The 138,860-nt window shown below is 51.7% G+C and overlaps 5 protein-coding genes across 5 annotated transcripts; all 5 read right to left on the reverse strand.

Moving 5' to 3' along the window:
- Window positions 1-2,449: 2,449 nt before the first annotated feature.
- LOC129735179 (T-cell activation Rho GTPase-activating protein-like) lies at window positions 2,450-3,525 on the reverse strand (the record flags this gene model as incomplete). The annotated part of the gene is made up of 4 exons (XM_055700537.1): window positions 3,376-3,525; window positions 2,989-3,150; window positions 2,795-2,904; window positions 2,450-2,585 (listed from the first exon to the last, which is right to left on the reverse strand). Coding segments are annotated over exons 1-4 (558 nt in total), but the record flags the coding sequence as incomplete, so codon positions are not given.
- A 1,999-nt stretch (window positions 3,526-5,524) lies between these two features.
- On the reverse strand, window positions 5,525-25,555 carry LOC129735166 (T-cell activation Rho GTPase-activating protein-like). Its single transcript, XM_055700526.1, has 6 exons — window positions 25,406-25,555; window positions 25,019-25,180; window positions 24,825-24,934; window positions 24,480-24,615; window positions 7,218-7,276; window positions 5,525-5,648 (listed from the first exon to the last, which is right to left on the reverse strand). The coding sequence occupies exons 1-6, from the start codon at window positions 25,553-25,555 to the stop codon at window positions 5,525-5,527; spliced, it is 741 nt and encodes a 246-aa protein (XP_055556501.1).
- A 1,987-nt stretch (window positions 25,556-27,542) lies between these two features.
- Window positions 27,543-45,674, reverse strand: LOC129735167 (T-cell activation Rho GTPase-activating protein-like). Its single transcript, XM_055700527.1, has 6 exons — window positions 45,525-45,674; window positions 45,138-45,299; window positions 44,944-45,053; window positions 44,599-44,734; window positions 29,236-29,294; window positions 27,543-27,666 (listed from the first exon to the last, which is right to left on the reverse strand). Exons 1-6 carry the CDS (start codon window positions 45,672-45,674, stop codon window positions 27,543-27,545), a joined length of 741 nt encoding a protein of 246 aa, XP_055556502.1.
- A 1,999-nt stretch (window positions 45,675-47,673) lies between these two features.
- Window positions 47,674-67,528, reverse strand: LOC129735168 (T-cell activation Rho GTPase-activating protein-like). The gene is made up of 6 exons (XM_055700528.1): window positions 67,379-67,528; window positions 66,992-67,153; window positions 66,798-66,907; window positions 66,453-66,588; window positions 49,367-49,425; window positions 47,674-47,797 (listed from the first exon to the last, which is right to left on the reverse strand). Exons 1-6 carry the CDS (start codon window positions 67,526-67,528, stop codon window positions 47,674-47,676), a joined length of 741 nt encoding a protein of 246 aa, XP_055556503.1.
- Window positions 67,529-69,529: 2,001 nt separating this feature from the next.
- On the reverse strand, window positions 69,530-89,764 carry LOC129735169 (T-cell activation Rho GTPase-activating protein-like). Its single transcript, XM_055700529.1, has 6 exons — window positions 89,411-89,764; window positions 89,024-89,185; window positions 88,830-88,939; window positions 88,485-88,620; window positions 71,223-71,281; window positions 69,530-69,653 (listed from the first exon to the last, which is right to left on the reverse strand). The coding sequence occupies exons 1-6, from the start codon at window positions 89,558-89,560 to the stop codon at window positions 69,530-69,532; spliced, it is 741 nt and encodes a 246-aa protein (XP_055556504.1). The 5' UTR covers window positions 89,561-89,764.
- Window positions 89,765-138,860: the final 49,096 nt, after the last annotated feature.

Consider the following 138,860-nt stretch of genomic DNA (forward strand, 5'->3'; position numbering starts at 1 on the left):
AAAACACTTCCCCTCTGGCCCCCAGTCCCTGCTGGCCCTGAAGGCCGGCCACAGCACTTGGTTTCAAGCCTGAGCTGGTCATGTCATGGCTGTTCTGGAATGTGGTACAGTGAAAGAAGAGATTGAAATGGCAAATGTTCCCCCCCAGAGTGGTCCCATGCTGGCAAAGGTTGTCCGAGGAGGTTGTGGGCTCTCTGTCCTTGCAGATCTTCAAAGGCCAAGGGCACACAGTTCTCTGCAACCTGCTCTAGATGAGCGTGCTGGAGCAGAGGGCTTGGCCCAGAGGACCTCCACGGGTCCCTTCCAACCCCACCCTCCTGTGTGGCTCTGTGCTTTGCTTTTCCTCCTAAAGCTCCTCAACTCAGCCCCGATGCCCGCTGGAAAGGGTGCTGGGGCAAGGGATGATCCCAAACTCCTCCCCGAGGGTCCTTCCCAGCACAAGAGCTCCCCACTCCGGAAGACACGATGGCAGACACGGTCAGGAGAGGGAAAAGATTCTTTTATTGTCAACACCAGCTGCGAGGGCCCAGGAGTCACAGCGGTTCAGCCGGTGAAAGTCAGTCAGCACCTGCAACGACAGAGTCAGAAAGCTCTGCTAAGCCCCCAGAGGCAGGAAGAGGCAGGATTTGGTTCCCCCTTCTTTGGAGGACACTGTTTCTGAGGAATTCCTCATGGCCCAGAAGGGAGAGCTCTTGCTGGCCTCCACTAGGGGCCTTCTCCCCAGGGGTGACCTCCCTAGGGAGCTGTGCGTGCGCAGGGATGCTGACAGTGCCCCTGTGCCACGCAGCAGGGCTCGATGGGGAGCCCCTGGGGAGCTGCCGTGGGGCTCATCCCAAACCCTGCTCAGCACCAGCCCTCGCCGGCCCTTGCCAGCCAGCTGGGCTGACTTAGGGCCGTGTTCAGACTCGGGAAAGATGGGCAGCAGCGCCTGGTACGCACCTGGCCTTCCTGACGTGCTGCACCTTCCTGAATTTTCTCAGGTTTGGGCCCGCAAAGTCATTTCCTCTCTTCTCCGTTTTATTTTTGCTGTGCTGTCCCTCTCCTCTGCCCAGATTTCTTTTCTCTTTCTTTGTCTCGAGTTTTCCTTTTCCTGGTGGGATCCTGAAAAACTTTCCATCCCACAGCGTGATGAGAGGGGGAAAGCCCCAAGCCCCTGCAGTGAGCTCTCAGGTCAGGCAAGGGGAGCTCTTCCTACCTGGTTTCCTGGGGCAGGCTGGTCAGTTGTTGCAGGCATGCCGGGGACTCTGCCGTGCCCTCGGGGGTGGCTGGAGGCAAATCTGGAGGTGCCTAAACCAGAAACGTGGGAGGTAACGGGTGGCAAGTAAGGGCCTGGGGTAGTGAGGGCCTGACTGCCAAATTGCCATCTTAGCTCTACAGAGGAGATGCTGGTTTGCATCATGCACATTTTGCACAGTCCAGCCACTGCAGCCTAGACTTGATGAAGCTGCGATGGAATAGGATCTGAGCAAAAGCCCTCTCAAGGTGACAGCTACTCCCTTCTGTCCTTTTGTGGGTGTTTTGTAGGTATGTTTTGTTTGATGAAGCAGATCATACTTCATGAAATGCATTCCAGAAACAGCCTTTCCAGTTTTCCTTAACACGTACCACGCTGGGGGGAGAGGAGGAGCCCCAAAGGCACAAGAGAGCGGCTGCCAGGAGGAGGCCCAGCGGCTGCTTGGCCTCCTGGGAAATTACTGTCCCACTTGAGACATGTTGTCCCAGTGTCTGTGGAGCTGCCGTACCTCTGCCGCTTTGGGCCCTGCCCCTGTGTCTCCCCCAGCTCCTCTGTCGATGTCCAGCAGAGAGGCGTCTGCATCCAGAAAGGCTTCTGCCGGACGCTGGGTGTCTGCTGTGCCTGCAGGGCCACTTTGCTCTTCGCACTGCAGCTCTGGAAAGCAAAAGCACGTGCAGCAGCGTGACTTCTTGGAAGTCAAGTACATCTCAAGCAAAGCCCAGCCAAGCCCTACACCGCTTGTCTCCTCAACGTTGAGGTTTCTGGCATCCCGAGCCCCAGTGTCTGTGACAAGCCTCAGCCCCTCCTCCTACCTGTGCGCCTGTCCATGGGTGCTGGCACCTCCTCGGCTGATGGAGGGGAGAGGCCGGCCACCTCCCCCCCAAAGATGTCCCCGCAGTTTTCAATGAGGAACTCCACCAGCACGTTCACCTGCAGACATGAAAGCCTTGGTCTCAAGCCAGGTGCCTGCAGACATGTCAAGCAGCCTTTCCCACTGCTGACCCTTTGTCTGCGCAGGTGGCTGCGGCTGGGGGTTGCTCTTCCAGGCACCCAGCCCACCAGCCCTGGCTCAAGGGAGGAGGCAGCCAGGGACCTCTCAACAGCCAAGCTCCGATGGGCCGGGAAGGCAGCAGCCGGCTGCTGGGTAGGGCGTACCTTCTCGGTCACTGCCAGCATGGCCTGCAGCGGGAGCAGGTCCTCGTTGGGTGGGCTCAGCAGGTTGGGCCCGATGCAGATGGCCAGGTTGCTGCAGCTCATTCTGCTGGTGGCTGCGTTGTGGCCGATGTGCTGCAGCAGGGCCATCAGCCGCTTCAGGAGGAGGAGATTGGCCACAGGCAACTTGTCAGCCACCCTGAGGGAAGAGGAAGACAAGGCTGATGAAGCAGAGGGTGCCCACAGCCGTCCCTGCAGCTGGCCCCAGGCGGGTGGGAGCCAGCAGCCGTGTTGCACAGCTTTGCAGCTGCCCGAAAAGACAGCTTTCTGAGGAACCCATGCCTTTGCAGGCAGGTCCCAGAACTCTCCCGGTCCCTGCTCAACAGGCCGGCGGCTGCCCACACTTACGCTTTCAGCTCCTCCACCTTGGCCTGCTTGCTGGCCCTCTCCATGGCTGCCATCCAGTCCTCGTAGAGGTCGATGACGAGGAGCTTGGTGGGGATGCTTCGCAGGAATTCCTGCAATGCCAAGGGCTGCAGGTGAGCCTTTGAACGCTGCAGGCCAGCCAGGAGCTCCTCCAGCTGCAGCTCAGAAGCGCTCACCTTCAAGATGACGGCCAGCAGCAGTGCAGGCTGGCTTCCCACATCGACTTCCGTGCCGCGGTCCAGGGCCTCGCGTAGCTGCCGAAGTTCTGTGCCGCCGGCAGCTCTGCGGAATATCCCCTCCGTCGTCGGTCCTTCCTGGTGCAGGACAGCCAGCAGCTCCTGCAAGAGATGCAGGACAGTGGCTTGGCTGAGGAGCTGCCCTGCAGCAGCGGTGGCCATGGCCAGCGCTCTTCCCCAGGCTGGGCTCTGTCCTCCTGCAAAGGGGCTGGGAGCAGAGAAGCGTGAGCCATGGGCAGAGAGCCCAATTCCCCAGTACCTGGAGCCAGGGGACGCTGCCTGTGGACTGAGTGGGGGGCTGGGGACCCCGTGTCCAGGCTGGCTTACCTGGATGGGCCGGGGCAGCGTGTTGTCCTCCCCACAGAGGGCTGCCAGGGGCTGCCCAAAGAGCGCCCTGCTGCAGCCGGAGCCCGCCTGCCCTGGTGCCTGGGCAGCGGCCGGGGTGCGCCGTAGAGCAAAGGGCCAGGGCAGCCCCATCCTCCTCCTGCTGCTGCTGCTGCTCCCTCCTGCTGCAAAGGAAAACAGATTAAGACGCCATCAACGGAGAGCCCCAGGCCAGCGGTCCCAGAGCCTGCCCTGCCCTGCTCTGTCCTGCCCGCAGCGCGATGCTGTGTAGTGCGGCAGGACAGGCAGGGAGCCAGCAGCTGGAACCGTGGCTTTGGCCCAGCAGCTGTGGCTTGGAGGCTGCCGAGAGCTGGTGTGCCACCAGGACAGCCTGTCCCAGCCCTTGCCCTGCCCTCCTGCAAGCTGTGGGCAGCCGCAGAGGCTCTGTGTCCTGCAGAAGCTCATGCAGCGGCCGCTCTCCAGCAGGTGTCCTTGCTAGTCCAGGTGCTGTCCTCCCGTGCGGTGCCCAACCTGCATGGCGACACTCAGGGGACAAGTGAGCACAGTTCAATCCACTGCAGGAGGCTGCCTTTCTTTCCCAAACTCACCTGGCTCGTGGCAAAGTCCCCCTGCGTTTGCAGATGGGGCCGTCGCAGGCCCTTGCTTGGGATGAGCCTGCAAGAACCAAGAATCGGGCTGCGCTTGGAGAGCAGCCCCGCAGCAGAAAGGGCCAGCGGCGAGTTGCCCCCCGGCACCAGCAGCCTGAGCATGGCAGAGCTGGGACCCTCTGGCCTCCCAGGCTCTCTGCCCCGTGCGGCAGGTTTCGTCCCAGCTCCGCCAGCCAGCCAGTACGTACCAGCGTTCCTGGTGTCTCCCCAACCCCCTCTGCTGCGGAGTGGTACTGTGGGAACCCCCGCCCTCCTGCACATGGTCACCCCACTGGCTGCACATCCCAGCACAGCCAGAGATGGGTGCAAGGCAGCCATTCTCACCTCTGCCTGTGCCTCCATCAGCCTCTCCAGGCTCCTGGCGCGCACTGTCCTCCACTGGGCGGGAGAGAAGGAGGGGAAGAAGGTGAGCAGCCATGGGTCTGCTGCTCGGCTGCAGGAGCAGTGCTTGGGGACAGGGCCCAGAGCAGAGAGACACTCACGGCGTGGCGGCGGCTCAGCTCCTTCTCCAGGAGCTTGATGGATGTTAGGCGGGTGACGCGGGCTCCCGTGCGTCCTTCTGGTGTCCTGTGCACCGGGAAGGGAGAGGGAGAGAGCTGGGTGAGCCCCAAGCCGTCTCTTGTCTCTTGTCAGGCAGCTGTGCGTGAGAGCTGCCTGCAGCCCCAGGGGCACCTTCCCCAGCTGGGGGCTGTGTTCCCCCGTGGGCCCAGCTTCTCCTGGAGCACCCCCCCCCCCGTCTTACCCCAGCAGCGTGGCCACCCACAGCTCCTTCAGTGCCTGGGAGCTGCAGAAAGAGAGGAGAGACAGCGTCAGGCCCTGCTGCCCCCAGCCCTGGGCAAAGGTGGGGGCCTGCACAGCCCTGCCCCGTGGGGCAGGACAGAGGCGCTGTCAAAGCCCTGGGTTGCTCTGTCCTGCCTGAGCAGCTGTATTTGCCCTTCCCTTCTGGGGGCCAAAAGGTGACGAGGGGATGCAGGATGGGGAAGCATCCCCCATCCCTCCCTCCCTGCCACCGAGCTGCCTGCTCCCTGCCCAGGCTCTGCACGCAAGGCAGAGGCCAGTCTTCACGGGATGGCGTGGGCACGGCTGGGAAGCTCTCCTGCCCGACCACGACTCACCCAAAAGTGGCAATGCAGGAGCCGGTGGGCCAGGCGAGGATGACAGAGGTGCTGTCCTCATCGGTGCCTTGCTCCTCCTCCTCCTGTCCCTCCTGCCCCGCAGCCTCCTTCCCGCTGCTGAGCACCCACAGCTGGTCCAGGGCCAGGCAGAGCTGTGGGCGCAGGCTGGTGCCATGTCTGCAGAGAGCAGAAGCCGGCCCTGAGCTGGAGGGGGGCTCCTTGGGCTGGGTCCCCACGCGCAGAGCCCTGTCCCCCACCTGCCCTTGGGACGGACGTTGGTGCCTCCAGCACCGAGGGGCCGGGGCCTGGGGCTGGTGCCAGGGTGTCCCTGGGCCGGGGCTGGGGGGAAGGATCTGGGCTCTGAGGGTCTTACCGCAACTTGGCGACCACCAGTTCCTTGTGGAGGAGGAGCAGGCGCCTCTCGCTCCTCTTGCGGCCCCGGGTCAGCCGCACGTCTGCGCTCAGCACCGGCTCGGCGTCGCTGAGAGCCTCCCTGCAGAGCAGAGAGCGGCGGGCATGAGCAACGTCAGTGCTGCGTGGCCCAGCTGTGCCCGCGTGTCCCCGAGCCCTGGGGGAGCCCACCTGGAGCTGCAGCAGCAGCTGGCCTGGCCCATCCTGCCCGGGAGAGGAGGGCCCTGGCCGTGCAGCGAGGAGGGGGCCCAGCCGGCGACGGGGAGGCTGGGAAGCGGGGTGCTGGTGCTGTGGCAGCGCTGCTGGGCCAGAGGCTGCCTCCTGCCAGCGCCGCTGCGTGCCAGCACAGCTCTGCCCTGCTGCCTGTGGTGGCCGTGGGCTCCCCGTGACCAACGGTCTGAGCCCAACGGAAAGTGGGCGGGGCCTGCGGGGGCGGGGCTGGGGCCCTCTCCAGTATGGCCGGCCCTGCCTTGCCCGGGGGAGCCCCGAGCAGGACAGGGCAGGGGGCAAGGGCCACCTCCCTGCGCCTGCGGCCAGCGCTTTCACCTGGCTTTTTGACAGGGTCCCGCTCAATAAAAGAAGCTGTTTTTCCTAGAGATGACCATTGTGGCTAGAGGCAGACTCCTCTTGGTGGAGGCCGGCCTAGCCGTTGGAAGGCCTCTGGCACACAGGCCGTGCTAGGCCTCAGGCCCCAAGGCGCTGGAATTGGAGCAGGCCCACCGGGAGGAAAAACTTCCATTTTTACCAAAAGACGGGGGGACTAGCAGCAGTAAAGAGCCGCTCGGGTCCTGCCAGGCGCCACAGGGAAATGAAAGGTGTGGTGAGCTTCGGCAGGAATTGTGGTGCCCCTGGAGCACCACCCTTGCTTGGGAAGGCTTTATCCCACCTGGGTGTTAAGGCTTCACCCTTGGCGATCAGGGCTGGATGAGCACCACCCAGGAGCCCCTGCCCTGTTAGCCATGACCTTCACCCAGCCGGTGGCCAACACGGCCAGGGGCGAGTTTGTGGGGTAGGCCATGACCATGGCAAAGAAGGGACCCGTAGCCAGCTTTTGATTGCCCGTGGCTGGTTTCACTGTTGACCCTAAGCAATGCCTTGCTTCAAATAGAAGCGATGCAGAGAGTTACACACCCGCCCTTTTCAGGAAAAATGCAGGACATCAGAGACATGTAGCAAGTTCTCTGCTGGCTGTTGTACACTGCAGCAAGAAGCAGCGTGGGTCCAGTGGCTAATGCTGGAAGGGGAATTCAGCACTTCTGGGAAAGGGATATAAAGGCACTCTTGTGGGCCAGGCTGGGATTGGGGAGGCTGGGTGGGTGTCTGGGGTCCCAGCTTTCCTGCAGTGCTGACTGTGTGCCTGCTGCTTGCTCTTCCCTGCAACGCCGGTTGCATCCACCTGCTGGGGCTGTGCTTGGGAAGGGCACCGGGGGTGAGCAAGCCCATGGGAGAGGGCTGGGGGGAAGCTCTTCTCCAGAGATCTACCAGAAACTGTCCAGAGCATCCGAGAGGATGCTCTGTGTGACAAGGGAAGGTGCCCGTTGGTCCAATGTATGGAGCCTGCAGGGCTCCCATCAGGGTCCTTTGACCTACCCGTCCTCCAGCCAGCAATCCAGGTGCCCCTGGGGGGTCCCATGTTGGTCTCCTGAGGTACCCTTTAGCCCCGGTGAAGGTGTCATGCCTCAGTGTGTGCTTGCAGGGCATGTTTCCTTCCTGCTGACAAGGGCGGAATTGCAGTTAAATGCCCCTGGGCGATCCCGAGCCAAAAGCAGATTTTTTTCTATGGGCCACACTGCTTTGCAGTCCATGTGTGTGGTTCAGCTCCTGCATGGGAGCTGAGGACACGAGGTGACCTAGCTCTGAAGCTGGCCACTCTTGCTCCAGGCAACTCCAGTTGCTTGCGTTTTCCTTCAGCTTCCCCAGCCTGATGATCTCCACTGTCACCTCCTCCCTGTCCTACAAGAAGTATCCCTCTCCAGGCCATTAGGACAGTGGCACAGCACTCAGAATCCAGATCACTGGTAGAGAAGTAGGACAGAGGAAAAGAGAAGTTCTCCTTTGAAAGAAATCCTTGTTTGTCCTCCTTTAGCTACCAGTGGATGAAAAATACGGGGACAGAATTTCAGGCCAGCCACAGCACTGGCTTTCAAGCCTGAGCTTGTAATGTCATGGCTGTTCTGGAATGTGGTACAGTGAAATGAGAGATAGAAATGGCAAATTTTCCCCCCCAGAGCGGTCAAATGCTGGCAGAGGTTGTCCAAGGAGGGTGTGCAGCCTCTGTCCTTGGAGATCTTCAAAGGCCAAGGGCACACATTTCTCTGCGACCTGCTCTAGGTGAGCGTGATGGAGCAGAGGGCTTGGCCCAGAGGACCTCCACGGGTCCCTTCCAACCCCACCCTCCCGTGTGGCTCTGTGCTTTGCTTTTGCCCTGGCGGAGATCTTCAGGGACTTTGCGTTCCATTTTGTGTTGCCTTAGGGCTACAGTGTGCTGTGGTTTGGGGGCAACAAGGTTATGGTGTGCCAGAGGTCAGGCGAGTTAGTGTCAAAGTGTGTTATTGTTATGGACAGAACCTGTGTTTGTTGGCCCTGTGTTCCTGGGGTTATGGCATTTTTATCATGTGTTCTGTGTGGTGATATTTTTTTTTGTGTGGAGAGTGCCTTTTTTCAGCTATTTTGCCTTTGTAGGGTTTGCATGGGGGCCTCTGGTTTGTGTACCAAGTTTCTTCTGGTTGTTTTTCTGCTGTGCTGGTGGACGGTGGTGTTTTTTTCTGTCTTGAAACCATCGTTACAGGCCTAGTATATCTCCTGCAGGTCAGGCAGTGTCACTTCTGGTGTGGTCTGACTCATTTCTGGTGAGTTGGTAGGTAGGTATGGAGGACTTGTGGTCCCTCCATGGAGGATGACTGCTAGAGGACTAAGAGGCAGATCTGTGGAGGGGTGAGAGGACTGCTGGCCCATAAGTAGTGACTGTCAGAGGACTAAGTGTACTTGAATTTACGTGGGCTTCCAAATTCATGGTTGTTTCTCCTGCCTTGCGGAAGAGCCATGGGAAGTCACCAGCCACACGGAAGGATAAAGGGTTTCCCACGGCTACGTGGCTTTTTGGGTTTTGCTTTTGAATAAGAAAGTCCTGTCTCTACATGAGTAGAACTATAAACGGTCAATTTTGCCAACTTTAGAAAGCAGGGAGCAGCACTTTTCTGCTGTGCCTCACATGGCGGCCAGGGCACGGTGAGAAACAGCAAGTGAGTTTCTTCCTGGAACCTTCTCCAGGGGAGCAGTGCTGCACTTGTCAAGGTGAGGGGTTTTTTGGCTCTATACGATTGCAAATGTGAGGGGTTCATTTTCAGAACACAGCTATTAGGGAGCAGAACATTTGTGCTGTGCCTCACATGGCTGCAAGGACAGAGTGAGAAACAGCAAGAAAATTCCTTCCTGGCACCTGCTCCAGGGGAACAGTGCTGCCCTTTCCCAAGATGTATTTTTTTTTGGCTCTTAAGGTCTGCAGCTCTGAAGGGTCAATTTTGCTCACCACAGAAAGCAGGGAGCAGAACTTTTGTGCTGTGCTGTTCCTCACATGGGTGCCAGGGCAGGGTGAGAAACAGCAAGAGGATTCCTTCCTGGCCCCTTCTCCAGGGGAGCAGTGCTGCCCTTTCACAAAGTGAGCACTGGTTCTGCATGAGTGCAAAATGTTTGGGTCAAATTTCTCACCACAGGAAGTAGGGAGGTGAACTTTTGTGCTGTGCCTCACATGGCTGCCAGGGCAGGGTGAGAACAGCAAGAGAATTCCTTCCTGGAACCTTCTTTATGGGAGGAGTGCTGTACTTTGCCAAAGGGACTTTTTTTGGATCTTAACGACTGCACCGCTGAGGGATTAATTTTTGCTCACCACGGAAAGCAGGGAGCAGCACTTTTGTGCTGTGCCTGACATGGCTGCCAGGGCAGGGTGAGAAGCAGCAAGAGAATTCCTTCCTGCCACCTTCTCCAGGGGAGCAGTGCTGCAGTTTGCCAAGGTGAGGTTTTTGGGCTCTGCGCAATTTCAAAGGTGAGGGGTCCATTTTCTGACCACAGAAAGCAGGGAGCAGAACATTTGTGCTGTGCCTGACATGGCTGCCAGGGCAGGGTGAGAAGCAGCAAGAGAATTCCTTCCTGCCACCTTCTCCAGGGGAGCAGGGCTGCACTTTGTCAAGGTGAGTTTTTTGGGCTGTGCATTATTGCCAGTGTAAAGGTGTCCAGTTTCTCCCCACAGAGAGCAGGGTGCACAACTTCTCTGCTGTGCCTGACGTGGCTGCAAGGACATGGTGAGAAGTAGCAATAAAATTCCTTCTGGAACCCTCTCCAGGGGAGCAGCCCTGCACTTCCCCAGGCCATGTTTTTTGGTTCATGGTTTCCCAGGCCATGAGTTCAAAAGTGCTGTGTCAATTTTCTCACCAGAGAAAGCAGGGAGCAGAACTCTTGTGCTGTGCCTCACATGGCTACCATGCACGGTGGGAAGCAGCAAGAGAATTCCTTCCTGGTACCTTCTCCAGGGGAATTTCCCAGCTCCCGAGGGACTCCTGGCACTGGCTGCAAGGGGGCTCCCAGCCGAAGGGTGGGCCTGGGTGTTGTTGGGGTGTTAATTGGTGATGTCTCCTTTCCTTAGTCACGTTAACACTTTGGGATAACAAATGGATGCTTCGCTCCTGTTGCTCTTTTATCATATCGCTCACAGTAACTGCCACTGGTTCCTTTTATCATATTGCATGCTATTTTCTTTTATTGCAATATAAGAAACTGCATTTGATATATTCCATTATGTGATATACTTGATAGATTTGATTATATTTGATGTGGAGTTCAGCTTTGCTGTCTATCCAGTCAGCCAGCAAAACAGAATTTGATGTAGTCGGCAGCATACGAAGTAAAACTCTCTCTATTTAGGAAAAAAAAAAAAATGTTCCTCGACTTGCTGTTGTCAGGTGGGAACCATTGCCTTATGGTGTTTGGGCCAGAGTGGTCTGGTGGTGCTGGGCAGTTGGGCCATGCCAGGGACAGAGGTTGTGGTGTCTGGCGGGACGTTTGATGCCACTGTATAGATTCCACTGTGTATACGTTTATGTCCAGGGATTCTGTTAAGGGAAGGCTGCTGGCTCGGCAAAGGGACAAGATGTCTGAGCTCCCCGGTTACCACGCTCTGATTTGCTGTGTAGCTCTACGTTAAACACACCTGCGCACAAAGGTTAGGCCAAGCTGACTCTCTAAAGCTGTTAGAAGTGACGAATTAAGGGACCTCTCATGCAGGGAGTCAGCCTTGAGAAGGATGGGGAACAAAGAATGGATGGGGAAAAGATCGGCGTTCTCTTCAGTGATGCAGAAAGAGCCTCTGGGTGAGGACGTTGTGGTCGCAGGAGGAGACAAGCCGATAAGAGTGCTGCGATCCGCAGAATGTTGGTTGGAATTCGGACAAAGGTAATTGTTGTGGGGGGAGATTGTGACCTCTGACTCAGATAGCCCCCCGAGAGAGGGCAAGGCCCCGCTTGGGGAGCACGGGGAGCTAGTAAAAAACCTCAGCAGTGCTGTCTGAGTGTGTGTGCTCGTTTGCATTAAAGCAAGCAACTTGTAACCCATCCCGTGCCTGACTGAAAATGCATGTGTAATGCTCTATGAGTGTGCAAGTGCTCTGCTGTCCATAGTGCGTACCCTCGAGGAACTGGGTGAGCACGCTCAGAGGAAACATTCCCCCGTGCTCCCAGCACTGCCATAAAGAATGCCGGCCTTCTGAAACTTGCAAGCAAGTCTTAGAGGGTTTTTCTCCCTGACCGACTTTATGGTATCATTCCCACCATACTGGAGAAAGCAAATCTTTTTCTGTTTGGTGGTGAAAGCAGCTTGGGGAGCGTCACTGAAGTGCAGCACTTTTTTAACCTCAGGTCTAAAGTGCCACCGGTCCTACCGTGGAATACATCCTTCCTCAGGCTTTCAGCAAACGGAAAGGATGCAACAAACCCACCCCACTAAGACGTCCTGCGCTTTTTTTATCTTCCCTGGAAGGTGGGCACATGACCCTGTTGGGCCATCTGTGCCACCTGCCTGGGAGCCAAGATGGTGCCTTTGCATTTCAGGCTAAGCACTTACCTTCTTTTTTTTCCTTTTCAGCGACTTTAGAGCCACCCTTAGGGAGGCTGGTTAAGCTGGTTTATGTACAGCTGGTCACCAGTGGAGGGAAACGGTAAGCTCCGCTATTGCCTCTGGTGTTTACTTGTTACCTTGTCGCTCGTTTGAGTGATCTTACCGTGCCCGGGCAAGCAGAAGCTATCACGCCACTTTAGGCCTTGGTCTAATAGTCATGCAAAGCAATACTGAAAGTCATTCTGAGATCTGGAACAGGCCCCAATGTGCATTTTATAAAAGTGCATCTTGGCTGCTCTTTATTTTGCATGGGTTTTTTTCCCGTTTCTCCAGACTGTTGAAGCTCTGAAAGGCGCCAGTGAGCTGCTCTCCCTCAGTTTGCTCCTTTGCCTTTGGGGAGTGCGGTTCATGTTTTCTTCATGGCTTTGCAGAGGAGAAAATCCATGAATACACCACCTTGCTTTTTTCACCTAAGCTAATTTCAGAAACTGCCTCCTTTAACTTAGACATGAAACTCTTCTTAACCTCTTTGTGCACTTGTAGAAAAGCAGGGTGGGGTGGGGGTTGGGGGGTGGGGGTGTCTTCAGGAAGTGCCCGCAAAAGAGCCTGTGGGAGACCCTGTCCCTTGACTCACATGTGGGGTAGTGAAGAGCCTGAGAAAGTCATGGGTGTTTTGGTGTTCACCAAAGCAGGTTTTCGGTTTGGTTTTTTTTTTTCTTATTGTCTTGTTATCTTATGTAGCTTATGCCACCAGGTAGTGACAGCCCGGGGGTGACAGGAGGGGACAGCAGGCAATGGCAGCCTGGAGGGTGACAGGAGGGGACAGTAGGTGGGGACAGGCCTGGGGGGGGGGGTACAGGAGAGGACAGCTGTTGGGGACAGCCTGGGGGGTGACAGGAGGGGAGAGCAGGTATTGAAAGCCTGGCGGTGACAGGACCTCAGGCGCCAGATCAGGCCGCGAGAGGCTGAAGGCGACTCACTGCGACCTGCAGGTCACCAACGCCTAGACCATGGAAGGCGCGTGGGGGCGGCGGGCGCGGGATGCGGGGACCGGCCGGCTGGCGGTGGCGCAGGTGGCCAGTGAGGCGATTGGGCCGCGGCCGGCAGCGGTGACTCGTGCTGGGGCCTCAGAGCTGCTCTTCCGTGGTTGTGCGCTGGCAGCTGGCGTGAGGGCTGTGTGCGCAGCCAGGCACAGCAGCGTACGGGGTCGATGTGCGGCACCGCGCGTGGAAGAGGTTTGGTTTCTGGGAACCCTTCTAGGTAAAACGATAAGGAAATGTGGGACAATGCCTTGTAATCACAAACCTGCCAGATTTCTTTGAAACCCGGCAGAGAAGGCTGAACGTGATAGAAAAGGAGTGGATGGCTAATTGGAAGGGGAAAAAAGTGGGTTTGGTGACTGAAATTTGTCTTCAACTACTTTTACTCCACCGCATTGCCAAAGTGGCGCTTGGCTGCTGCAGAAACTGCTCAGTAGCAACGTTTTGGATCAAGAGTGTATCTGTGAGTGAGAATCTATGCAGACCCTGGAAAGCCATCTTGTAGACGGGTGTTCTGTCTCAAGTATACTTGGCATTTCTTGCTAATACAGCTTCTTTGCTACACCAAAGACATTTTCATTCAGATGTTATTGAGCATCATTTCTTCGTTTCTTTCAAACGGTGCATTTTTTTCCTGGTACTGCGTGTTAAACGGTGTCAGGGCAATACTGAAGTTTTATGGCAGATCACTTATGGTGAATATACCTAGAAATGTTCTTCGAGAAGCCCTAAGTTCTTTTGAATCTCAGAAATGGTGCTTGATTCTCAGAGACGGTAATGGTTTCGTATTACTTAGCGTGCTGTTTCAGTTTGGTAATCTACCATCTGGCAAAGCTTGCATGTGATTAAAGACTTTGGGATATGACAGAAATAAAAAGACTTGGAAACCGTTGCCATTCCTTAAACATTCAAATTTTATCGGGTGTTTTGTTTTGGTTTTTTTCTTTTTTTTTTCCTGTGGTTCTGTGACATTCTCACAACAGTCTTTTCTTTACAATGTGTACTCATAGGTTTTTTCCCTCTTCCTGTTTGATGTATTAAAACTTAAACAGAATAACATGTCTGCTGCGGTAACTGTAACTTTGGCCCTAGCCTTTCAAGTGGTTGGACCTAAGCACGCTGTTTACCTGCAGATAGGTAAAGTATGTTCAGGAGAGTATCTGTGAGGAGACTTAACAGCACGGTGTTAGGGGTCTTGGGGGTGTTACGGGATCGCGTGTCATACGGCGGTAGAGATAGACATGCAGGTAGAGGCAGATGTACAGGTTGTGACACAGATACTTAGTGGAACTTCTGTAAGGGTGTCTTCCCTGTGAAAAGGCAAAAATCCCCCAGTGGTTGTCAGAGCAAAGCTAAGGAATACATTTCAGTGTCATACACATGTATGCGAGATTTTGGGGTTTTACACATAACCGTGAATTTCCGTTTTTATTGAACAGCCTCTACGTGCTTAAAGTCACCTTCAGAAGATGAAGGAAAGAACTCGGCCAGGATGTTCTGCCTAAAGGGGGTTCTCGGAGATCTTCCCTGTGGAGATACGGTCGTGGGTTTTATAACTTGGTGCAGGAGTCCTGACTAAATGGTGACGTGATCTTGGAAAGACCCTTCAGTGAACCTTGAGTGAAGATGGCCAACTTGTTCAGATTTTTCGGGGCCGCGTGATCACGGAAATCTCTTAATAGCAGCAACGCTAATAGAAGCTTAAAGTAAACAGGATTTTAAACATCACTGGGGGAAAAAAAAAGAAAGAGATGGTGGACTCTCTTTGAAGATGGTGGGAAGGCAAAATGGATGGTTGGGATGTGTTTGAAAAGGTGGGAGGCAGGGTGGGGGTGTCCTCTTCCGTGCTCGCTGTTATAGAGACATGTTCTAGGGTTTTGTAAGCTAACAGGAGCAAAAGCAATGTAAGTGAGATCAGGAAAGAACCTCATGCTTTAGCAGACTCTGCTTTAGTGACTTTAGAGACCATTTTGCTGTTGGCATTGAAACGATTCCAAAAAAATGGAAAAGATTTTGCTGCTTGTGTTTGACTATCAGACCTGAAGATTTCTGGAAAGGTAACCTGAGACGATAAAAGCATGACGCTGTGTGTAAAATGTTGGGTTTGTATCTGTAAAGGGATTCCCTGAAGTGCTACGTCACGACATGTCAATATCACTCTTACAAACTGACTGATGCTTTCTCTGTATTGATGTTGTTTCCAGAATACACAGATGATAATGCCCTGATTCCGGGGAACTCATCGGTAACTGTTAGGGGAGTCCCCGTCAGAGGAGTTAAAGCTACCGGCAAAACAGACCTTGGGTAAGTAGCCATAACACGTTGTGTTCTTTGGGAGGGGTTTCAGTGCGTTCACCTTCTTTGTGGCGGTTAGTTTACGGAGGCATTCAGGTTGTATCTTTCTTGTTAAAGCTGCTGTTAAATTGTGTTGTGACAGGGCAGATTTGAAGGTGTCTGTCCCAAAGCAGACTTAGATTTTTCAGCCTGCTGGGACGTGGCATTCAAGCTCCAACAGTGGTAACTGTTCAGACGTTTGAATTGGGTTTGTTCTTGGGCTTGGTTTTTCTGAGAGTCAAGTTCTCCATCCTGTTTCTCTATGCAGAGAGATTCCTTATTGTATGCTTTTGCTTTTAGTGCTTTTAGAGTAAACGGAGAGACACATTGCAGTGTGAACCGGTGATTTGTTCCCATCTGCCAGCAGTCCGAGTCTCCGTGTTTGACTGCTTCCTTTGTCTGGGGGAGGGGGGCAGGGTATTCTTACACCCCAAAGGGGGGTGTGTGTGTGTGGGCTGCATGCTGTCTCCAGAGGAAGGACTGAGAGTGGCCAGCTGGCAAACCATGCAAACAAGAAGTTTCATTCTTAAGTGCTTCCTATTAGATTCCTAAAGACAATGTCTATGTCGGGCAAGAGAAAAAGAACAACATCCTAAAGCGTATTGCCTTTTGTGCCAGGACGGTGAAGGAACAGTTGATCTTTTCCAAACCTGAAGCTCAGAAAGCAGTTGAGCACATTCCCAAATGTTAGTAGTTACCTTTCTAAGTTTGTTTTCAGCCTAAGCTGCTCTCTGTGCTCCAGGTATTACTGCTGTATTCCTCAGATTTATGGAGGACAGAGAATCTGATTACAATTGCAGATACTCAAATGTAAGCCTGACTACAGCATTATCGCTGTCATCGATGTATTCGTCCAGTCCAGTTCTGTATCAGCTGCATCAGCATGGTTTGAATGGTCATGTTTTCAAGGCTTCTTCAAGACAGACCTCTCCTCCACCATTAGTAGATGTTATTGACTTGTGGTTTTGCCATGTCTTTCTAATGTTAGTTCTCAATACATAAAGTGTACTGGCGAGTTACAGCGTGTCTCAAACAAACAGTACCGCGTCATCCTAGTACCCATGAAGCATCTGCAAGCAAAACCCCCTGAATTTATGTGGCTCTCCTGTAAGCTTTGGGCATATTACTGCAGTAGGTGTTGCAGTGCTTTCAGGCGCTGCCAAGGCTTTCTGGATGCCACAGCACTGTGCTTCTAAACATGGCCTGGTTTGGGGGGTTAATTTAGATGGGGATGCTTAGTGCTGTCTTGTCAATATCGCCTCGGTTTCTGGTTGGATGGCACCCTCTCCTGGTGTTGGAATGCTGCCCTAAAATGAGAGGCTAGGTGCCCCTAGCATCAAAGATCCAAGAAATACCTGCCCGTGGGGATCAGGGATGTATGCCGCTGCTCTCCTAAAGTTGCAAATGGATCGGGCAGGTTAGCTTTCTCTTCCTTCAGCTGGAAACATTGTGGAAACAACTGGTAGAGTCGTTAGTGTTTGGGAATGATGAACGCATGGTGTCACGGTGGAGAGGCCTTCAGAAATGCGTTAGTCACCTTGTAGTATCTTCCTCAAGGCAAGTGGATGGAGAAACCATGGTGTGGTAATCTAAAGCGTTTCCTCGCACTTCCTCATGTTCAGGAGGTACGTGGCTGTACTTGCGAGCCTGGTGGTGGTGTAGCAGTGGCAGGAAGTATGAGCCTTTCTATTTGTGCAGGACTTGCACCGCAGCCTTTGGGTTGCCTCTGCTCGTGGGACGCTTTGGATGATGTATGAATTGTTTGTTAACTGATGGACGGTTGCATGTGTGATTCATGAGTAGCATGCAGGTACAGACCAATGAGTATGTGGAATCTCGGCAAGGGCTTGTGTGCCATAAGTGTTTCCTAAAATATTGTAGCATGTTCAAGATGATCTTAAAGCAAATTCTGGTAATCCAGGCTTTTTTCCTTATTTTTTTAACACAGGCCTCCTCGACCACAGAAAATCCTTGGAACTGCTTTCAGGTGATGTTTCTACTGCTATTGGTAGTCACTTTAGGCTAGAGGATGGTGGGTACCTGAACACAGTGCTTGGGCCTCCACAAAGAAGCACTTTTCTACAGACACCTGTTCTTGTTTTGTCAGGGGAGTGTAGAAACCAAAGTGCTCTATCTGGTACCTGTTTGTGATAGTGGGGCTATACAGATTGCCTGAAGGTGCCTTCATATTTGGATGGCTGACTATTTAAGAACAGAAAAGTGTAGCACAGTCTTCATCGTTTTGAGACTTAGAGAGAAGAAAGAAAATATGTGAGGACTTCTTCTTGCACTGCTGTATTCTGTATCTTAGAGTAATTGGGGACAAAGAAGGAATGGGATTTGGGGTTTTATTTCAGTTGCACTGAATGTACCAGGAGAGCACACTTTATGTATAGAAATAAATTTCCATATTCATAAGACTATCGGAACACAGTGTTTTGGTGCTCAGGTTTTATAAACTGTTTTCACGGCTTTATGTTGGTTACGAGTGCTTTATTTTAAGTTCTGATCATCTTTCTTTCTTCTTCTAGAAGTCAAACTGAGCCAGCGAGTAGAACATCAAAAGAGGTATGTAAAAACACAAGCTGAAACTTTTTTCTGCATGCTGCACCTAAGCCTAAGAAATGTAGCCTTGTACTAATTCTTTTATATATATAAAATATAAATGTTTTATATATAATATTTGTAATATATATATAAAAACATACTTTCCAGTGAAACACAGTGTATGCTGTAAATCCAATGTATTTGATTCAGCATAGTGAAAACTGAGCAATGCCAACTTTTGCACGGTGCTAATGTGAGCAGTGGTATTTGTGCCTAGTAACGCATTGCATTTCGTACTGAATAGGCTAGAACATTTCTTGTATGACTGTGTGTTGTACAGATAATGTGGGCTCATTTTTAGAGTTTGCAGGTTCAAGGTTTGCACCACTGAACTTGGTGCCACCCTTCAGTACACCACCACTTTGAATTTACATTTGGAAAAGGGGCAGCATTTTTCTTCAGTTCAGAAAACACTGTCGTTCTGCTGCTAAGACATGAATAAGTAACGCGAGGAGATACTTGACTAGTGATGGCCTAGATCTCCATTTGGCCCTTGGGTGGAATGCTACGTGCAACAATGCATTTCAAAATAGCCCTCATAGTACAAACATTACTTTGTGGTGGTGTTTGGTTTTCATCTGTAAGTATAACTGCTTTTTCTTCACTCGAATGGTGTGAGGCATTACACGAGCTCTAGGTCACGGGATCTGATCACTTTGTAAGCTCTTAGGATAACTTAACCTAGAAATTCATGAACTTGGGGTCTAATGAAAGTAAATGAAAGACAGCGCAAAAACTATGCTGCGCTCATGAACCGTGCCTGTGTGCATTTAGAAAATGTTGAGCTATTAACTGATTAATTTATAAACTGCACTGGCAATGTTTCCTGTAGAGACACTTCCTTCTCAAATAAACGGAAATATTTTTTTTAGATCCTTTTGAGCTGAAAATGGACAGCTTCCTTAACCCTCCGTCTTTTAAGCAGTTGTGAGCATTTGGCAAGGGTCCCCCTCTGAGGTATCCTGAGCGATAGATTGATCTCAAGAGGGGTTGGTTACTTTAGTTTCTTCCCATTAACAACGTAGGCCTACGTAAAGCTGTTTAAGGTTTGACTTTGTTTTGAACAAATACAAATTCCACTGGCTTGGAGGTGGCTCTTTCAGTGATGCTCAGAGGCTATAGCGCAGGCTTTCATACAGCAGTAGGGGTGAACTCTTGCTATGTTCTGATTGTATGCAGAACTTGAACATGTGTTTAATTTTTCTGAATAGATTGGCGACTCTTCCGCATCTCTTTCTCTGGCCCAGCTTATTAAGGTATGTTTAGATGTACTTTCTTGTGAAATAGTGGTTGTAAACCTTACACTGTGCTCTCTAGCTGGATAACTGCTGTAATATGAGCAAAACATTAATTGTTAATAATTCAGAGTGTTTATCCTAACTTTAAAATGTGCGTATACTTTGATACTATCCTGTAGAGAGTAGTTCCCAGCTTGGGAAGATGGAAGGGGAGCACCTTATTGGCCTCAGTGTGATGCTGCAGTATTACTCATCTGCAAGACACAAAGAAGCAGCACTTCAGAAGCTGTTTACCATTTTTCATACGACCCGTTAATTCTTCATTGGAACCTAACACAATTTTTACAGAAGAATTTAATTGGCTGTAAGTTATGGACATTGCTGGGGCCTTTGCAACAGCCAGAACAGACGTGTTTCTGGAACATGGGCAATAGCATGGCTGTTTTTGAATTTCTAGTCATTACCTAACCCTATGTTAGGTATGACCTAACCCTAAGTCTGAATTTTAAGACATAACCTTAAGACTTAACCCTATGACGTAAGCCTATGCCTTAAGCCTAAGACCTATCTCTAAGACTTAAGACTCAACCTTAAGGTTTAACCCTGAGAGTTAACCCTAACATTAACCCTAAGACTTAACCTTAAGATTTAAACTTGGGACTTAACCTTAAGACTTAAATTTAAAAGTTAATGTTAAGACTTACACCCTAAGGCTTAACATTAAGACTTAAATTTAACACTTAAACTTAAGACTTAAATCCTAAGACTTAACCCTGAGACTTAAACCTCAGACTTACCCTTAATACTTAACCCTAAGACTTAAAATTCAGATTTAACCCTAAGACTCAGTCTATAAGATGTAAACTTAAGACTTAACCTTAAGACTTAAATTTAAGACTTAACCCTAAGACTTCGCCTTAGAACATTAAGACTTAACTCTAGACTTAACCCTAAGACACAATCTTGAGACTTAACCCTAAGACTTAACCTAAAGTTTAACTTTAAAACTTAACCCTAAGACTGAACCCTAAGACTTAACCCTATGACTTAAACTTAAGGCTCAACCTTAAGACTTGACTTTAGGACTTAACCCTCAGAATTAACGCTAAGACTTAACCTTAAGACTTAACCCTAAGTCATAACCCTAAGACTTAAATTTTAAGATTAATTCACCACTCATCCCTCTGACTTAACACTGAGACTTAACCCTAAGACTTAATCTTAAAACTTAATCCTAAGACTTATGCCCAAGACTTAACTCTAAGACTTAACACTAGGAGTTTACTCTAAGACTTAAACTTAAGAATTAAAATTTAGACTTAACTCTAAGTCTCAATACATAAGACGTGAACTTAAGACAACCATAAGACTTAGCCCTAAGACTTAAAATTAAGACTTAAATTTAAGACATAACATTAAGACGTAACCCTAAAACTTAACCCTAAGACTTAAGCTTAAGACTTAAATTTAAGACTTAACCCTGAGACTTAACACAAAGACTTCACCTTAGAACATTAAGACTTAACTCTAGACTTAACCCTAAGACATAATCCTGAGACTTCACCTTAAAACTTAACCCTAAGACTTAACCTATAGTTTAACTTTAAAACTTAACCCTAAGACTGAACCCTAAGAAACAACCTGACGACTTAACCCTGAGACTTAACCTTGAGACTTTACCTTGCGATTTAACCCTGAGGTTTAACCCTGTCTTAATGCTAAGACTTAACTTTAAGACGTACCATTAAGACTTAACCTCAAGACTTAACCCTAAGACTTAACCTTAAAACGTAACCTTAAGATTTACACTAAAAACTTAACCCTATGACTTAAACTTAAGGCTCAACCTTAAGACTTAACTTTAGGACTTAACCCTCAGAATTAACGCTAAGACTTAACCTTAAGACTTAACCCTAAGTCATAACCCTAAGACTTAAATTTTAAGATTAATTCACCACTCATCCCTCTGACTTAACACTGAGACTTAACCCTAAGACTTAATCTTAAAACTTAATCCTAAGACTTATGCCCAAGACTTAACTCTAAGACTTAACTCTAGGAGTTAACTCAAAGACTTAAACTTAAGAATTAAGATGTAGACTTAACTCTAAGGCTCAATACATAAGACTTGAACTTAAGACAACCATAAGGCTTAGCCCTAAGACTTAAAATTAAGACTTAAATTTAAGACATAACATTAAGACATAACCCTAAAACTTAACCCTAAGACTTAAGCTTAAGACTTAAATTTTAAGACTTAACCCTAAGGCTTAACATAAAGACTTCACCTTAAAACTTAACCCTAAGACTGAACCCTAACGTTTAACCCTAAGATATAACCTTAAGACTTAACACTAAGATTGAACCTTAAGAGACAACGTTACGACTTAACCCTGATACTTAACGTTGACACTTTACCTTGAGACTTAACCCTGAGATTTAACCCTAAGACTATTAAGCATTCGCTAAGACTTAACTTTAAGATGTACCATTAAGACTTAACCCCAAGACTTAACCTTAAAGATTTAACCTTAAAACTTAACCTTAAGATTTACACTCATGATTTAACCCTAAGACTTCACCCTAAGACTTAACCTTATGACTTAAACTTAAGGCTCAACCTTAAGACTTAACCCTGAGAATTAAGCCTAAGACATAACCTTAAAACTTGACCCTAAAGTCATAACCCTAAGACTTAAATTTTAAGACTTAACCCAAAGAGTTATCCCTAAGACTTATCCCCAAGACTTAACTCTTAAGGGTTAACCCTAAGACTTAAACTTAAGCATTAAACTTTATAGTTAACCCCAAGACTCAATCCATAAGTCTTAAACTTAAGAGTTAACTTTAAGACTTAACCTTAAGACTTGACCTAAAGACTTAACCTTAACACTTAAATATTAAGACTTAACCCAAAGACTTATCCCTAAGATAAATTTTAAGACTTAACCTGAAGACTTAACCTTAAAACCTAACCCTAAGAATGAAGCCTAAGACTTAACCCTAAGATATAACCTTAAGCCCTAACACTAAGACTGAACCTTAAGACAGGCCCTGGGCCCGAGCCATCTCTGCAGGGATGAGGCCTTCCTCGGCGTCCGTCCCTCAAACCCTCCCTCCGGCCCCCACGATCCGTCCCTAAAACACTTCCCCTCTGGCCCCCAGTCCCTGCTGGCCCTGAAGGCCGGCCACAGCACTTGGTTTCAAGCCTGAGCTGGTCATGTCATGGCTGTTCTGGAATGTGGTACAGTGAAAGAAGAGATTGAAATGGCAAATGTTCCCCCCCAGAGTGGTCCCATGCTGGCAAAGGTTGTCCGAGGAGGTTGTGGGCTCTCTGTCCTTGCAGATCTTCAAAGGCCAAGGGCACACAGTTCTCTGCAACCTGCTCTAGATGAGCGTGCTGGAGCAGAGGGCTTGGCCCAGAGGACCTCCACGGGTCCCTTCCAACCCCACCCTCCTGTGTGGCTCTGTGCTTTGCTTTTCCTCCTAAAGCTCCTCAACTCAGCCCCGATGCCCGCTGGAAAGGGTGCTGGGGCAAGGGATGATCCCAAACTCCTCCCCGAGGGTCCTTCCCAGCACAAGAGCTCCCCACTCCGGAAGACACGATGGCAGACACGGTCAGGAGAGGGAAAAGATTCTTTTATTGTCAACACCAGCTGCGAGGGCCCAGGAGTCACAGCGGTTCAGCCGGTGAAAGTCAGTCAGCACCTGCAACGACAGAGTCAGAAAGCTCTGCTAAGCCCCCAGAGGCAGGAAGAGGCAGGATTTGGTTCCCCCTTCTTTGGAGGACACTGTTTCTGAGGAATTCCTCATGGCCCAGAAGGGAGAGCTCTTGCTGGCCTCCACTAGGGGCCTTCTCCCCAGGGGTGACCTCCCTAGGGAGCTGTGCGTGCGCAGGGATGCTGACAGTGCCCCTGTGCCACGCAGCAGGGCTCGATGGGGAGCCCCTGGGGAGCTGCCGTGGGGCTCATCCCAAACCCTGCTCAGCACCAGCCCTCGCCGGCCCTTGCCAGCCAGCTGGGCTGACTTAGGGCCGTGTTCAGACTCGGGAAAGATGGGCAGCAGCGCCTGGTACGCACCTGGCCTTCCTGACGTGCTGCACCGTCCTGAATTTTCTCAGGTTTGGGCCCGCAAAGTCATTTCCTCTCTTCTCCGTTTTATTTTTGCTGTGCTGTCCCTCTCCTCTGCCCAGATTTCTTTTCTCTTTCTTTGTCTCGAGTTTTCCTTCTCCTGGTGGGATCCTGAAAAACTTTCCACCCCACAGCGTGATGAGAGGGGGAAAGCCCCAAGCCCCTGCAGTGAGCTCTCAGGTCAGGCAAGGGGAGCTCTTCCTACCTGGTTTCCTGGGGCAGGCTGGTCAGTTGTTGCAGGCATGCCGGGGACTCTGCTGTGCCCTCGGGGGTGGCTGGAGGCAAATCTGGAGGTGCCTAAACCAGAAACGTGGGAGGTAACGGGTGGCAAGTAAGGGCCTGGGGTAGTGAGGGCCTGACTGCCAAATTGCCATCTTAGCTCTACAGAGGAGATGCTGGTTTGCATCATGCACATTTTGCACAGTCCAGCCACTGCAGCCTAGACTTGATGAAGCTGCGATGGAATAGGATCTGAGCAAAAGCCCTCTCAAGGTGACAGCTACTCCCTTCTGTCCTTTTGTGGGTGTTTTGTAGGTATGTTTTGTTTGATGAAGCAGATCATACTTCATGAAATGCATTCCAGAAACAGCCTTTCCAGTTTTCCTTAACACGTACCACGCTGGGGGGAGAGGAGGAGCCCCAAAGGCACAAGAGAGCGGCTGCCAGGAGGAGGCCCAGCGGCTGCTTGGCCTCCTGGGAAATTACTGTCCCACTTGAGACATGTTGTCCCAGTGTCTGTGGAGCTGCCGTACCTCTGCCGCTTTGGGCCCTGCCCCTGTGTCTCCCCCAGCTCCTCTGTCGATGTCCAGCAGAGAGGCGTCTGCATCCAGAAAGGCTTCTGCCGGACGCTGGGTGTCTGCTGTGCCTGCAGGGCCACTTTGCTCTTCGCACTGCAGCTCTGGAAAGCAAAAGCACGTGCAGCAGCGCGACTTCTTGGAAGTCAAGAACATCTCAAGCAAAGCCCAGCCAAGCCCTACACCGCTTGTCTCCTCAACGTTGAGGTTTCTGGCATCCCGAGCCCCAGTGTCTGTGACAAGCCTCAGCCCCTCCTCCTACCTGTGCGCCTGTCCATGGGTGCTGGCACCTCCTCGGCTGATGGAGGGGACAGGCCGGCCACCTCCCCCCCAAAGATGTCCCCGCAGTTTTCAATGAGGAACTCCACCAGCACGTTCACCTGCAGACATGAAAGCCTTGGTCTCAAGCCAGGTGCCTGCAGACATGTCAAGCAGCCTTTCCCACTGCTGACCCTTTGTCTGCGCAGGTGGCTGCGGCTGGGGGTTGCTCTTCCAGGCACCCAGCCCACCAGCCCTGGCTCAAGGGAGGAGGCAGCCAGGGACCTCTCAACAGCCAAGCTCCGATGGGCCGGGAAGGCAGCAGCCGGCTGCTGGGTAGGGCGTACCTTCTCGGTCACTGCCAGCATGGCCTGCAGCGGGAGCAGGTCCTCGTTGGGTGGGCTCAGCAGGTTGGGCCCGATGCAGATGGCCAGGTTGCTGCAGCTCATTCTGCTGGTGGCTGCGTTGTGGCCGATGTGCTGCAGCAGGGCCATCAGCCGCTTCAGGAGGAGGAGATTGGCCACAGGCAACTTGTCAGCCACCCTGAGGGAAGAGGAAGACAAGGCTGATGAAGCAGAGGGTGCCCACAGCCGTCCCTGCAGCTGGCCCCAGGCGGGTGGGAGCCAGCAGCCGTGTTGCACAGCTTTGCAGCTGCCCGAAAAGACAGCTTTCTGAGGAACCCATGCCTTTGCAGGCAGGTCCCAGAACTCTCCCGGTCCCTGCTCAACAGGCCGGCGGCTGCCCACACTTACGCTTTCAGCTCCTCCACCTTGGCCTGCTTGCTGGCCCTCTCCATGGCTGCCATCCAGTCCTCGTAGAGGTCGATGACGAGGAGCTTGGTGGGGATGCTTCGCAGGAATTCCTGCAATGCCAAGGGCTGCAGGTGAGCCTTTGAACGCTGCAGGCCAGCCAGGAGCTCCTCCAGCTGCAGCTCAGAAGCGCTCACCTTCAAGATGACGGCCAGCAGCAGTGCAGGCTGGCTTCCCACATCGACTTCCGTGCCGCGGTCCAGGGCCTCGCGTAGCTGCCGAAGTTCTGTGCCGCCGGCAGCTCTGCGGAATATCCCCTCCGTCGTCGGTCCTTCCTGGTGCAGGACAGCCAGCAGCTCCTGCAAGAGATGCAGGACAGTGGCTTGGCTGAGGAGCTGCCCTGCAGCAGCGGTGGCCATGGCCAGCGCTCTTCCCCAGGCTGGGCTCTGTCCTCCTGCAAAGGGGCTGGGAGCAGAGAAGCGTGAGCCATGGGCAGAGAGCCCAATTCCCCAGTACCTGGAGCCAGGGGACGCTGCCTGTGGACTGAGTGGGGGGCTGGGGACCCCGTGTCCAGGCTGGCTTACCTGGATGGGCCGGGGCAGCGTGTTGTCCTCCCCACAGAGGGCTGCCAGGGGCTGCCCAAAGAGCGCCCTGCTGCAGCCGGAGCCCGCCTGCCCTGGTGCCTGGGCAGCGGCCGGGGTGCGCCGTAGAGCAAAGGGCCAGGGCAGCCCCATCCTCCTCCTGCTGCTGCTGCTGCTCCCTCCTGCTGCAAAGGAAAACAGAGTAAGACGCCATCAACGGAGAGCCCCAGGCCAGCGGTCCCAGAGCCTGCCCTGCCCTGCTCTGTCCTGCCCGCAGCGCGATGCTGTGTAGTGCGGCAGGACAGGCAGGGAGCCAGCAGCTGGAACCGTGGCTTTGGCCCAGCAGCTGTGGCTTGGAGGCTGCCGAGAGCTGGTGTGCCACCAGGACAGCCTGTCCCAGCCCTTGCCCTGCCCTCCTGCAAGCTGTGGGCAGCCGCAGAGGCTCTGTGTCCTGCAGAAGCTCATGCAGCGGCCGCTCTCCAGCAGGTGTCCTTGCTAGTCCAGGTGCTGTCCTCCCGTGCGGTGCCCAACCTGCATGGCGACACTCAGGGGACAAGTGAGCACAGTTCAATCCACTGCAGGAGGCTGCCTTTCTTTCCCAAACTCACCTGGCTCGTGGCAAAGTCCCCCTGCGTTTGCAGATGGGGCCGTCGCAGGCCCTTGCTTGGGATGAGCCTGCAAGAACCAAGAATCGGGCTGCGCTTGGAGAGCAGCCCCGCAGCAGAAAGGGCCAGCGGCGAGCTGCCCCCCGGCACCAGCAGCCTGAGCATGGCAGAGCTGGGACCCTCTGGCCTCCCAGGCTCTCTGCCCCGTGCGGCAGGTTTCGTCCCAGCTCCGCCAGCCAGCCAGTACGTACCAGCGTTCCTGGTGTCTCCCCAACCCCCTCTGCTGCGGAGTGGTACTGTGGGAACCCCCGCCCTCCTGCACATGGTCACCCCACTGGCTGCACATCCCAGCACAGCCAGAGATGGGTGCAAGGCAGCCATTCTCACCTCTGCCTGTGCCTCCATCAGCCTCTCCAGGCTCCTGGCGCGCACTGTCCTCCACTGGGCGGGAGAGAAGGAGGGGAAGAAGGTGAGCAGCCATGGGTCTGCTGCTCGGCTGCAGGAGCAGTGCTTGGGGACAGGGCCCAGAGCAGAGAGACACTCACGGCGTGGCGGCGGCTCAGCTCCTTCTCCAGGAGCTTGATGGATGTTAGGCGGGTGACGCGGGCTCCCGTGCGTCCTTCTGGTGTCCTGTGCACCGGGAAGGGAGAGGGAGAGAGCTGGGTGAGCCCCAAGCCGTCTCTTGTCTCTTGTCAGGCAGCTGTGCGCGAGAGCTGCCTGCAGCCCCAGGGGCACCTTCCCCAGCTGGGGGCTGTGTTCCCCCGTGGGCCCAGCTTCTCCTGGAGCACCCCCCCCCCCCGGCTTACCCCAGCAGCGTGGCCACCCACAGCTCCTTCAGTGCCTGGGAGCTGCAGAAAGAGAGGAGAGACAGCGTCAGGCCCTGCTGCCCCCAGCCCTGGGCAAAGGTGGGGGCCTGCACAGCCCTGCCCCGTGGGGCAGGACAGAGGCGCTGTCCAAGCCCTGGGTCGCTCTGTCCTGCCTGAGCAGCTGTATTTGCCCTTCCCTTCTGGGGGCCAAAAGGTGACGAGGGGATGCAGGATGGGGAAACATCCCCCATCCCTCCCTCCCTGCCACCGAGCTGCCTGCTCTGCACGCAAGGCAGAGGCCAGTCTTCACGGGATGGCGTGGGCACGGCTGGGAAGCTCTCCTGCCCGACCACGACTCACCCAAAAGTGGCAATGCAGGAGCCGGTGGGCCAGGCGAGGATGACAGAGGTGCTGTCCTCATCGGTGCCTTGCTCCTCCTCCTCCTGTCCCTCCTGCCCCGCAGCCTCCTTCCCGCTGCTGAGCACCCACAGCTGGTCCAGGGCCAGGCAGAGCTGTGGGCGCAGGCTGGTGCCATGTCTGCAGAGAGCAGAAGCCGGCCCTGAGCTGGAGGGGGGCTCCTTGGGCTGGGTCCCCACGCGCAGAGCCCTGTCCCCCACCTGCCCTTGGGACGGACATTGGTGCCTCCAGCACCGAGGGGCCGGGGCCTGGGGCTGGTGCCAGGGTGTCCCTGGGCCGGGGCTGGGGGGAAGGATCTGGGCTCTGAGGGTCTTACTGCAACTTGGCGACCACCAGTTCCTTGTGGAGGAGGAGCAGGCGCCTCTCGCTCCTCTTGCGGCCCCGGGTCAGCCGCACGTCTGCGCTCAGCACCGGCTCGGCGTCGCTGAGAGCCTCCCTGCAGAGCAGAGAGCGGCGGGCATGAGCAACGTCAGTGCTGCGTGGCCCAGCTGTGCCCGCGTGTCCCCGAGCCCTGGGGGAGCCCACCTGGAGCTGCAGCAGCAGCTGGCCTGGCCCATCCTGCCCGGGAGAGGAGGGCCCTGGCCGTGCAGCGAGGAGGGGGCCCAGCCGGCGACGGGGAGGCTGGGAAGCGGGGTGCTGGTGCTGTGGCAGCGCTGCTGGGCCAGAGGCTGCCTCCTGCCAGCGCCGCTGCGTGCCAGCACAGCTCTGCCCTGCTGCCTGTGGTGGCCGTGGGCTCCCCGTGACCAACGGTCTGAGCCCAACGGAAAGTGGGCGGGGCCTGCGGGGGCGGGGCTGGGGCCCTCTCCAGCATGGCCGGCCCTGCCTTGCCCGGGGGAGCCCCGAGCAGGACAGGGCAGGGGGCAAGGGCCACCTCCCTGCGCCTGCGGCCAGCGCTTTCACCTGGCTTTTTGACAGGGTCCCGCTCAATAAAAGAAGCTGTTTTTCCTAGAGATGACCATTGTGGCTAGAGGCAGACTCCTCTTGGTGGAGGCCGGCCTAGCCGTTGGAAGGCCTCTGGCACACAGGCCGTGCTAGGCCTCAGGCCCCAAGGCGCTGGAATTGGAGCAGGCCCACCGGGAGGAAAAACTTCCATTTTTACCAAAAGACGGGGGGACTAGCAGCAGTAAAGAGCCGCTCGGGTCCTGCCAGGCGCCACAGGGAAATGAAAGGTGTGGTGAGCTTCGGCAGGAATTGTGGTGCCCCTGGAGCACCACCCTTGCTTGGGAAGGCTTTATCCCACCTGGGTGTTAAGGCTTCACCCTTGGCGATCAGGGCTGGATGAGCACCACCCGGGAGCCCCTGCCCTGTTAGCCATGACCTTCACCCAGCCGGTGGCCAACACGGCCAGGGGCGAGTTTGTGGGGTAGGCCATGACCATGGCAAAGAAGGGACCCGTAGCCAGCTTTTGATGGCCCGTGTCTGGTTTCACTGTTGACCCTAAGCAATGCCTTGCTTCAAATAGAAGCGATGCAGAGAGTTACACACCCGCCCTTTTCAGGAAAAATGCAGGACATCAGAGACATGTAGCAAGTTCTCTGCTGGCTGTTGTACACTGCAGCAAGAAGCAGCGTGGGTCCAGTGGCTAATGCTGGAAGGGGAATTCAGCACTTCTGGGAAAGGGATATAAAGGCACTCTTGTGGGCCAGGCTGGGATTGGGGAGGCTGGGTGGGTGTCTGGGGTCCCAGCTTTCCTGCAGTGCTGACTGTGTGCCTGCTGCTTGCTCTTCCCTGCAACGCCGGTTGCATCCACCTGCTGGGGCTGTGCTTGGGAAGGGCACCGGGGGTGAGCAAGCCCATGGGAGAGGGCTGGGGGGAAGCTCTTCTCCAGAGATCTACCAGAAACTGTCCAGAGCATCCGAGAGGATGCTCTGTGTGACAAGGGAAGGTGCCCGTTGGTCCAATGTATGGAGCCTGCAGGGCTCCCATCAGGGTCCTTTGACCTACCCATCCTCCAGCCAGCAATCCAGGTGCCCCTGGGGGGTCCCATGTTGGTCTCCTGAGGTACCCTTTAGCCCCGGTGAAGGTGTCATGCCTCAGTGTGTGCTTGCAGGGCATGTTTCCTTCCTGCTGACAAGGGCGGAATTGCAGTTAAATGCCCCTGGGCGATCCCGAGCCAAAAGCAGATTTTTTTCTATGGGCCACACTGCTTTGCAGTCCATGTGTGTGGTTCAGCTCCTGCATGGGAGCTGAGGACACGAGGTGACCTAGCTCTGAAGCTGGCCACTCTTGCTCCAGGCAACTCCAGTTGCTTGCGTTTTCCTTCAGCTTCCCCAGCCTGATGATCTCCACTGTCACCTCCTCCCTGTCCTACAAGAAGTATCCCTCTCCAGGCCATTAGGACAGTGGCACAGCACTCAGAATCCAGATCACTGGTAGAGAAGTAGGACAGAGGAAAAGAGAAGTTCTCCTTTGAAAGAAATCCTTGTTTGTCCTCCTTTAGCTACCAGTGGATGAAAAATACGGGGACAGAATTTCAGGCCAGCCACAGCACTGGCTTTCAAGCCTGAGCTTGTAATGTCATGGCTGTTCTGGAATGTGGTACAGTGAAATGAGAGATAGAAATGGCAAATTTTCCCCCCCAGAGCGGTCAAATGCTGGCAGAGGTTGTCCAAGGAGGGTGTGCAGCCTCTGTCCTTGCAGATCTTCAAAGGCCAAGGGCACACATTTCTCTGCGACCTGCTCTAGGTGAGCGTGATGGAGCAGAGGGCTTGGCCCAGAGGACCTCCACGGGTCCCTTCCAACCCCACCCTCCCGTGTGGCTCTGTGCTTTGCTTTTGCCCTGGCGGAGATCTTCAGGGACTTTGCGTTCCATTTTGTGTTGCCTTAGGGCTACAGTGTGCTGTGGTTTGGGGGCAACAAGGTTATGGTATGCCAGAGGTCAGGCGAGTTAGTGTCAAAGTGTGTTATTGTTATGGACAGAACCTGTGTTTGTTGGCCCTGTGTTCCTGGGGTTATGGCATTTTTATCATGTGTTCTGTGTGGTGATTTTTTTTTTTTGTGGAGAGTGCCTTTTTTCAGCTATTTTGCCTTTGTAGGGTTTGCATGGGGGCCTCTGGTTTGTGTACCAAGTTTCTTCTGGTTGTTTTTCTGCTGTGCTGGTGGACGGTGGTGTTTTTTTCTGTCTTGAAACCATCGTTACAGGCCTAGTATATCTCCTGCAGGTCAGGCAGTGTCACTTCTGGTGTGGTCTGACTCATTTCTGGTGAGTTGGTAGGTAGGTATGGAGGACTTGTGGTCCCTCCATGGAGGATGACTGCTAGAGGACTAAGAGGCAGATCTGTGGAGGGGTGAGAGGACTGCTGGCCCATAAGTAGTGACTGTCAGAGGACTAAGTGTACTTGAATTTACGTGGGCTTCCAAATTCATGGTTGTTTCTCCTGCCTTGCGGAAGAGCCATGGGAAGTCACCAGCCACACGGAAGGATAAAGGGTTTCCCACGGCTACGTGGCTTTTTGGGTTTTGCTTTTGAATAAGAAAGTCCTGTCTCTACATGAGTAGAACTATAAATGGTCAATTTTGCCAACTTTAGAAAGCAGGGAGCAGCACTTTTCTGCTGTGCCTCACATGGCGGCCAGGGCATGGTGAGAAACAGCAAGTGAGTTTCTTCCTGGAACCTTCTCCAGGGGAGCAGTGCTGCACTTGTCAAGGTGAGGGGTTTTTTGGCTCTATACGATTGCAAATGTGAGGGGTTCATTTTCAGAACACAGCTATTAGGGAGCAGAACATTTGTGCTGTGCCTCACATGGCTGCAAGGACAGAGTGAGAAACAGCAAGAAAATTCCTTCCTGGCACCTGCTCCAGGGGAACAGTGCTGCCCTTTCCCAAGATGTATTTTTTTTTGGCTCTTAAGGTCTGCAGCTCTGAAGGGTCAATTTTGCTCACCACAGAAAGCAGGGAGCAGAACTTTTGTGCTGTGCTGTTCCTCACATGGGTGCCAGGGCAGGGTGAGAAACAGCAAGAGGATTCCTTCCTGGCCCCTTCTCCAGGGGAGCAGTGCTGCCCTTTCACAAAGTGAGCACTGGTTCTGCATGAGTGCAAAATGTTTGGGTCAAATTTCTCACCACAGGAAGTAGGGAGGTGAACTTTTGTGCTGTGCCTCACATGGCTGCCAGGGCAGGGTGAGAACAGCAAGAGAATTCCTTCCTGGAACCTTCTTTATGGGAGGAGTGCTGTACTTTGCCAAAGGGACTTTTTTTGGATCTTAACGACTGCACCGCTGAGGGATTAATTTTTGCTCACCACGGAAAGCAGGGAGCAGCACTTTTGTGCTGTGCCTGACATGGCTGCCAGGGCAGGGTGAGAAGCAGCAAGAGAATTCCTTCCTGCCACCTTCTCCAGGGGAGCAGTGCTGCAGTTTGCCAAGGTGAGGTTTTTGGGCTCTGCGCAATTTCAAAGGTGAGGGGTCCATTTTCTGACCACAGAAAGCAGGGAGCAGAACATTTGTGCTGTGCCTGACATGGCTGCCAGGGCAGGGTGAGAAGCAGCAAGAGAATTCCTTCCTGCCACCTTCTCCAGGGGAGCAGGGCTGCACTTTGTCAAGGTGAGTTTTTTGGGCTGTGCATTATTGCCAGTGTAAAGGTGTCCAGTTTCTCCCCACAGAGAGCAGGGTGCACAACTTCTCTGCTGTGCCTGACGTGGCTGCAAGGACATGGTGAGAAGTAGCAATAAAATTCCTTCTGGAACCCTCTCCAGGGGAGCAGCCCTGCACTTCCCCAGGCCATGTTTTTTGGTTCATGGTTTCCCAGGCCATGAGTTCAAAAGTGCTGTGTCAATTTTCTCACCAGAGAAAGCAGGGAGCAGAACTCTTGTGCTGTGCCTCACATGGCTACCATGCACGGTGGGAAGCAGCAAGAGAATTCCTTCCTGGTACCTTCTCCAGGGGAATTTCCCAGCTCCCGAGGGACTCCTGGCACTGGCTGCAAGGGGGCTCCCAGCCGAAGGGTGGGCCTGGGTGTTGTTGGGGTGTTAATTGGTGATGTCTCCTTTCCTTAGTCACGTTAACACTTTGGGATAACAAATGGATGCTTCGCTCCTGTTGCTCTTTTATCATATCGCTCACAGTAACTGCCACTGGTTCCTTTTATCATATTGCATGCTATTTTCTTTTATTGCAATATAAGAAACTGCATTTGATATATTCCATTATGTGATATACTTGATAGATTTGATTATATTTGATGTGGAGTTCAGCTTTGCTGTCTATCCAGTCAGCCAGCAAAACATAATTTGATGTAGTCGGCAGCATACGAAGTAAAACTCTCTCTATTTAGGAAAAAAAAAAAAATGTTCCTCGACTTGCTGTTGTCAGGTGGGAACCATTGCCTTATGGTGTTTGGGCCAGAGTGGTCTGGTGGTGCTGGGCAGTTGGGCCATGCCAGGGACAGAGGTTGTGGTGTCTGGCGGGACGTTTGATGCCACTGTATAGATTCCACTGTGTATACGTTTATGTCCAGGGATTCTGTTAAGGGAAGGCTGCTGGCTCGGCAAAGGGACAAGATGTCTGAGCTCCCCGGTTACCACGCTCTGATTTGCTGTGTAGCTCTACGTTAAACACACCTGCGCACAAAGGTTAGGCCAAGCTGACTCTCTAAAGCTGTTAGAAGTGACGAATTAAGGGACCTCTCATGCAGGGAGTCAGCCTTGAGAAGGATGGGGAACAAAGAATGGATGGGGAAAAGATCGGCGTTCTCTTCAGTGATGCAGAAAGAGCCTCTGGGTGAGGACGTTGTGGTCGCAGGAGGAGACAAGCCGATAAGAGTGCTGCGATCCGCAGAATGTTGGTTGGAATTCGGACAAAGGTAATTGTTGTGGGGGGAGATCGTGACCTCTGACTCAGATAGCCCCCCGAGAGAGGGCAAGGCCCCGCTTGGGGAGCACGGGGAGCTAGTAAAAAACCTCAGCAGTGCTGTCTGAGGGTGTGTGCTCGTTTGCATTAAAGCAAGCAACTTGTAACCCATCCCGTGCCTGACTGAAAATGCATGTGTAATGCGCTATGAGTGTGCAAGTGCTCTGCTGTCCATGGTGCGTACCCTCGAGGAACTGGGTGAGCACGCTCAGAGGAAACATTCCCCCGTGCTCCCAGCACTGCCATAAAGAATGCCGGCCTTCTGAAACTTGCAAGCAAGTCTTAGAGGGTTTTTCTCCCTGACCGACTTTATGGTATCATTCCCACCATACTGGAGAAAGCAAATCTTTTTCTGTTTGGTGGTGAAAGCAGCTTGGGGAGCGTCACTGAAGTGCAGCACTTTTTTAACCTCAGGTCTAAAGTGCCACCGGTCCTACCGTGGAATACATCCTTCCTCAGGCTTTCAGCAAACGGAAAGGATGCAACAAACCCACCCCACTAAGACGTCCTGCGCTTTTTTTATCTTCCCTAGAAGGTGGGCACATGACCCTGTTGGGCCATCTGTGCCACCTGCCTGGGAGCCAAGATGGTGCCTTTGCATTTCAGGCTAAGCACTTACCTTCTTTTTTTTCCTTTTCAGCGACTTTAGAGCCACCCTTAGGGAGGCTGGTTAAGCTGGTTTATGTACAGCTGGTCACCAGTGGAGGGAAACGGTAAGCTCCGCTATTGCCTCTGGTGTTTACTTGTTACCTTGTCGCTCGTTTGAGTGATCTTACCGTGCCCCGGCAAGCAGAAGCTATCACGCCACTTTAGGCCTTGGTCTAATAGTCATGCAAAGCAATACTGAAAGTCATTCTGAGATCTGGAACAGGCCCCAATGTGCATTTTATAAAAGTGCATCTTGGCTGCTCTTTATCTTTGCATGGGTTTTTTTCCCGTTTCTCCAGACTGTTGAAGCTCTGAAAGGCGCCAGTGAGCTGCTCTCCCTCAGTTTGCTCCTTTGCCTTTGGGGAGTGCGGTTCATGTTTTCTTCATGGCTTTGCAGAGGAGAAAATCCATGAATACACCACCTTGCTTTTTTCACCTATGCTAATTTCAGAAACTGCCTCCTTTAACTTAGACATGAAACTCTTCTTAACCTCTTTGTGCACTTGTAGAAAAGCAGGGTGGGGTGGGGGTTGGGGGGTGGGGGTGTCTTCAGGAAGTGCCCGCAAAAGAGCCTGTGGGAGACCCTGTCCCTTGACTCACATGTGGGGTAGTGAAGAGCCTGAGAAAGTCATGGGTGTTTTGGTGTTCACCAAAGCAGGTTTTCGGTTTGGTTTTTTTTTTTCTTATTGTCTTGTTATCTTATGTAGCTTATGCCACCAGGTAGTGACAGCCCGGGGGTGACAGGAGGGGACAGCAGGCAATGGCAGCCTGGAGGGTGACAGGAGGGGACAGTAGGTGGGGACAGGCCTGGGGGGGGGGGTACAGGAGAGGACAGCTGCTGGGGACAGCCTGGGGGGTGACAGGAGGGGAGAGCAGGTATTGAAAGCCTGGCGGTGACAGGACCTCAGGCGCCAGATCAGGCCGCGAGAGGCTGAAGGCGACTCACTGCGACCTGCAGGTCACCAACGCCTAGACCATGGAAGGCGCGTGGGGGCGGCGGGCGCGGGATGCGGGGACCGGCCGGCTGGCGGTGGCGCAGGTGGCCAGTGAGGCGATTGGGCCGCGGCCGGCAGCGGTGACTCGTGCTGGGGCCTCAGAGCTGCTCTTCCGTGGTTGTGCGCTGGCAGCTGGCGTGAGGGCTGTGTGCGCAGCCAGGCACAGCAGCGTACGGGGTCGATGTGCGGCACCGCGCGTGGAAGAGGTTTGGTTTCTGGGAACCCTTCTAGGTAAAACGATAAGGAAATGTGGGACAATGCCTTGTAATCACAAACCTGCCAGATTTCTTTGAAACCCGGCAGAGAAGGCTGAACGTGATAGAAAAGGAGTGGATGGCTAATTGGAAGGGGAAAAAAGTGGGTTTGGTGACTGAAATTTGTCTTCAACTACTTTTACTCCACCGCATTGCCAAAGTGGCGCTTGGCTGCTGCAGAAACTGCTCAGTAGCAACGTTTTGGATCAAGAGTGTATCTGTGAGTGAGAATCTATGCAGACCCTGGAAAGCCATCTTGTAGACGGGTGTTCTGTCTCAAGTATACTTGGCATTTCTTGCTAATACAGCTTCTTTGCTACACCAAAGACATTTTCATTCAGATGTTATTGAGCATCATTTCTTCGTTTCTTTCAAACGGTGCATTTTTTTCCTGGTACTGCGTGTTAAACGGTGTCAGGGCAATACTGAAGTTTTATGGCAGATCACTTATGGTGAATATACCTAGAAATGTTCTTCGAGAAGCCCTAAGTTCTTTTGAATCTCAGAAATGGTGCTTGATTCTCAGAGACGGTAATGGTTTCGTATTACTTAGCGTGCTGTTTCAGTTTGGTAATCTACCATCTGGCAAAGCTTGCATGTGATTAAAGACTTTGGGATATGACAGAAATAAAAAGACTTGGAAACCGTTGCCATTCCTTAAACATTCAAATTTTATCGGGTGTTTTGTTTTGGTTTTTTTCTTTTTTTTTTCCTGTGGTTCTGTGACATTCTCACAACAGTCTTTTCTTTACAATGTGTACTCATAGGTTTTTTCCCTCTTCCTGTTTGATGTATTAAAACTTAAACAGAATAACATGTCTGCTGCGGTAACTGTAACTTTGGCCCTAGCCTTTCAAGTGGTTGGACCTAAGCACGCTGTTTACCTGCAGATAGGTAAACTATGTTCAGGAGAGTATCTGTGAGGAGACTTAACAGCACGGTGTTAGGGGTCTTGGGGGTGTTACGGGATCGCGTGTCATACGGCGGTAGAGATAGACATGCAGGTAGAGGCAGATGTACAGGTTGTGACACAGATACTTAGTGGAACTTCTGTAAGGGTGTCTTCCCTGTGAAAAGGCAAAAATCCCCCAGTGGTTGTCAGAGCAAAGCTAAGGAATACATTTCAGTGTCATACACATGTATGCGAGATTTTGGGGTTTTACACATAACCGTGAATTTCCGTTTTTATTGAACAGCCTCTACGTGCTTAAAGTCACCTTCAGAAGATGAAGGAAAGAACTCGGCCAGGATGTTCTGCCTAAAGGGGGTTCTCGGAGATCTTCCCTGTGGAGATACGGTCGTGGGTTTTATAACTTGGTGCAGGAGTCCTGACTAAATGGTGACGTGATCTTGGAAAGACCCTTCAGTGAACCTTGAGTGAAGATGGCCAACTTGTTCAGATTTTTCGGGGCCGCGTGATCACGGAAATCTCTTAATAGCAGCAACGCTAATAGAAGCTTAAAGTAAACAGGATTTTAAACATCACTGGGGGAAAAAAAAAGAAAGAGATGGTGGACTCTCTTTGAAGATGGTGGGAAGGCAAAATGGATGGTTGGGATGTGTTTGAAAAGGTGGGAGGCAGGGTGGGGGTGTCCTCTTCCGTGCTCGCTGTTATAGAGACATGTTCTAGGGTTTTGTAAGCTAACAGGAGCAAAAGCAATGTAAGTGAGATCAGGAAAGAACCTCATGCTTTAGCAGACTCTGCTTTAGTGACTTTAGAGACCATTTTGCTGTTGGCATTGAAACGATTCCAAAAAAATGGAAAAGATTTTGCTGCTTGTGTTTGACTATCAGACCTGAAGATTTCTGGAAAGGTAACCTGAGACGATAAAAGCATGACGCTGTGTGTAAAATGTTGGGTTTGTATCTGTAAAGGGATTCCCTGAAGTGCTACGTCACGACATGTCAATATCACTCTTACAAACTGACTGATGCTTTCTCTGTATTGATGTTGTTTCCAGAATACACAGATGATAATGCCCTGATTCCGGGGAACTCATCGGTAACTGTTAGGGGAGTCCCCGTCAGAGGAGTTAAAGCTACCGGCAAAACAGACCTTGGGTAAGTAGCCATAACACGTTGTGTTCTTTGGGAGGGGTTTCAGTGCGTTCACCTTCTTTGTGGCGGTTAGTTTACGGAGGCATTCAGGTTGTATCTTTCTTGTTAAAGCTGCTGTTAAATTGTGTTGTGACAGGGCAGATTTGAAGGTGTCTGTCCCAAAGCAGACTTAGATTTTTCAGCCTGCTGGGACGTGGCATTCAAGCTCCAACAGTGGTAACTGTTCAGACGTTTGAATTGGGTTTGTTCTTGGGCTTGGTTTTTCTGAGAGTCAAGTTCTCCATCCTGTTTCTCTATGCAGAGAGATTCCTTATTGTATGCTTTTGCTTTTAGTGCTTTTAGAGTAAACGGAGAGACACATTGCAGTGTGAACCGGTGATTTGTTCCCATCTGCCAGCAGTCCGAGTCTCCGTGTTTGACTGCTTCCTTTGTCTGGGGGAGGGGGGCAGGGTATTCTTACACCCCAAAGGGGGGTGTGTGTGTGTGGGCTGCATGCTGTCTCCAGAGGAAGGACTGAGAGTGGCCAGCTGGCAAACCATGCAAACAAGAAGTTTCATTCTTAAGTGCTTCCTATTAGATTCCTAAAGACAATGTCTATGTCGGGCAAGAGAAAAAGAACAACATCCTAAAGCGTATTGCCTTTTGTGCCAGGACGGTGAAGGAACAGTTGATCTTTTCCAAACCTGAAGCTCAGAAAGCAGTTGAGCACATTCCCAAATGTTAGTAGTTACCTTTCTAAGTTTGTTTTCAGCCTAAGCTGCTCTCTGTGCTCCAGGTATTACTGCTGTATTCCTCAGATTTATGGAGGACAGAGAATCTGATTACAATTGCAGATACTCAAATGTAAGCCTGACTACAGCATTATCGCCGTCATCGATGTATTCGTCCAGTCCAGTTCTGTATCAGCTGCATCAGCATGGTTTGAATGGTCATGTTTTCAAGGCTTCTTCAAGACAGACCTCTCCTCCACCATTAGTAGATATTATTGACTTGTGGTTTTGCCATGTCTTTCTAATGTTAGTTCTCAATACATAAAGTGTACTGGCGAGTTACAGCGTGTCTCAAACAAACAGTACCGCAGCATCCTAGTACCCATGAAGCATCTGCAAGCAAAACCCCCTGAATTTATGTGGCTCTCCTGTAAGCTTTGGGCATATTACTGCAGTGGTGTTGCAGTGCTTTCAGGCGCTGCCAAGGCTTTCTGGATGCCACAGCACTGTGCTTCTAAACATGGCCTGGTTTGGGGGGTTAATTTAGATGGGGATGCTTAGTGCTGTCTTGTCAATATCGCCTCGGTTTCTGGTTGGATGGCACCCTCTCCTGGTGTTGGAATGCTGCCCTAAAATGAGAGGCTAGGTGCCCCTAGCATCAAAGATCCAAGAAATACCTGCCCGTGGGGATCAGGGATGTATGCCGCTGCTCTCCTAAAGTTGCAAATGGATCGGGCAGGTTAGCTTTCTCTTCCTTCAGCTGGAAACATTGTGGAAACAACTGGTAGAGTCGTTAGTGTTTGGGAATGATGAACGCATGGTGTCACGGTGGAGAGGCCTTCAGAAATGCGTTAGTCACCTTGTAGTATCTTCCTCAAGGCAAGTGGATGGAGAAACCATGGTGTGGTAATCTAAAGCGTTTCCTCGCACTTCCTCATGTTCAGGAGGTACGTGGCTGTACTTGCGAGCCTGGTGGTGGTGTAGCAGTGGCAGGAAGTATGAGCCTTTCTATTTGTGCAGGACTTGCACAGCAGCCTTTGGGTTGCCTCTGCTCGTGGGACGCTTTGGATGATGTATGAATTGTTTGTTAACTGATGGACGGTTGCATGTGTGATTCATGAGTAGCATGCAGGTACAGACCAATGAGTATGTGGAATCTCGGCAAGGGCTTGTGTGCCATAAGTGTTTCCTAAAATATTGTAGCATGTTCAAGATGATCTTAAAGCAAATTCTGGTAATCCAGGCTTTTTTCCTTATTTTTTTAACACAGGCCTCCTCGACCACAGAAAATCCTTGGAACTGCTTTCAGGTGATGTTTCTACTGCTATTGGTAGTCACTTTAGGCTAGAGGATGGTGGGTACCTGAACACAGTGCTTGGGCCTCCACAAAGAAGCACTTTTCTACAGACACCTGTTCTTGTTTTGTCAGGGGAGTGTAGAAACCAAAGTGCTCTATCTGGTACCTGTTTGTGATAGTGGGGCTATACAGATTGCCTGAAGGTGCCTTCATATTTGGATGGCTGACTATTTAAGAACAGAAAAGTGTAGCACAGTCTTCATCGTTTTGAGACTTAGAGAGAAGAAAGAAAATATGTGAGGACTTCTTCTTGCACTGCTGTATTCTGTATCTTAGAGTAATTGGGGACAAAGAAGGAATGGGATTTGGGGTTTTATTTCAGTTGCACTGAATGTACCAGGAGAGCACACTTTATGTATAGAAATAAATTTCCATATTCATAAGACTATCAGAACACGGTGTTTTGGTGCTCAGGTTTTATAAACTGTTTTCACGGCTTTATGTTGGTTACGAGTGCTTTATTTTAAGTTCTGATCATCTTTCTTCTTCTAGAAGTCAAACTGAGCCAGCGAGTAGAACATCAAAAGAGGTATGTAAAAACACAAGCTGAAACTTTTTTCTGCATGCTGCACCTAAGCCTAAGAAATGTAGCCTTGTACTAATTCTTTTATATATATAAAATATAAATGTTTTATATATAATATTTGTAATATATATATAAAAACATACTTTCCAGTGAAACACAGTGTATGCTGTAAATCCAATGTATTTGATTCAGCATAGTGAAAACTGAGCAATGCCAACTTTTGCACGGTGCTAATGTGAGCAGTGGTATTTGTGCCTAGTAACGCATTGCATTTCGTACTGAATAGGCTAGAACATTTCTTGTATGACTGTGTGTTGTACAGATAATGTGGGCTCATTTTTAGAGCTTGCAGGTTCAAGGTTTGCACCACTGAACTTGGTGCCACCCTTCAGTACACCACCACTTTGAATTTACATTTGGAAAAGGGGCAGCATTTTTCTTCAGTTCAGAAAACACTGTCGTTCTGCTGCTAAGACATGAATAAGTAACGCGAGGAGATACTTGACTAGTGATGGCCTAGATCTCCATTTGGCCCTTGGGTGGAATGCTACGTGCAACAATGCATTTCAAAATAGCCCTCATAGTACAAACATTACTTTGTGGTGGTGTTTGGTTTTCATCTGTAAGTATAACTGCTTTTTCTTCACTCGAATGGTGTGAGGCATTACACGAGCTCTAGGTCACGGGATCTGATCACTTTGTAAGCTCTTAGGATAACTTAACCTAGAAATTCATGAACTTGGGGTCTAATGAAAGTAAATGAAAGACAGCGCAAAAACTATGCTGCGCTCATGAACCGTGCCTGTGTGCATTTAGAAAATGTTGAGCTATTAACTGATTAATTTATAAACTGCACTGGCAATGTTTCCTGTAGTGACACTTCCTTCTCAAATAAACGGAAATATTTTTTTTAGATCCTTTTGAGCTGAAAATGGACAGCTTCCTTAACCCTCCGTCTTTTAAGCAGTTGTGAGCATTTGGCAAGGGTCCCCCTCTGAGGTATCCTGAGCGATAGATTGATCTCAAGAGGGGTTGGTTACTTTAGTTTCTTCCCATTAACAACGTAGGCCTACGTAAAGCTGTTTAAGGTTTGGACTTTGTTTTGAACAAATACAAATTCCACTGGCTTGGAGGTGGCTCTTTCAGTGATGCTCAGAGGCTATAGCGCAGGCTTTCATACAGCAGTAGGGGTGAACTCTTGCTATGTTCTGATTGTATGCAGAACTTGAACATGTGTTTAATTTTTCTGAATAGATTGGCGACTCTTCCGCATCTCTTTCTCTGGCCCAGCTTATTAAGGTATGTTTAGATGTACTTTCTTGTGAAATAGTGGTTGTAAACCTTACACTGTGCTCTCTAGCTGGATAACTGCTGTAATATGAGCAAAACATTAATTGTTAATAATTCAGAGTGTTTATCCTAACTTTAAAATGTGCGTATACTTTGATACTATCCTGTAGAGAGTAGTTCCCAGCTTGGGAAGATGGAAGGGGAGCACCTTATTGGCCTCAGTGTGATGCTGCAGTATTACTCATCTGCAAGACACAAAGAAGCAGCACTTCAGAAGCTGTTTACCATTTTTCATACGACCTGTTAATTCTTCATTGGAACCTAACACAATTTTTACAGAAGAATTTAATTGGCTGTAAGTTATGGACATTGCTGGGGCCTTTGCAACAGCCAGAACAGACGTGTTTCTGGAACATGGGCAATAGCATGGCTGTTTTTGAATTTCTAGTCATTACCTAAACCTTTGTTAGGTATGTCCTAACCCTAAGTCTGATACTTAACGTTGACACTTTACCTTGAGACTTAACCCTGAGATTTAACCCTAAGACTATTAAGCATTCGCTAAGACTTAACTTTAAGATGTACCATTAAGACTTAACCCCAAGACTTAACCTTAAAGATTTAACCTTAAAACTTAACCTTAAGATTTACACTCATGATTTAACCCTAAGACTTCACCCTAAGACTTAACCTTATGACTTAAACTTAAGGCTCAACCTTAAGACTTAACCCTGAGAATTAAGCCTAAGACATAACCTTAAAACTTGACCCTAAAGTCATAACCCTAAGACTTAAATTTTAAGACTTAACCCAAAGAGTTATCCCTAAGACTTATCCCCAAGACTTAACTCTTAAGGGTTAACCCTAAGACTTAAACTTAAGCATTAAACTTTATAGTTAACCCCAAGACTCAATCCATAAGTCTTAAACTTAAGAGTTAACTTTAAGACTTAACCTTAAGACTTGACCTAAAGACTTAACCTTAACACTTAAATATTAAGACTTAACCCAAAGACTTATCCCTAAGATAAATTTTAAGACTTAACCTGAAGACTTAACCTTAAAACCTAACCCTAAGAATGAAGCCTAAGACTTAACCCTAAGATATAACCTTAAGCCCTAACACTAAGACTGAACCTTAAGACAGGCCCTGGGCCTGAGCCATCTCTGCAGGGATGAGGCCTTCCTCGGCATCCGTCCCTCAAACCCTCCCTCCGGCCCCCACGATCCGTCCCTAAAACACTTCCCCTCTGGCCCCCAGTCCCTGCTGGCCCTGAAGGCCGGCCACAGCACTTGGTTTCAAGCCTGAGCTGGTCATGTCATGGCTGTTCTGGAATGTGGTACAGTGAAAGAAGAGATTGAAATGGCAAATGTTCCCCCCCAGAGTGGTCCCATGCTGGCAAAGGTTGTCCGAGGAGGTTGTGGGCTCTCTGTCCTTGCAGATCTTCAAAGGCCAAGGGCACACAGTTCTCTGCAACCTGCTCTAGATGAGCGTGCTGGAGCAGAGGGCTTGGCCCAGAGGACCTCCACGGGTCCCTTCCAACCCCACCCTCCTGTGTGGCTCTGTGCTTTGCTTTTCCTCCTAAAGCTCCTCAACTCAGCCCCGATGCCCGCTGGAAAGGGTGCTGGGGCAAGGGATGATCCCAAACTCCTCCCCGAGGGTCCTTCCCAGCACAAGAGCTCCCCACTCCGGAAGACACGATGGCAGACACGGTCAGGAGAGGGAAAAGATTCTTTTATTGTCAACACCAGCTGCGAGGGCCCAGGAGTCACAGCGGTTCAGCCGGTGAAAGTCAGTCAGCACCTGCAACGACAGAGTCAGAAAGCTCTGCTAAGCCCCCAGAGGCAGGAAGAGGCAGGATTTGGTTCCCCCTTCTTTGGAGGACACTGTTTCTGAGGAATTCCTCATGGCCCAGAAGGGAGAGCTCTTGCTGGCCTCCACTAGGGGCCTTCTCCCCAGGGGTGACCTCCCTAGGGAGCTGTGCGTGCGCAGGGATGCTGACAGTGCCCCTGTGCCACGCAGCAGGGCTCGATGGGGAGCCCCTGGGGAGCTGCCGTGGGGCTCATCCCAAACCCTGCTCAGCACCAGCCCTCGCCGGCCCTTGCCAGCCAGCTGGGCTGACTTAGGGCCGTGTTCAGACTCGGGAAAGATGGGCAGCAGCGCCTGGTACGCACCTGGCCTTCCTGACGTGCTGCACCTTCCTGAATTTTCTCAGGTTTGGGCCCGCAAAGTCATTTCCTCTCTTCTCCGTTTTATTTTTGCTGTGCTGTCCCTCTCCTCTGCCCAGATTTCTTTTCTCTTTCTTTGTCTCGAGTTTTCCTTTTCCTGGTGGGATCCTGAAAAACTTTCCATCCCACAGCGTGATGAGAGGGGGAAAGCCCCAAGCCCCTGCAGTGAGCTCTCAGGTCAGGCAAGGGGAGCTCTTCCTACCTGGTTTCCTGGGGCAGGCTGGTCAGTTGTTGCAGGCATGCCGGGGACTCTGCCGTGCCCTCGGGGGTGGCTGGAGGCAAATCTGGAGGTGCCTAAACCAGAAACGTGGGAGGTAACGGGTGGCAAGTAAGGGCCTGGGGTAGTGAGGGCCTGACTGCCAAATTGCCATCTTAGCTCTACAGAGGAGATGCTGGTTTGCATCATGCACATTTTGCACAGTCCAGCCACTGCAGCCTAGACTTGATGAAGCTGCGATGGAATAGGATCTGAGCAAAAGCCCTCTCAAGGTGACAGCTACTCCCTTCTGTCCTTTTGTGGGTGTTTTGTAGGTATGTTTTGTTTGATGAAGCAGATCATACTTCATGAAATGCATTCCAGAAACAGCCTTTCCAGTTTTCCTTAACACGTACCACGCTGGGGGGAGAGGAGGAGCCCCAAAGGCACAAGAGAGCGGCTGCCAGGAGGAGGCCCAGCGGCTGCTTGGCCTCCTGGGAAATTACTGTCCCACTTGAGACATGTTGTCCCAGTGTCTGTGGAGCTGCCGTACCTCTGCCGCTTTGGGCCCTGCCCCTGTGTCTCCCCCAGCTCCTCTGTCGATGTCCAGCAGAGAGGCGTCTGCATCCAGAAAGGCTTCTGCCGGACGCTGGGTGTCTGCTGTGCCTGCAGGGCCACTTTGCTCTTCGCACTGCAGCTCTGGAAAGCAAAAGCACGTGCAGCAGCGCGACTTCTTGGAAGTCAAGAACATCTCAAGCAAAGCCCAGCCAAGCCCTACACCGCTTGTCTCCTCAACGTTGAGGTTTCTGGCATCCCGAGCCCCAGTGTCTGTGACAAGCCTCAGCCCCTCCTCCTACCTGTGCGCCTGTCCATGGGTGCTGGCACCTCCTCGGCTGATGGAGGGGAGAGGCCGGCCACCTCCCCCCCAAAGATGTCCCCGCAGTTTTCAATGAGGAACTCCACCAGCACGTTCACCTGCAGACATGAAAGCCTTGGTCTCAAGCCAGGTGCCTGCAGACATGTCAAGCAGCCTTTCCCACTGCTGACCCTTTGTCTGCGCAGGTGGCTGCGGCTGGGGGTTGCTCTTCCAGGCACCCAGCCCACCAGCCCTGGCTCAAGGGAGGAGGCAGCCAGGGACCTCTCAACAGCCAAGCTCCGATGGGCCGGGAAGGCAGCAGCCGGCTGCTGGGTAGGGCGTACCTTCTCGGTCACTGCCAGCATGGCCTGCAGCGGGAGCAGGTCCTCGTTGGGTGGGCTCAGCAGGTTGGGCCCGATGCAGATGGCCAGGTTGCTGCAGCTCATTCTGCTGGTGGCTGCGTTGTGGCCGATGTGCTGCAGCAGGGCCATCAGCCGCTTCAGGAGGAGGAGATTGGCCACAGGCAACTTGTCAGCCACCCTGAGGGAAGAGGAAGACAAGGCTGATGAAGCAGAGGGTGCCCACAGCCGTCCCTGCAGCTGGCCCCAGGCGGGTGGGAGCCAGCAGCCGTGTTGCACAGCTTTGCAGCTGCCCGAAAAGACAGCTTTCTGAGGAACCCATGCCTTTGCAGGCAGGTCCCAGAACTCTCCCGGTCCCTGCTCAACAGGCCGGCGGCTGCCCACACTTACGCTTTCAGCTCCTCCACCTTGGCCTGCTTGCTGGCCCTCTCCATGGCTGCCATCCAGTCCTCGTAGAGGTCGATGACGAGGAGCTTGGTGGGGATGCTTCGCAGGAATTCCTGCAATGCCAAGGGCTGCAGGTGAGCCTTTGAACGCTGCAGGCCAGCCAGGAGCTCCTCCAGCTGCAGCTCAGAAGCGCTCACCTTCAAGATGACGGCCAGCAGCAGTGCAGGCTGGCTTCCCACATCGACTTCCGTGCCGCGGTCCAGGGCCTCGCGTAGCTGCCGAAGTTCTGTGCCGCCGGCAGCTCTGCGGAATATCCCCTCCGTCGTCGGTCCTTCCTGGTGCAGGACAGCCAGCAGCTCCTGCAAGAGATGCAGGACAGTGGCTTGGCTGAGGAGCTGCCCTGCAGCAGCGGTGGCCATGGCCAGCGCTCTTCCCCAGGCTGGGCTCTGTCCTCCTGCAAAGGGGCTGGGAGCAGAGAAGCGTGAGCCATGGGCAGAGAGCCCAATTCCCCAGTACCTGGAGCCAGGGGACGCTGCCTGTGGACTGAGTGGGGGGCTGGGGACCCCGTGTCCAGGCTGGCTTACCTGGATGGGCCGGGGCAGCGTGTTGTCCTCCCCACAGAGGGCTGCCAGGGGCTGCCCAAAGAGCGCCCTGCTGCAGCCGGAGCCCGCCTGCCCTGGTGCCTGGGCAGCGGCCGGGGTGCGCCGTAGAGCAAAGGGCCAGGGCAGCCCCATCCTCCTCCTGCTGCTGCTGCTGCTCCCTCCTGCTGCAAAGGAAAACAGAGTAAGACGCCATCAACGGAGAGCCCCAGGCCAGCGGTCCCAGAGCCTGCCCTGCCCTGCTCTGTCCTGCCCGCAGCGCGATGCTGTGTAGTGCGGCAGGACAGGCAGGGAGCCAGCAGCTGGAACCGTGGCTTTGGCCCAGCAGCTGTGGCTTGGAGGCTGCCGAGAGCTGGTGTGCCACCAGGACAGCCTGTCCCAGCCCTTGCCCTGCCCTCCTGCAAGCTGTGGGCAGCCGCAGAGGCTCTGTGTCCTGCAGAAGCTCATGCAGCGGCCGCTCTCCAGCAGGTGTCCTTGCTAGTCCAGGTGCTGTCCTCCCGTGCGGTGCCCAACCTGCATGGCGACACTCAGGGGACAAGTGAGCACAGTTCAATCCACTGCAGGAGGCTGCCTTTCTTTCCCAAACTCACCTGGCTCGTGGCAAAGTCCCCCTGCGTTTGCAGATGGGGCCGTCGCAGGCCCTTGCTTGGGATGAGCCTGCAAGAACCAAGAATCGGGCTGCGCTTGGAGAGCAGCCCCGCAGCAGAAAGGGCCAGCGGCGAGTTGCCCCCCGGCACCAGCAGCCTGAGCATGGCAGAGCTGGGACCCTCTGGCCTCCCAGGCTCTCTGCCCCGTGCGGCAGGTTTCGTCCCAGCTCCGCCAGCCAGCCAGTACGTACCAGCGTTCCTGGTGTCTCCCCAACCCCCTCTGCTGCGGAGTGGTACTGTGGGAACCCCCGCCCTCCTGCACATGGTCACCCCACTGGCTGCACATCCCAGCACAGCCAGAGATGGGTGCAAGGCAGCCATTCTCACCTCTGCCTGTGCCTCCATCAGCCTCTCCAGGCTCCTGGCGCGCACTGTCCTCCACTGGGCGGGAGAGAAGGAGGGGAAGAAGGTGAGCAGCCATGGGTCTGCTGCTCGGCTGCAGGAGCAGTGCTTGGGGACAGGGCCCAGAGCAGAGAGACACTCACGGCGTGGCGGCGGCTCAGCTCCTTCTCCAGGAGCTTGATGGATGTTAGGCGGGTGACGCGGGCTCCCGTGCGTCCTTCTGGTGTCCTGTGCACCGGGAAGGGAGAGGGAGAGAGCTGGGTGAGCCCCAAGCCGTCTCTTGTCTCTTGTCAGGCAGCTGTGCGTGAGAGCTGCCTGCAGCCCCAGGGGCACCTTCCCCAGCTGGGGGCTGTGTTCCCCCGTGGGCCCAGCTTCTCCTGGAGCACCCCCCCCCCCGTCTTACCCCAGCAGCGTGGCCACCCACAGCTCCTTCAGTGCCTGGGAGCTGCAGAAAGAGAGGAGAGACAGCGTCAGGCCCTGCTGCCCCCAGCCCTGGGCAAAGGTGGGGGCCTGCACAGCCCTGCCCCGTGGGGCAGGACAGAGGCGCTGTCAAAGCCCTGGGTTGCTCTGTCCTGCCTGAGCAGCTGTATTTGCCCTTCCCTTCTGGGGGCCAAAAGGTGACGAGGGGATGCAGGATGGGGAAGCATCCCCCATCCCTCCCTCCCTGCCACCGAGCTGCCTGCTCCCTGCCCAGGCTCTGCACGCAAGGCAGAGGCCAGTCTTCACGGGATGGCGTGGGCACGGCTGGGAAGCTCTCCTGCCCGACCACGACTCACCCAAAAGTGGCAATGCAGGAGCCGGTGGGCCAGGCGAGGATGACAGAGGTGCTGTCCTCATCGGTGCCTTGCTCCTCCTCCTCCTGTCCCTCCTGCCCCGCAGCCTCCTTCCCGCTGCTGAGCACCCACAGCTGGTCCAGGGCCAGGCAGAGCTGTGGGCGCAGGCTGGTGCCATGTCTGCAGAGAGCAGAAGCCGGCCCTGAGCTGGAGGGGGGCTCCTTGGGCTGGGTCCCCACGCGCAGAGCCCTGTCCCCCACCTGCCCTTGGGACGGACGTTGGTGCCTCCAGCACCGAGGGGCCGGGGCCTGGGGCTGGTGCCAGGGTGTCCCTGGGCCGGGGCTGGGGGGAAGGATCTGGGCTCTGAGGGTCTTACCGCAACTTGGCGACCACCAGTTCCTTGTGGAGGAGGAGCAGGCGCCTCTCGCTCCTCTTGCGGCCCCGGGTCAGCCGCACGTCTGCGCTCAGCACCGGCTCGGCGTCGCTGAGAGCCTCCCTGCAGAGCAGAGAGCGGCGGGCATGAGCAACGTCAGTGCTGCGTGGCCCAGCTGTGCCCGCGTGTCCCCGAGCCCTGGGGGAGCCCACCTGGAGCTGCAGCAGCAGCTGGCCTGGCCCATCCTGCCCGGGAGAGGAGGGCCCTGGCCGTGCAGCGAGGAGGGGGCCCAGCCGGCGACGGGGAGGCTGGGAAGCGGGGTGCTGGTGCTGTGGCAGCGCTGCTGGGCCAGAGGCTGCCTCCTGCCAGCGCCGCTGCGTGCCAGCACAGCTCTGCCCTGCTGCCTGTGGTGGCCGTGGGCTCCCCGTGACCAACGGTCTGAGCCCAACGGAAAGTGGGCGGGGCCTGCGGGGGCGGGGCTGGGGCCCTCTCCAGTATGGCCGGCCCTGCCTTGCCCGGGGGAGCCCCGAGCAGGACAGAGCAGGGGGCAAGGGCCACCTCCCTGCGCCTGCGGCCAGCGCTTTCACCTGGCTTTTTGACAGGGTCCCGCTCAATAAAAGAAGCTGTTTTTCCTAGAGATGACCATTGTGGCTAGAGGCAGACTCCTCTTGGTGGAGGCCGGCCTAGCCGTTGGAAGGCCTCTGGCACACAGGCCGTGCTAGGCCTCAGGCCCCAAGGCGCTGGAATTGGAGCAGGCCCACCGGGAGGAAAAACTTCCATTTTTACCAAAAGACGGGGGGACTAGCAGCAGTAAAGAGCCGCTCGGGTCCTGCCAGGCGCCACAGGGAAATGAAAGGTGTGGTGAGCTTCGGCAGGAATTGTGGTGCCCCTGGAGCACCACCCTTGCTTGGGAAGGCTTTATCCCACCTGGGTGTTAAGGCTTCACCCTTGGCGATCAGGGCTGGATGAGCACCACCCAGGAGCCCCTGCCCTGTTAGCCATGACCTTCACCCAGCCGGTGGCCAACACGGCCAGGGGCGAGTTTGTGGGGTAGGCCATGACCATGGCAAAGAAGGGACCCGTAGCCAGCTTTTGATTGCCCGTGTCTGGTTTCACTGTTGACCCTAAGCAATGCCTTGCTTCAAATAGAAGCGATGCAGAGAGTTACACACCCGCCCTTTTCAGGAAAAATGCAGGACATCAGAGACATGTAGCAAGTTCTCTGCTGGCTGTTGTACACTGCAGCAAGAAGCAGCGTGGGTCCAGTGGCTAATGCTGGAAGGGGAATTCAGCACTTCTGGGAAAGGGATATAAAGGCACTCTTGTGGGCCAGGCTGGGATTGGGGAGGCTGGGTGGGTGTCTGGGGTCCCAGCTTTCCTGCAGTGCTGACTGTGTGCCTGCTGCTTGCTCTTCCCTGCAACGCCGGTTGCATCCACCTGCTGGGGCTGTGCTTGGGAAGGGCACCGGGGGTGAGCAAGCCCATGGGAGAGGGCTGGGGGGAAGCTCTTCTCCAGAGATCTACCAGAAACTGTCCAGAGCATCCGAGAGGATGCTCTGTGTGACAAGGGAAGGTGCCCGTTGGTCCAATGTATGGAGCCTGCAGGGCTCCCATCAGGGTCCTTTGACCTACCCGTCCTCCAGCCAGCAATCCAGGTGCCCCTGGGGGGTCCCATGTTGGTCTCCTGAGGTACCCTTTAGCCCCGGTGAAGGTGTCATGCCTCAGTGTGTGCTTGCAGGGCATGTTTCCTTCCTGCTGACAAGGGCGGAATTGCAGTTAAATGCCCCTGGGCGATCCCGAGCCAAAAGCAGATTTTTTTCTATGGGCCACACTGCTTTGCAGTCCATGTGTGTGGTTCAGCTCCTGCATGGGAGCTGAGGACACGAGGTGACCTAGCTCTGAAGCTGGCCACTCTTGCTCCAGGCAACTCCAGTTGCTTGCGTTTTCCTTCAGCTTCCCCAGCCTGATGATCTCCACTGTCACCTCCTCCCTGTCCTACAAGAAGTATCCCTCTCCAGGCCATTAGGACAGTGGCACAGCACTCAGAATCCAGATCACTGGTAGAGAAGTAGGACAGAGGAAAAGAGAAGTTCTCCTTTGAAAGAAATCCTTGTTTGTCCTCCTTTAGCTACCAGTGGATGAAAAATACGGGGACAGAATTTCAGGCCAGCCACAGCACTGGCTTTCAAGCCTGAGCTTGTAATGTCATGGCTGTTCTGGAATGTGGTACAGTGAAATGAGAGATAGAAATGGCAAATTTTCCCCCCCAGAGCGGTCAAATGCTGGCAGAGGTTGTCCAAGGAGGGTGTGCAGCCTCTGTCCTTGGAGATCTTCAAAGGCCAAGGGCACACATTTCTCTGCGACCTGCTCTAGGTGAGCGTGATGGAGCAGAGGGCTTGGCCCAGAGGACCTCCACGGGTCCCTTCCAACCCCACCCTCCCGTGTGGCTCTGTGCTTTGCTTTTGCCCTGGCGGAGATCTTCAGGGACTTTGCGTTCCATTTTGTGTTGCCTTAGGGCTACAATGTGCTGTGGTTTGGGGGCAACAAGGTTATGGTATGCCAGAGGTCAGGCGAGTTAGTGTCAAAGTGTGTTATTGTTATGGACAGAACCTGTGTTTGTTGGCCCTGTGTTCCTGGGGTTATGGCATTTTTATCATGTGTTCTGTGTGGTGATTTTTTTTTTTTGTGGAGAGTGCCTTTTTTCAGCTATTTTGCCTTTGTAGGGTTTGCATGGGGGCCTCTGGTTTGTGTACCAAGTTTCTTCTGGTTGTTTTTCTGCTGTGCTGGTGGACGGTGGTGTTTTTTTCTGTCTTGAAACCATCGTTACAGGCCTAGTATATCTCCTGCAGGTCAGGCAGTGTCACTTCTGGTGTGGTCTGACTCATTTCTGGTGAGTTGGTAGGTAGGTATGGAGGACTTGTGGTCCCTCCATGGAGGATGACTGCTAGAGGACTAAGAGGCGGATCTGTGGAGGGGTGAGAGGACTGCTGGCCCATAAGTAGTGACTGTCAGAGGACTAAGTGTACTTGAATTTACGTGGGCTTCCAAATTCATGGCTGTTTCTCCTGCCTTGCGGAAGAGCCATGGGAAGTCACCAGCCACACGGAAGGATAAAGGGTTTCCCACGGCTACGTGGCTTTTTGGGTTTTGCTTTTGAATAAGAAAGTCCTGTCTCTACATGAGTAGAACTATAAACGGTCAATTTTGCCAACTTCAGAAAGCAGGGAGCAGCACTTTTCTGCTGTGCCTCACATGGCGGCCAGGGCACGGTGAGAAACAGCAAGTGAGTTTCTTCCTGGAACCTTCTCCAGGGGAGCAGTGCTGCACTTGTCAAGGTGAGGGGTTTTTTGGCTCTATACGATTGCAAATGTGAGGGGTTCATTTTCAGAACACAGCTATTAGGGAGCAGAACATTTGTGCTGTGCCTCACATGGCTGCAAGGACAGAGTGAGAAACAGCAAGAAAATTCCTTCCTGGCACCTGCTCCAGGGGAACAGTGCTGCCCTTTCCCAAGATGTATTTTTTTTTGGCTCTTAAGGTCTGCAGCTCTGAAGGGTCAGTTTTGCTCACCACAGAAAGCAGGGAGCAGAACTTTTGTGCTGTGCTGTTCCTCACATGGGTGCCAGGGCAGGGTGAGAAACAGCAAGAGGATTCCTTCCTGGCCCCTTCTCCAGGGGAGCAGTGCTGCCCTTTCACAAAGTGAGCACTGGTTCTGCATGAGTGCAAAGTGTTTGGGTCAAATTTCTCACCACAGGAAGTAGGGAGGTGAACTTTTGTGCTGTGCCTCACATGGCTGCCAGGGCAGGGTGAGAACAGCAAGAGAATTCCTTCCTGGAACCTTCTTTATGGGAGGAGTGCTGTACTTTGCCAAAGGGACTTTTTTTGGATCTTAACGACTGCACCGCTGAGGGATTAATTTTTGCTCACCACGGAAAGCAGGGAGCAGCACTTTTGTGCTGTGCCTGACATGGCTGCCAGGGCAGGGTGAGAAGCAGCAAGAGAATTCCTTCCTGCCACCTTCTCCAGGGGAGCAGGGCTGCACTTTGTCAAGGTGAGTTTTTTGGGCTGTGCATTATTGCCAGTGTAAAGGTGTCCAGTTTCTCCCCACAGAGAGCAGGGTGCACAACTTCTCTGCTGTGCCTGACGTGGCTGCAAGGACATGGTGAGAAGTAGCAATAAAATTCCTTCTGGAACCCTCTCCAGGGGAGCAGCCCTGCACTTCCCCAGGCCATGTTTTTTGGTTCATGGTTTCCCAGGCCATGAGTTCAAAAGTGCTGTGTCAATTTTCTCACCAGAGAAAGCAGGGAGCAGAACTCTTGTGCTGTGCCTCACATGGCTACCATGCACGGTGGGAAGCAGCAAGAGAATTCCTTCCTGGTACCTTCTCCAGGGGAATTTCCCAGCTCCCGAGGGACTCCTGGCACTGGCTGCAAGGGGGCTCCCAGCCGAAGGGTGGGCCTGGGTGTTGTTGGGGTGTTAATTGGTGATGTCTCCTTTCCTTAGTCACGTTAACACTTTGGGATAACAAATGGATGCTTCGCTCCTGTTGCTCTTTTATCATATCGCTCACAGTAACTGCCACTGGTTCCTTTTATCATATTGCATGCTATTTTCTTTTATTGCAATATAAGAAACTGCATTTGATATATTCCATTATGTGATATACTTGATAGATTTGATTATATTTGATGTGGAGTTCAGCTTTGCTGTCTATCCAGTCAGCCAGCAAAACAGAATTTGATGTAGTCGGCAGCATACGAAGTAAAACTCTCTCTATTTAGGAAAAAAAAAAAAATGTTCCTCGACTTGCTGTTGTCAGGTGGGAACCATTGCCTTATGGTGTTTGGGCCAGAGTGGTCTGGTGGTGCTGGGCAGTTGGGCCATGCCAGGGACAGAGGTTGTGGTGTCTGGCGGGACGTTTGATGCCACTGTATAGATTCCACTGTGTATACGTTTATGTCCAGGGATTCTGTTAAGGGAAGGCTGCTGGCTCGGCAAAGGGACAAGATGTCTGAGCTCCCCGGTTACCACGCTCTGATTTGCTGTGTAGCTCTACGTTAAACACACCTGCGCACAAAGGTTAGGCCAAGCTGACTCTCTAAAGCTGTTAGAAGTGACGAATTAAGGGACCTCTCATGCAGGGAGTCAGCCTTGAGAAGGATGGGGAACAAAGAATGGATGGGGAAAAGATCGGCGTTCTCTTCAGTGATGCAGAAAGAGCCTCTGGGTGAGGACGTTGTGGTCGCAGGAGGAGACAAGCCGATAAGAGTGCTGCGATCCGCAGAATGTTGGTTGGAATTCGGACAAAGGTAATTGTTGTGGGGGGAGATTGTGACCTCTGACTCAGATAGCCCCCCGAGAGAGGGCAAGGCCCCGCTTGGGGAGCACGGGGAGCTAGTAAAAAACCTCAGCAGTGCTGTCTGAGGGTGTGTGCTCGTTTGCATTAAAGCAAGCAACTTGTAACCCATCCCGTGCCTGACTGAAAATGCATGTGTAATGCGCTATGAGTGTGCAAGTGCTCTGCTGTCCATAGTGCGTACCCTCGAGGAACTGGGTGAGCACGCTCAGAGGAAACATTCCCCCGTGCTCCCAGCACTGCCATAAAGAATGCCGGCCTTCTGAAACTTGCAAGCAAGTCTTAGAGGGTTTTTCTCCCTGACCGACTTTATGGTATCATTCCCACCATACTGGAGAAAGCAAATCTTTTTCTGTTTGGTGGTGAAAGCAGCTTGGGGAGCGTCACTGAAGTGCAGCACTTTTTTAACCTCAGGTCTAAAGTGCCACCGGTCCTACCGTGGAATACATCCTTCCTCAGGCTTTCAGCAAACGGAAAGGATGCAACAAACCCACCCCACTAAGACGTCCTGCGCTTTTTTTATCTTCCCTGGAAGGTGGGCACATGACCCTGTTGGGCCATCTGTGCCACCTGCCTGGGAGCCAAGATGGTGCCTTTGCATTTCAGGCTAAGCACTTACCTTCTTTTTTTTCCTTTTCAGCGACTTTAGAGCCACCCTTAGGGAGGCTGGTTAAGCTGGTTTATGTACAGCTGGTCACCAGTGGAGGGAAACGGTAAGCTCCGCTATTGCCTCTGGTGTTTACTTGTTACCTTGTCGCTCGTTTGAGTGATCTTACCGTGCCCGGGCAAGCAGAAGCTATCACGCCACTTTAGGCCTTGGTCTAATAGTCATGCAAAGCAATACTGAAAGTCATTCTGAGATCTGGAACAGGCCCCAATGTGCATTTTATAAAAGTGCATCTTGGCTGCTCTTTATTTTGCATGGGTTTTTTTCCCGTTTCTCCAGACTGTTGAAGCTCTGAAAGGCGCCAGTGAGCTGCTCTCCCTCAGTTTGCTCCTTTGCCTTTGGGGAGTGCGGTTCATGTTTTCTTCATGGCTTTGCAGAGGAGAAAATCCATGAATACACCACCTTGCTTTTTTCACCTAAGCTAATTTCAGAAACTGCCTCCTTTAACTTAGACATGAAACTCTTCTTAACCTCTTTGTGCACTTGTAGAAAAGCAGGGTGGGGTGGGGGTTGGGGGGTGGGGGGGGTCTTCAGGAAGTGCCCGCAAAAGAGCCTGTGGGAGACCCTGTCCCTTGACTCACATGTGGGGTAGTGAAGAGCCTGAGAAAGTCATGGGTGTTTTGGTGTTCACCAAAGCAGGTTTTCGGTTTGGTTTTTTTTTTTCTTATTGTCTTGTTATCTTATGTAGCTTATGCCACCAGGTAGTGACAGCCCGGGGGTGACAGGAGGGGACAGCAGGCAATGGCAGCCTGGAGGGTGACAGGAGGGGACAGTAGGTGGGGACAGGCCTGGGGGGGGGGGGTACAGGAGAGGACAGCTGTTGGGGACAGCCTGGGGGGTGACAGGAGGGGAGAGCAGGTATTGAAAGCCTGGCGGTGACAGGACCTCAGGCGCCAGATCAGGCCGCGAGAGGCTGAAGGCGACTCACTGCGACCTGCAGGTCACCAACGCCTAGACCATGGAAGGCGCGTGGGGGCGGCGGGCGCGGGATGCGGGGACCGGCCGGCTGGCGGTGGCGCAGGTGGCCAGTGAGGCGATTGGGCCGCGGCCGGCAGCGGTGACTCGTGCTGGGGCCTCAGAGCTGCTCTTCCGTGGTTGTGCGCTGGCAGCTGGCGTGAGGGCTGTGTGCGCAGCCAGGCACAGCAGCGTACGGGGTCGATGTGCGGCACCGCGCGTGGAAGAGGTTTGGTTTCTGGGAACCCTTCTAGGTAAAACGATAAGGAAATGTGGGACAATGCCTTGTAATCACAAACCTGCCAGATTTCTTTGAAACCCGGCAGAGAAGGCTGAACGTGATAGAAAAGGAGTGGATGGCTAATTGGAAGGGGAAAAAAGTGGGTTTGGTGACTGAAATTTGTCTTCAACTACTTTTACTCCACCGCATTGCCAAAGTGGCGCTTGGCTGCTGCAGAAACTGCTCAGTAGCAACGTTTTGGATCAAGAGTGTATCTGTGAGTGAGAATCTATGCAGACCCTGGAAAGCCATCTTGTAGACGGGTGTTCTGTCTCAAGTATACTTGGCATTTCTTGCTAATACAGCTTCTTTGCTACACCAAAGACATTTTCATTCAGATGTTATTGAGCATCATTTCTTCGTTTCTTTCAAACGGTGCATTTTTTTCCTGGTACTGCGTGTTAAACGGTGTCAGGGCAATACTGAAGTTTTATGGCAGATCACTTATGGTGAATATACCTAGAAATGTTCTTCGAGAAGCCCTAAGTTCTTTTGAATCTCAGAAATGGTGCTTGATTCTCAGAGACGGTAATGGTTTCGTATTACTTAGCGTGCTGTTTCAGTTTGGTAATCTACCATCTGGCAAAGCTTGCATGTGATTAAAGACTTTGGGATATGACAGAAATAAAAAGACTTGGAAACCGTTGCCATTCCTTAAACATTCAAATTTTATCGGGTGTTTTGTTTTGGTTTTTTTCTTTTTTTTTTCCTGTGGTTCTGTGACATTCTCACAACAGTCTTTTCTTTACAATGTGTACTCATAGGTTTTTTCCCTCTTCCTGTTTGATGTATTAAAACTTAAACAGAATAACATGTCTGCTGCGGTAACTGTAACTTTGGCCCTAGCCTTTCAAGTGGTTGGACCTAAGCACGCTGTTTACCTGCAGATAGGTAAAGTATGTTCAGGAGAGTATCTGTGAGGAGACTTAACAGCACGGTGTTAGGGGTCTTGGGGGTGTTACGGGATCGCGTGTCATACGGCGGTAGAGATAGACATGCAGGTAGAGGCAGATGTACAGGTTGTGACACAGATACTTAGTGGAACTTCTGTAAGGGTGTCTTCCCTGTGAAAAGGCAAAAATCCCCCAGTGGTTGTCAGAGCAAAGCTAAGGAATACATTTCAGTGTCATACACATGTATGCGAGATTTTGGGGTTTTACACATAACCGTGAATTTCCGTTTTTATTGAACAGCCTCTACGTGCTTAAAGTCACCTTCAGAAGATGAAGGAAAGAACTCGGCCAGGATGTTCTGCCTAAAGGGGGTTCTCGGAGATCTTCCCTGTGGAGATACGGTCGTGGGTTTTATAACTTGGTGCAGGAGTCCTGACTAAATGGTGACGTGATCTTGGAAAGACCCTTCAGTGAACCTTGAGTGAAGATGGCCAACTTGTTCAGATTTTTCGGGGCCGCGTGATCACGGAAATCTCTTAATAGCAGCAACGCTAATAGAAGCTTAAAGTAAACAGGATTTTAAACATCACTGGGGGAAAAAAAAAGAAAGAGATGGTGGACTCTCTTTGAAGATGGTGGGAAGGCAAAATGGATGGTTGGGATGTGTTTGAAAAGGTGGGAGGCAGGGTGGGGGTGTCCTCTTCCGTGCTCGCTGTTATAGAGACATGTTCTAGGGTTTTGTAAGCTAACAGGAGCAAAAGCAATGTAAGTGAGATCAGGAAAGAACCTCATGCTTTAGCAGACTCTGCTTTAGTGACTTTAGAGACCATTTTGCTGTTGGCATTGAAACGATTCCAAAAAAATGGAAAAGATTTTGCTGCTTGTGTTTGACTATCAGACCTGAAGATTTCTGGAAAGGTAACCTGAGACGATAAAAGCATGACGCTGTGTGTAAAATGTTGGGTTTGTATCTGTAAAGGGATTCCCTGAAGTGCTACGTCACGACATGTCAATATCACTCTTACAAACTGACTGATGCTTTCTCTGTATTGATGTTGTTTCCAGAATACACAGATGATAATGCCCTGATTCCGGGGAACTCATCGGTAACTGTTAGGGGAGTCCCCGTCAGAGGAGTTAAAGCTACCGGCAAAACAGACCTTGGGTAAGTAGCCATAACACGTTGTGTTCTTTGGGAGGGGTTTCAGTGCGTTCACCTTCTTTGTGGCGGTTAGTTTACGGAGGCATTCAGGTTGTATCTTTCTTGTTAAAGCTGCTGTTAAATTGTGTTGTGACAGGGCAGATTTGAAGGTGTCTGTCCCAAAGCAGACTTAGATTTTTCAGCCTGCTGGGACGTGGCATTCAAGCTCCAACAGTGGTAACTGTTCAGACGTTTGAATTGGGTTTGTTCTTGGGCTTGGTTTTTCTGAGAGTCAAGTTCTCCATCCTGTTTCTCTATGCAGAGAGATTCCTTATTGTATGCTTTTGCTTTTAGTGCTTTTAGAGTAAACGGAGAGACACATTGCAGTGTGAACCGGTGATTTGTTCCCATCTGCCAGCAGTCCGAGTCTCCGTGTTTGACTGCTTCCTTTGTCTGGGGGAGGGGGGCAGGGTATTCTTACACCCCAAAGGGGGGTGTGTGTGTGTGGGCTGCATGCTGTCTCCAGAGGAAGGACTGAGAGTGGCCAGCTGGCAAACCATGCAAACAAGAAGTTTCATTCTTAAGTGCTTCCTATTAGATTCCTAAAGACAATGTCTATGTCGGGCAAGAGAAAAAGAACAACATCCTAAAGCGTATTGCCTTTTGTGCCAGGACGGTGAAGGAACAGTTGATCTTTTCCAAACCTGAAGCTCAGAAAGCAGTTGAGCACATTCCCAAATGTTAGTAGTTACCTTTCTAAGTTTGTTTTCAGCCTAAGCTGCTCTCTGTGCTCCAGGTATTACTGCTGTATTCCTCAGATTTATGGAGGACAGAGAATCTGATTACAATTGCAGATACTCAAATGTAAGCCTGACTACAGCATTATCGCTGTCATCGATGTATTCGTCCAGTCCAGTTCTGTATCAGCTGCATCAGCATGGTTTGAATGGTCATGTTTTCAAGGCTTCTTCAAGACAGACCTCTCCTCCACCATTAGTAGATATTATTGACTTGTGGTTTTGCCATGTCTTTCTAATGTTAGTTCTCAATACATAAAGTGTACTGGCGAGTTACAGCGTGTCTCAAACAAACAGTACCGCGTCATCCTAGTACCCATGAAGCATCTGCAAGCAAAACCCCCTGAATTTATGTGGCTCTCCTGTAAGCTTTGGGCATATTACTGCAGTAGGTGTTGCAGTGCTTTCAGGCGCTGCCAAGGCTTTCTGGATGCCACAGCACTGTGCTTCTAAACATGGCCTGGTTTGGGGGGTTAATTTAGATGGGGATGCTTAGTGCTGTCTTGTCAATATCGCCTCGGTTTCTGGTTGGATGGCACCCTCTCCTGGTGTTGGAATGCTGCCCTAAAATGAGAGGCTAGGTGCCCCTAGCATCAAAGATCCAAGAAATACCTGCCCGTGGGGATCAGGGATGTATGCCGCTGCTCTCCTAAAGTTGCAAATGGATCGGGCAGGTTAGCTTTCTCTTCCTTCAGCTGGAAACATTGTGGAAACAACTGGTAGAGTCGTTAGTGTTTGGGAATGATGAACGCATGGTGTCACGGTGGAGAGGCCTTCAGAAATGCGTTAGTCACCTTGTAGTATCTTCCTCAAGGCAAGTGGATGGAGAAACCATGGTGTGGTAATCTAAAGCGTTTCCTCGCACTTCCTCATGTTCAGGAGGTACGTGGCTGTACTTGCGAGCCTGGTGGTGGTGTAGCAGTGGCAGGAAGTATGAGCCTTTCTATTTGTGCAGGACTTGCACCGCAGCCTTTGGGTTGCCTCTGCTCGTGGGACGCTTTGGATGATGTATGAATTGTTTGTTAACTGATGGACGGTTGCATGTGTGATTCATGAGTAGCATGCAGGTACAGACCAATGAGTATGTGGAATCTCGGCAAGGGCTTGTGTGCCATAAGTGTTTCCTAAAATATTGTAGCATGTTCAAGATGATCTTAAAGCAAATTCTGGTAATCCAGGCTTTTTTCCTTATTTTTTTAACACAGGCCTCCTCGACCACAGAAAATCCTTGGAACTGCTTTCAGGTGATGTTTCTACTGCTATTGGTAGTCACTTTAGGCTAGAGGATGGTGGGTACCTGAACACAGTGCTTGGGCCTCCACAAAGAAGCACTTTTCTACAGACACCTGTTCTTGTTTTGTCAGGGGAGTGTAGAAACCAAAGTGCTCTATCTGGTACCTGTTTGTGATAGTGGGGCTATACAGATTGCCTGAAGGTGCCTTCATATTTGGATGGCTGACTATTTAAGAACAGAAAAGTGTAGCACAGTCTTCATCGTTTTGAGACTTAGAGAGAAGAAAGAAAATATGTGAGGACTTCTTCTTGCACTGCTGTATTCTGTATCTTAGAGTAATTGGGGACAAAGAAGGAATGGGATTTGGGGTTTTATTTCAGTTGCACTGAATGTACCAGGAGAGCACACTTTATGTATAGAAATAAATTTCCATATTCATAAGACTATCGGAACACAGTGTTTTGGTGCTCAGGTTTTATAAACTGTTTTCACGGCTTTATGTTGGTTACGAGTGCTTTATTTTAAGTTCTGATCATCTTTCTTTCTTCTTCTAGAAGTCAAACTGAGCCAGCGAGTAGAACATCAAAAGAGGTATGTAAAAACACAAGCTGAAACTTTTTTCTGCATGCTGCACCTAAGCCTAAGAAATGTAGCCTTGTACTAATTCTTTTATATATATAAAATATAAATGTTTTATATATAATATTTGTAATATATATATAAAAACATACTTTCCAGTGAAACACAGTGTATGCTGTAAATCCAATGTATTTGATTCAGCATAGTGAAAACTGAGCAATGCCAACTTTTGCACGGTGCTAATGTGAGCAGTGGTATTTGTGCCTAGTAACGCATTGCATTTCGTACTGAATAGGCTAGAACATTTCTTGTATGACTGTGTGTTGTACAGATAATGTGGGCTCATTTTTAGAGTTTGCAGGTTCAAGGTTTGCACCACTGAACTTGGTGCTACCCTTCAGTACACCACCACTTTGAATTTACATTTGGAAAAGGGGCAGCATTTTTCTTCAGTTCAGAAAACACTGTCGTTCTGCTGCTAAGACATGAATAAGTAACGCGAGGAGATACTTGACTAGTGATGGCCTAGATCTCCATTTGGCCCTTGGGTGGAATGCTACGTGCAACAATGCATTTCAAAATAGCCCTCATAGTACAAACATTACTTTGTGGTGGTGTTTGGTTTTCATCTGTAAGTATAACTGCTTTTTCTTCACTCGAATGGTGTGAGGCATTACACGAGCTCTAGGTCACGGGATCTGATCACTTTGTAAGCTCTTAGGATAACTTAACCTAGAAATTCATGAACTTGGGGTCTAATGAAAGTAAATGAAAGACAGCGCAAAAACTATGCTGCGCTCATGAACCGTGCCTGTGTGCATTTAGAAAATGTTGAGCTATTAACTGATTAATTTATAAACTGCACTGGCAATGTTTCCTGTAGTGACACTTCCTTCTCAAATAAACGGAAATATTTTTTTTAGATCCTTTTGAGCTGAAAATGGACAGCTTCCTTAACCCTCCGTCTTTTAAGCAGTTGTGAGCATTTGGCAAGGGTCCCCCTCTGAGGTATCCTGAGCGATAGATTGATCTCAAGAGGGGTTGGTTACTTTAGTTTCTTCCCATTAACAACGTAGGCCTACGTAAAGCTGTTTAAGGTTTGACTTTGTTTTGAACAAATACAAATTCCACTGGCTTGGAGGTGGCTCTTTCAGTGATGCTCAGAGGCTATAGCGCAGGCTTTCATACAGCAGTAGGGGTGAACTCTTGCTATGTTCTGATTGTATGCAGAACTTGAACATGTGTTTAATTTTTCTGAATAGATTGGCGACTCTTCCGCATCTCTTTCTCTGGCCCAGCTTATTAAGGTATGTTTAGATGTACTTTCTTGTGAAATAGTGGTTGTAAACCTTACACTGTGCTCTCTAGCTGGATAACTGCTGTAATATGAGCAAAACATTAATTGTTAATAATTCAGAGTGTTTATCCTAACTTTAAAATGTGCGTATACTTTGATACTATCCTGTAGAGAGTAGTTCCCAGCTTGGGAAGATGGAAGGGGAGCACCTTATTGGCCTCAGTGTGATGCTGCAGTATTACTCATCTGCAAGACACAAAGAAGCAGCACTTCAGAAGCTGTTTACCATTTTTCATACGACCCGTTAATTCTTCATTGGAACCTAACACAATTTTTACAGAAGAATTTAATTGGCTGTAAGTTATGGACATTGCTGGGGCCTTTGCAACAGCCAGAACAGACGTGTTTCTGGAACATGGGCAATAGCATGGCTGTTTTTGAATTTCTAGTCATTACCTAACCCTATGTTAGGTATGACCTAACCCTAAGTCTGAATTTTAAGACATAACCTTAAGACTTAACCCTATGACGTAAGCCTATGCCTTAAGCCTAAGACCTATCTCTAAGACTTAAGACTCAACCTTAAGGTTTAACCCTGAGAGTTAACCCTAACATTAACCCTAAGACTTAACCTTAAGATTTAAACTTGGGACTTAACCTTAAGACTTAAATTTAAAAGTTAATGTTAAGACTTACACCCTAAGGCTTAACATTAAGACTTAAATTTAACACTTAAACTTAAGACTTAAATCCTAAGACTTAACCCTGAGACTTAAACCTCAGACTTACCCTTAATACTTAACCCTAAGACTTAAAATTCAGATTTAACCCTAAGACTCAGTCTATAAGATGTAAACTTAAGACTTAACCTTAAGACTTAAATTTAAGACTTAACCCTAAGACTTCGCCTTAGAACATTAAGACTTAACTCTAGACTTAACCCTAAGACACAATCTTGAGACTTAACCCTAAGACTTAACCTAAAGTTTAACTTTAAAACTTAACCCTAAGACTGAACCCTAAGACTTAACCCTATGACTTAAACTTAAGGCTCAACCTTAAGACTTGACTTTAGGACTTAACCCTCAGAATTAACGCTAAGACTTAACCTTAAGACTTAACCCTAAGTCATAACCCTAAGACTTAAATTTTAAGATTAATTCACCACTCATCCCTCTGACTTAACACTGAGACTTAACCCTAAGACTTAATCTTAAAACTTAATCCTAAGACTTATGCCCAAGACTTAACTCTAAGACTTAACACTAGGAGTTTACTCTAAGACTTAAACTTAAGAATTAAAATTTAGACTTAACTCTAAGTCTCAATACATAAGACGTGAACTTAAGACAACCATAAGACTTAGCCCTAAGACTTAAAATTAAGACTTAAATTTAAGACATAACATTAAGACGTAACCCTAAAACTTAACCCTAAGACTTAAGCTTAAGACTTAAATTTAAGACTTAACCCTGAGACTTAACACAAAGACTTCACCTTAGAACATTAAGACTTAACTCTAGACTTAACCCTAAGACATAATCCTGAGACTTCACCTTAAAACTTAACCCTAAGACTTAACCTATAGTTTAACTTTAAAACTTAACCCTAAGACTGAACCCTAAGAAACAACCTGACGACTTAACCCTGAGACTTAACCTTGAGACTTTACCTTGCGATTTAACCCTGAGGTTTAACCCTGTCTTAATGCTAAGACTTAACTTTAAGACGTACCATTAAGACTTAACCTCAAGACTTAACCCTAAGACTTAACCTTAAAACGTAACCTTAAGATTTACACTAAAAACTTAACCCTATGACTTAAACTTAAGGCTCAACCTTAAGACTTAACTTTAGGACTTAACCCTCAGAATTAACGCTAAGACTTAACCTTAAGACTTAACCCTAAGTCATAACCCTAAGACTTAAATTTTAAGATTAATTCACCACTCATCCCTCTGACTTAACACTGAGACTTAACCCTAAGACTTAATCTTAAAACTTAATCCTAAGACTTATGCCCAAGACTTAACTCTAAGACTTAACTCTAGGAGTTAACTCAAAGACTTAAACTTAAGAATTAAGATGTAGACTTAACTCTAAGGCTCAATACATAAGACTTGAACTTAAGACAACCATAAGGCTTAGCCCTAAGACTTAAAATTAAGACTTAAATTTAAGACATAACATTAAGACATAACCCTAAAACTTAACCCTAAGACTTAAGCTTAAGACTTAAATTTTAAGACTTAACCCTAAGGCTTAACATAAAGACTTCACCTTAAAACTTAACCCTAAGACTGAACCCTAACGTTTAACCCTAAGATATAACCTTAAGACTTAACACTAAGATTGAACCTTAAGAGACAACGTTACGACTTAACCCTGATACTTAACGTTGACACTTTACCTTGAGACTTAACCCTGAGATTTAACCCTAAGACTATTAAGCATTCGCTAAGACTTAACTTTAAGATGTACCATTAAGACTTAACCCCAAGACTTAACCTTAAAGATTTAACCTTAAAACTTAACCTTAAGATTTACACTCATGATTTAACCCTAAGACTTCACCCTAAGACTTAACCTTATGACTTAAACTTAAGGCTCAACCTTAAGACTTAACCCTGAGAATTAAGCCTAAGACATAACCTTAAAACTTGACCCTAAAGTCATAACCCTAAGACTTAAATTTTAAGACTTAACCCAAAGAGTTATCCCTAAGACTTATCCCCAAGACTTAACTCTTAAGGGTTAACCCTAAGACTTAAACTTAAGCATTAAACTTTATAGTTAACCCCAAGACTCAATCCATAAGTCTTAAACTTAAGAGTTAACTTTAAGACTTAACCTTAAGACTTGACCTAAAGACTTAACCTTAACACTTAAATATTAAGACTTAACCCAAAGACTTATCCCTAAGATAAATTTTAAGACTTAACCTGAAGACTTAACCTTAAAACCTAACCCTAAGAATGAAGCCTAAGACTTAACCCTAAGATATAACCTTAAGCCCTAACACTAAGACTGAACCTTAAGACAGGCCCTGGGCCCGAGCCATCTCTGCAGGGATGAGGCCTTCCTCGGCGTCCGTCCCTCAAACCCTCCCTCCGGCCCCCACGATCCGTCCCTAAAACACTTCCCCTCTGGCCCCCAGTCCCTGCTGGCCCTGAAGGCCGGCCACAGCACTTGGTTTCAAGCCTGAGCTGGTCATGTCATGGCTGTTCTGGAATGTGGTACAGTGAAAGAAGAGATTGAAATGGCAAATGTTCCCCCCCAGAGTGGTCCCATGCTGGCAAAGGTTGTCCGAGGAGGTTGTGGGCTCTCTGTCCTTGCAGATCTTCAAAGGCCAAGGGCACACAGTTCTCTGCAACCTGCTCTAGATGAGCGTGCTGGAGCAGAGGGCTTGGCCCAGAGGACCTCCACGGGTCCCTTCCAACCCCACCCTCCTGTGTGGCTCTGTGCTTTGCTTTTCCTCCTAAAGCTCCTCAACTCAGCCCCGATGCCCGCTGGAAAGGGTGCTGGGGCAAGGGATGATCCCAAACTCCTCCCCGAGGGTCCTTCCCAGCACAAGAGCTCCCCACTCCGGAAGACACGATGGCAGACACGGTCAGGAGAGGGAAAAGATTCTTTTATTGTCAACACCAGCTGCGAGGGCCCAGGAGTCACAGCGGTTCAGCCGGTGAAAGTCAGTCAGCACCTGCAACGACAGAGTCAGAAAGCTCTGCTAAGCCCCCAGAGGCAGGAAGAGGCAGGATTTGGTTCCCCCTTCTTTGGAGGACACTGTTTCTGAGGAATTCCTCATGGCCCAGAAGGGAGAGCTCTTGCTGGCCTCCACTAGGGGCCTTCTCCCCAGGGGTGACCTCCCTAGGGAGCTGTGCGTGCGCAGGGATGCTGACAGTGCCCCTGTGCCACGCAGCAGGGCTCGATGGGGAGCCCCTGGGGAGCTGCCGTGGGGCTCATCCCAAACCCTGCTCAGCACCAGCCCTCGCCGGCCCTTGCCAGCCAGCTGGGCTGACTTAGGGCCGTGTTCAGACTCGGGAAAGATGGGCAGCAGCGCCTGGTACGCACCTGGCCTTCCTGACGTGCTGCACCGTCCTGAATTTTCTCAGGTTTGGGCCCGCAAAGTCATTTCCTCTCTTCTCCGTTTTATTTTTGCTGTGCTGTCCCTCTCCTCTGCCCAGATTTCTTTTCTCTTTCTTTGTCTCGAGTTTTCCTTCTCCTGGTGGGATCCTGAAAAACTTTCCACCCCACAGCGTGATGAGAGGGGGAAAGCCCCAAGCCCCTGCAGTGAGCTCTCAGGTCAGGCAAGGGGAGCTCTTCCTACCTGGTTTCCTGGGGCAGGCTGGTCAGTTGTTGCAGGCATGCCGGGGACTCTGCCGTGCCCTCGGGGGTGGCTGGAGGCAAATCTGGAGGTGCCTAAACCAGAAACGTGGGAGGTAACGGGTGGCAAGTAAGGGCCTGGGGTAGTGAGGGCCTGACTGCCAAATTGCCATCTTAGCTCTACAGAGGAGATGCTGGTTTGCATCATGCACATTTTGCACAGTCCAGCCACTGCAGCCTAGACTTGATGAAGCTGCGATGGAATAGGATCTGAGCAAAAGCCCTCTCAAGGTGACAGCTACTCCCTTCTGTCCTTTTGTGGGTGTTTTGTAGGTATGTTTTGTTTGATGAAGCAGATCATACTTCATGAAATGCATTCCAGAAACAGCCTTTCCAGTTTTCCTTAACACGTACCACGCTGGGGGGAGAGGAGGAGCCCCAAAGGCACAAGAGAGCGGCTGCCAGGAGGAGGCCCAGCGGCTGCTTGGCCTCCTGGGAAATTACTGTCCCACTTGAGACATGTTGTCCCAGTGTCTGTGGAGCTGCCGTACCTCTGCCGCTTTGGGCCCTGCCCCTGTGTCTCCCCCAGCTCCTCTGTCGATGTCCAGCAGAGAGGCGTCTGCATCCAGAAAGGCTTCTGCCGGACGCTGGGTGTCTGCTGTGCCTGCAGGGCCACTTTGCTCTTCGCACTGCAGCTCTGGAAAGCAAAAGCACGTGCAGCAGCGCGACTTCTTGGAAGTCAAGAACATCTCAAGCAAAGCCCAGCCAAGCCCTACACCGCTTGTCTCCTCAACGTTGAGGTTTCTGGCATCCCGAGCCCCAGTGTCTGTGACAAGCCTCAGCCCCTCCTCCTACCTGTGCGCCTGTCCATGGGTGCTGGCACCTCCTCGGCTGATGGAGGGGAGAGGCCGGCCACCTCCCCCCCAAAGATGTCCCCGCAGTTTTCAATGAGGAACTCCACCAGCACGTTCACCTGCAGACATGAAAGCCTTGGTCTCAAGCCAGGTGCCTGCAGACATGTCAAGCAGCCTTTCCCACTGCTGACCCTTTGTCTGCGCAGGTGGCTGCGGCTGGGGGTTGCTCTTCCAGGCACCCAGCCCACCAGCCCTGGCTCAAGGGAGGAGGCAGCCAGGGACCTCTCAACAGCCAAGCTCCGATGGGCCGGGAAGGCAGCAGCCGGCTGCTGGGTAGGGCGTACCTTCTCGGTCACTGCCAGCATGGCCTGCAGCGGGAGCAGGTCCTCGTTGGGTGGGCTCAGCAGGTTGGGCCCGATGCAGATGGCCAGGTTGCTGCAGCTCATTCTGCTGGTGGCTGCGTTGTGGCCGATGTGCTGCAGCAGGGCCATCAGCCGCTTCAGGAGGAGGAGATTGGCCACAGGCAACTTGTCAGCCACCCTGAGGGAAGAGGAAGACAAGGCTGATGAAGCAGAGGGTGCCCACAGCCGTCCCTGCAGCTGGCCCCAGGCGGGTGGGAGCCAGCAGCCGTGTTGCACAGCTTTGCAGCTGCCCGAAAAGACAGCTTTCTGAGGAACCCATGCCTTTGCAGGCAGGTCCCAGAACTCTCCCGGTCCCTGCTCAACAGGCCGGCGGCTGCCCACACTTACGCTTTCAGCTCCTCCACCTTGGCCTGCTTGCTGGCCCTCTCCATGGCTGCCATCCAGTCCTCGTAGAGGTCGATGACGAGGAGCTTGGTGGGGATGCTTCGCAGGAATTCCTGCAATGCCAAGGGCTGCAGGTGAGCCTTTGAACGCTGCAGGCCAGCCAGGAGCTCCTCCAGCTGCAGCTCAGAAGCGCTCACCTTCAAGATGACGGCCAGCAGCAGTGCAGGCTGGCTTCCCACATCGACTTCCGTGCCGCGGTCCAGGGCCTCGCGTAGCTGCCGAAGTTCTGTGCCGCCGGCAGCTCTGCGGAATATCCCCTCCGTCGTCGGTCCTTCCTGGTGCAGGACAGCCAGCAGCTCCTGCAAGAGATGCAGGACAGTGGCTTGGCTGAGGAGCTGCCCTGCAGCAGCGGTGGCCATGGCCAGCGCTCTTCCCCAGGCTGGGCTCTGTCCTCCTGCAAAGGGGCTGGGAGCAGAGAAGCGTGAGCCATGGGCAGAGAGCCCAATTCCCCAGTACCTGGAGCCAGGGGACGCTGCCTGTGGACTGAGTGGGGGGCTGGGGACCCCGTGTCCAGGCTGGCTTACCTGGATGGGCCGGGGCAGCGTGTTGTCCTCCCCACAGAGGGCTGCCAGGGGCTGCCCAAAGAGCGCCCTGCTGCAGCCGGAGCCCGCCTGCCCTGGTGCCTGGGCAGCGGCCGGGGTGCGCCGTAGAGCAAAGGGCCAGGGCAGCCCCATCCTCCTCCTGCTGCTGCTGCTGCTCCCTCCTGCTGCAAAGGAAAACAGAGTAAGACGCCATCAACGGAGAGCCCCAGGCCAGCGGTCCCAGAGCCTGCCCTGCCCTGCTCTGTCCTGCCCGCAGCGCGATGCTGTGTAGTGCGGCAGGACAGGCAGGGAGCCAGCAGCTGGAACCGTGGCTTTGGCCCAGCAGCTGTGGCTTGGAGGCTGCCGAGAGCTGGTGTGCCACCAGGACAGCCTGTCCCAGCCCTTGCCCTGCCCTCCTGCAAGCTGTGGGCAGCCGCAGAGGCTCTGTGTCCTGCAGAAGCTCATGCAGCGGCCGCTCTCCAGCAGGTGTCCTTGCTAGTCCAGGTGCTGTCCTCCCGTGCGGTGCCCAACCTGCATGGCGACACTCAGGGGACAAGTGAGCACAGTTCAATCCACTGCAGGAGGCTGCCTTTCTTTCCCAAACTCACCTGGCTCGTGGCAAAGTCCCCCTGCGTTTGCAGATGGGGCCGTCGCAGGCCCTTGCTTGGGATGAGCCTGCAAGAACCAAGAATCGGGCTGCGCTTGGAGAGCAGCCCCGCAGCAGAAAGGGCCAGCGGCGAGCTGCCCCCCGGCACCAGCAGCCTGAGCATGGCAGAGCTGGGACCCTCTGGCCTCCCAGGCTCTCTGCCCCGTGCGGCAGGTTTCGTCCCAGCTCCGCCAGCCAGCCAGTACGTACCAGCGTTCCTGGTGTCTCCCCAACCCCCTCTGCTGCGGAGTGGTACTGTGGGAACCCCCGCCCTCCTGCACATGGTCACCCCACTGGCTGCACATCCCAGCACAGCCAGAGATGGGTGCAAGGCAGCCATTCTCACCTCTGCCTGTGCCTCCATCAGCCTCTCCAGGCTCCTGGCGCGCACTGTCCTCCACTGGGCGGGAGAGAAGGAGGGGAAGAAGGTGAGCAGCCATGGGTCTGCTGCTCGGCTGCAGGAGCAGTGCTTGGGGACAGGGCCCAGAGCAGAGAGACACTCACGGCGTGGCGGCGGCTCAGCTCCTTCTCCAGGAGCTTGATGGATGTTAGGCGGGTGACGCGGGCTCCCGTGCGTCCTTCTGGTGTCCTGTGCACCGGGAAGGGAGAGGGAGAGAGCTGGGTGAGCCCCAAGCCGTCTCTTGTCTCTTGTCAGGCAGCTGTGCGCGAGAGCTGCCTGCAGCCCCAGGGGCACCTTCCCCAGCTGGGGGCTGTGTTCCCCCGTGGGCCCAGCTTCTCCTGGAGCACCCCCCCCCCCCCGGCTTACCCCAGCAGCGTGGCCACCCACAGCTCCTTCAGTGCCTGGGAGCTGCAGAAAGAGAGGAGAGACAGCGTCAGGCCCTGCTGCCCCCAGCCCTGGGCAAAGGTGGGGGCCTGCACAGCCCTGCCCCGTGGGGCAGGACAGAGGCGCTGTCCAAGCCCTGGGTTGCTCTGTCCTGCCTGAGCAGCTGTATTTGCCCTTCCCTTCTGGGGGCCAAAAGGTGACGAGGGGATGCAGGATGGGGAAGCATCCCCCATCCCTCCCTCCCTGCCACCGAGCTGCCTGCTCCCTGCCCAGGCTCTGCACGCAAGGCAGAGGCCAGTCTTCACGGGATGGCGTGGGCACGGCTGGGAAGCTCTCCTGCCCGACCACGACTCACCCAAAAGTGGCAATGCAGGAGCCGGTGGGCCAGGCGAGGATGACAGAGGTGCTGTCCTCATCGGTGCCTTGCTCCTCCTCCTCCTGTCCCTCCTGCCCCGCAGCCTCCTTCCCGCTGCTGAGCACCCACAGCTGGTCCAGGGCCAGGCAGAGCTGTGGGCGCAGGCTGGTGCCATGTCTGCAGAGAGCAGAAGCTGGCCCTGAGCTGGAGGGGGGCTCCTTGGGCTGGGTCCCCACGCGCAGAGCCCTGTCCCCCACCTGCCCTTGGGACGGACGTTGGTGCCTCCAGCACCGAGGGGCCGGGGCCTGGGGCTGGTGCCAGGGTGTCCCTGGGCCGGGGCTGGGGGGAAGGATCTGGGCTCTGAGGGTCTTACCGCAACTTGGCGACCACCAGTTCCTTGTGGAGGAGGAGCAGGCGCCTCTCGCTCCTCTTGCGGCCCCGGGTCAGCCGCACGTCTGCGCTCAGCACCGGCTCGGCGTCGCTGAGAGCCTCCCTGCAGAGCAGAGAGCGGCGGGCATGAGCAACGTCAGTGCTGCGTGGCCCAGCTGTGCCCGCGTGTCCCCGAGCCCTGGGGGAGCCCACCTGGAGCTGCAGCAGCAGCTGGCCTGGCCCATCCTGCCCGGGAGAGGAGGGCCCTGGCCGTGCAGCGAGGAGGGGGCCCAGCCGGCGACGGGGAGGCTGGGAAGCGGGGTGCTGGTGCTGTGGCAGCGCTGCTGGGCCAGAGGCTGCCTCCTGCCAGCGCCGCTGCGTGCCAGCACAGCTCTGCCCTGCTGCCTGTGGTGGCCGTGGGCTCCCCGTGACCAACGGTCTGAGCCCAACGGAAAGTGGGCGGGGCCTGCGGGGGCGGGGCTGGGGCCCTCTCCAGTATGGCCGGCCCTGCCTTGCCCGGGGGAGCCCCGAGCAGGACAGGGCAGGGGGCAAGGGCCACCTCCCTGCGCCTGCGGCCAGCGCTTTCACCTGGCTTTTTGACAGGGTCCCGCTCAATAAAAGAAGCTGTTTTTCCTAGAGATGACCATTGTGGCTAGAGGCAGACTCCTCTTGGTGGAGGCCGGCCTAGCCGTTGGAAGGCCTCTGGCACACAGGCCGTGCTAGGCCTCAGGCCCCAAGGCGCTGGAATTGGAGCAGGCCCACCGGGAGGAAAAACTTCCATTTTTACCAAAAGACGGGGGGACTAGCAGCAGTAAAGAGCCGCTCGGGTCCTGCCAGGCGCCACAGGGAAATGAAAGGTGTGGTGAGCTTCGGCAGGAATTGTGGTGCCCCTGGAGCACCACCCTTGCTTGGGAAGGCTTTATCCCACCTGGGTGTTAAGGCTTCACCCTTGGCGATCAGGGCTGGATGAGCACCACCCAGGAGCCCCTGCCCTGTTAGCCATGACCTTCACCCAGCCGGTGGCCAACACGGCCAGGGGCGAGTTTGTGGGGTAGGCCATGACCATGGCAAAGAAGGGACCCGTAGCCAGCTTTTGATGGCCCGTGTCTGGTTTCACTGTTGACCCTAAGCAATGCCTTGCTTCAAATAGAAGCGATGCAGAGAGTTACACACCCGCCCTTTTCAGGAAAAATGCAGGACATCAGAGACATGTAGCAAGTTCTCTGCTGGCTGTTGTACACTGCAGCAAGAAGCAGCGTGGGTCCAGTGGCTAATGCTGGAAGGGGAATTCAGCACTTCTGGGAAAGGGATATAAAGGCACTCTTGTGGGCCAGGCTGGGATTGGGGAGGCTGGGTGGGTGTCTGGGGTCCCAGCTTTCCTGCAGTGCTGACTGTGTGCCTGCTGCTTGCTCTTCCCTGCAACGCCGGTTGCATCCACCTGCTGGGGCTGTGCTTGGGAAGGGCACCGGGGGTGAGCAAGCCCATGGGAGAGGGCTGGGGGGAAGCTCTTCTCCAGAGATCTACCAGAAACTGTCCAGAGCATCCGAGAGGATGCTCTGTGTGACAAGGGAAGGTGCCCGTTGGTCCAATGTATGGAGCCTGCAGGGCTCCCATCAGGGTCCTTTGACCTACCCATCCTCCAGCCAGCAATCCAGGTGCCCCTGGGGGGTCCCATGTTGGTCTCCTGAGGTACCCTTTAGCCCCGGTGAAGGTGTCATGCCTCAGTGTGTGCTTGCAGGGCATGTTTCCTTCCTGCTGACAAGGGCGGAATTGCAGTTAAATGCCCCTGGGCGATCCCGAGCCAAAAGCAGATTTTTTTCTATGGGCCACACTGCTTTGCAGTCCATGTGTGTGGTTCAGCTCCTGCATGGGAGCTGAGGACACGAGGTGACCTAGCTCTGAAGCTGGCCACTCTTGCTCCAGGCAACTCCAGTTGCTTGCGTTTTCCTTCAGCTTCCCCAGCCTGATGATCTCCACTGTCACCTCCTCCCTGTCCTACAAGAAGTATCCCTCTCCAGGCCATTAGGACAGTGGCACAGCACTCAGAATCCAGATCACTGGTAGAGAAGTAGGACAGAGGAAAAGAGAAGTTCTCCTTTGAAAGAAATCCTTGTTTGTCCTCCTTTAGCTACCAGTGGATGAAAAATACGGGGACAGAATTTCAGGCCAGCCACAGCACTGGCTTTCAAGCCTGAGCTTGTAATGTCATGGCTGTTCTGGAATGTGGTACAGTGAAATGAGAGATAGAAATGGCAAATTTTCCCCCCCAGAGCGGTCAAATGCTGGCAGAGGTTGTCCAAGGAGGGTGTGCAGCCTCTGTCCTTGCAGATCTTCAAAGGCCAAGGGCACACATTTCTCTGCGACCTGCTCTAGGTGAGCGTGATGGAGCAGAGGGCTTGGCCCAGAGGACCTCCACGGGTCCCTTCCAACCCCACCCTCCCGTGTGGCTCTGTGCTTTGCTTTTGCCCTGGCGGAGATCTTCAGGGACTTTGCGTTCCATTTTGTGTTGCCTTAGGGCTACAGTGTGCTGTGGTTTGGGGGCAACAAGGTTATGGTATGCCAGAGGTCAGGCGAGTTAGTGTCAAAGTGTGTTATTGTTATGGACAGAACCTGTGTTTGTTGGCCCTGTGTTCCTGGGGTTATGGCATTTTTATCATGTGTTCTGTGTGGTGATTTTTTTTTTTTGTGGAGAGTGCCTTTTTTCAGCTATTTTGCCTTTGTAGGGTTTGCATGGGGGCCTCTGGTTTGTGTACCAAGTTTCTTCTGGTTGTTTTTCTGCTGTGCTGGTGGACGGTGGTGTTTTTTTCTGTCTTGAAACCATCGTTACAGGCCTAGTATATCTCCTGCAGGTCAGGCAGTGTCACTTCTGGTGTGGTCTGACTCATTTCTGGTGAGTTGGTAGGTAGGTATGGAGGACTTGTGGTCCCTCCATGGAGGATGACTGCTAGAGGACTAAGAGGCAGATCTGTGGAGGGGTGAGAGGACTGCTGGCCCATAAGTAGTGACTGTCAGAGGACTAAGTGTACTTGAATTTACGTGGGCTTCCAAATTCATGGTTGTTTCTCCTGCCTTGCGGAAGAGCCATGGGAAGTCACCAGCCACACGGAAGGATAAAGGGTTTCCCACGGCTACGTGGCTTTTTGGGTTTTGCTTTTGAATAAGAAAGTCCTGTCTCTACATGAGTAGAACTATAAACGGTCAATTTTGCCAACTTTAGAAAGCAGGGAGCAGCACTTTTCTGCTGTGCCTCACATGGCGGCCAGGGCATGGTGAGAAACAGCAAGTGAGTTTCTTCCTGGAACCTTCTCCAGGGGAGCAGTGCTGCACTTGTCAAGGTGAGGGGTTTTTTGGCTCTATACGATTGCAAATGTGAGGGGTTCATTTTCAGAACACAGCTATTAGGGAGCAGAACATTTGTGCTGTGCCTCACATGGCTGCAAGGACAGAGTGAGAAACAGCAAGAAAATTCCTTCCTGGCACCTGCTCCAGGGGAACAGTGCTGCCCTTTCCCAAGATGTATTTTTTTTTGGCTCTTAAGGTCTGCAGCTCTGAAGGGTCAATTTTGCTCACCACAGAAAGCAGGGAGCAGAACTTTTGTGCTGTGCTGTTCCTCACATGGGTGCCAGGGCAGGGTGAGAAACAGCAAGAGGATTCCTTCCTGGCCCCTTCTCCAGGGGAGCAGTGCTGCCCTTTCACAAAGTGAGCACTGGTTCTGCATGAGTGCAAAATGTTTGGGTCAAATTTCTCACCACAGGAAGTAGGGAGGTGAACTTTTGTGCTGTGCCTCACATGGCTGCCAGGGCAGGGTGAGAACAGCAAGAGAATTCCTTCCTGGAACCTTCTTTATGGGAGGAGTGCTGTACTTTGCCAAAGGGACTTTTTTTGGATCTTAACGACTGCACCGCTGAGGGATTAATTTTTGCTCACCACGGAAAGCAGGGAGCAGCACTTTTGTGCTGTGCCTGACATGGCTGCCAGGGCAGGGTGAGAAGCAGCAAGAGAATTCCTTCCTGCCACCTTCTCCAGGGGAGCAGTGCTGCAGTTTGCCAAGGTGAGGTTTTTGGGCTCTGCGCAATTTCAAAGGTGAGGGGTCCATTTTCTGACCACAGAAAGCAGGGAGCAGAACATTTGTGCTGTGCCTGACATGGCTGCCAGGGCAGGGTGAGAAGCAGCAAGAGAATTCCTTCCTGCCACCTTCTCCAGGGGAGCAGGGCTGCACTTTGTCAAGGTGAGTTTTTTGGGCTGTGCATTATTGCCAGTGTAAAGGTGTCCAGTTTCTCCCCACAGAGAGCAGGGTGCACAACTTCTCTGCTGTGCCTGACGTGGCTGCAAGGACATGGTGAGAAGTAGCAATAAAATTCCTTCTGGAACCCTCTCCAGGGGAGCAGCCCTGCACTTCCCCAGGCCATGTTTTTTGGTTCATGGTTTCCCAGGCCATGAGTTCAAAAGTGCTGTGTCAATTTTCTCACCAGAGAAAGCAGGGAGCAGAACTCTTGTGCTGTGCCTCACATGGCTACCATGCACGGTGGGAAGCAGCAAGAGAATTCCTTCCTGGTACCTTCTCCAGGGGAATTTCCCAGCTCCCGAGGGACTCCTGGCACTGGCTGCAAGGGGGCTCCCAGCCGAAGGGTGGGCCTGGGTGTTGTTGGGGTGTTAATTGGTGATGTCTCCTTTCCTTAGTCACGTTAACACTTTGGGATAACAAATGGATGCTTCGCTCCTGTTGCTCTTTTATCATATCGCTCACAGTAACTGCCACTGGTTCCTTTTATCATATTGCATGCTATTTTCTTTTATTGCAATATAAGAAACTGCATTTGATATATTCCATTATGTGATATACTTGATAGATTTGATTATATTTGATGTGGAGTTCAGCTTTGCTGTCTATCCAGTCAGCCAGCAAAACATAATTTGATGTAGTCGGCAGCATACGAAGTAAAACTCTCTCTATTTAGGAAAAAAAAAAAAATGTTCCTCGACTTGCTGTTGTCAGGTGGGAACCATTGCCTTATGGTGTTTGGGCCAGAGTGGTCTGGTGGTGCTGGGCAGTTGGGCCATGCCAGGGACAGAGGTTGTGGTGTCTGGCGGGACGTTTGATGCCACTGTATAGATTCCACTGTGTATACGTTTATGTCCAGGGATTCTGTTAAGGGAAGGCTGCTGGCTCGGCAAAGGGACAAGATGTCTGAGCTCCCCGGTTACCACGCTCTGATTTGCTGTGTAGCTCTACGTTAAACACACCTGCGCACAAAGGTTAGGCCAAGCTGACTCTCTAAAGCTGTTAGAAGTGACGAATTAAGGGACCTCTCATGCAGGGAGTCAGCCTTGAGAAGGATGGGGAACAAAGAATGGATGGGGAAAAGATCGGCGTTCTCTTCAGTGATGCAGAAAGAGCCTCTGGGTGAGGACGTTGTGGTCGCAGGAGGAGACAAGCCGATAAGAGTGCTGCGATCCGCAGAATGTTGGTTGGAATTCGGACAAAGGTAATTGTTGTGGGGGGAGATTGTGACCTCTGACTCAGATAGCCCCCCGAGAGAGGGCAAGGCCCCGCTTGGGGAGCACGGGGAGCTAGTAAAAAACCTCAGCAGTGCTGTCTGAGGGTGTGTGCTCGTTTGCATTAAAGCAAGCAACTTGTAACCCATCCCGTGCCTGACTGAAAATGCATGTGTAATGCGCTATGAGTGTGCAAGTGCTCTGCTGTCCATAGTGCGTACCCTCGAGGAACTGGGTGAGCACGCTCAGAGGAAACATTCCCCCGTGCTCCCAGCACTGCCATAAAGAATGCCGGCCTTCTGAAACTTGCAAGCAAGTCTTAGAGGGTTTTTCTCCCTGACCGACTTTATGGTATCATTCCCACCATACTGGAGAAAGCAAATCTTTTTCTGTTTGGTGGTGAAAGCAGCTTGGGGAGCGTCACTGAAGTGCAGCACTTTTTTAACCTCAGGTCTAAAGTGCCACCGGTCCTACCGTGGAATACATCCTTCCTCAGGCTTTCAGCAAACGGAAAGGATGCAACAAACCCACCCCACTAAGACGTCCTGCGCTTTTTTTATCTTCCCTGGAAGGTGGGCACATGACCCTGTTGGGCCATCTGTGCCACCTGCCTGGGAGCCAAGATGGTGCCTTTGCATTTCAGGCTAAGCACTTACCTTCTTTTTTTTCCTTTTCAGCGACTTTAGAGCCACCCTTAGGGAGGCTGGTTAAGCTGGTTTATGTACAGCTGGTCACCAGTGGAGGGAAACGGTAAGCTCCGCTATTGCCTCTGGTGTTTACTTGTTACCTTGTCGCTCGTTTGAGTGATCTTACCGTGCCCCGGCAAGCAGAAGCTATCACGCCACTTTAGGCCTTGGTCTAATAGTCATGCAAAGCAATACTGAAAGTCATTCTGAGATCTGGAACAGGCCCCAATGTGCATTTTATAAAAGTGCATCTTGGCTGCTCTTTATCTTTGCATGGGTTTTTTTCCCGTTTCTCCAGACTGTTGAAGCTCTGAAAGGCGCCAGTGAGCTGCTCTCCCTCAGTTTGCTCCTTTGCCTTTGGGGAGTGCGGTTCATGTTTTCTTCATGGCTTTGCAGAGGAGAAAATCCATGAATACACCACCTTGCTTTTTTCACCTAAGCTAATTTCAGAAACTGCCTCCTTTAACTTAGACATGAAACTCTTCTTAACCTCTTTGTGCACTTGTAGAAAAGCAGGGTGGGGTGGGGGTTGGGGGATGGGGGTGTCTTCAGGAAATGCCCGCAAAAGAGCCTGTGGGAGACCCTGTCCCTTGACTCACATGTGGGGTAGTGAAGAGCCTGAGAAAGTCATGGGTGTTTTGGTGTTCACCAAAGCAGGTTTTTGGTTTGGTTTTTTTTTTTCTTATTGTCTTGTTATCTTATGTAGCTTATGCCACCAGGTAGTGACAGCCCGGGGGTGACAGGAGGGGACAGCAGGCAATGGCAGCCTGGAGGGTGACAGGAGGGGACAGTAGGTGGGGACAGGCCTGGGGGGGGGGTACAGGAGAGGACAGCTGTTGGGGACAGCCTGGGGGGTGACAGGAGGGGAGAGCAGGTATTGAAAGCCTGGCGGTGACAGGACCTCAGGCGCCAGATCAGGCCGCGAGAGGCTGAAGGCGACTCACTGCGACCTGCAGGTCACCAACGCCTAGACCATGGAAGGCGCGTGGGGGCGGCAGGCGCGGGATGCGGGGACCGGCCGGCTGGCGGTGGCGCAGGTGGCCAGTGAGGCGATTGGGCCGCGGCCGGCAGCGGTGACTCGTGCTGGGGCCTCAGAGCTGCTCTTCCGTGGTTGTGCGCTGGCAGCTGGCGTGAGGGCTGTGTGCGCAGCCAGGCACAGCAGCGTACGGGGTCGATGTGCGGCACCGCGCGTGGAAGAGGTTTGGTTTCTGGGAACCCTTCTAGGTAAAACGATAAGGAAATGTGGGACAATGCCTTGTAATCACAAACCTGCCAGATTTCTTTGAAACCCGGCAGAGAAGGCTGAACGTGATAGAAAAGGAGTGGATGGCTAATTGGAAGGGGAAAAAAGTGGGTTTGGTGACTGAAATTTGTCTTCAACTACTTTTACTCCACCGCATTGCCAAAGTGGCGCTTGGCTGCTGCAGAAACTGCTCAGTAGCAACGTTTTGGATCAAGAGTGTATCTGTGAGTGAGAATCTATGCAGACCCTGGAAAGCCATCTTGTAGACGGGTGTTCTGTCTCAAGTATACTTGGCATTTCTTGCTAATACAGCTTCTTTGCTACACCAAAGACATTTTCATTCAGATGTTATTGAGCATCATTTCTTCGTTTCTTTCAAACGGTGCATTTTTTTCCTGGTACTGCGTGTTAAACGGTGTCAGGGCAATACTGAAGTTTTATGGCAGATCACTTATGGTGAATATACCTAGAAATGTTCTTCGAGAAGCCCTAAGTTCTTTTGAATCTCAGAAATGGTGCTTGATTCTCAGAGACGGTAATGGTTTCGTATTACTTAGCGTGCTGTTTCAGTTTGGTAATCTACCATCTGGCAAAGCTTGCATGTGATTAAAGACTTTGGGATATGACAGAAATAAAAAGACTTGGAAACCGTTGCCATTCCTTAAACATTCAAATTTTATCGGGTGTTTTGTTTTGGTTTTTTTCTTTTTTTTTTCCTGTGGTTCTGTGACATTCTCACAACAGTCTTTTCTTTACAATGTGTACTCATAGGTTTTTTCCCTCTTCCTGTTTGATGTATTAAAACTTAAACAGAATAACATGTCTGCTGCGGTAACTGTAACTTTGGCCCTAGCCTTTCAAGTGGTTGGACCTAAGCACGCTGTTTACCTGCAGATAGGTAAAGTATGTTCAGGAGAGTATCTGTGAGGAGACTTAACAGCACGGTGTTAGGGGTCTTGGGGGTGTTACGGGATCGCGTGTCATACGGCGGTAGAGATAGACATGCAGGTAGAGGCAGATGTACAGGTTGTGACACAGATACTTAGTGGAACTTCTGTAAGGGTGTCTTCCCTGTGAAAAGGCAAAAATCCCCCAGTGGTTGTCAGAGCAAAGCTAAGGAATACATTTCAGTGTCATACACATGTATGCGAGATTTTGGGGTTTTACACATAACCGTGAATTTCCGTTTTTATTGAACAGCCTCTACGTGCTTAAAGTCACCTTCAGAAGATGAAGGAAAGAACTCGGCCAGGATGTTCTGCCTAAAGGGGGTTCTCGGAGATCTTCCCTGTGGAGATACGGTCGTGGGTTTTATAACTTGGTGCAGGAGTCCTGACTAAATGGTGACGTGATCTTGGAAAGACCCTTCAGTGAACCTTGAGTGAAGATGGCCAACTTGTTCAGATTTTTCGGGGCCGCGTGATCACGGAAATCTCTTAATAGCAGCAATGCTAATAGAAGCTTAAAGTAAACAGGATTTTAAACATCACTGGGGGAAAAAAAAAGAAAGAGATGGTGGACTCTCTTTGAAGATGGTGGGAAGGCAAAATGGATGGTTGGGATGTGTTTGAAAAGGTGGGAGGCAGGGTGGGGGTGTCCTCTTCCGTGCTCGCTGTTATAGAGACATGTTCTAGGGTTTTGTAAGCTAACAGGAGCAAAAGCAATGTAAGTGAGATCAGGAAAGAACCTCATGCTTTAGCAGACTCTGCTTTAGTGACTTTAGAGACCATTTTGCTGTTGGCATTGAAACGATTCCAAAAAAATGGAAAAGATTTTGCTGCTTGTGTTTGACTATCAGACCTGAAGATTTCTGGAAAGGTAACCTGAGACGATAAAAGCATGACGCTGTGTGTAAAATGTTGGGTTTGTATCTGTAAAGGGATTCCCTGAAGTGCTACGTCACGACATGTCAATATCACTCTTACAAACTGACTGATGCTTTCTCTGTATTGATGTTGTTTCCAGAATACACAGATGATAATGCCCTGATTCCGGGGAACTCATCGGTAACTGTTAGGGGAGTCCCCGTCAGAGGAGTTAAAGCTACCGGCAAAACAGACCTTGGGTAAGTAGCCATAACACGTTGTGTTCTTTGGGAGGGGTTTCAGTGCGTTCACCTTCTTTGTGGCGGTTAGTTTACGGAGGCATTCAGGTTGTATCTTTCTTGTTAAAGCTGCTGTTAAATTGTGTTGTGACAGGGCAGATTTGAAGGTGTCTGTCCCAAAGCAGACTTAGATTTTTCAGCCTGCTGGGACGTGGCATTCAAGCTCCAACAGTGGTAACTGTTCAGACGTTTGAATTGGGTTTGTTCTTGGGCTTGGTTTTTCTGAGAGTCAAGTTCTCCATCCTGTTTCCTCTATGCAGAGAGATTCCTTATTGTATGCTTTTGCTTTTAGTGCTTTTAGAGTAAACGGAGAGACACATTGCAGTGTGAACCGGTGATTTGTTCCCATCTGCCAGCAGTCCGAGTCTCCGTGTTTGACTGCTTCCTTTGTCTGGGGGAGGGGGGCAGGGTATTCTTACACCCCAAAGGGGGGTGTGTGTGTGTGGGCTGCATGCTGTCTCCAGAGGAAGGACTGAGAGTGGCCAGCTGGCAAACCATGCAAACAAGAAGTTTCATTCTTAAGTGCTTCCTATTAGATTCCTAAAGACAATGTCTATGTCGGGCAAGAGAAAAAGAACAACATCCTAAAGCGTATTGCCTTTTGTGCCAGGACGGTGAAGGAACAGTTGATCTTTTCCAAACCTGAAGCTCAGAAAGCAGTTGAGCACATTCCCAAATGTTAGTAGTTACCTTTCTAAGTTTGTTTTCAGCCTAAGCTGCTCTCTGTGCTCCAGGTATTACTGCTGTATTCCTCAGATTTATGGAGGACAGAGAATCTGATTACAATTGCAGATACTCAAATGTAAGCCTGACTACAGCATTATCGCCGTCATCGATGTATTCGTCCAGTCCAGTTCTGTATCAGCTGCATCAGCATGGTTTGAATGGTCATGTTTTCAAGGCTTCTTCAAGACAGACCTCTCCTCCACCATTAGTAGATGTTATTGACTTGTGGTTTTGCCATGTCTTTCTAATGTTAGTTCTCAATACATAAAGTGTACTGGCGAGTTACAGCGTGTCTCAAACAAACAGTACCGCGTCATCCTAGTACCCATGAAGCATCTGCAAGCAAAACCCCCTGAATTTATGTGGCTCTCCTGTAAGCTTTGGGCATATTACTGCAGTAGGTGTTGCAGTGCTTTCAGGCGCTGCCAAGGCTTTCTGGATGCCACAGCACTGTGCTTCTAAACATGGCCTGGTTTGGGGGGTTAATTTAGATGGGGATGCTTAGTGCTGTCTTGTCAATATCGCCTCGGTTTCTGGTTGGATGGCACCCTCTCCTGGTGTTGGAATGCTGCCCTAAAATGAGAGGCTAGGTGCCCCTAGCATCAAAGATCCAAGAAATACCTGCCCGTGGGGATCAGGGATGTATGCCGCTGCTCTCCTAAAGTTGCAAATGGATCGGGCAGGTTAGCTTTCTCTTCCTTCAGCTGGAAACATTGTGGAAACAACTGGTAGAGTCGTTAGTGTTTGGGAATGATGAACGCATGGTGTCACGGTGGAGAGGCCTTCAGAAATGCGTTAGTCACCTTGTAGTATCTTCCTCAAGGCAAGTGGATGCAGAAACCATGGTGTGGTAATCTAAAGCGTTTCCTCGCACTTCCTCATGTTCAGGAGGTACGTGGCTGTACTTGCGAGCCTGGTGGTGGTGTAGCAGTGGCAGGAAGTATGAGCCTTTCTATTTGTGCAGGACTTGCACAGCAGCCTTTGGGTTGCCTCTGCTCGTGGGACGCTTTGGATGATGTATGAATTGTTTGTTAACTGATGGACGGTTGCATGTGTGATTCATGAGTAGCATGCAGGTACAGACCAATGAGTATGTGGAATCTCGGCAAGGGCTTGTGTGCCATAAGTGTTTCCTAAAATATTGTAGCATGTTCAAGATGATCTTAAAGCAAATTCTGGTAATCCAGGCTTTTTTCCTTATTTTTTTAACACAGGCCTCCTCGACCACAGAAAATCCTTGGAACTGCTTTCAGGTGATGTTTCTACTGCTATTGGTAGTCACTTTAGGCTAGAGGATGGTGGGTACCTGAACACAGTGCTTGGGCCTCCACAAAGAAGCACTTTTCTACAGACACCTGTTCTTGTTTTGTCAGGGGAGTGTAGAAACCAAAGTGCTCTATCTGGTACCTGTTTGTGATAGTGGGGCTATACAGATTGCCTGAAGGTGCCTTCATATTTGGATGGCTGACTATTTAAGAACAGAAAAGTGTAGCACAGTCTTCATCGTTTTGAGACTTAGAGAGAAGAAAGAAAATATGTGAGGACTTCTTCTTGCACTGCTGTATTCTGTATCTTAGAGTAATTGGGGACAAAGAAGGAATGGGATTTGGGGTTTTATTTCAGTTGCACTGAATGTACCAGGAGAGCACACTTTATGTATAGAAATAAATTTCCATATTCATAAGACTATCGGAACACAGTGTTTTGGTGCTCAGGTTTTATAAACTGTTTTCACGGCTTTATGTTGGTTACGAGTGCTTTATTTTAAGTTCTGATCATCTTTCTTTCTTCTTCTAGAAGTCAAACTGAGCCAGCGAGTAGAACATCAAAAGAGGTATGTAAAAACACAAGCTGAAACTTTTTTCTGCATGCTGCACCTAAGCCTAAGAAATGTAGCCTTGTACTAATTCTTTTATATATATAAAATATAAATGTTTTATATATAATATTTGTAATATATATATAAAAACATACTTTCCAGTGAAACACAGTGTATGCTGTAAATCCAATGTATTTGATTCAGCATAGTGAAAACTGAGCAATGCCAACTTTTGCACGGTGCTAATGTGAGCAGTGGTATTTGTGCCTAGTAACGCATTGCATTTCGTACTGAATAGGCTAGAACATTTCTTGTATGACTGTGTGTTGTACAGATAATGTGGGCTCATTTTTAGAGCTTGCAGGTTCAAGGTTTGCACCACTGAACTTGGTGCCACCCTTCAGTACACCACCACTTTGAATTTACATTTGGAAAAGGGGCAGCATTTTTCTTCAGTTCAGAAAACACTGTCGTTCTGCTGCTAAGACATGAATAAGTAACGCGAGGAGATACTTGACTAGTGATGGCCTAGATCTCCATTTGGCCCTTGGGTGGAATGCTACGTGCAACAATGCATTTCAAAATAGCCCTCATAGTACAAACATTACTTTGTGGTGGTGTTTGGTTTTCATCTGTAAGTATAACTGCTTTTTCTTCACTCGAATGGTGTGAGGCATTACACGAGCTCTAGGTCACGGGATCTGATCACTTTGTAAGCTCTTAGGATAACTTAACCTAGAAATTCATGAACTTGGGGTCTAATGAAAGTAAATGAAAGACAGCGCAAAAACTATGCTGCGCTCATGAACCGTGCCTGTGTGCATTTAGAAAATGTTGAGCTATTAACTGATTAATTTATAAACTGCACTGGCAATGTTTCCTGTAGTGACACTTCCTTCTCAAATAAACGGAAATATTTTTTTTAGATCCTTTTGAGCTGAAAATGGACAGCTTCCTTAACCCTCCGTCTTTTAAGCAGTTGTGAGCATTTGGCAAGGGTCCCCCTCTGAGGTATCCTGAGCGATAGATTGATCTCAAGAGGGGTTGGTTACTTTAGTTTCTTCCCATTAACAACGTAGGCCTACGTAAAGCTGTTTAAGGTTTGACTTTGTTTTGAACAAATACAAATTCCACTGGCTTGGAGGTGGCTCTTTCAGTGATGCTCAGAGGCTATAGCGCAGGCTTTCATACAGCAGTAGGGGTGAACTCTTGCTATGTTCTGATTGTATGCAGAACTTGAACATGTGTTTAATTTTTCTGAATAGATTGGCGACTCTTCCGCATCTCTTTCTCTGGCCCAGCTTATTAAGGTATGTTTAGATGTACTTTCTTGTGAAATAGTGGTTGTAAACCTTACACTGTGCTCTCTAGCTGGGTAACTGCTGTAATATGAGCAAAACATTAATTGTTAATAATTCAGAGTGTTTATCCTAACTTTAAAATGTGCGTATACTTTGATACTATCCTGTAGAGAGTAGTTCCCAGCTTGGGAAGATGGAAGGGGAGCACCTTATTGGCCTCAGTGTGATGCTGCAGTATTACTCATCTGCAAGACACAAAGAAGCAGCACTTCAGAAGCTGTTTACCATTTTTCATACGACCCGTTAATTCTTCATTGGAACCTAACACAATTTTTACAGAAGAATTTAATTGGCTGTAAGTTATGGACATTGCTGGGGCCTTTGCAACAGCCAGAACAGACGTGTTTCTGGAACATGGGCAATAGCATGGCTGTTTTTGAATTTCTAGTCATTACCTAACCCTATGTTAGGTATGACCTAACCCTAAGTCTGAATTTTAAGACATAACCTTAAGACTTAACCCTATGACGTAAGCCTATGCCTTAAGCCTAAGACCTATCTCTAAGACTTAAGACTCAACCTTAAGGTTTAACCCTGAGAGTTAACCCTAACATTAACCCTAAGACTTAACCTTAAGATTTAAACTTGGGACTTAACCTTAAGGCTTAAATTTAAAAGTTAATGTTAAGACTTACACCCTAAGGCTTAACATTAAGACTTAAATTTAACACTTAAACTTAAGACTTAAATCCTAAGACTTAACCCTGAGACTTAAACCTCAGACTTACCCTTAATACTTAACCCTAAGACTTAAAATTCAGATTTAACCCTAAGACTCAGTCTATAAGATGTAAACTTAAGACTTAACCTTAAGACTTAAATTTAAGACTTAACCCTAAGACTTCACCTTAGAACATTAAGACTTAACTCTAGACTTAACCCTAAGACACAATCTTGAGACTTAACCCTAAGACTTAACCTAAAGTTTAACTTTAAAACTTAACCCTAAGACTGAACCCTAAGACTTAACCCTATGACTTAAACTTAAGGCTCAACCTTAAGACTTGACTTTAGGACTTAACCCTCAGAATTAACGCTAAGACTTAACCTTAAGACTTAACCCTAAGTCATAACCCTAAGACTTAAATTTTAAGATTAATTCACCACTCATCCCTCTGACTTAACACTGAGACTTAACCCTAAGACTTAATCTTAAAACTTAATCCTAAGACTTATGCCCAAGACTTAACTCTAAGACTTAACACTAGGAGTTTACTCTAAGACTTAAACTTAAGAATTAAAATTTAGACTTAACTCTAAGTCTCAATACATAAGACGTGAACTTAAGACAACCATAAACTTAGCCCTAAGACTTAAAATTAAGACTTAAATTTAAGACATAACATTAAGACGTAACCCTAAAACTTAACCCTAAGACTTAAGCTTAAGACTTAAATTTAAGACTTAACCCTGAGACTTAACACAAAGACTCACCTTAGAACATTAAGACTTAACTCTAGACTTAACCCCTAAGACATAATCCTGAGACTTCACCTTAAAACTTAACCCTAAGACTTAACCTATAGTTTAACTTTAAAACTTAACCCTAAGACTGAACCCTAAGAAACAACCTGACGACTTAACCCTGAGACTTAACCTTGAGACTTTACCTTGCGATTTAAACCCTGAGGTTTAACCCTGTCTTAATGCTAAGACTAAACTTTAAGATGTACCATTAAGACTTAACCTCAAGACTTAACCCTAAGACTTAACCTTAAAACGTAACCTTAAGATTTACACTAAAAACTTAACCCTATGACTTAAACTTAAGGCTCAACCTTAAGACTTAACTTTAGGACTTAACCCTCAGAATTAACGCTAAGACTTAACCTTAAGACTTAACCCTAAGTCATAACCCTAAGACTTAAATTTTAAGATTAATTCACCACTCATCCCTCTGACTTAACACTGAGACTTAACCCTAAGACTTAATCTTAAAACTTAATCCTAAGACTTATGCCCAAGACTTAACTCTAAGACTTAACTCTAGGAGTTAACTCAAAGACTTAAACTTAAGAATTAAGATGTAGACTTGACTCTAAGGCTCAATACATAAGACTTGAACTTAAGACAACCATAAGGCTTAGCCCTAAGACTTAAAATTAAGACTTAAATTTAAGACATAACATTAAGACGTAACCCTAAAACTTAACCCTAAGACTTAAGCTTAAGACTTAAATTTTAAGACTTAACCCTAAGGCTTAACATAAAGACTTCACCTTAAAACTTAACCCTAAGACTGAACCCTAACGTTTAACCCTAAGATATAACCTTAAGACTTAACACTAAGATTGAACCTTAAGAGACAACGTTACGACTTAACCCTGATACTTAACGTTGACACTTTACCTTGAGACTTAACCCTGAGATTTAACCCTAAGACTATTAAGCATTCGCTAAGACTTAACTTTAAGATGTACCATTAAGACTTAACCCCAAGACTTAACCTTAAAGATTTAACCTTAAAACTTAACCTTAAGATTTACACTCATGATTTAACCCTAAGACTTCACCCTAAGACTTAACCTTATGACTTAAACTTAAGGCTCAACCTTAAGACTTAACCCTGAGAATTAAGCCTAAGACATAACCTTAAAACTTGACCCTAAAGTCATAACCCTAAGACTTAAATTTTAAGACTTAACCCAAAGAGTTATCCCCAAGACTTATCCCCAAGACTTAACTCTTAAGGGTTAACCCTAAGACTTAAACTTAAGCATTAAACTTTATAGTTAACCCCAAGACTCAATCCATAAGTCTTAAACTTAAGAGTTAACTTTAAGACTTAACCTTAAGACTTGACCTAAAGACTTAACCTTAACACTTAAATATTAAGACTTAACCCAAAGACTTATCCCTAAGATAAATTTTAAGACTTAACCTGAAGACTTAACCTTAAAACCTAACCCTAAGAATGAAGCCTAAGACTTAACCCTAAGATATAACCTTAAGCCCTAACACTAAGACTGAACCTTAAGACAGGCCCTGGGCCTGAGCCATCTCTGCAGGGATGAGGCCTTCGTCGGCGTCCGTCCCTCAAACCCTCCCTCCGGCCCCCACGATCCGTCCCTAAAACACTTCCCCTCTGGCCCCCAGTCCCTGCTGGCCCTGAAGGCCGGCCACAGCACTTGGTTTCAAGCCTGAGCTGGTCATGTCATGGCTGTTCTGGAATGTGGTACAGTGAAAGAAGAGATTGAAATGGCAAATGTTCCCCCCCAGAGTGGTCCCATGCTGGCAAAGGTTGTCCGAGGAGGTTGTGGGCTCTCTGTCCTTGCAGATCTTCAAAGGCCAAGGGCACACAGTTCTCTGCAACCTGCTCTAGATGAGCGTGCTGGAGCAGAGGGCTTGGCCCAGAGGACCTCCACGGGTCCCTTCCAACCCCACCCTCCTGTGTGGCTCTGTGCTTTGCTTTTCCTCCTAAAGCTCCTCAACTCAGCCCCGATGCCCGCTGGAAAGGGTGCTGGGGCAAGGGATGATCCCAAACTCCTCCCCGAGGGTCCTTCCCAGCACAAGAGCTCCCCACTCCGGAAGACACGATGGCAGACACGGTCAGGAGAGGGAAAAGATTCTTTTATTGTCAACACCAGCTGCGAGGGCCCAGGAGTCACAGCGGTTCAGCCGGTGAAAGTCAGTCAGCACCTGCAACGACAGAGTCAGAAAGCTCTGCTAAGCCCCCAGAGGCAGGAAGAGGCAGGATTTGGTTCCCCCTTCTTTGGAGGACACTGTTTCTGAGGAATTCCTCATGGCCCAGAAGGGAGAGCTCTTGCTGGCCTCCACTAGGGGCCTTCTCCCCAGGGGTGACCTCCCTAGGGAGCTGTGCGTGCGCAGGGATGCTGACAGTGCCCCTGTGCCACGCAGCAGGGCTCGATGGGGAGCCCCTGGGGAGCTGCCGTGGGGCTCATCCCAAACCCTGCTCAGCACCAGCCCTCGCCGGCCCTTGCCAGCCAGCTGGGCTGACTTAGGGCCGTGTTCAGACTCGGGAAAGATGGGCAGCAGCGCCTGGTACGCACCTGGCCTTCCTGACGTGCTGCACCGTCCTGAATTTTCTCAGGTTTGGGCCCGCAAAGTCATTTCCTCTCTTCTCCGTTTTATTTTTGCTGTGCTGTCCCTCTCCTCTGCCCAGATTTCTTTTCTCTTTCTTTGTCTCGAGTTTTCCTTCTCCTGGTGGGATCCTGAAAAACTTTCCACCCCACAGCGTGATGAGAGGGGGAAAGCCCCAAGCCCCTGCAGTGAGCTCTCAGGTCAGGCAAGGGGAGCTCTTCCTACCTGGTTTCCTGGGGCAGGCTGGTCAGTTGTTGCAGGCATGCCGGGGACTCTGCCGTGCCCTCGGGGGTGGCTGGAGGCAAATCTGGAGGTGCCTAAACCAGAAACGTGGGAGGTAACGGGTGGCAAGTAAGGGCCTGGGGTAGTGAGGGCCTGACTGCCAAATTGCCATCTTAGCTCTACAGAGGAGATGCTGGTTTGCATCATGCACATTTTGCACAGTCCAGCCACTGCAGCCTAGACTTGATGAAGCTGCGATGGAATAGGATCTGAGCAAAAGCCCTCTCAAGGTGACAGCTACTCCCTTCTGTCCTTTTGTGGGTGTTTTGTAGGTATGTTTTGTTTGATGAAGCAGATCATACTTCATGAAATGCATTCCAGAAACAGCCTTTCCAGTTTTCCTTAACACGTACCACGCTGGGGGGAGAGGAGGAGCCCCAAAGGCACAAGAGAGCGGCTGCCAGGAGGAGGCCCAGCGGCTGCTTGGCCTCCTGGGAAATTACTGTCCCACTTGAGACATGTTGTCCCAGTGTCTGTGGAGCTGCCGTACCTCTGCCGCTTTGGGCCCTGCCCCTGTGTCTCCCCCAGCTCCTCTGTCGATGTCCAGCAGAGAGGCGTCTGCATCCAGAAAGGCTTCTGCCGGACGCTGGGTGTCTGCTGTGCCTGCAGGGCCACTTTGCTCTTCGCACTGCAGCTCTGGAAAGCAAAAGCACGTGCAGCAGCGCGACTTCTTGGAAGTCAAGAACATCTCAAGCAAAGCCCAGCCAAGCCCTACACCGCTTGTCTCCTCAACGTTGAGGTTTCTGGCATCCCGAGCCCCAGTGTCTGTGACAAGCCTCAGCCCCTCCTCCTACCTGTGCGCCTGTCCATGGGTGCTGGCACCTCCTCGGCTGATGGAGGGGAGAGGCCGGCCACCTCCCCCCCAAAGATGTCCCCGCAGTTTTCAATGAGGAACTCCACCAGCACGTTCACCTGCAGACATGAAAGCCTTGGTCTCAAGCCAGGTGCCTGCAGACATGTCAAGCAGCCTTTCCCACTGCTGACCCTTTGTCTGCGCAGGTGGCTGCGGCTGGGGGTTGCTCTTCCAGGCACCCAGCCCACCAGCCCTGGCTCAAGGGAGGAGGCAGCCAGGGACCTCTCAACAGCCAAGCTCCGATGGGCCGGGAAGGCAGCAGCCGGCTGCTGGGTAGGGCGTACCTTCTCGGTCACTGCCAGCATGGCCTGCAGCGGGAGCAGGTCCTCGTTGGGTGGGCTCAGCAGGTTGGGCCCGATGCAGATGGCCAGGTTGCTGCAGCTCATTCTGCTGGTGGCTGCGTTGTGGCCGATGTGCTGCAGCAGGGCCATCAGCCGCTTCAGGAGGAGGAGATTGGCCACAGGCAACTTGTCAGCCACCCTGAGGGAAGAGGAAGACAAGGCTGATGAAGCAGAGGGTGCCCACAGCCGTCCCTGCAGCTGGCCCCAGGCGGGTGGGAGCCAGCAGCCGTGTTGCACAGCTTTGCAGCTGCCCGAAAAGACAGCTTTCTGAGGAACCCATGCCTTTGCAGGCAGGTCCCAGAACTCTCCCGGTCCCTGCTCAACAGGCCGGCGGCTGCCCACACTTACGCTTTCAGCTCCTCCACCTTGGCCTGCTTGCTGGCCCTCTCCATGGCTGCCATCCAGTCCTCGTAGAGGTCGATGACGAGGAGCTTGGTGGGGATGCTTCGCAGGAATTCCTGCAATGCCAAGGGCTGCAGGTGAGCCTTTGAACGCTGCAGGCCAGCCAGGAGCTCCTCCAGCTGCAGCTCAGAAGCGCTCACCTTCAAGATGACGGCCAGCAGCAGTGCAGGCTGGCTTCCCACATCGACTTCCGTGCCGCGGTCCAGGGCCTCGCGTAGCTGCCGAAGTTCTGTGCCGCCGGCAGCTCTGCGGAATATCCCCTCCGTCGTCGGTCCTTCCTGGTGCAGGACAGCCAGCAGCTCCTGCAAGAGATGCAGGACAGTGGCTTGGCTGAGGAGCTGCCCTGCAGCAGCGGTGGCCATGGCCAGCGCTCTTCCCCAGGCTGGGCTCTGTCCTCCTGCAAAGGGGCTGGGAGCAGAGAAGCGTGAGCCATGGGCAGAGAGCCCAATTCCCCAGTACCTGGAGCCAGGGGACGCTGCCTGTGGACTGAGTGGGGGGCTGGGGACCCCGTGTCCAGGCTGGCTTACCTGGATGGGCCGGGGCAGCGTGTTGTCCTCCCCACAGAGGGCTGCCAGGGGCTGCCCAAAGAGCGCCCTGCTGCAGCCGGAGCCCGCCTGCCCTGGTGCCTGGGCAGCGGCCGGGGTGCGCCGTAGAGCAAAGGGCCAGGGCAGCCCCATCCTCCTCCTGCTGCTGCTGCTGCTCCCTCCTGCTGCAAAGGAAAACAGAGTAAGACGCCATCAACGGAGAACCCCAGGCCAGCGGTCCCAGAGCCTGCCCTGCCCTGCTCTGTCCTGCCCGCAGCGCGATGCTGTGTAGTGCGGCAGGACAGGCAGGGAGCCAGCAGCTGGAACCGTGGCTTTGGCCCAGCAGCTGTGGCTTGGAGGCTGCCGAGAGCTGGTGTGCCACCAGGACAGCCCGTCCCAGCCCTTGCCCTGCCCTCCTGCAAGCTGTGGGCAGCCGCAGAGGCTCTGTGTCCTGCAGAAGCTCATGCAGCGGCCGCTCTCCAGCAGGTGTCCTTGCTAGTCCAGGTGCTGTCCTCCCGTGCGGTGCCCAACCTGCATGGCGACACTCAGGGGACAAGTGAGCACAGTTCAATCCACTGCAGGAGGCTGCCTTTCTTTCCCAAACTCACCTGGCTCGTGGCAAAGTCCCCCTGCGTTTGCAGATGGGGCCGTCGCAGGCCCTTGCTTGGGATGAGCCTGCAAGAACCAAGAATCGGGCTGCGCTTGGAGAGCAGCCCCGCAGCAGAAAGGGCCAGCGGCGAGCTGCCCCCCGGCACCAGCAGCCTGAGCATGGCAGAGCTGGGACCCTCTGGCCTCCCAGGCTCTCTGCCCCGTGCGGCAGGTTTCGTCCCAGCTCCGCCAGCCAGCCAGTACGTACCAGCGTTCCTGGTGTCTCCCCAACCCCCTCTGCTGCGGAGTGGTACTGTGGGAACCCCCGCCCTCCTGCACATGGTCACCCCACTGGCTGCACATCCCAGCACAGCCAGAGATGGGTGCAAGGCAGCCATTCTCACCTCTGCCTGTGCCTCCATCAGCCTCTCCAGGCTCCTGGCGCGCACTGTCCTCCACTGGGCGGGAGAGAAGGAGGGGAAGAAGGTGAGCAGCCATGGGTCTGCTGCTCGGCTGCAGGAGCAGTGCTTGGGGACAGGGCCCAGAGCAGAGAGACACTCACGGCGTGGCGGCGGCTCAGCTCCTTCTCCAGGAGCTTGATGGATGTTAGGCGGGTGACGCGGGCTCCCGTGCGTCCTTCTGGTGTCCTGTGCACCGGGAAGGGAGAGGGAGAGAGCTGGGTGAGCCCCAAGCCGTCTCTTGTCTCTTGTCAGGCAGCTGTGCGCGAGAGCTGCCTGCAGCCCCAGGGGCACCTTCCCCAGCTGGGGGCTGTGTTCCCCCGTGGGCCCAGCTTCTCCTGGAGCACCCCCCCCCCCGGCTTACCCCAGCAGCGTGGCCACCCACAGCTCCTTCAGTGCCTGGGAGCTGCAGAAAGAGAGGAGAGACAGCGTCAGGCCCTGCTGCCCCCAGCCCTGGGCAAAGGTGGGGGCCTGCACAGCCCTGCCCCGTGGGGCAGGACAGAGGCGCTGTCAAAGCCCTGGGTCGCTCTGTCCTGCCTGAGCAGCTGTATTTGCCCTTCCCTTCTGGGGGCCAAAAGGTGACGAGGGGATGCAGGATGGGGAAGCATCCCCCATCCCTCCCTCCCTGCCACCGAGCTGCCTGCTCCCTGCCCAGGCTCTGCACGCAAGGCAGAGGCCAGTCTTCACGGGATGGCGTGGGCACGGCTGGGAAGCTCTCCTGCCCGACCACGACTCACCCAAAAGTGGCAATGCAGGAGCCGGTGGGCCAGGCGAGGATGACAGAGGTGCTGTCCTCATCGGTGCCTTGCTCCTCCTCCTCCTGTCCCTCCTGCCCCGCAGCCTCCTTCCCGCTGCTGAGCACCCACAGCTGGTCCAGGGCCAGGCAGAGCTGTGGGCGCAGGCTGGTGCCATGTCTGCAGAGAGCAGAAGCCGGCCCTGAGCTGGAGGGGGGCTCCTTGGGCTGGGTCCCCACGCGCAGAGCCCTGTCCCCCACCTGCCCTTGGGACGGACGTTGGTGCCTCCAGCACCGAGGGGCCGGGGCCTGGGGCTGGTGCCAGGGTGTCCCTGGGCCGGGGCTGGGGGGAAGGATCTGGGCTCTGAGGGTCTTACCGCAACTTGGCGACCACCAGTTCCTTGTGGAGGAGGAGCAGGCGCCTCTGGCTCCTCTTGCGGCCCCGGGTCAGCCGCACGTCTGCGCTCAGCACCGGCTCGGCGTCGCTGAGAGCCTCCCTGCAGAGCAGAGAGCGGCGGGCATGAGCAACGTCAGTGCTGCGTGGCCCAGCTGTGCCCGCGTGTCCCCGAGCCCTGGGGGAGCCCACCTGGAGCTGCAGCAGCAGCTGGCCTGGCCCATCCTGCCCGGGAGAGGAGGGCCCTGGCCGTGCAGCGAGGAGGGGGCCCAGCCGGCGACGGCGAGGCTGGGAAGCGGGGTGCTGGTGCTGTGGCAGCGCTGCTGGGCCAGAGGCTGCCTCCTGCCAGCGCCGCTGCGTGCCAGCACAGCTCTGCCCTGCTGCCTGTGGTGGCCGTGGGCTCCCCGTGACCAACGGTCTGAGCCCAACGGAAAGTGGGCGGGGCCTGCGGGGGCGGGGCTGGGGCCCTCTCCAGTATGGCCGGGCCTGCCTTGCCCGGGGGAGCCCCGAGCAGGACAGGGCAGGGGGCAAGGGCCACCTCCCTGCGCCTGCGGCCAGCGCTTTCACCTGGCTTTTTGACAGGGTCCCGCTCAATAAAAGAAGCTGTTTTTCCTAGAGATGACCATTGTGGCTAGAGGCAGACTCCTCTTGGTGGAGGCCGGCCTAGCCGTTGGAAGGCCTCTGGCACACAGGCCGTGCTAGGCCTCAGGCCCCAAGGCGCTGGAATTGGAGCAGGCCCACCGGGAGGAAAAACTTCCATTTTTACCAAAAGACGGGGGGACTAGCAGCAGTAAAGAGCCGCTCGGGTCCTGCCAGGCGCCACAGGGAAATGAAAGGTGTGGTGAGCTTCGGCAGGAATTGTGGTGCCCCTGGAGCACCACCCTTGCTTGGGAAGGCTTTATCCCACCTGGGTGTTAAGGCTTCACCCTTGGCGATCAGGGCTGGATGAGCACCACCCGGGAGCCCCTGCCCTGTTAGCCATGACCTTCACCCAGCCGGTGGCCAACACGGCCAGGGGCGAGTTTGTGGGGTAGGCCATGACCATGGCAAAGAAGGGACCCGTAGCCAGCTTTTGATGGCCCGTGTCTGGTTTCACTGTTGACCCTAAGCAATGCCTTGCTTCAAATAGAAGCGATGCAGAGAGTTACACACCCGCCCTTTTCAGGAAAAATGCAGGACATCAGAGACATGTAGCAAGTTCTCTGCTGGCTGTTGTACACTGCAGCAAGAAGCAGCGTGGGTCCAGTGGCTAATGCTGGAAGGGGAATTCAGCACTTCTGGGAAAGGGATATAAAGGCACTCTTGTGGGCCAGGCTGGGATTGGGGAGGCTGGGTGGGTGTCTGGGGTCCCAGCTTTCCTGCAGTGCTGACTGTGTGCCTGCTGCTTGCTCTTCCCTGCAACGCCGGTTGCATCCACCTGCTGGGGCTGTGCTTGGGAAGGGCACCGGGGGTGAGCAAGCCCATGGGAGAGGGCTGGGGGGAAGCTCTTCTCCAGAGATCTACCAGAAACTGTCCAGAGCATCCGAGAGGATGCTCTGTGTGACAAGGGAAGGTGCCCGTTGGTCCAATGTATGGAGCCTGCAGGGCTCCCATCAGGGTCCTTTGACCTACCCATCCTCCAGCCAGCAATCCAGGTGCCCCTGGGGGGTCCCATGTTGGTCTCCTGAGGTACCCTTTAGCCCCGGTGAAGGTGTCATGCCTCAGTGTGTGCTTGCAGGGCATGTTTCCTTCCTGCTGACAAGGGCGGAATTGCAGTTAAATGCCCCTGGGCGATCCCGAGCCAAAAGCAGATTTTTTTCTATGGGCCACACTGCTTTGCAGTCCATGTGTGTGGTTCAGCTCCTGCATGGGAGCTGAGGACACGAGGTGACCTAGCTCTGAAGCTGGCCACTCTTGCTCCAGGCAACTCCAGTTGCTTGCGTTTTCCTTCAGCTTCCCCAGCCTGATGATCTCCACTGTCACCTCCTCCCTGTCCTACAAGAAGTATCCCTCTCCAGGCCATTAGGACAGTGGCACAGCACTCAGAATCCAGATCACTGGTAGAGAAGTAGGACAGAGGAAAAGAGAAGTTCTCCTTTGAAAGAAATCCTTGTTTGTCCTCCTTTAGCTACCAGTGGATGAAAAATACGGGGACAGAATTTCAGGCCAGCCACAGCACTGGCTTTCAAGCCTGAGCTTGTAATGTCATGGCTGTTCTGGAATGTGGTACAGTGAAATGAGAGATAGAAATGGCAAATTTTCCCCCCCAGAGCGGTCAAATGCTGGCAGAGGTTGTCCAAGGAGGGTGTGCAGCCTCTGTCCTTGCAGATCTTCAAAGGCCAAGGGCACACATTTCTCTGCGACCTGCTCTAGGTGAGCGTGATGGAGCAGAGGGCTTGGCCCAGAGGACCTCCACGGGTCCCTTCCAACCCCACCCTCCCGTGTGGCTCTGTGCTTTGCTTTTGCCCTGGCGGAGATCTTCAGGGACTTTGCGTTCCATTTTGTGTTGCCTTAGGGCTACAATGTGCTGTGGTTTGGGGGCAACAAGGTTATGGTGTGCCAGAGGTCAGGCGAGTTAGTGTCAAAGTGTGTTATTGTTATGGACAGAACCTGTGTTTGTTGGCCCTGTGTTCCTGGGGTTATGGCATTTTTATCATGTGTTCTGTGTGGTGATTTTTTTTTTTTGTGGAGAGTGCCTTTTTTCAGCTATTTTGCCTTTGTAGGGTTTGCATGGGGGCCTCTGGTTTGTGTACCAAGTTTCTTCTGGTTGTTTTTCTGCTGTGCTGGTGGACGGTGGTGTTTTTTTCTGTCTTGAAACCATCGTTACAGGCCTAGTATATCTCCTGCAGGTCAGGCAGTGTCACTTCTGGTGTGGTCTGACTCATTTCTGGTGAGTTGGTAGGTAGGTATGGAGGACTTGTGGTCCCTCCATGGAGGATGACTGCTAGAGGACTAAGAGGCAGATCTGTGGAGGGGTGAGAGGACTGCTGGCCCATAAGTAGTGACTGTCAGAGGACTAAGTGTACTTGAATTTACGTGGGCTTCCAAATTCATGGTTGTTTCTCCTGCCTTGCGGAAGAGCCATGGGAAGTCACCAGCCACACGGAAGGATAAAGGGTTTCCCACGGCTACGTGGCTTTTTGGGTTTTGCTTTTGAATAAGAAAGTCCTGTCTCTACATGAGTAGAACTATAAACGGTCAATTTTGCCAACTTCAGAAAGCAGGGAGCAGCACTTTTCTGCTGTGCCTCACATGGCGGCCAGGGCACGGTGAGAAACAGCAAGTGAGTTTCTTCCTGGAACCTTCTCCAGGGGAGCAGTGCTGCACTTGTCAAGGTGAGGGGTTTTTTGGCTCTATACGATTGCAAATGTGAGGGGTTCATTTTCAGAACACAGCTATTAGGGAGCAGAACATTTGTGCTGTGCCTCACATGGCTGCAAGGACAGAGTGAGAAACAGCAAGAAAATTCCTTCCTGGCACCTGCTCCAGGGGAACAGTGCTGCCCTTTCCCAAGATGTATTTTTTTTTGGCTCTTAAGGTCTGCAGCTCTGAAGGGTCAGTTTTGCTCACCACAGAAAGCAGGGAGCAGAACTTTTGTGCTGTGCTGTTCCTCACATGGGTGCCAGGGCAGGGTGAGAAACAGCAAGAGGATTCCTTCCTGGCCCCTTCTCCAGGGGAGCAGTGCTGCCCTTTCACAAAGTGAGCACTGGTTCTGCATGAGTGCAAAATGTTTGGGTCAAATTTCTCACCACAGGAAGTAGGGAGGTGAACTTTTGTGCTGTGCCTCACATGGCTGCCAGGGCAGGGTGAGAACAGCAAGAGAATTCCTTCCTGGAACCTTCTTTATGGGAGGAGTGCTGTACTTTGCCAAAGGGACTTTTTTTGGATCTTAACGACTGCACTGCTGAGGGATTAATTTTTGCTCACCACGGAAAGCAGGGAGCAGCACTTTTGTGCTGTGCCTGACATGGCTGCCAGGGCAGGGTGAGAAGCAGCAAGAGAATTCCTTCCTGCCACCTTCTCCAGGGGAGCAGTGCTGCAGTTTGCCAAGGTGAGGTTTTTGGGCTCTGCGCAATTTCAAAGGTGAGGGGTCCATTTTCTGACCACAGAAGGCAGGGAGCAGAACATTTGTGCTGTGCCTGACATGGCTGCCAGGGCAGGGTGAGAAGCAGCAAGAGAATTCCTTCCTGCCACCTTCTCCAGGGGAGCAGGGCTGCACTTTGTCAAGGTGAGTTTTTTGGGCTGTGCATTATTGCCAGTGTAAAGGTGTCCAGTTTCTCCCCACAGAGAGCAGGGTGCACAATTTCTCTGCTGTGCCTGACGTGGCTGCAAGGACATGGTGAGAAGTAGCAATAAAATTCCTTCTGGAACCCTCTCCAGGGGAGCAGCCCTGCACTTCCCCAGGCCATGTTTTTTGGTTCATGGTTTCCCAGGCCATGAGTTCAAAAGTGCTGTGTCAATTTTCTCACCAGAGAAAGCAGGGAGCAGAACTCTTGTGCTGTGCCTCACATGGCTACCATGCACGGTGGGAAGCAGCAAGAGAATTCCTTCCTGGTACCTTCTCCAGGGGAATTTCCCAGCTCCCGAGAGACTCCTGGCACTGGCTGCAAGGGGGCTCCCAGCCGAAGGGTGGGCCTGGGTGTTGTTGGGGTGTTAATTGGTGATGTCTCCTTTCCTTAGTCACGTTAACACTTTGGGATAACAAATGGATGCTTCGCTCCTGTTGCTCTTTTATCATATCGCTCACAGTAACTGCCACTGGTTCCTTTTATCATATTGCATGCTATTTTCTTTTATTGTAATATAAGAAACTGCATTTGATATATTCCATTATGTGATATACTTGATAGATTTGATTATATTTGATGTGGAGTTCAGCTTTGCTGTCTATCCAGTCAGCCAGCAAAACATAATTTGATGTAGTCGGCAGCATACGAAGTAAAACTCTCTCTATTTAGGAAAAAAAAAAAAAATGTTCCTCGACTTGCTGTTGTCAGGTGGGAACCATTGCCTTATGGTGTTTGGGCCAGAGTGGTCTGGTGGTGCTGGGCAGTTGGGCCATGCCAGGGACAGAGGTTGTGGTGTCTGGCGGGACGTTTGATGCCACTGTATAGATTCCACTGTGTATACGTTTATGTCCAGGGATTCTGTTAAGGGAAGGCTGCTGGCTCGGCAAAGGGACAAGATGTCTGAGCTCCCCGGTTACCACGCTCTGATTTGCTGTGTAGCTCTACGTTAAACACACCTGCGCACAAAGGTTAGGCCAAGCTGACTCTCTAAAGCTGTTAGAAGTGACGAATTAAGGGACCTCTCATGCAGGGAGTCAGCCTTGAGAAGGATGGGGAACAAAGAATGGATGGGGAAAAGATCTGCGTTCTCTTCAGTGATGCAGAAAGAGCCTCTGGGTGAGGACGTTGTGGTCGCAGGAGGAGACAAGCCGATAAGAGTGCTGCGATCCGCAGAATGTTGGTTGGAATTCGGACAAAGGTAATTGTTGTGGGGGGAGATCGTGACCTCTGACTCAGATAGCCCCCCGAGAGAGGGCAAGGCCCCGCTTGGGGAGCACGGGGCGCTAGTAAAAAACCTCAGCAGTGCTGTCTGAGGGTGTGTGCTCGTTTGCATTAAAGCAAGCAACTTGTAACCCATCCCGTGCCTGACTGAAAATGCATGTGTAATGCGCTATGAGTGTGCAAGTGCTCTGCTGTCCATAGTGCGTACCCTCGAGGAACTGGGTGAGCACGCTCAGAGGAAACATTCCCCCGTGCTCCCAGCACTGCCATAAAGAATGCCGGCCTTCTGAAACTTGCAAGCAAGTCTTAGAGGGTTTTTCTCCCTGACCGACTTTATGGTATCATTCCCACCATACTGGAGAAAGCAAATCTTTTTCTGTTTGGTGGTGAAAGCAGCTTGGGGAGCGTCACTGAAGTGCAGCACTTTTTTAACCTCAGGTCTAAAGTGCCACCGGTCCTACCGTGGAATACATCCTTCCTCAGGCTTTCAGCAAACGGAAAGGATGCAACAAACCCACCCCACTAAGACGTCCTGCGCTTTTTTTATCTTCCCTGGAAGGTGGGCACATGACCCTGTTGGGCCATCTGTGCCACCTGCCTGGGAGCCAAGATGGTGCCTTTGCATTTCAGGCTAAGCACTTACCTTCTTTTTTTTCCTTTTCAGCGACTTTAGAGCCACCCTTAGGGAGGCTGGTTAAGCTGGTTTATGTACAGCTGGTCACCAGTGGAGGGAAACGGTAAGCTCCGCTATTGCCTCTGGTGTTTACTTGTTACCTTGTCGCTCGTTTGAGTGATCTTACCGTGCCCCGGCAAGCAGAAGCTATCACGCCACTTTAGGCCTTGGTCTAATAGTCATGCAAAGCAATACTGAAAGTCATTCTGAGATCTGGAACAGGCCCCAATGTGCATTTTATAAAAGTGCATCTTGGCTGCTCTTTATCTTTGCATGGGTTTTTTTCCCGTTCCTCCAGACTGTTGAAGCTCTGAAAGGCGCCAGTGAGCTGCTCTCCCTCAGTTTGCTCCTTTGCCTTTGGGGAGTGCGGTTCATGTTTTCTTCATGGCTTTGCAGAGGAGAAAATCCATGAATACACCACCTTGCTTTTTTCACCTAAGCTAATTTCAGAAACTGCCTCCTTTAACTTAGACATGAAACTCTTCTTAACCTCTTTGTGCACTTGTAGAAAAGCAGGGTGGGGTGGGGGTTGGGGGATGGGGGTGTCTTCAGGAAGTGCCCGCAAAAGAGCCTGTGGGAGACCCTGTCCCTTGACTCACATGTGGGGTAGTGAAGAGCCTGAGAAAGTCATGGGTGTTTTGGTGTTCACCAAAGCAGGTTTTCGGTTTGGTTTTTTTTTTTCTTATTGTCTTGTTATCTTATGTAGCTTATGCCACCAGGTAGTGACAGCCCGGGGGTGACAGGAGGGGACAGCAGGCAATGGCAGCCTGGAGGGTGACAGGAGGGGACAGCAGGTGGGGACAGGCCTGGGGGGGGGGTACAGGAGAGGACAGCTGTTGGGGACAGCCTGGGGGGTGACAGGAGGGGAGAGCAGGTATTGAAAGCCTGGCGGTGACAGGACCTCAGGCGCCAGATCAGGCCGCGAGAGGCTGAAGGCGACTCACTGCGACCTGCAGGTCACCAACGCCTAGACCATGGAAGGTGCGTGGGGGCGGCAGGCGCGGGATGCGGGGACCGGCCGGCTGGCGGTGGCGCAGGTGGCCAGTGAGGCGATTGGGCCGTGGCCGGCAGCGGTGACTTGTGCTGGGGCCTCAGAGCTGCTCTTCCGTGGTTGTGCGCTGGCAGCTGGCGTGAGGGCTGTGTGCGCAGCCAGGCACAGCAGCGTACGGGGTCGATGTGCGGCACCGCGCGTGGAAGAGGTTTGGTTTCTGGGAACCCTTCTAGGTAAAACGATAAGGAAATGTGGGACAATGCCTTGTAATCACAAACCTGCCAGATTTCTTTGAAACCCGGCAGAGAAGGCTGAACGTGATAGAAAAGGAGTGGATGGCTAATTGGAAGGGGAAAAAAGTGGGTTTGGTGACTGAAATTTGTCTTCAACTACTTTTACTCCACCGCATTGCCAAAGTGGCGCTTGGCTGCTGCAGAAACTGCTCAGTAGCAACGTTTTGGATCAAGAGTGTATCTGTGAGTGAGAATCTATGCAGACCCTGGAAAGCCATCTTGTAGACGGGTGTTCTGTCTCAAGTATACTTGGCATTTCTTGCTAATACAGCTTCTTTGCTACACCAAAGACATTTTCATTCAGATGTTCTTGAGCATCATTTCTTCGTTTCTTTCAAACGGTGCATTTTTTTCCTGGTACTGCGTGTTAAACGGTGTCAGGGCAATACTGAAGTTTTATGGCAGATCACTTATGGTGAATATACCTAGAAATGTTCTTCGAGAAGCCCTAAGTTCTTTTGAATCTCAGAAATGGTGCTTGATTCTCAGAGACGGTAATGGTTTCGTATTACTTAGCGTGCTGTTTCAGTTTGGTAATCTACCATCTGGCAAAGCTTGCATGTGATTAAAGACTTTGGGATATGACAGAAATAAAAAGACTTGGAAACCGTTGCCATTCCTTAAACATTCAAATTTTATCGGGTGTTTTGTTTTGGTTTTTTTCTTTTTTTTTTCCTGTGGTTCTGTGACATTCTCACAACAGTCTTTTCTTTACAATGTGTACTCATAGGTTTTTTCCCTCTTCCTGTTTGATGTATTAAAACTTAAACAGAATAACATGTCTGCTGCGGTAACTGTAACTTTGGCCCTAGCCTTTCAAGTGGTTGGACCTAAGCACGCTGTTTACCTGCAGATAGGTAAAGTATGTTCAGGAGAGTATCTGTGAGGAGACTTAACAGCACGGTGTTAGGGGTCTTGGGGGTGTTACGGGATCGCGTGTCATACGGCGGTAGAGATAGACATGCAGGTAGAGGCAGATGTACAGGTTGTGACACAGGTACTTAGTGGAACTTCTGTAAGGGTGTCTTCCCTGTGAAAAGGCAAAAATCCCCCAGTGGTTGTCAGAGCAAAGCTAAGGAATACATTTCAGTGTCATACACATGTATGCGAGATTTTGGGGTTTTACACACAACCGTGAATTTCCGTTTTTATTGAACAGCCTCTACGTGCTTAAAGTCACCTTCAGAAGATGAAGGAAAGAACTCGGCCAGGATGTTCTGCCTAAAGGGGGTTCTCGGAGATCTTCCCTGTGGAGATACGGTCGTGGGTTTTATAACTTGGTGCAGGAGTCCTGACTAAATGGTGACGTGATCTTGGAAAGACCCTTCAGTGAACCTTGAGTGAAGATGGCCAACTTGTTCAGATTTTTCGGGGCCGCGTGATCACGGAAATCTCTTAATAGCAGCAATGCTAATAGAAGCTTAAAGTAAACAGGATTTTAAACATCACTGGGGGAAAAAAAAAGAAAGAGATGGTGGACTCTCTTTGAAGATGGTGGGAAGGCAAAATGGATGGTTGGGATGTGTTTGAAAAGGTGGGAGGCAGGGTGGGGGTGTCCTCTTCCGTGCTCGCTGTTATAGAGACATGTTCTAGGGTTTTGTAAGCTAACAGGAGCAAAAGCAATGTAAGTGAGATCAGGAAAGAACCTCATGCTTTAGCAGACTCTGCTTTAGTGACTTTAGAGACCATTTTGCTGTTGGCATTGAAACGATTCCAAAAAAATGGAAAAGATTTTGCTGCTTGTGTTTGACTATCAGACCTGAAGATTTCTGGAAAGGTAACCTGAGACGATAAAAGCATGACGCTGTGTGTAAAATGTTGGGTTTGTATCTGTAAAGGGATTCCCTGAAGTGCTACGTCACGACATGTCAATATCACTCTTACAAACTGACTGATGCTTTCTCTGTATTGATGTTGTTTCCAGAATACACCGATGATAATGCCCTGATTCCGGGGAACTCATCGGTAACTGTTAGGGGAGTCCCCGTCAGAGGAGTTAAAGCTACCGGCAAAACAGACCTTGGGTAAGTAGCCATAACACGTTGTGTTCTTTGGGAGGGGTTTCAGTGCGTTCACCTTCTTTGTGGCGGTTAGTTTACGGAGGCATTCAGGTTGTATCTTTCTTGTTAAAGCTGCTGTTAAATTGTGTTGTGACAGGGCAGATTTGAAGGTGTCTGTCCCAAAGCAGACTTAGATTTTTCAGCCTGCTGGGACGTGGCATTCAAGCTCCAACAGTGGTAACTGTTCAGACGTTTGAATTGGGTTTGTTCTTGGGCTTGGTTTTTCTGAGAGTCAAGTTCTCCATCCTGTTTCCTCTATGCAGAGAGATTCCTTATTGTATGCTTTTGCTTTTAGTGCTTTTAGAGTAAACGGAGAGACACATTGCAGTGTGAACCGGTGATTTGTTCCCATCTGCCAGCAGTCCGAGTCTCCGTGTTTGACTGCTTCCTTTGTCTGGGGGAGGGGGGCAGGGTATTCTTACACCCCAAAGGGGGGTGTGTGTGTGTGGGCTGCATGCTGTCTCCAGAGGAAGGACTGAGAGTGGCCAGCTGGCAAACCATGCAAACAAGAAGTTTCATTCTTAAGTGCTTCCTATTAGATTCCTAAAGACAATGTCTATGTCGGGCAAGAGAAAAAGAACAACATCCTAAAGCGTATTGCCTTTTGTGCCAGGACGGTGAAGGAACAGTTGATCTTTTCCAAACCTGAAGCTCAGAAAGCAGTTGAGCACATTCCCAAATGTTAGTAGTTACCTTTCTAAGTTTGTTTTCAGCCTAAGCTGCTCTCTGTGCTCCAGGTATTACTGCTGTATTCCTCAGATTTATGGAGGACAGAGAATCTGATTACGATTGCAGATACTCAAATGTAAGCCTGACTACAGCATTATCGCCGTCATCGATGTATTCGTCCAGTCCAGTTCTGTATCAGCTGCATCAGCATGGTTTGAATGGTCATGTTTTCAAGGCTTCTTCAAGACAGACCTCTCCTCCACCATTAGTAGATATTATTGACTTGTGGTTTTGCCATGTCTTTCTAATGTTAGTTCTCAATACATAAAGTGTACTGGCGAGTTACAGCGTGTCTCAAACAAACAGTACCGCAGCATCCTAGTACCCATGAAGCATCTGCAAGCAAAACCCCCTGAATTTATGTGGCTCTCCTGTAAGCTTTGGGCATATTACTGCAGTAGGTGTTGCAGTGCTTTCAGGCGCTGCCAAGGCTTTCTGGATGCCACAGCACTGTGCTTCTAAACATGGCCTGGTTTGGGGGGTTAATTTAGATGGGGATGCTTAGTGCTGTCTTGTCAATATCGCCTCGGTTTCTGGTTGGATGGCACCCTCTCCTGGTGTTGGAATGCTGCCCTAAAATGAGAGGCTGGGTGCCCCTAGCATCAAAGATCCAAGAAATACCTGCCCGTGGGGATCAGGGATGTATGCCGCTGCTCTCCTAAAGTTGCAAATGGATCGGGCAGGTTAGCTTTCTCTTCCTTCAGCTGGAAACATTGTGGAAACAACTGGTAGAGTCGTTAGTGTTTGGGAATGATGAACGCATGGTGTCACGGTGGAGAGGCCTTCAGAAATGCGTTAGTCACCTTGTAGTATCTTCCTCAAGGCAAGTGGATGGAGAAACCATGGTGTGGTAATCTAAAGCGTTTCCTCGCACTTCCTCATGTTCAGGAGGTACGTGGCTGTACTTGCGAGCCTGGTGGTGGTGTAGCAGTGGCAGGAAGTATGAGCCTTTCTATTTGTGCAGGACTTGCACAGCAGCCTTTGGGTTGCCTCTGCTCGTGGGACGCTTTGGATGATGTATGAATTGTTTGTTAACTGATGGACGGTTGCATGTGTGATTCATGAGTAGCATGCAGGTACAGACCAATGAGTATGTGGAATCTCAGCAAGGGCTTGTGTGCCATAAGTGTTTCCTAAAATATTGTAGCATGTTCAAGATGATCTTAAAGCAAATACTGGTAATCCAGGCTTTTTTCCTTATTTTTTTAACACAGGCCTCCTCGACCACAGAAAATCCTTGGAACTGCTTTCAGGTGATGTTTCTACTGCTATTGGTAGTCACTTTAGGCTAGAGGATGGTGGGTACCTGAACACAGTGCTTGGGCCTCCACAAAGAAGCACTTTTCTACAGACACCTGTTCTTGTTTTGTCAGGGGAGTGTAGAAACCAAAGTGCTCTATCTGGTACCTGTTTGTGATAGTGGGGCTATACAGATTGCCTGAAGGTGCCTTCATATTTGGATGGCTGACTATTTAAGAACAGAAAAGTGTAGCACAGTCTTCATCGTTTTGAGACTTAGAGAGAAGAAAGAAAATATGTGAGGACTTCTTCTTGCACTGCTGTATTCTGTATCTTAGAGTAATTGGGGACAAAGAAGGAATGGGATTTGGGGTTTTATTTCAGTTGCACTGAATGTACCAGGAGAGCACACTTTATGTATAGAAATAAATTTCCATATTCATAAGACTATCAGAACACGGTGTTTTGGTGCTCAGGTTTTATAAACTGTTTTCACGGCTTTATGTTGGTTACGAGTGCTTTATTTTAAGTTCTGATCATCTTTCTTTCTTCTTCTAGAAGTCAAACTGAGCCAGCGAGTAGAACATCAAAAGAGGTATGTAAAAACACAAGCTGAAACTTTTTTCTGCATGCTGCACCTAAGCCTAAGAAATGTAGCCTTGTACTAATTCTTTTATATATATAAAATATAAATGTTTTATATATAATATTTGTAATATATATATAAAAACATACTTTCCAGTGAAACACAGTGTATGCTGTAAATCCAATGTATTTGATTCAGCATAGTGAAAACTGAGCAATGCCAACTTTTGCACGGTGCTAATGTGAGCAGTGGTATTTGTGCCTAGTAACGCATTGCATTTCGTACTGAATAGGCTAGAACATTTCTTGTATGACTGTGTGTTGTACAGATAATGTGGGCTCATTTTTAGAGCTTGCAGGTTCAAGGTTTGCACCACTGAACTTGGTGCCACCCTTCAGTACACCACCACTTTGAATTTACATTTGGAAAAGGGGCAGCATTTTTCTTCAGTTCAGAAAACACTGTCGTTCTGCTGCTAAGACATGAATAAGTAACGCGAGGAGATACTTGACTAGTGATGGCCTAGATCTCCATTTGGCCCTTGGGTGGAATGCTACGTGCAACAATGCATTTCAAAATAGCCCTCATAGTACAAACATTACTTTGTGGTGGTGTTTGGTTTTCATCTGTAAGTATAACTGCTTTTTCTTCACTCGAATGGTGTGAGGCATTACACGAGCTCTAGGTCACGGGATCTGATCACTTTGTAAGCTCTTAGGATAACTTAACCTAGAAATTCATGAACTTGGGGTCTAATGAAAGTAAATGAAAGACAGCGCAAAAACTATGCTGCGCTCATGAACCGTGCCTGTGTGCATTTAGAAAATGTTGAGCTATTAACTGATTAATTTATAAACTGCACTGGCAATGTTTCCTGTAGAGACACTTCCTTCTCAAATAAACGGAAATATTTTTTTTAGATCCTTTTGAGCTGAAAATGGACAGCTTCCTTAACCCTCCGTCTTTTAAGCAGTTGTGAGCATTTGGCAAGGGTCCCCCTCTGAGGTATCCTGAGCGATAGATTGATCTCAAGAGGGGTTGGTTACTTTAGTTTCTTCCCATTAACAACGTAGGCATACGTAAAGCTGTTTAAGGTTTGGACTTTGTTTTGAACAAATACAAATTCCACTGGCTTGGAGGTGGCTCTTTCAGTGATGCTCAGAGGCTATAGCGCAGGCTTTCATACAGCAGTAGGGGTGAACTCTTGCTATGTTCTGATTGTATGCAGAACTTGAACATGTGTTTAATTTTTCTGAATAGATTGGCGACTCTTCCGCATCTCTTTCTCTGGCCCAGCTTATTAAGGTATGTTTAGATGTACTTTCTTGTGAAATAGTGGTTGTAAACCTTACACTGTGCTCTCTAGCTGGATAACTGCTGTAATATGAGCAAAACATTAATTGTTAATAATTCAGAGTGTTTATCCTAACTTTAAAATGTGCGTATACTTTGATACTATCCTGTAGAGAGTAGTTCCCAGCTTGGGAAGATGGAAGGGGAGCACCTTATTGGCCTCAGTGTGATGCTGCAGTATTACTCATCTGCAAGACACAAAGAAGCAGCACTTCAGAAGCTGTTTACCGTTTTTCATACGACCCGTTAATTCTTCATTGGAACCTAACACAATTTTTACAGAAGAATTTTAATTGGCTGTAAGTTATGGACATTGCTGGGGCCTTTGCAACAGCCAGAACAGACGTGTTTCTGGAACATGGGCAATAGCATGGCTGTTTTTGAATTTCTAGTCATTACCTAAACCTTTGTTAGGTATGTCCTAACCCTAAGTCTGATACTTAACGTTGACACTTTACCTTGAGACTTAACCCTGAGATTTAACCCTAAGACTATTAAGCATTCGCTAAGACTTAACTTTAAGATGTACCATTAAGACTTAACCCCAAGACTTAACCTTAAAGATTTAACCTTAAAACTTAACCTTAAGATTTACACTCATGATTTAACCCTAAGACTTCACCCTAAGACTTAACCTTATGACTTAAACTTAAGGCTCAACCTTAAGACTTAACCCTGAGAATTAAGCCTAAGACATAACCTTAAAACTTGACCCTAAAGTCATAACCCTAAGACTTAAATTTTAAGACTTAACCCAAAGAGTTATCCCTAAGACTTATCCCCAAGACTTAACTCTTAAGGGTTAACCCTAAGACTTAAACTTAAGCATTAAACTTTATAGTTAACCCCAAGACTCAATCCATAAGTCTTAAACTTAAGAGTTAACTTTAAGACTTAACCTTAAGACTTGACCTAAAGACTTAACCTTAACACTTAAATATTAAGACTTAACCCAAAGACTTATCCCTAAGATAAATTTTAAGACTTAACCTGAAGACTTAACCTTAAAACCTAACCCTAAGAACGAAGCCTAAGACTTAACCCTAAGATATAACCTTAAGCCCTAACACTAAGACTGAACCTTAAGACAGGCCCTGGGCCTGAGCCATCTCTGCAGGGATGAGGCCTTCCTCGGCGTCCGTCCCTCAAACCCTCCCTCCGGCCCCCACGATCCGTCCCTAAAACACTTCCCCTCTGGCCCCCAGTCCCTGCTGGCCCTGAAGGCCGGCCACAGCACTTGGTTTCAAGCCTGAGCTGGTCATGTCATGGCTGTTCTGGAATGTGGTACAGTGAAAGAAGAGATTGAAATGGCAAATGTTCCCCCCCAGAGTGGTCCCATGCTGGCAAAGGTTGTCCGAGGAGGTTGTGGGCTCTCTGTCCTTGCAGATCTTCAAAGGCCAAGGGCACACAGTTCTCTGCAACCTGCTCTAGATGAGCGTGCTGGAGCAGAGGGCTTGGCCCAGAGGACCTCCACGGGTCCCTTCCAACCCCACCCTCCTGTGTGGCTCTGTGCTTTGCTTTTCCTCCTAAAGCTCCTCAACTCAGCCCCGATGCCCGCTGGAAAGGGTGCTGGGGCAAGGGATGATCCCAAACTCCTCCCCGAGGGTCCTTCCCAGCACAAGAGCTCCCCACTCCGGAAGACACGATGGCAGACACGGTCAGGAGAGGGAAAAGATTCTTTTATTGTCAACACCAGCTGCGAGGGCCCAGGAGTCACAGCGGTTCAGCCGGTGAAAGTCAGTCAGCACCTGCAACGACAGAGTCAGAAAGCTCTGCTAAGCCCCCAGAGGCAGGAAGAGGCAGGATTTGGTTCCCCCTTCTTTGGAGGACACTGTTTCTGAGGAATTCCTCATGGCCCAGAAGGGAGAGCTCTTGCTGGCCTCCACTAGGGGCCTTCTCCCCAGGGGTGACCTCCCTAGGGAGCTGTGCGTGCGCAGGGATGCTGACAGTGCCCCTGTGCCACGCAGCAGGGCTCGATGGGGAGCCCCTGGGGAGCTGCCGTGGGGCTCATCCCAAACCCTGCTCAGCACCAGCCCTCGCCGGCCCTTGCCAGCCAGCTGGGCTGACTTAGGGCCGTGTTCAGACTCGGGAAAGATGGGCAGCAGCGCCTGGTACGCACCTGGCCTTCCTGACGTGCTGCACCGTCCTGAATTTTCTCAGGTTTGGGCCCGCAAAGTCATTTCCTCTCTTCTCCGTTTTATTTTTGCTGTGCTGTCCCTCTCCTCTGCCCAGATTTCTTTTCTCTTTCTTTGTCTCGAGTTTTCCTTCTCCTGGTGGGATCCTGAAAAACTTTCCACCCCACAGCGTGATGAGAGGGGGAAAGCCCCAAGCCCCTGCAGTGAGCTCTCAGGTCAGGCAAGGGGAGCTCTTCCTACCTGGTTTCCTGGGGCAGGCTGGTCAGTTGTTGCAGGCATGCCGGGGACTCTGCCGTGCCCTCGGGGGTGGCTGGAGGCAAATCTGGAGGTGCCTAAACCAGAAACGTGGGAGGTAACGGGTGGCAAGTAAGGGCCTGGGGTAGTGAGGGCCTGACTGCCAAATTGCCATCTTAGCTCTACAGAGGAGATGCTGGTTTGCATCATGCACATTTTGCACAGTCCAGCCACTGCAGCCTAGACTTGATGAAGCTGCGATGGAATAGGATCTGAGCAAAAGCCCTCTCAAGGTGACAGCTACTCCCTTCTGTCCTTTTGTGGGTGTTTTGTAGGTATGTTTTGTTTGATGAAGCAGATCATACTTCATGAAATGCATTCCAGAAACAGCCTTTCCAGTTTTCCTTAACACGTACCACGCTGGGGGGAGAGGAGGAGCCCCAAAGGCACAAGAGAGCGGCTGCCAGGAGGAGGCCCAGCGGCTGCTTGGCCTCCTGGGAAATTACTGTCCCACTTGAGACATGTTGTCCCAGTGTCTGTGGAGCTGCCGTACCTCTGCCGCTTTGGGCCCTGCCCCTGTGTCTCCCCCAGCTCCTCTGTCGATGTCCAGCAGAGAGGCGTCTGCATCCAGAAAGGCTTCTGCTGGACGCTGGGTGTCTGCTGTGCCTGCAGGGCCACTTTGCTCTTCGCACTGCAGCTCTGGAAAGCAAAAGCACGTGCAGCAGCGCGACTTCTTGGAAGTCAAGAACATCTCAAGCAAAGCCCAGCCAAGCCCTACACCGCTTGTCTCCTCAACGTTGAGGTTTCTGGCATCCCGAGCCCCAGTGTCTGTGACAAGCCTCAGCCCCTCCTCCTACCTGTGCGCCTGTCCATGGGTGCTGGCACCTCCTCGGCTGATGGAGGGGAGAGGCCGGCCACCTCCCCCCCAAAGATGTCCCCGCAGTTTTCAATGAGGAACTCCACCAGCACGTTCACCTGCAGACATGAAAGCCTTGGTCTCAAGCCAGGTGCCTGCAGACATGTCAAGCAGCCTTTCCCACTGCTGACCCTTTGTCTGCGCAGGTGGCTGCGGCTGGGGGTTGCTCTTCCAGGCACCCAGCCCACCAGCCCTGGCTCAAGGGAGGAGGCAGCCAGGGACCTCTCAACAGCCAAGCTCCGATGGGCCGGGAAGGCAGCAGCCGGCTGCTGGGTAGGGCGTACCTTCTCGGTCACTGCCAGCATGGCCTGCAGCGGGAGCAGGTCCTCGTTGGGTGGGCTCAGCAGGTTGGGCCCGATGCAGATGGCCAGGTTGCTGCAGCTCATTCTGCTGGTGGCTGCGTTGTGGCCGATGTGCTGCAGCAGGGCCATCAGCCGCTTCAGGAGGAGGAGATTGGCCACAGGCAACTTGTCAGCCACCCTGAGGGAAGAGGAAGACAAGGCTGATGAAGCAGAGGGTGCCCACAGCCGTCCCTGCAGCTGGCCCCAGGCGGGTGGGAGCCAGCAGCCGTGTTGCACAGCTTTGCAGCTGCCCGAAAAGACAGCTTTCTGAGGAACCCATGCCTTTGCAGGCAGGTCCCAGAACTCTCCCGGTCCCTGCTCAACAGGCCGGCGGCTGCCCACACTTACGCTTTCAGCTCCTCCACCTTGGCCTGCTTGCTGGCCCTCTCCATGGCTGCCATCCAGTCCTCGTAGAGGTCGATGACGAGGAGCTTGGTGGGGATGCTTCGCAGGAATTCCTGCAATGCCAAGGGCTGCAGGTGAGCCTTTGAACGCTGCAGGCCAGCCAGGAGCTCCTCCAGCTGCAGCTCAGAAGCGCTCACCTTCAAGATGACGGCCAGCAGCAGTGCAGGCTGGCTTCCCACATCGACTTCCGTGCCGCGGTCCAGGGCCTCGCGTAGCTGCCGAAGTTCTGTGCCGCCGGCAGCTCTGCGGAATATCCCCTCCGTCGTCGGTCCTTCCTGGTGCAGGACAGCCAGCAGCTCCTGCAAGAGATGCAGGACAGTGGCTTGGCTGAGGAGCTGCCCTGCAGCAGCGGTGGCCATGGCCAGCGCTCTTCCCCAGGCTGGGCTCTGTCCTCCTGCAAAGGGGCTGGGAGCAGAGAAGCGTGAGCCATGGGCAGAGAGCCCAATTCCCCAGTACCTGGAGCCAGGGGACGCTGCCTGTGGACTGAGTGGGGGGCTGGGGACCCCGTGTCCAGGCTGGCTTACCTGGATGGGCCGGGGCAGCGTGTTGTCCTCCCCACAGAGGGCTGCCAGGGGCTGCCCAAAGAGCGCCCTGCTGCAGCCGGAGCCCGCCTGCCCTGGTGCCTGGGCAGCGGCCGGGGTGCGCCGTAGAGCAAAGGGCCAGGGCAGCCCCATCCTCCTCCTGCTGCTGCTGCTGCTCCCTCCTGCTGCAAAGGAAAACAGAGTAAGACGCCATCAACGGAGAACCCCAGGCCAGCGGTCCCAGAGCCTGCCCTGCCCTGCTCTGTCCTGCCCGCAGCGCGATGCTGTGTAGTGCGGCAGGACAGGCAGGGAGCCAGCAGCTGGAACCGTGGCTTTGGCCCAGCAGCTGTGGCTTGGAGGCTGCCGAGAGCTGGTGTGCCACCAGGACAGCCTGTCCCAGCCCTTGCCCTGCCCTCCTGCAAGCTGTGGGCAGCCGCAGAGGCTCTGTGTCCTGCAGAAGCTCATGCAGCGGCCGCTCTCCAGCAGGTGTCCTTGCTAGTCCAGGTGCTGTCCTCCCGTGCGGTGCCCAACCTGCATGGCGACACTCAGGGGACAAGTGAGCACAGTTCAATCCACTGCAGGAGGCTGCCTTTCTTTCCCAAACTCACCTGGCTCGTGGCAAAGTCCCCCTGCGTTTGCAGATGGGGCCGTCGCAGGCCCTTGCTTGGGATGAGCCTGCAAGAACCAAGAATCGGGCTGCGCTTGGAGAGCAGCCCCGCAGCAGAAAGGGCCAGCGGCGAGCTGCCCCCCGGCACCAGCAGCCTGAGCATGGCAGAGCTGGGACCCTCTGGCCTCCCAGGCTCTCTGCCCCGTGCGGCAGGTTTCGTCCCAGCTCCGCCAGCCAGCCAGTACGTACCAGCGTTCCTGGTGTCTCCCCAACCCCCTCTGCTGCGGAGTGGTACTGTGGGAACCCGCGCCCTCCTGCACATGGTCACCCCACTGGCTGCACATCCCAGCACAGCCAGAGATGGGTGCAAGGCAGCCATTCTCACCTCTGCCTGTGCCTCCATCAGCCTCTCCAGGCTCCTGGCGCGCACTGTCCTCCACTGGGCGGGAGAGAAGGAGGGGAAGAAGGTGAGCAGCCATGGGTCTGCTGCTCGGCTGCAGGAGCAGTGCTTGGGGACAGGGCCCAGAGCAGAGAGACACTCACGGCGTGGCGGCGGCTCAGCTCCTTCTCCAGGAGCTTGATGGATGTTAGGCGGGTGACGCGGGCTCCCGTGCATCCTTCTGGTGTCCTGTGCACCGGGAAGGGAGAGGGAGAGAGCTGGGTGAGCCCCAAGCCGTCTCTTGTCTCTTGTCAGGCAGCTGTGCGCGAGAGCTGCCTGCAGCCCCAGGGGCACCTTCCCCAGCTGGGGGCTGTGTTCCCCCGTGGGCCCAGCTTCTCCTGGAGCACCCCCCCCCCCGGCTTACCCCAGCAGCGTGGCCACCCACAGCTCCTTCAGTGCCTGGGAGCTGCAGAAAGAGAGGAGAGACAGCGTCAGGCCCTGCTGCCCCCAGCCCTGGGCAAAGGTGGGGGCCTGCACAGCCCTGCCCCGTGGGGCAGGACAGAGGCGCTGTCAAAGCCCTGGGTTGCTCTGTCCTGCCTGAGCAGCTGTATTTGCCCTTCCCTTCTGGGGGCCAAAAGGTGACGAGGGGATGCAGGATGGGGAAGCATCCCCCATCCCTCCCTCCCTGCCACCGAGCTGCCTGCTCCCTGCCCAGGCTCTGCACGCAAGGCAGAGGCCAGTCTTCACGGGATGGCGTGGGCACGGCTGGGAAGCTCTCCTGCCCGACCACGACTCACCCAAAAGTGGCAATGCAGGAGCCGGTGGGCCAGGCGAGGATGACAGAGGTGCTGTCCTCATCGGTGCCTTGCTCCTCCTCCTCCTGTCCCTCCTGCCCCGCAGCCTCCTTCCCGCTGCTGAGCACCCACAGCTGGTCCAGGGCCAGGCAGAGCTGTGGGCGCAGGCTGGTGCCATGTCTGCAGAGAGCAGAAGCCGGCCCTGAGCTGGAGGGGGGCTCCTTGGGCTGGGTCCCCACGCGCAGAGCCCTGTCCCCCACCTGCCCTTGGGACGGACGTTGGTGCCTCCAGCACCGAGGGGCCGGGGCCTGGGGCTGGTGCCAGGGTGTCCCTGGGCCGGGGCTGGGGGGAAGGATCTGGGCTCTGAGGGTCTTACCGCAACTTGGCGACCAGCAGTTCCTTGTGGAGGAGGAGCAGGCGCCTCTCGCTCCTCTTGCGGCCCCGGGTCAGCCGCACGTCTGCGCTCAGCACCGGCTCGGCGTCGCTGAGAGCCTCCCTGCAGAGCAGAGAGCGGCGGGCATGAGCAACGTCAGTGCTGCGTGGCCCAGCTGTGCCCGCGTGTCCCCGAGCCCTGGGGGAGCCCACCTGGAGCTGCAGCAGCAGCTGGCCTGGCCCATCCTGCCCGGGAGAGGAGGGCCCTGGCCGTGCAGCGAGGAGGGGGCCCAGCCGGCGACGGGGAGGCTGGGAAGCGGGGTGCTGGTGCTGTGGCAGCGCTGCTGGGCCAGAGGCTGCCTCCTGCCAGCGCCGCTGCGTGCCAGCACAGCTCTGCCCTGCTGCCTGTGGTGGCCGTGGGCTCCCCGTGACCAACGGTCTGAGCCCAACGGAAAGTGGGCGGGGCCTGCGGGGGCGGGGCTGGGGCCCTCTCCAGTATGGCCGGCCCTGCCTTGCCCGGGGGAGCCCCGAGCAGGACAGGGCAGGGGGCAAGGGCCACCTCCCTGCGCCTGCGGCCAGCGCTTTCACCTGGCTTTTTGACAGGGTCCCGCTCAATAAAAGAAGCTGTTTTTCCTAGAGATGACCATTGTGGCTAGAGGCAGACTCCTCTTGGTGGAGGCCGGCCTAGCCGTTGGAAGGCCTCTGGCACACAGGCCGTGCTAGGCCTCAGGCCCCAAGGCGCTGGAATTGGAGCAGGCCCACCGGGAGGAAAAACTTCCATTTTTACCAAAAGACGGGGGGACTAGCAGCAGTAAAGAGCCGCTCGGGTCCTGCCAGGCGCCACAGGGAAATGAAAGGTGTGGTGAGCTTCGGCAGGAATTGTGGTGCCCCTGGAGCACCACCCTTGCTTGGGAAGGCTTTATCCCACCTGGGTGTTAAGGCTTCACCCTTGGCGATCAGGGCTGGATGAGCACCACCCGGGAGCCCCTGCCCTGTTAGCCATGACCTTCACCCAGCCGGTGGCCAACACGGCCAGGGGCGAGTTTGTGGGGTAGGCCATGACCATGGCAAAGAAGGGACCCGTAGCCAGCTTTTGATGGCCCGTGTCTGGTTTCACTGTTGACCCTAAGCAATGCCTTGCTTCAAATAGAAGCGATGCAGAGAGTTACGCACCCGCCCTTTTCAGGAAAAATGCAGGACATCAGAGACATGTAGCAAGTTCTCTGCTGGCTGTTGTACACTGCAGCAAGAAGCAGCGTGGGTCCAGTGGCTAATGCTGGAAGGGGAATTCAGCACTTCTGGGAAAGGGATATAAAGGCACTCTTGTGGGCCAGGCTGGGATTGGGGAGGCTGGGTGGGTGTCTGGGGTCCCAGCTTTCCTGCAGTGCTGACTGTGTGCCTGCTGCTTGCTCTTCCCTGCAACGCCGGTTGCATCCACCTGCTGGGGCTGTGCTTGGGAAGGGCACCGGGGGTGAGCAAGCCCATGGGAGAGGGCTGGGGGGAAGCTCTTCTCCAGAGATCTACCAGAAACTGTCCAGAGCATCCGAGAGGATGCTCTGTGTGACAAGGGAAGGTGCCCGTTGGTCCAATGTATGGAGCCTGCAGGGCTCCCATCAGGGTCCTTTGACCTACCCATCCTCCAGCCAGCAATCCAGGTGCCCCTGGGGGGTCCCATGTTGGTCTCCTGAGGTACCCTTTAGCCCCGGTGAAGGTGTCATGCCTCAGTGTGTGCTTGCCGGGCATGTTTCCTTCCTGCTGACAAGGGCGGAATTGCAGTTAAATGCCCCTGGGCGATCCCGAGCCAAAAGCAGATTTTTTTCTATGGGCCACACTGCTTTGCAGTCCATGTGTGTGGTTCAGCTCCTGCATGGGAGCTGAGGACACGAGGTGACCTAGCTCTGAAGCTGGCCACTCTTGCTCCAGGCAACTCCAGTTGCTTGCGTTTTCCTTCAGCTTCCCCAGCCTGATGATCTCCACTGTCACCTCCTCCCTGTCCTACAAGAAGTATCCCTCTCCAGGCCATTAGGACAGTGGCACAGCACTCAGAATCCAGATCACTGGTAGAGAAGTAGGACAGAGGAAAAGAGAAGTTCTCCTTTGAAAGAAATCCTTGTTTGTCCTCCTTTAGCTACCAGTGGATGAAAAATACGGGGACAGAATTTCAGGCCAGCCACAGCACTGGCTTTCAAGCCTGAGCTTGTAATGTCATGGCTGTTCTGGAATGTGGTACAGTGAAATGAGAGATAGAAATGGCAAATTTTCCCCCCCAGAGCGGTCAAATGCTGGCAGAGGTTGTCCAAGGAGGGTGTGCAGCCTCTGTCCTTGCAGATCTTCAAAGGCCAAGGGCACACATTTCTCTGCGACCTGCTCTAGGTGAGCGTGATGGAGCAGAGGGCTTGGCCCAGAGGACCTCCACGGGTCCCTTCCAACCCCACCCTCCCGTGTGGCTCTGTGCTTTGCTTTTGCCCTGGCGGAGATCTTCAGGGACTTTGCGTTCCATTTTGTGTTGCCTTAGGGCTACAGTGTGCTGTGGTTTGGGGGCAACAAGGTTATGGTGTGCCAGAGGTCAGGCGAGTTAGTGTCAAAGTGTGTTATTGTTATGGACAGAACCTGTGTTTGTTGGCCCTGTGTTCCTGGGGTTATGGCATTTTTATCATGTGTTCTGTGTGGTGATTTTTTTTTTTTGTGGAGAGTGCCTTTTTTCAGCTATTTTGCCTTTGTAGGGTTTGCATGGGGGCCTCTGGTTTGTGTACCAAGTTTCTTCTGGTTGTTTTTCTGCTGTGCTGGTGGACGGTGGTGTTTTTTTCTGTCTTGAAACCATCGTTACAGGCCTAGTATATCTCCTGCAGGTCAGGCAGTGTCACTTCTGGTGTGGTCTGACTCATTTCTGGTGAGTTGGTAGGTAGGTATGGAGGACTTGTGGTCCCTCCATGGAGGATGACTGCTAGAGGACTAAGAGGCAGATCTGTGGAGGGGTGAGAGGACTGCTGGCCCATAAGTAGTGACTGTCAGAGGACTAAGTGTACTTGAATTTACGTGGGCTTCCAAATTCATGGTTGTTTCTCCTGCCTTGCGGAAGAGCCATGGGAAGTCACCAGCCACACGGAAGGATAAAGGGTTTCCCACGGCTACGTGGCTTTTTGGGTTTTGCTTTTGAATAAGAAAGTCCTGTCTCTACATGAGTAGAACTATAAACGGTCAATTTTGCCAACTTCAGAAAGCAGGGAGCAGCACTTTTCTGCTGTGCCTCACATGGCGGCCAGGGCACGGTGAGAAACAGCAAGTGAGTTTCTTCCTGGAACCTTCTCCAGGGGAGCAGTGCTGCACTTGTCAAGGTGAGGGGTTTTTTGGCTCTATACGATTGCAAATGTGAGGGGTTCATTTTCAGAACACAGCTATTAGGGAGCAGAACATTTGTGCTGTGCCTCACATGGCTGCAAGGACAGAGTGAGAAACAGCAAGAAAATTCCTTCCTGGCACCTGCTCCAGGGGAACAGTGCTGCCCTTTCCCAAGATGTATTTTTTTTTGGCTCTTAAGGTCTGCAACTCTGAAGGGTCAATTTTGCTCACCACAGAAAGCAGGGAGCAGAACTTTTGTGCTGTGCTGTTCCTCACATGGGTGCCAGGGCAGGGTGAGAAACAGCAAGAGGATTCCTTCCTGGCCCCTTCTCCAGGGGAGCAGTGCTGCCCTTTCACAAAGTGAGCACTGGTTCTGCATGAGTGCAAAATGTTTGGGTCAAATTTCTCACCACAGGAAGTAGGGAGGTGAACTTTTGTGCTGTGCCTCACATGGCTGCCAGGGCAGGGTGAGAACAGCAAGAGAATTCCTTCCTGGAACCTTCTTTATGGGAGGAGTGCTGTACTTTGCCAAAGGGACTTTTTTTGGATCTTAACGACTGCACCGCTGAGGGATTAATTTTTGCTCACCACGGAAAGCAGGGAGCAGCACTTTTGTGCTGTGCCTGACATGGCTGCCAGGGCAGGGTGAGAAGCAGCAAGAGAATTCCTTCCTGCCACCTTCTCCAGGGGAGCAGGGCTGCACTTTGTCAAGGTGAGTTTTTTGGGCTGTGCATTATTGCCAGTGTAAAGGTGTCCAGTTTCTCCCCACAGAGAGCAGGGTGCACAACTTCTCTGCTGTGCCTGACGTGGCTGCAAGGACATGGTGAGAAGTAGCAATAAAATTCCTTCTGGAACCCTCTCCAGGGGAGCAGCCCTGCACTTCCCCAGGCCATGTTTTTTGGTTCATGGTTTCCCAGGCCATGAGTTCAAAAGTGCTGTGTCAATTTTCTCACCAGAGAAAGCAGGGAGCAGAACTCTTGTGCTGTGCCTCACATGGCTACCATGCACGGTGGGAAGCAGCAAGAGAATTCCTTCCTGGTACCTTCTCCAGGGGAATTTCCCAGCTCCCGAGAGACTCCTGGCACTGGCTGCAAGGGGGCTCCCAGCCGAAGGGTGGGCCTGGGTGTTGTTGGGGTGTTAATTGGTGATGTCTCCTTTCCTTAGTCAAGTTAACACTTTGGGATAACAAATGGATGCTTCGCTCCTGTTGCTCTTTTATCATATCGCTCACAGTAACTGCCACTGGTTCCTTTTATCATATTGCATGCTATTTTCTTTTATTGCAATATAAGAAACTGCATTTGATATATTCCATTATGTGATATACTTGATAGATTTGATTATATTTGATGTGGAGTTCAGCTTTGCTGTCTATCCAGTCAGCCAGCAAAACATAATTTGATGTAGTCGGCAGCATACGAAGTAAAACTCTCTCTATTTAGGAAAAAAAAAAAAATGTTCCTCGACTTGCTGTTGTCAGGTGGGAACCATTGCCTTATGGTGTTTGGGCCAGAGTGGTCTGGTGGTGCTGGGCAGTTGGGCCATGCCAGGGACAGAGGTTGTGGTGTCTGGCGGGACGTTTGATGCCACTGTATAGATTCCACTGTGTATACGTTTATGTCCAGGGATTCTGTTAAGGGAAGGCTGCTGGCTCGGCAAAGGGACAAGATGTCTGAGCTCCCCGGTTACCACGCTCTGATTTGCTGTGTAGCTCTACGTTAAACACACCTGCGCACAAAGGTTAGGCCAAGCTGACTCTCTAAAGCTGTTAGAAGTGACGAATTAAGGGACCTCTCATGCAGGGAGTCAGCCTTGAGAAGGATGGGGAACAAAGAATGGATGGGGAAAAGATCTGCGTTCTCTTCAGTGATGCAGAAAGAGCCTCTGGGTGAGGACGTTGTGGTCGCAGGAGGAGACAAGCCGATAAGAGTGCTGCGATCCGCAGAATGTTGGTTGGAATTCGGACAAAGGTAATTGTTGTGGGGGGAGATCGTGACCTCTGACTCAGATAGCCCCCCGAGAGAGGGCAAGGCCCCGCTTGGGGAGCACGGGGAGCTAGTAAAAAACCTCAGCAGTGCTGTCTGAGGGTGTGTGCTCGTTTGCATTAAAGCAAGCAACTTGTAACCCATCCCGTGCCTGACTGAAAATGCATGTGTAATGTGCTATGAGTGTGCAAGTGCTCTGCTGTCCATAGTGCGTACCCTCGAGGAACTGGGTGAGCACGCTCAGAGGAAACATTCCCCCGTGCTCCCAGCACTGCCATAAAGAATGCCGGCCTTCTGAAACTTGCAAGCAAGTCTTAGAGGGTTTTTCTCCCTGACCGACTTTATGGTATCATTCCCACCATACTGGAGAAAGCAAATCTTTTTCTGTTTGGTGGTGAAAGCAGCTTGGGGAGCGTCACTGAAGTGCAGCACTTTTTTAACCTCAGGTCTAAAGTGCCACCGGTCCTACCGTGGAATACATCCTTCCTCAGGCTTTCAGCAAACGGAAAGGATGCAACAAACCCACCCCACTAAGACGTCCTGCGCTTTTTTTATCTTCCCTGGAAGGTGGGCACATGACCCTGTTGGGCCATCTGTGCCACCTGCCTGGGAGCCAAGATGGTGCCTTTGCATTTCAGGCTAAGCACTTACCTTCTTTTTTTTCCTTTTCAGCGACTTTAGAGCCACCCTTAGGGAGGCTGGTTAAGCTGGTTTATGTACAGCTGGTCACCAGTGGAGGGAAACGGTAAGCTCCGCTATTGCCTCTGGTGTTTACTTGTTACCTTGTCGCTCGTTTGAGTGATCTTACCGTGCCCCGGCAAGCAGAAGCTAGCACGCCACTTTAGGCCTTGGTCTAATAGTCATGCAAAGCAATACTGAAAGTCATTCTGAGATCTGGAACAGGCCCCAATGTGCATTTTATAAAAGTGCATCTTGGCTGCTCTTTATCTTTGCATGGGTTTTTTTTCCCGTTTCTCCAGACTGTTGAAGCTCTGAAAGGCGCCAGTGAGCTGCTCTCCCTCAGTTTGCTCCTTTGCCTTTGGGGAGTGCGGTTCATGTTTTCTTCATGGCTTTGCAGAGGAGAAAATCCATGAATACACCACCTTGCTTTTTTCACCTAAGCTAATTTCAGAAACTGCCTCCTTTAACTTAGACATGAAACTCTTCTTAACCTCTTTGTGCACTTGTAGAAAAGCAGGGTGGGGTGGGGGTTGGGGGTGGGGGTGTCTTCAGGAAGTGCCCGCAAAAGAGCCTGTGGGAGACCCTGTCCCTTGACTCACATGTGGGGTAGTGAAGAGCCTGAGAAAGTCATGGGTGTTTTGGTGTTCACCAAAGCAGGTTTTCGGTTTGGTTTTTTTTTTTTCTTATTGTCTTGTTATCTTATGTAGCTTATGCCACCAGGTAGTGACAGCCCGGGGGTGACAGGAGGGGACAGCAGGCAATGGCAGCCTGGAGGGTGACAGGAGGGGACAGCAGGTGGGGACAGGCCTGGGGGGGGGGTACAGGAGAGGACAGCTGTTGGGGACAGCCTGGGGGGTGACAGGAGGGGAGAGCAGGTATTGAAAGCCTGGCGGTGACAGGACCTCAGGCGCCAGATCAGGCCGCGAGAGGCTGAAGGCGACTCACTGCGACCTGCAGGTCACCAACGCCTAGACCATGGAAGGCGCGTGGGGGCGGCAGGCGCGGGATGCGGGGACCGGCCGGCTGGCGGTGGCGCAGGTGGCCAGTGAGGCGATTGGGCCGCGGCCGGCAGCGGTGACTTGTGCTGGGGCCTCAGAGCTGCTCTTCCGTGGTTGTGCGCTGGCAGCTGGCGTGAGGGCTGTGTGCGCAGCCAGGCACAGCAGCGTACGGGGTCGATGTGCGGCACCGCGCGTGGAAGAGGTTTGGTTTCTGGGAACCCTTCTAGGTAAAACGATAAGGAAATGTGGGACAATGCCTTGTAATCACAAACCTGCCAGATTTCTTTGAAACCCGGCAGAGAAGGCTGAACGTGATAGAAAAGGAGTGGATGGCTAATTGGAAGGGGAAAAAAGTGGGTTTGGTGACTGAAATTTGTCTTCAACTACTTTTACTCCACCGCATTGCCAAAGTGGCGCTTGGCTGCTGCAGAAACTGCTCAGTAGCAACGTTTTGGATCAAGAGTGTATCTGTGAGTGAGAATCTATGCAGACCCTGGAAAGCCATCTTGTAGACGGGTGTTCTGTCTCAAGTATACTTGGCATTTCTTGCTAATACAGCTTCTTTGCTACACCAAAGACATTTTCATTCAGATGTTATTGAGCATCATTTCTTCGTTTCTTTCAAACGGTGCATTTTTTTCCTGGTACTGCGTGTTAAACGGTGTCAGGGCAATACTGAAGTTTTATGGCAGATCACTTATGGTGAATATACCTAGAAATGTTCTTCGAGAAGCCCTAAGTTCTTTTGAATCTCAGAAATGGTGCTTGATTCTCAGAGACGGTAATGGTTTCGTATTACTTAGCGTGCTGTTTCAGTTTGGTAATCTACCATCTGGCAAAGCTTGCATGTGATTAAAGACTTTGGGATATGACAGAAATAAAAAGACTTGGAAACCGTTGCCATTCCTTAAACATTCAAATTTTATCGGGTGTTTTGTTTTGGTTTTTTTCTTTTTTTTTTCCTGTGGTTCTGTGACATTCTCACAACAGTCTTTTCTTTACAGTGTGTACTCATAGGTTTTTTCCCTCTTCCTGTTTGATGTATTAAAACTTAAACAGAATAACATGTCTGCTGCGGTAACTGTAACTTTGGCCCTAGCCTTTCAAGTGGTTGGACCTAAGCACGCTGTTTACCTGCAGATAGGTAAAGTATGTTCAGGAGAGTATCTGTGAGGAGACTTAACAGCACGGTGTTAGGGGTCTTGGGGGTGTTACGGGATCGCGTGTCATACGGCGGTAGAGATAGACATGCAGGTAGAGGCAGATGTACAGGTTGTGACACAGATACTTAGTGGAACTTCTGTAAGGGTGTCTTCCCTGTGAAAAGGCAAAAATCCCCCAGTGGTTGTCAGAGCAAAGCTAAGGAATACATTTCAGTGTCATACACATGTATGCGAGATTTTGGGGTTTTACACACAACCGTGAATTTCCGTTTTTATTGAACAGCCTCTACGTGCTTAAAGTCACCTTCAGAAGATGAAGGAAAGAACTCGGCCAGGATGTTCTGCCTAAAGGGGGTTCTCGGAGATCTTCCCTGTGGAGATACGGTCGTGGGTTTTATAACTTGGTGCAGGAGTCCTGACTAAATGGTGACGTGATCTTGGAAAGACCCTTCAGTGAACCTTGAGTGAAGATGGCCAACTTGTTCAGATTTTTCGGGGCCGCGTGATCACGGAAATCTCGTAATAGCAGCAATGCTAATAGAAGCTAAAAGTAAACAGGATTTTAAACATCACTGGGGGAAAAAAAAAGAAAGAGATGGTGGACTCTCTTTGAAGATGGTGGGAAGGCAAAATGGATGGTTGGGATGTGTTTGAAAAGGTGGGAGGCAGGGTGGGGGTGTCCTCTTCCGTGCTCGCTGTTATAGAGACATGTTCTAGGGTTTTGTAAGCTAACAGGAGCAAAAGCAATGTAAGTGAGATCAGGAAAGAACCTCATGCTTTAGCAGACTCTGCTTTAGTGACTTTAGAGACCATTTTGCTGTTGGCATTGAAACGATTCCAAAAAAATGGAAAAGATTTTGCTGCTTGTGTTTGACTATCAGACCTGAAGATTTCTGGAAAGGTAACCTGAGACGATAAAAGCATGACGCTGTGTGTAAAATGTTGGGTTTGTATCTGTAAAGGGATTCCCTGAAGTGCTACGTCACGACATGTCAATATCACTCTTACAAACTGACTGATGCTTTCTCTGTATTGATGTTGTTTCCAGAATACACCGATGATAATGCCCTGATTCCGGGGAACTCATCGGTAACTGTTAGGGGAGTCCCCGTCAGAGGAGTTAAAGCTACCGGCAAAACAGACCTTGGGTAAGTAGCCATAACACGTTGTGTTCTTTGGGAGGGGTTTCAGTGCGTTCACCTTCTTTGTGGCGGTTAGTTTACGGAGGCATTCAGGTTGTATCTTTCTTGTTAAAGCTGCTGTTAAATTGTGTTGTGACAGGGCAGATTTGAAGGTGTCTGTCCCAAAGCAGACTTAGATTTTTCAGCCTGCTGGGACGTGGCATTCAAGCTCCAACAGTGGTAACTGTTCAGACGTTTGAATTGGGTTTGTTCTTGGGCTTGGTTTTTCTGAGAGTCAAGTTCTCCATCCTGTTTCCTCTATGCAGAGAGATTCCTTATTGTATGCTTTTGCTTTTAGTGCTTTTAGAGTAAACGGAGAGACACATTGCAGTGTGAACCGGTGATTTGTTCCCATCTGCCAGCAGTCCGAGTCTCCGTGTTTGACTGCTTCCTTTGTCTGGGGGAGGGGGGCAGGGTATTCTTACACCCCAAAGGGGGGTGTGTGTGTGTGGGCTGCATGCTGTCTCCAGAGGAAGGACTGAGAGTGGCCAGCTGGCAAACCATGCAAACAAGAAGTTTCATTCTTAAGTGCTTCCTATTAGATTCCTAAAGACAATGTCTATGTCGGGCAAGAGAAAAAGAACAACATCCTAAAGCGTATTGCCTTTTGTGCCAGGACGGTGAAGGAACAGTTGATCTTTTCCAAACCTGAAGCTCAGAAAGCAGTTGAGCACATTCCCAAATGTTAGTAGTTACCTTTCTAAGTTTGTTTTCAGCCTAAGCTGCTCTCTGTGCTCCAGGTATTACTGCTGTATTCCTCAGATTTATGGAGGACAGAGAATCTGATTACGATTGCAGATACTCAAATGTAAGCCTGACTACAGCATTATCGCTGTCATCGATGTATTCGTCCAGTCCAGTTCTGTATCAGCTGCATCAGCATGGTTTGAATGGTCATGTTTTCAAGGCTTCTTCAAGACAGACCTCTCCTCCACCATTAGTAGATATTATTGACTTGTGGTTTTGCCATGTCTTTCTAATGTTAGTTCTCAATACATAAAGTGTACTGGCGAGTTACAGCGTGTCTCAAACAAACAGTACCGCAGCATCCTAGTACCCATGAAGCATCTGCAAGCAAAACCCCCTGAATTTATGTGGCTCTCCTGTAAGCTTTGGGCATATTACTGCAGTAGGTGTTGCAGTGCTTTCAGGCGCTGCCAAGGCTTTCTGGATGCCACAGCACTGTGCTTCTAAACATGGCCTGGTTTGGGGGGTTAATTTAGATGGGGATGCTTAGTGCTGTCTTGTCAATATCGCCTCGGTTTCTGGTTGGATGGCACCCTCTCCTGGTGTTGGAATGCTGCCCTAAAATGAGAGGCTAGGTGCCCCTAGCATCAAAGATCCAAGAAATACCTGCCCGTGGGGATCAGGGATGTATGCCGCTGCTCTCCTAAAGTTGCAAATGGATCGGGCAGGTTAGCTTTCTCTTCCTTCAGCTGGAAACATTGTGGAAACAACTGGTAGAGTCGTTAGTGTTTGGGAATGATGAACGCATGGTGTCACGGTGGAGAGGCCTTCAGAAATGCGTTAGTCACCTTGTAGTATCTTCCTCAAGGCAAGTGGATGGAGAAACCATGGTGTGGTAATCTAAAGCGTTTCCTCGCACTTCCTCATGTTCAGGAGGTACGTGGCTGTACTTGCGAGCCTGGTGGTGGTGTAGCAGTGGCAGGAAGTATGAGCCTTTCTATTTGTGCAGGACTTGCACAGCAGCCTTTGGGTTGCCTCTGCTCGTGGGACGCTTTGGATGATGTATGAATTGTTTGTTAACTGATGGACGGTTGCATGTGTGATTCATGAGTAGCATGCAGGTACAGACCAATGAGTATGTGGAATCTCGGCAAGGGCTTGTGTGCCATAAGTGTTTCCTAAAATATTGTAGCATGTTCAAGATGATCTTAAAGCAAATTCTGGTAATCCAGGCTTTTTTCCTTATTTTTTTAACACAGGCCTCCTCGACCACAGAAAATCCTTGGAACTGCTTTCAGGTGATGTTTCTACTGCTATTGGTAGTCACTTTAGGCTAGAGGATGGTGGGTACCTGAACACAGTGCTTGGGCCTCCACAAAGAAGCACTTTTCTACAGACACCTGTTCTTGTTTTGTCAGGGGAGTGTAGAAACCAAAGTGCTCTATCTGGTACCTGTTTGTGATAGTGGGGCTATACAGATTGCCTGAAGGTGCCTTCATATTTGGATGGCTGACTATTTAAGAACAGAAAAGTGTAGCACAGTCTTCATCGTTTTGAGACTTAGAGAGAAGAAAGAAAGTATGTGAGGACTTCTTCTTGCACTGCTGTATTCTGTATCTTAGAGTAATTGGGGACAAAGAAGGAATGGGATTTGGGGTTTTATTTCAGTTGCACTGAATGTACCAGGAGAGCACACTTTATGTATAGAAATAAATTTCCATATTCATAAGACTATCAGAACACGGTGTTTTGGTGCTCAGGTTTTATAAACTGTTTTCACGGCTTTATGTTGGTTACGAGTGCTTTATTTTAAGTTCTGATCATCTTTCTTTCTTCTTCTAGAAGTCAAACTGAGCCAGCGAGTAGAACATCAAAAGAGGTATGTAAAAACACAAGCTGAAACTTTTTTCTGCATGCTGCACCTAAGCCTAAGAAATGTAGCCTTGTACTAATTCTTTTATATATATAAAATATAAATGTTTTATATATAATATTTGTAATATATATATAAAAACATACTTTCCAGTGAAACACAGTGTATGCTGTAAATCCAATGTATTTGATTCAGCATAGTGAAAACTGAGCAATGCCAACTTTTGCACGGTGCTAATGTGAGCAGTGGTATTTGTGCCTAGTAACGCATTGCATTTCGTACTGAATAGGCTAGAATATTTCTTGTATGACTGTGTGTTGTACAGATAATGTGGGCTCATTTTTAGAGCTTGCAGGTTCAAGGTTTGCACCACTGAACTTGGTGCCACCCTTCAGTACACCACCACTTTGAATTTACATTTGGAAAAGGGGCAGCATTTTTCTTCAGTTCAGAAAACACTGTCGTTCTGCTGCTAAGACATGAATAAGTAACGCGAGGAGATACTTGACTAGTGATGGCCTAGATCTCCATTTGGCCCTTGGGTGGAATGCTACGTGCAACAATGCATTTCAAAATAGCCCTCATAGTACAAACATTACTTTGTGGTGGTGTTTGGTTTTCATCTGTAAGTATAACTGCTTTTTCTTCACTCGAATGGTGTGAGGCATTACACGAGCTCTAGGTCACGGGATCTGATCACTTTGTAAGCTCTTAGGATAACTTAACCTAGAAATTCATGAACTTGGGGTCTAATGAAAGTAAATGAAAGACAGCGCAAAAACTATGCTGCGCTCATGAACCGTGCCTGTGTGCATTTAGAAAATGTTGAGCTATTAACTGATTAATTTATAAACTGCACTGGCAATGTTTCCTGTAGTGACACTTCCTTCTCAAATAAACGGAAATATTTTTTTTAGATCCTTTTGAGCTGAAAATGGACAGCTTCCTTAACCCTCCGTCTTTTAAGCAGTTGTGAGCATTTGGCAAGGGTCCCCCTCTGAGGTATCCTGAGCGATAGATTGATCTCAAGAGGGGTTGGTTACTTTAGTTTCTTCCCATTAACAACGTAGGCATACGTAAAGCTGTTTAAGGTTTGGACTTTGTTTTGAACAAATACAAATTCCACTGGCTTGGAGGTGGCTCTTTCAGTGATGCTCAGAGGCTATAGCGCAGGCTTTCATACAGCAGTAGGGGTGAACTCTTGCTATGTTCTGATTGTATGCAGAACTTGAACATGTGTTTAATTTTTCTGAATAGATTGGCGACTCTTCCGCATCTCTTTCTCTGGCCCAGCTTATTAAGGTATGTTTAGATGTACTTTCTTGTGAAATAGTGGTTGTAAACCTTACACTGTGCTCTCTAGCTGGATAACTGCTGTAATATGAGCAAAACATTAATTGTTAATAATTCAGAGTGTTTATCCTAACTTTAAAATGTGCGTATACTTTGATACTATCCTGTAGAGAGTAGTTCCCAGCTTGGGAAGATGGAAGGGGAGCACCTTATTGGCCTCAGTGTGATGCTGCAGTATTACTCATCTGCAAGACACAAAGAAGCAGCACTTCAGAAGCTGTTTACCATTTTTCATACGACCCGTTAATTCTTCATTGGAACCTAACACAATTTTTACAGAAGAATTTAATTGGCTGTAAGTTATGGACATTGCTGGGGCCTTTGCAACAGCCAGAACAGACGTGTTTCTGGAACATGGGCAATAGCATGGCTGTTTTTGAATTTCTAGTCATTACCTAACCCTATGTTAGGTATGACCTAACCCTAAGTCTGAATTTTAAGACATAACCTTAAGACTTAACCCTATGACGTAAGCCTATGCCTTAAGCCTAAGACCTATCTCTAAGACTTAAGACTCAACCTTAAGGTTTAACCCTGAGAGTTAACCCTAACATTAACCCTAAGACTTAACCTTAAGATTTAAACTTGGGACTTAACCTTAAGACTTAAATTTAAAAGTTAATGTTAAGACTTACACCCTAAGGCTTAACATTAAGACTTAAATTTAACACTTAAACTTAAGACTTAAATCCTAAGACTTAACCCTGAGACTTAAACCTCAGACTTAACCTTAATACTTAACCCTAAGACTTAAAATTCAGATTTAACCCTAAGACTCAGTCTATAAGATGTAAACTTAAGACTTAAGCTTAAGACTTAAATTTAAGACTTAACCCTGAGACTTAACACAAAGACTTCACCTTAGAACATTAAGACTTAACTCTAGACTTAACCCTAAGACATAATCCTGAGACTTCACCTTAAAACTTAACCCTAAGACTTAACCTATAGTTTAACTTTAAAACTTAACCCTAAGACTGAACCCTAAGAAACAACCTGACGACTTAACCCTGAGACTTAACCTTGAGACTTTACCTTGCGATTTAACCCTGAGGTTTAACCCTGTCTTAATGCTAAGACTTAACTTTAAGATGTACCATTAAGACTTAACCTCAAGACTTAACCCTAAGACTTAACCTTAAAACGTAACCTTAAGATTTACACTAAAAACTTAACCCTATGACTTAAACTTAAGGCTCAACCTTAAGACTTAACTTTAGGACTTAACCCTCAGAATTAACGCTAAGACTTAACCTTAAGACTTAACCCTAAGTCATAACCCTAAGACTTAAATTTTAAGATTAATTCACCACTCATCCCTCTGACTTAACACTGAGACTTAACCCTAAGACTTAATCTTAAAACTTAATCCTAAGACTTATGCCCAAGACTTAACTCTAAGACTTAACTCTAGGAGTTAACTCAAAGACTTAAACTTAAGAATTAAGATGTAGACTTAACTCTAAGGCTCAATACATAAGACTTGAACTTAAGACAACCATAAGGCTTAGCCCTAAGACTTAAAATTAAGACTTAAATTTAAGACATAACATTAAGACGTAACCCTAAAACTTAACCCTAAGACTTAAGCTTAAGACTTAAATTTTAAGACTTAACCCTAAGGCTTAACATAAAGACTTCACCTTAAAACTTAACCCTAAGACTGAACCCTAACGTTTAACCCTAAGATATAACCTTAAGACTTAACACTAAGATTGAACCTTAAGAGACAACGTTACGACTTAACCCTGATACTTAACGTTGACACTTTACCTTGAGACTTAACCCTGAGATTTAACCCTAAGACTATTAAGCATTCGCTAAGACTTAACTTTAAGATGTACCATTAAGACTTAACCCCAAGACTTAACCTTAAAGATTTAACCTTAAAACTTAACCTTAAGATTTACACTCATGATTTAACCCTAAGACTTCACCCTAAGACTTAACCTTATGACTTAAACTTAAGGCTCAACCTTAAGACTTAACCCTGAGAATTAAGCCTAAGACATAACCTTAAAACTTGACCCTAAAGTCATAACCCTAAGACTTAAATTTTAAGACTTAACCCAAAGAGTTATCCCTAAGACTTATCCCCAAGACTTAACTCTTAAGGGTTAACCCTAAGACTTAAACTTAAGCATTAAACTTTATAGTTAACCCCAAGACTCAATCCATAAGTCTTAAACTTAAGAGTTAACTTTAAGACTTAACCTTAAGACTTGACCTAAAGACTTAACCTTAACACTTAAATATTAAGACTTAACCCAAAGACTTATCCCTAAGATAAATTTTAAGACTTAACCTGAAGACTTAACCTTAAAACCTAACCCTAAGAACGAAGCCTAAGACTTAACCCTAAGATATAACCTTAAGCCCTAACACTAAGACTGAACCTTAAGACAGGCCCTGGGCCTGAGCCATCTCTGCAGGGATGAGGCCTTCCTCGGCGTCCGTCCCTCAAACCCTCCCTCCGGCCCCCACGATCCGTCCCTAAAACACTTCCCCTCTGGCCCCCAGTCCCTGCTGGCCCTGAAGGCCGGCCACAGCACTTGGTTTCAAGCCTGAGCTGGTCATGTCATGGCTGTTCTGGAATGTGGTACAGTGAAAGAAGAGATTGAAATGGCAAATGTTCCCCCCCAGAGTGGTCCCATGCTGGCAAAGGTTGTCCGAGGAGGTTGTGGGCTCTCTGTCCTTGCAGATCTTCAAAGGCCAAGGGCACACAGTTCTCTGCAACCTGCTCTAGATGAGCGTGCTGGAGCAGAGGGCTTGGCCCAGAGGACCTCCACGGGTCCCTTCCAACCCCACCCTCCTGTGTGGCTCTGTGCTTTGCTTTTCCTCCTAAAGCTCCTCAACTCAGCCCCGATGCCCGCTGGAAAGGGTGCTGGGGCAAGGGATGATCCCAAACTCCTCCCCGAGGGTCCTTCCCAGCACAAGAGCTCCCCACTCCGGAAGACACGATGGCAGACACGGTCAGGAGAGGGAAAAGATTCTTTTATTGTCAACACCAGCTGCGAGGGCCCAGGAGTCACAGCGGTTCAGCCGGTGAAAGTCAGTCAGCACCTGCAACGACAGAGTCAGAAAGCTCTGCTAAGCCCCCAGAGGCAGGAAGAGGCAGGATTTGGTTCCCCCTTCTTTGGAGGACACTGTTTCTGAGGAATTCCTCATGGCCCAGAAGGGAGAGCTCTTGCTGGCCTCCACTAGGGGCCTTCTCCCCAGGGGTGACCTCCCTAGGGAGCTGTGCGTGCGCAGGGATGCTGACAGTGCCCCTGTGCCACGCAGCAGGGCTCGATGGGGAGCCCCTGGGGAGCTGCCGTGGGGCTCATCCCAAACCCTGCTCAGCACCAGCCCTCGCCGGCCCTTGCCAGCCAGCTGGGCTGACTTAGGGCCGTGTTCAGACTCGGGAAAGATGGGCAGCAGCGCCTGGTACGCACCTGGCCTTCCTGACGTGCTGCACCGTCCTGAATTTTCTCAGGTTTGGGCCCGCAAAGTCATTTCCTCTCTTCTCCGTTTTATTTTTGCTGTGCTGTCCCTCTCCTCTGCCCAGATTTCTTTTCTCTTTCTTTGTCTCGAGTTTTCCTTCTCCTGGTGGGATCCTGAAAAACTTTCCACCCCACAGCGTGATGAGAGGGGGAAAGCCCCAAGCCCCTGCAGTGAGCTCTCAGGTCAGGCAAGGGGAGCTCTTCCTACCTGGTTTCCTGGGGCAGGCTGGTCAGTTGTTGCAGGCATGCCGGGGACTCTGCCGTGCCCTCGGGGGTGGCTGGAGGCAAATCTGGAGGTGCCTAAACCAGAAACGTGGGAGGTAACGGGTGGCAAGTAAGGGCCTGGGGTAGTGAGGGCCTGACTGCCAAATTGCCATCTTAGCTCTACAGAGGAGATGCTGGTTTGCATCATGCACATTTTGCACAGTCCAGCCACTGCAGCCTAGACTTGATGAAGCTGCGATGGAATAGGATCTGAGCAAAAGCCCTCTCAAGGTGACAGCTACTCCCTTCTGTCCTTTTGTGGGTGTTTTGTAGGTATGTTTTGTTTGATGAAGCAGATCATACTTCATGAAATGCATTCCAGAAACAGCCTTTCCAGTTTTCCTTAACACGTACCACGCTGGGGGGAGAGGAGGAGCCCCAAAGGCACAAGAGAGCGGCTGCCAGGAGGAGGCCCAGCGGCTGCTTGGCCTCCTGGGAAATTACTGTCCCACTTGAGACATGTTGTCCCAGTGTCTGTGGAGCTGCCGTACCTCTGCCGCTTTGGGCCCTGCCCCTGTGTCTCCCCCAGCTCCTCTGTCGATGTCCAGCAGAGAGGCGTCTGCATCCAGAAAGGCTTCTGCCGGACGCTGGGTGTCTGCTGTGCCTGCAGGGCCACTTTGCTCTTCGCACTGCAGCTCTGGAAAGCAAAAGCACGTGCAGCAGCGCGACTTCTTGGAAGTCAAGAACATCTCAAGCAAAGCCCAGCCAAGCCCTACACCGCTTGTCTCCTCAACGTTGAGGTTTCTGGCATCCCGAGCCCCAGTGTCTGTGACAAGCCTCAGCCCCTCCTCCTACCTGTGCGCCTGTCCATGGGTGCTGGCACCTCCTCGGCTGATGGAGGGGAGAGGCCGGCCACCTCCCCCCCAAAGATGTCCCCGCAGTTTTCAATGAGGAACTCCACCAGCACGTTCACCTGCAGACATGAAAGCCTTGGTCTCAAGCCAGGTGCCTGCAGACATGTCAAGCAGCCTTTCCCACTGCTGACCCTTTGTCTGCGCAGGTGGCTGCGGCTGGGGGTTGCTCTTCCAGGCACCCAGCCCACCAGCCCTGGCTCAAGGGAGGAGGCAGCCAGGGACCTCTCAACAGCCAAGCTCCGATGGGCCGGGAAGGCAGCAGCCGGCTGCTGGGTAGGGCGTACCTTCTCGGTCACTGCCAGCATGGCCTGCAGCGGGAGCAGGTCCTCGTTGGGTGGGCTCAGCAGGTTGGGCCCGATGCAGATGGCCAGGTTGCTGCAGCTCATTCTGCTGGTGGCTGCGTTGTGGCCGATGTGCTGCAGCAGGGCCATCAGCCGCTTCAGGAGGAGGAGATTGGCCACAGGCAACTTGTCAGCCACCCTGAGGGAAGAGGAAGACAAGGCTGATGAAGCAGAGGGTGCCCACAGCCGTCCCTGCAGCTGGCCCCAGGCGGGTGGGAGCCAGCAGCCGTGTTGCACAGCTTTGCAGCTGCCCGAAAAGACAGCTTTCTGAGGAACCCATGCCTTTGCAGGCAGGTCCCAGAACTCTCCCGGTCCCTGCTCAACAGGCCGGCGGCTGCCCACACTTACGCTTTCAGCTCCTCCACCTTGGCCTGCTTGCTGGCCCTCTCCATGGCTGCCATCCAGTCCTCGTAGAGGTCGATGACGAGGAGCTTGGTGGGGATGCTTCGCAGGAATTCCTGCAATGCCAAGGGCTGCAGGTGAGCCTTTGAACGCTGCAGGCCAGCCAGGAGCTCCTCCAGCTGCAGCTCAGAAGCGCTCACCTTCAAGATGACGGCCAGCAGCAGTGCAGGCTGGCTTCCCACATCGACTTCCGTGCCGCGGTCCAGGGCCTCGCGTAGCTGCCGAAGTTCTGTGCCGCCGGCAGCTCTGCGGAATATCCCCTCCGTCGTCGGTCCTTCCTGGTGCAGGACAGCCAGCAGCTCCTGCAAGAGATGCAGGACAGTGGCTTGGCTGAGGAGCTGCCCTGCAGCAGCGGTGGCCATGGCCAGCGCTCTTCCCCAGGCTGGGCTCTGTCCTCCTGCAAAGGGGCTGGGAGCAGAGAAGCGTGAGCCATGGGCAGAGAGCCCAATTCCCCAGTACCTGGAGCCAGGGGACGCTGCCTGTGGACTGAGTGGGGGGCTGGGGACCCCGTGTCCAGGCTGGCTTACCTGGATGGGCCGGGGCAGCGTGTTGTCCTCCCCACAGAGGGCTGCCAGGGGCTGCCCAAAGAGCGCCCTGCTGCAGCCGGAGCCCGCCTGCCCTGGTGCCTGGGCAGCGGCCGGGGTGCGCCGTAGAGCAAAGGGCCAGGGCAGCCCCATCCTCCTCCTGCTGCTGCTGCTGCTCCCTCCTGCTGCAAAGGAAAACAGAGTAAGACGCCATCAACGGAGAACCCCAGGCCAGCGGTCCCAGAGCCTGCCCTGCCCTGCTCTGTCCTGCCCGCAGCGCGATGCTGTGTAGTGCGGCAGGACAGGCAGGGAGCCAGCAGCTGGAACCGTGGCTTTGGCCCAGCAGCTGTGGCTTGGAGGCTGCCGAGAGCTGGTGTGCCACCAGGACAGCCTGTCCCAGCCCTTGCCCTGCCCTCCTGCAAGCTGTGGGCAGCCGCAGAGGCTCTGTGTCCTGCAGAAGCTCATGCAGCGGCCGCTCTCCAGCAGGTGTCCTTGCTAGTCCAGGTGCTGTCCTCCCGTGCGGTGCCCAACCTGCATGGCGACACTCGGGGGACAAGTGAGCACAGTTCAATCCACTGCAGGAGGCTGCCTTTCTTTCCCAAACTCACCTGGCTCGTGGCAAAGTCCCCCTGCGTTTGCAGATGGGCCGTCGCAGGCCCTTGCTTGGGATGAGCCTGCAAGAACCAAGAATCGGGCTGCGCTTGGAGAGCAGCCCCGCAGCAGAAAGGGCCAGCAGCGAGCTGCCCCCCGGCACCAGCAGCCTGAGCATGGCAGAGCTGGGACCCTCTGGCCTCCCAGGCTCTCTGCCCCGTGCGGCAGGTTTCGTCCCAGCTCCGCCAGCCAGCCAGTACGTACCAGCGTTCCTGGTGTCTCCCCAACCCCCTCTGCTGCGGAGTGGTACTGTGGGAACCCGCGCCCTCCTGCACATGGTCACCCCACTGGCTGCACATCCCAGCACAGCCAGAGATGGGTGCAAGGCAGCCATTCTCACCTCTGCCTGTGCCTCCATCAGCCTCTCCAGGCTCCTGGCGCGCACTGTCCTCCACTGGGCGGGAGAGAAGGAGGGGAAGAAGGTGAGCAGCCATGGGTCTGCTGCTCGGCTGCAGGAGCAGTGCTTGGGGACAGGGCCCAGAGCAGAGAGACACTCACGGCGTGGCGGCGGCTCAGCTCCTTCTCCAGGAGCTTGATGGATGTTAGGCGGGTGACGCGGGCTCCCGTGCGTCCTTCTGGTGTCCTGTGCACCGGGAAGGGAGAGGGAGAGAGCTGGGTGAGCCCCAAGCCGTCTCTTGTCTCTTGTCAGGCAGCTGTGCGCGAGAGCTGCCTGCAGCCCCAGGGGCACCTTCCCCAGCTGGGGGCTGTGTTCCCCCGTGGGCCCAGCTTCTCCTGGAGCACCCCCCCCCCCCGGCTTACCCCAGCAGCGTGGCCACCCACAGCTCCTTCAGTGCCTGGGAGCTGCAGAAAGAGAGGAGAGACAGCGTCAGGCCCTGCTGCCCCCAGCCCTGGGCAAAGGTGGGGGCCTGCACAGCCCTGCCCCGTGGGGCAGGACAGAGGCGCTGTCAAAGCCCTGGGTTGCTCTGTCCTGCCTGAGCAGCTGTATTTGCCCTTCCCTTCTGGGGGCCAAAAGGTGACGAGGGGATGCAGGATGGGGAAGCATCCCCCATCCCTCCCTCCCTGCCACCGAGCTGCCTGCTCCCTGCCCAGGCTCTGCACGCAAGGCAGAGGCCAGTCTTCACGGGATGGCGTGGGCACGGCTGGGAAGCTCTCCTGCCCGACCACGACTCACCCAAAAGTGGCAATGCAGGAGCCGGTGGGCCAGGCGAGGATGACAGAGGTGCTGTCCTCATCGGTGCCTTGCTCCTCCTCCTCCTGTCCCTCCTGCCCCGCAGCCTCCTTCCCGCTGCTGAGCACCCACAGCTGGTCCAGGGCCAGGCAGAGCTGTGGGCGCAGGCTGGTGCCATGTCTGCAGAGAGCAGAAGCCGGCCCTGAGCTGGAGGGGGGCTCCTTGGGCTGGGTCCCCACGCGCAGAGCCCTGTCCCCCACCTGCCCTTGGGACGGACGTTGGTGCCTCCAGCACCGAGGGGCCGGGGCCTGGGGCTGGTGCCAGGGTGTCCCTGGGCCGGGGCTGGGGGGAAGGATCTGGGCTCTGAGGGTCTTACCGCAACTTGGCGACCAGCAGTTCCTTGTGGAGGAGGAGCAGGCGCCTCTCGCTCCTCTTGCGGCCCCGGGTCAGCCGCACGTCTGCGCTCAGCACCGGCTCGGCGTCGCTGAGAGCCTCCCTGCAGAGCAGAGAGCGGCGGGCATGAGCAACGTCAGTGCTGCGTGGCCCAGCTGTGCCCGCGTGTCCCCGAGCCCTGGGGGAGCCCACCTGGAGCTGCAGCAGCAGCTGGCCTGGCCCATCCTGCCCGGGAGAGGAGGGCCCTGGCCGTGCAGCGAGGAGGGGGCCCAGCCGGCGACGGGGAGGCTGGGAAGCGGGGTGCTGGTGCTGTGGCAGCGCTGCTGGGCCAGAGGCTGCCTCCTGCCAGCGCCGCTGCGTGCCAGCACAGCTCTGCCCTGCTGCCTGTGGTGGCCGTGGGCTCCCCGTGACCAACGGTCTGAGCCCAACGGAAAGTGGGAGGGGCCTGCGGGGGCGGGGCTGGGGCCCTCTCCAGTATGGCCGGCCCTGCCTTGCCCGGGGGAGCCCCGAGCAGGACAGGGCAGGGGGCAAGGGCCACCTCCCTGCGCCTGCGGCCAGCGCTTTCACCTGGCTTTTTGACAGGGTCCCGCTCAATAAAAGAAGCTGTTTTTCCTAGAGATGACCATTGTGGCTAGAGGCAGACTCCTCTTGGTGGAGGCCGGCCTAGCCGTTGGAAGGCCTCTGGCACACAGGCCGTGCTAGGCCTCAGGCCCCAAGGCGCTGGAATTGGAGCAGGCCCACCGGGAGGAAAAACTTCCATTTTTACCAAAAGACGGGGGGACTAGCAGCAGTAAAGAGCCGCTCGGGTCCTGCCAGGCGCCACAGGGAAATGAAAGGTGTGGTGAGCTTCGGCAGGAATTGTGGTGCCCCTGGAGCACCACCCTTGCTTGGGAAGGCTTTATCCCACCTGGGTGTTAAGGCTTCACCCTTGGCGATCAGGGCTGGATGAGCACCACCCGGGAGCCCCTGCCCTGTTAGCCATGACCTTCACCCAGCCGGTGGCCAACACGGCCAGGGGCGAGTTTGTGGGGTAGGCCATGACCATGGCAAAGAAGGGACCCGTAGCCAGCTTTTGATGGCCCGTGTCTGGTTTCACTGTTGACCCTAAGCAATGCCTTGCTTCAAATAGAAGCGATGCAGAGAGTTACACACCCGCCCTTTTCAGGAAAAATGCAGGACATCAGAGACATGTAGCAAGTTCTCTGCTGGCTGTTGTACACTGCAGCAAGAAGCAGCGTGGGTCCAGTGGCTAATGCTGGAAGGGGAATTCAGCACTTCTGGGAAAGGGATATAAAGGCACTCTTGTGGGCCAGGCTGGGATTGGGGAGGCTGGGTGGGTGTCTGGGGTCCCAGCTTTCCTGCAGTGCTGACTGTGTGCCTGCTGCTTGCTCTTCCCTGCAACGCCGGTTGCATCCACCTGCTGGGGCTGTGCTTGGGAAGGGCACCGGGGGTGAGCAAGCCCATGGGAGAGGGCTGGGGGGAAGCTCTTCTCCAGAGATCTACCAGAAACTGTCCAGAGCATCCGAGAGGATGCTCTGTGTGACAAGGGAAGGTGCCCGTTGGTCCAATGTATGGAGCCTGCAGGGCTCCCATCAGGGTCCTTTGACCTACCCATCCTCCAGCCAGCAATCCAGGTGCCCCTGGGGGGTCCCATGTTGGTCTCCTGAGGTACCCTTTAGCCCCGGTGAAGGTGTCATGCCTCAGTGTGTGCTTGCAGGGCATGTTTCCTTCCTGCTGACAAGGGCGGAATTGCAGTTAAATGCCCCTGGGCGATCCCGAGCCAAAAGCAGATTTTTTTCTATGGGCCACACTGCTTTGCAGTCCATGTGTGTGGTTCAGCTCCTGCATGGGAGCTGAGGACACGAGGTGACCTAGCTCTGAAGCTGGCCACTCTTGCTCCAGGCAACTCCAGTTGCTTGCGTTTTCCTTCAGCTTCCCCAGCCTGATGATCTCCACTGTCACCTCCTCCCTGTCCTACAAGAAGTATCCCTCTCCAGGCCATTAGGACAGTGGCACAGCACTCAGAATCCAGATCACTGGTAGAGAAGTAGGACAGAGGAAAAGAGAAGTTCTCCTTTGAAAGAAATCCTTGTTTGTCCTCCTTTAGCTACCAGTGGATGAAAAATACGGGGACAGAATTTCAGGCCAGCCACAGCACTGGCTTTCAAGCCTGAGCTTGTAATGTCATGGCTGTTCTGGAATGTGGTACAGTGAAATGAGAGATAGAAATGGCAAATTTTCCCCCCCAGAGCGGTCAAATGCTGGCAGAGGTTGTCCAAGGAGGGTGTGCAGCCTCTGTCCTTGCAGATCTTCAAAGGCCAAGGGCACACATTTCTCTGCGACCTGCTCTAGGTGAGCGTGATGGAGCAGAGGGCTTGGCCCAGAGGACCTCCACGGGTCCCTTCCAACCCCACCCTCCCGTGTGGCTCTGTGCTTTGCTTTTGCCCTGGCGGAGATCTTCAGGGACTTTGCGTTCCATTTTGTGTTGCCTTAGGGCTACAGTGTGCTGTGGCTTGGGGGCAACAAGGTTATGGTGTGCCAGAGGTCAGGCGAGTTAGTGTCAAAGTGTGTTATTGTTATGGACAGAACCTGTGTTTGTTGGCCCTGTGTTCCTGGGGTTATGGCATTTTTATCATGTGTTCTGTGTGGTGATTTTTTTTTTTTGTGGAGAGTGCCTTTTTTCAGCTATTTTGCCTTTGTAGGGTTTGCATGGGGGCCTCTGGTTTGTGTACCAAGTTTCTTCTGGTTGTTTTTCTGCTGTGCTGGTGGACGGTGGTGTTTTTTTCTGTCTTGAAACCATCGTTACAGGCCTAGTATATCTCCTGCAGGTCAGGCAGTGTCACTTCTGGTGTGGTCTGACTCATTTCTGGTGAGTTGGTAGGTAGGTATGGAGGACTTGTGGTCCCTCCATGGAGGATGACTGCTAGAGGACTAAGAGGCAGATCTGTGGAGGGGTGAGAGGACTGCTGGCCCATAAGTAGTGACTGTCAGAGGACTAAGTGTACTTGAATTTACGTGGGCTTCCAAATTCATGGTTGTTTCTCCTGCCTTGCGGAAGAGCCATGGGAAGTCACCAGCCACACGGAAGGATAAAGGGTTTCCCACGGCTACGTGGCTTTTTGGGTTTTGCTTTTGAATAAGAAAGTCCTGTCTCTACATGAGTAGAACTATAAACGGTCAATTTTGCCAACTTCAGAAAGCAGGGAGCAGCACTTTTCTGCTGTGCCTCACATGGCGGCCAGGGCACGGTGAGAAACAGCAAGTGAGTTTCTTCCTGGAACCTTCTCCAGGGGAGCAGTGCTGCACTTGTCAAGGTGAGGGGTTTTTTGGCTCTATACGATTGCAAATGTGAGGGGTTCATTTTCAGAACACAGCTATTAGGGAGCAGAACATTTGTGCTGTGCCTCACATGGCTGCAAGGACAGAGTGAGAAACAGCAAGAAAATTCCTTCCTGGCACCTGCTCCAGGGGAACAGTGCTGCCCTTTCCCAAGATGTATTTTTTTTTGGCTCTTAAGGTCTGCAGCTCTGAAGGGTCAGTTTTGCTCACCACAGAAAGCAGGGAGCAGAACTTTTGTGCTGTGCTGTTCCTCACATGGGTGCCAGGGCAGGGTGAGAAACAGCAAGAGGATTCCTTCCTGGCCCCTTCTCCAGGGGAGCAGTGCTGCCCTTTCACAAAGTGAGCACTGGTTCTGCATGAGTGCAAAATGTTTGGGTCAAATTTCTCACCACAGGAAGTAGGGAGGTGAACTTTTGTGCTGTGCCTCACATGGCTGCCAGGGCAGGGTGAGAACAGCAAGAGAATTCCTTCCTGGAACCTTCTTTATGGGAGGAGTGCTGTACTTTGCCAAAGGGACTTTTTTTGGATCTTAACGACTGCACCGCTGAGGGATTAATTTTTGCTCACCACGGAAAGCAGGGAGCAGCACTTTTGTGCTGTGCCTGACATGGCTGCCAGGGCAGGGTGAGAAGCAGCAAGAGAATTCCTTCCTGCCACCTTCTCCAGGGGAGCAGTGCTGCAGTTTGCCAAGGTGAGGTTTCTGGGCTCTGCGCAATTTCAAAGGTGAGGGGTCCATTTTCTGACCACAGAAAGCAGGGAGCAGAACATTTGTGCTGTGCCTGACATGGCTGCCAGGGCAGGGTGAGAAGCAGCAAGAGAATTCCTTCCTGCCACCTTCTCCAGGGGAGCAGGGCTGCACTTTGTCAAGGTGAGTTTTTTGGGCTGTGCATTATTGCCAGTGTAAAGGTGTCCAGTTTCTCCCCACAGAGAGCAGGGTGCACAATTTCTCTGCTGTGCCTGACGTGGCTGCAAGGACATGGTGAGAAGTAGCAATAAAATTCCTTCTGGAACCCTCTCCAGGGGAGCAGCCCTGCACTTCCCCAGGCCATGTTTTTTGGTTCATGGTTTCCCAGGCCATGAGTTCAAAAGTGCTGTGTCAATTTTCTCACCAGAGAAAGCAGGGAGCAGAACTCTTGTGCTGTGCCTCACATGGCTGCCAGGGCAGGGTGAGAAGCAGCAAGAGAATTCCTTCCTGGTACCTTCTCCAGGGGAATTTCCCAGCTCCCGAGGGACTCCTGGCACTGGCTGCAAGGGGGCTCCCAGCCGAAGGGTGGGCCTGGGTGTTGTTGGGGTGTTAATTGGTGATGTCTCCTTTCCTTAGTCACGTTAACACTTTGGGATAACAAATGGATGCTTCTCTCCTGTTGCTCTTTTATCATATCGCTCACAGTAACTGCCACTGGTTCCTTTTATCATATTGCATGCTATTTTCTTTTATTGCAATATAAGAAACTGCATTTGATATATTCCATTATGTGATATACTTGATAGATTTGATTATATTTGATGTGGAGTTCAGCTTTGCTGTCTATCCAGTCAGCCAGCAAAACAGAATTTGATGTAGTCGGCAGCATACGAAGTAAAACTCTCTCTATTTAGGAAAAAAAAAAAAAAATGTTCCTCGACTTGCTGTTGTCAGGTGGGAACCATTGCCTTATGGTGTTTGGGCCAGAGTGGTCTGGTGGTGCTGGGCAGTTGGGCCATGCCAGGGACAGAGGTTGTGGTGTCTGGCGGGACGTTTGATGCCACTGTATAGATTCCACTGTGTATACGTTTATGTCCAGGGATTCTGTTAAGGGAAGGCTGCTGGCTCGGCAAAGGGACAAGATGTCTGAGCTCCCCGGTTACCACGCTCTGATTTGCTGTGTAGCTCTACGTTAAACACACCTGCGCACAAAGGTTAGGCCAAGCTGACTCTCTAAAGCTGTTAGAAGTGACGAATTAAGGGACCTCTCATGCAGGGAGTCAGCCTTGGGAAGGATGGGGAACAAAGAATGGATGGGGAAAAGATCGGCGTTCTCTTCAGTGATGCAGAAAGAGCCTCTGGGTGAGGACGTTGTGGTCGCAGGAGGAGACAAGCCGATAAGAGTGCTGCGATCCGCAGAATGTTGGTTGGAATTCGGACAAAGGTAATTGTTGTGGGGGGAGATTGTGACCTCTGACTCAGATAGCCCCCCGAGAGAGGGCAAGGCCCCGCCTGGGGAGCACGGGGAGCTAGTAAAAAACCTCAGCAGTGCTGTCTGAGGGTGTGTGCTCGTTTGCATTAAAGCAAGCAACTTGTAACCCATCCCGTGCCTGACTGAAAATGCATGTGTAATGTGCTATGAGTGTGCAAGTGCTCTGCTGTCCATAGTGCGTACCCTCGAGGAACTGGGTGAGCACGCTCAGAGGAAACATTCCCCCGTGCTCCCAGCACTGCCATAAAGAATGCCGGCCTTCTGAAACTTGCAAGCAAGTCTTAGAGGGTTTTTCTCCCTGACCGACTTTATGGTATCATTCCCACCATACTGGAGAAAGCAAATCT

The sequence above is a fragment of the Falco cherrug genome, unplaced genomic scaffold (genome assembly GCF_023634085.1).
Source record: "Falco cherrug isolate bFalChe1 unplaced genomic scaffold, bFalChe1.pri scaffold_44, whole genome shotgun sequence".
Taxonomy (NCBI): domain Eukaryota; kingdom Metazoa; phylum Chordata; class Aves; order Falconiformes; family Falconidae; genus Falco; species Falco cherrug.

Coding starts and splice junctions, on each gene's coding strand:
- LOC129735166 (XM_055700526.1), bottom strand. CDS start 25,555: ATGGGGCTGCCCTGGCCCTTTGCTCTACGGCGCACCCCGGCCGCTGCC. Junction 25,181..25,405: donor CGCTGCCCCGGCCCATCCAG/GTAAGCCAGCCT, acceptor CATCTCTTGCAG/GAGCTGCTGGCTGTCCTGCA. Junction 5,649..7,217: donor ACCTTCACCGGGGCTAAAGG/GTACCTCAGGAG, acceptor TCTGCTCTGCAG/GGAGGCTCTCAGCGACGCCG.
- LOC129735167 (XM_055700527.1), bottom strand. CDS start 45,674: ATGGGGCTGCCCTGGCCCTTTGCTCTACGGCGCACCCCGGCCGCTGCC. Junction 45,300..45,524: donor CGCTGCCCCGGCCCATCCAG/GTAAGCCAGCCT, acceptor CATCTCTTGCAG/GAGCTGCTGGCTGTCCTGCA. Junction 44,735..44,943: donor AAGGTGGAGGAGCTGAAAGC/GTAAGTGTGGGC, acceptor CTCTTCCCTCAG/GGTGGCTGACAAGTTGCCTG.
- LOC129735168 (XM_055700528.1), bottom strand. CDS start 67,528: ATGGGGCTGCCCTGGCCCTTTGCTCTACGGCGCACCCCGGCCGCTGCC. Junction 66,589..66,797: donor AAGGTGGAGGAGCTGAAAGC/GTAAGTGTGGGC, acceptor CTCTTCCCTCAG/GGTGGCTGACAAGTTGCCTG. Junction 49,426..66,452: donor TCTGCATCGGGCCCAACCTG/CTGAGCCCACCC, acceptor CCTTGTCAGCAG/GAAGGAAACATGCCCTGCAA.
- LOC129735169 (XM_055700529.1), bottom strand. CDS start 89,560: ATGGGGCTGCCCTGGCCCTTTGCTCTACGGCGCACCCCGGCCGCTGCC. Junction 89,186..89,410: donor CGCTGCCCCGGCCCATCCAG/GTAAGCCAGCCT, acceptor CATCTCTTGCAG/GAGCTGCTGGCTGTCCTGCA. Junction 88,940..89,023: donor TGCTGGCCGTCATCTTGAAG/GTGAGCGCTTCT, acceptor TTGGCATTGCAG/GAATTCCTGCGAAGCATCCC.